The sequence below is a fragment of the Emydura macquarii genome, unplaced genomic scaffold (genome assembly GCF_026122565.2).
Source record: "Emydura macquarii macquarii isolate MOO-44397 ecotype Brisbane River unplaced genomic scaffold, CSIRO-AGI_Emac_v2 contig_1253, whole genome shotgun sequence".
Classification (NCBI taxonomy): Eukaryota; Metazoa; Chordata; order Testudines; family Chelidae; genus Emydura; species Emydura macquarii.
The window spans coordinates 18,224,700-18,368,878 of record NW_027131390.1 but is presented as its reverse complement, the minus strand read 5'-3'; the positions used below and the strand labels follow the sequence as shown (position 1 = coordinate 18,368,878).

Here is a 144,179-nt window from a genome sequence, read left to right as displayed (position 1 = left end):
GGGGTTCCTGCTACCCAGCAGGACTCACTGGACTTGCTCTGAGCGGCTTGCTCTTCGTCACTTGAACACCAATCCATTACTCCATGAGGTGTCGAAGGTCCAGGTCTGGGCACCACAGGTGACCGCAATCCTGGGATCGCGCTATCTCGGAGGCTCCCGAGGCGGGCGATCGAGAAATCCGGCAGCATGCTGAACCCATGCTGGCGTGGCCAGGGCAGAACAATTGAGGTGGCATCTGTTTAACCCCTCCTCATCTTTAGCAGGACTGTATGCAGGAGGGGAAAGTGAACATGAAGCTCTCTGACCATTATGTATGGACGGTGTTGGCGATCGCCCCCGCCCCTTGACCATGGAGAGAGCAGCACTGTGGACACCTCGTGCTCCAGTCCGATATGGACAGATCCCCCTTGGGGAAACCACCCCCTCCAGGCGGTCATAGATGCCCTTTGTGGGTGCAGCGACCCATCGTGGTGAGGAAGAGCGACCCCTTGACGTGGTCTGCCTCATCGTTCAACAGCCCCCGGAGGTAATCACCGCCAGGTCCTAAGGACCGATAGCGTCCCTTCATAAGGCTGATGAATGGGCTTCCCCCACGTGTCGATGTAGTACATGGTCGCTGTGCTGTCTGTCAGCACCTGTACCGCCCTGCCCTCGATAAGCGGAGTAACATTCCGCAAGCCCTGCGAGCATTTCACGGATCTTTACATTGGTATGCCGACGCCTCTCCTCCCTGGGCCAGATGCCTTGTGAGCCGAGGTCAGCGCTGATACGGCACTTCACCCTCTGCCCGAAGTGTCTGACATCAGGGTAACTGAAGGAGCCAGCTCCACGAACTGAACGCCCCTTCACACATCCAGAGTCGTCGTCCACTAGTCTAGGGAGGCTAGGGCTTGCTGCTCTTTGTTTTTTTGTTTTTTTTTAGGGGGGGTGGGAGGGAACCGTAGCCTCCCAGTGCAGAAGTTACCTGCTCGGACTGTACACTGAGGCTAGCCATGACTAAAGCGGCCGAAGCATCAGGCTTGCTAGTCTCACCACATAGGTGCAGGCCACCCTGTGACCTACCAGCTGTTGGTCACATTTGGCTGTCATCATCGGGCATTTGTGCAGGTGGGCCATCCTAAGGAACAGTCACAGCACAAAGGCTTGGCCCGGGAAGCAACCGGTCCCACCGATGCATTCCATAGGCTGCACCTGAGTTAACGTGAACTTTTGTTTGTTTACCAGCAGGACCCACTAGCCGCAAGTGGCACCTGACCAGCTCACACTGCTCTGGAGTTGGGACCTGGACCTGTCTTGTGCAAGTCCTGCACCTCCTTTTGCCTCAAGCGTGCAGCTACCACTGCCAGGCCTTCGGTAAACACCCTTGGGCCCGAGAACAGGACACAGGGTAAAGACATCAGCGTTAGAAGGAGCCAACCACTATGAGGTGAAGGAAGTATTGAAGATGCGCATCCCTAACATCCAGGGCAGCATACCAGGGTCCTGTATCCAATACTGGAGCTGGGGAGACCATGCATGACTTGTGTCCCTTGTGGTATTTGTGAGACAACGTAGGTCTGACACAGTCCTTAAATCCTCTTTTTCCAGGGGACGAGGAAGAACCTCGAGTAGAACCACTTCTGCCATGCCCTGAGGGACCTTTCCCACTGCTCCGGGCTGAGGCGGCCTCAACCTCTTGGATATGGCATTGCCACTGAGAGGGAGGAAGGGGGAGGTGTCGTAGTGGCTGGGGCGGGGAGCGGAGACGAGCCGGGGGCCTAGCCCACCAAACCATATCAAAGACCCAGTGGTCGGAAGGCGTTCAGGCCCACACAAACCAGAAGGAGGGTAGAAGCTAGGGCGCTGCCCTTGCGTGCACCATCAGAAAGGGCATTTTCCGACTGCCCTATCACCGAGATGACCCTTACTGAGGGCCTAAGGAGCCACTCAGGGCGGATGGTGTCTCCTAAACCTCCTGACTCTGTACCATTGCCCATAGGTCCCGAGATGGCCGTGGCTGACACCTCTGCTGCTGCTATCCCTGGGGACCTGCCTGACACCTAAAGGTCTGTGGCGTGTAACGGCCCAGGGAACAGAGCGTCGTCTTGGAGTCCTTCATGCCATGCAGCTTCGCATCCATCTGAACCAAAAACAAGGCTGACATCCAAGGGAGAGCCCGGATGGGCTGCTGGACCTTTTGGGACAGCCCGGGATTGCAGCCACTAACATCTGAGCATGCCGATGGCGGGGGGTATGGCTCTGCCCACCGACTCAGCAGCAACTGAGGATGCCTGGAGCGCTGCTCTAGCTCCCGTGGTACCCTCTTCTGCAATGGTATACAAGTTCAGCACCTGCTGCCGGGCAGAGCTTCAGCCTTGCAGATCCATTCTTCTCCTTACAAAGGCTTCCCTCCCCCCCAACCCCCACGCTTCAGGCAGTGGAGGTCACTCAGCGGGAAAGCACATGGCTTGAAGCCATGAGACCAAAGCATACCCACTCCCGGTAAAGTCTCAGCTAGACTATCTCAAAGTCTCTAACTACCACGAACAGCAGTTATTAAGCTAACTAACTAACTAACTAACACACACAAAAATCCTTGCTAAAAGTTCAAAACACGGGGAATTACGCGCTTGCAGTGCAAGCACAGGCAGTTCCAGTAACCATCACGGGCGGAAAGAAGGAAATGAGGGGGTGTAGGGCCGGCAGCCCCTCATATACCGTGGCATGCCCGCAGGGCTCCAGGGGGTCTGGAGCCAGCCCTATGGGATCTGCTAAGGAGAAAAAAGTTCCAGATAACCATGCACAGAGGCGTGCACACACCTATAACGGAACGGACATGAGTAAGCACTCGAAGAAGAATAAAGTGGACTCTTGATTCTACAACCTTTTAGGCCTTCTCCATACTGCACCTGAAACCAGACTAGCAATAGCCCTGGTTACTGCTAGTACATTTCCCCCAACTAGCTGTGACAGAGTGGAATATGTCCGTATCCGATGATGGCTCCATTCTGTAGCCTATGTTGAACACACGTCTACCTTTACCTGAGGCCAGTCTATTGTAATGTCTTACAGATTGCGGCCTTGATCAGGAATGGTGCTCGACACCTAGTCAGTAAAAGGTCTTCAATTAAGACTGCAATCTGGGACCTTCAACTCTGATCATCTCAGCTGCTAGCCCACCCCCAAGGAACAATGATTTTTCTATCTAGGGTCCCACAGTGGGGACAGCATGGCAGGCAGGGGCTGAAGCATGACTGATTAGGCACATGGCATGGAGGAGACACCCTACTTAAGAGCAGGGATCTGCTGTTTCCAAGCGTGGCCAACCATTGTCTGCCCCCTCTCCTTGCTTCCCCCCCACACACAACCAAGAGACTTGCAGAAGGAAACTCCACCCAGCCTGAAATCCTGACGAATCTCAGACTCACAGAAGGGGTAAGATCAGGTCAGAGGAGGGAGGGCCTCTGCATTTTTCTTTTGTTTTTAAAGATTTCTCACTCTCCAGTGTAAAGTCACTGTGATTAAGAAACTGCTTTGCTAAGTCTGTTTTTAAAAAAGATTCCAGGGGCGATGCTGGCAATTACAGGCCAGTGGCAGTAAACCTAACTTCAGTACCAAGCAAAGTGGTTGAAACTTAGTTGCTTCCTGTCATGGGGTCCCCAGAGAGGTTAAATTAGAAGCCCAGAGTTCTCACAGCCTCAGTGGACCTCTGAGGAAGTGTGCGAAAATGGGGAGGTGAGGTGGGGGGGAGAAAGGGCTGATTTTAGAGTCTAGGACAGCGATACTGCCAATCCCAAGGAAGGGTGTCAGACAAGATCCAGGAAGTGTGCCCTACAGATCCAGAGCTAGAAGCTGTGACTAGACTCTAGTCAGACCCACTTAGCATGGAAGCACATGAGACCAAGCAACAGGGATAGTCTGATTTTTAAACCAAAGGCAGAAGGAAAGGGGCCAACTCACAGGAGACCCTGGCAGAGGGGGCAGAGGTGCACAAACAGCCCCCAATACAGACTGCTGTTTTGGAACGGGCTTCAGAGCAAGCCACATGACTGGGTGGGCTAGCGGATGTCCTGGAGATGTATTCCAAAGATCTGTTTGGGGGTGGGCCCAAAGAACAAACTAGAGAGGAAGTGACACCAGAGCCAGAGCTGCAGCTGAGTAAGTTGCTGCCACCATTTTTGTAATTATGGGGGAAACTGCAGCGTAAGTGGGAGGGATTTCCAATTTATCATCAATATTATTATTGTTACAGAGGATGTTCTATACGGTGGGATAGCTATAGCTTCAACCGAGGGTGGAAGCCATGCCATTTCTATAGCCCTGCTTTCTTCTACCCCATCCCCTACCAAGTATGATCAAAATTGGATTCTAAACATGGGGGGGCAGGGAATCCTTAAATTAGTAATTAATTCTTTCTAAGAATTTATCTACACTGCAAAATTAATTCAGATTAAGATAGAGTGGGAATTTAAAGTGGAATGGATATTTCTGATTAACTGCCTATAAGAACACTCTTATTCTTGAATAAGTGCTTTATTCTGAATCATCTTAATCCCCTTTCAAAGTGGAGCTCATCAGGAAAAGTTAATCAGGAGCAACACCCCATGCATCCAAGTACATGTACACTGATTATTTCAAAATAATCAAAATTAGGATTACAGGGTTAGAAAGCATGAGTTCATATATGAAGGAACTCAAATGTGAAATTGCAGAACTAAACTGTGGTATGTAACCTATCATTTGAATCAGCATCTGTACCAGATGACTGAAGGATAGCTAACATGACACCAACTTGTAAAAAGGGTTCCAGAGGCAATTAAAGGCCGGTAATCCTAACTTAGGTACCAGACAAACTGGTTGAAATTTAGAACATGATTTTTTGGGGAAGAGTCAAAATGTTTTTTGTAAAGGGAAACCATGCCTCCCCAATCTACTAGAATTCTTTCAGGGGGTCAACAAGCATTTGGACCAGGGTGATCCAGTGGGTATAGTGTAACTAGATTTTCAGAAAGCCTTTGGCAAGGTCCCTCACCAAAGGCTCTTAAGCAAAGTAAATTGTCATGGGATAAGATGGAAGGTCCTCTCATAGATCAATAACTGATTAAAAGATAGGAAACAAAGGGTAGGAATAAATGGTTAATTTTCAGAATGGAAACAAGTAAATAGAGGTGTCCCACAGGGGTCTGTACTGGGACCAGTACTGTTCAACATATTCACAAATGATCTGGAAAAAGGAGTAAATTGGGAGGTGGCAAGATTTGCAGATGATACAAAACAACTCAAGATAGTTAAGTTCAAAGCAGACTGCAAAGAGTTACAAAGGGATCTCTCAAAACTGGGTGACTGGGCAACAAAATGGCAGTTGAAATTCAATGTTGATAAATGCAAAGTAATGCACATTGGAAAATATAATCCCAACTATACATATAAAATGACGGGATCTAAATTATCTGTTAGCACTCATGAAAGAGATCTTGGTGTCACTGTGGATAGTTCTCTGAAAACATCCACACAATGTGCAGCGGCAGTCAAAAAAGCTAAGAAAACTTTGGGAATCAGTAGGAAAGGGATAGATAATAAGACAGAAAATATCATATTGCCTCTATATAAATCCATGGTACATCCACATCTTGAATACTGTGTGCAGATCTAGTCATCCCATCTCAAAAAAGATATATTGGAATTGGAAAAGACACAAAAAAGGACAACAAAAATTATTAGGGGCATGAACAGCTTCTGAGATTAATAAGACAGACTTTTTAGCTTGGAAAAGAGACGACTAAGGGGGGATAGGATAGAGGTCTAGAAAATCATGACTGGTGTGGAGAAAGTAAATAAGGAAGTGTTATTTACTGCTTGTCATAACACAAAAGCTAGATGTCACCCAATGAAATTAATAGGCAGCAGGTTTAAAACAAATCAAAGGAAGTATTTCACCACACAATCCACAGTCAACCTGTGAAACTCCTTGCCAGAGGATGGTGTAAAGGCCAAGACTATAACAGGGTTCAAAAAAGAGCTAGATAAGTTCACGGAAGATAGGTCCATCAATGGCTATTAGCCAGGATGGGCAGGGATGCAAATCCATGCTCTGAAGTGTCCCTAGCCTCTGTTTGCCAGAAGCTGGGAATGGCCGACATGAGATCATGTGATGATTACATGTTCTGCTCATTCCCTCTGAAGCACCTGGCATTGGCCACTGTCGGAAGACAGGATACTGAGCTAGATGGACCACTGGTTTGACCCAGCATGGCCGTTTTTATGTTTCAGCATATACTGCTCTCTAGCTGTCACATCAATACACAGTTATAGTTCTGTCATTACTAGCACTAAAGCATTGGCCCAGTCAGCTTGTTTTATAAATCTCAGTGTCTGTGTGAAGAGAAAGAATTCCTGAGGGGTCAACAGTGGTTGGCCTCCTGGTGCTCTCTGTTCAATGCATGCTGTCTGGGGGAACCAATTCTGCTTCTAGCAAGTCTCTGCATCCTACAAATGTTCACCAAAATTTTCCCCAAATCCTCACTGGTGATGCTTGAGAAATTTTCTTAAGGAGAAACTGAGAATGGGCTGGGAGGTTCCTGAGCAGGGCAAACTTCCAGTGGCTACCTATTTAGTTTGCAAGCCCTCTCCCCATTCCTCCATATACTGTTCAGTCAGCAGAAAATAAAAATGCCCTTTGCATAGATAGATGGGATTAGACCACCAGCCTGCAAAAGTTGCTCCTCTCTTTCAGGCTGGGATCTAACATCCTCTAAAGCGTCTACAGCCTGAAATAATGTTAAAATCTATACTGGTAATACCACATCTCCGCACTGAACACAACAAGCTCCCCAAAAATATTTGTTTTTGAAAGGCATTACATCTGAAATCGTTACCGTAGCGTATCTATGCACTGGTAACCTGACTTGCGGCACCTTCTGAACATGCCAGTGTGTAGAGATAAAATGAAGGCATACAAAGTTGATAAAAGTATCAACCTGTGGCCTTGCCATGATGAAGAATGTAAAGGAGGGGGGGATTCTTCTCTCTTTCCATGTACAAAAAACATGCCTTATTTATTTATTTGTCAGGACCTTCCAGTTCTGCTGGACTCAGGCAGCAACCCAGGCCTCTTGGGTAGAGGACCCTGAACCAGCAGGGCTGACCTGCAGCATCAAAAGCATAGTGACTGGGCGCGGGTCAGATGAACATGTGGACAGACAGGAAAGGAGGAGCAGGACATGGAGAGGGGGAAGAAGATGGAGAAAGCCAAGAGGGAGGTGCGATGCTCCCTATGCTTACCTAGGGTTGTGAGGCAACCTCACCACTGCCACCTGCCCTTAGCGAGATGCAGTCTTGTCTCTGCCTGATGTGGAGCAGCTCCCTGAAACCACCTGCCTCTGGCAGCACAACCACTTCTTTCTAGGCCTCTGCAGGCCTCGCTCTCTCTGTACAGGTAGCAATAAGTAGACACCAACCAGCGAGTCCTCAGAGTAAGAATATTGGGAACAGGTGGTTACATGTAAAACAAAATCATAACCTGCTTCTAGAGACTAAACTTAAGTGACAGGTTAACCTTCAGCCTTAAGGAGTTCATCTCCCCCACAGTTCTCTACAGCATTTTCAACCACCCTAAGCCGAGACCCTTTTCCTGGGGTCCTTTATCTTTGCAGTGAAAGGCACCTGTCTACCCTCCACATATATTCAAGCAAACCTTTCAAGTGCACACACCAGATAGGGTTCCCTCCCCTCTCCTATTCCTGTCAGATTTTTTTCTCTAAAATCCATAATTTACATTTAATTCATACTGGAGATAAGTTATGCATTGTTATCCAACAAGACAATACTCAAGTACAAGTAAACAGACACATGAATAAACATCTCATCTGACAGAAAACCTCTTTTTCACCTTTGCTGGTGACTAAATCTTTGATACAAATTTTAAGAACATATTTCCTGTCTACACCCACACCCACCCACACACCTTACAAAGTACCTGTACATACATTTCACAATGATAACCACCACCAGGGTGGCCCTGGTTTTCATTTGAGACCTCACATGACATTCTTTGCTGAACCAGAAGGTACGTAATAGATCAGGAGATTTCTGTAGCCTCTTTGAACCCTCTGATCAGTTGGCATTTAGAGGCTTTTGGATCATAGGCAGACTGAATGGTCTGCAGTACCTCAAGAACAAGGTGAAGGAGTTGAACAGAAGGTGAAGGAGCAAAGGAGCTAAGAAGAAAGTAGCAGAAGGAGCTGTTGGAGCAGCTGCTCACCCTGATGGATCATGGCTAACAGGCCATAATGCTCACACCATCACTAGTGCCTATGGACTCCCCCCCATGCTACCACATTCTGCAACTGGAAAATTTGGGAATTGGGTGAGCTATGACCCATCCATTAACTCCCTTTTTGTCCTACCACTGTACAACCAGGGATAAGGAGAACAGATGTACTTCTGACATCCAGTTCCACTACCAGTGAGACTGCACAGCCTGCACTTTACTTAATGACATCGTTTTGTACACGTTTGCACTTACATTTTTTAAAATTATTTGCTTATAGGCGGCTGGGATACCTACAAGGGTTTTAAAAATACTTTGTTAATAAATTGGCTTTGTTCTACAATACGTTGGTGTAGGGGTGCTTGGGAAAGAAGGAAGTCAGGAAGTTGTATCCAAAGCTTTTAATAAAGTTCTCTGCAAGGTAGACTAGAATAGTGCACAGCATCACATTCCCTCATGCATGTCACCTTGGGATGCAAGGATTTGGGTGCACAAGGCATCCTTTATTTTCCTTGCTCTCCTGGACCTGGCCCCATTGATGATAGGAGTGGGCTCAAGATACTGCACCTGGTGAAAACTCTGACCCTTAGTCTCCTAGGTTTGTGCAGGTCACAGTAATGTGGATGGCATTGGCTACACTTGCTGGTATATCCTATGCAGTTGTTCGTGAAGCTGCCTTTGTGGTTGACAGAAGCCTGCAGAATGATGGAGCAATAACCTCTGTGACTGACATTCAGATGTTTCTTGTGGCAGACAAAACTATAGCCACAAGAGTGCCAGTGATTACCCGAGTGTAATTCTGGAAGCCCATTCTCTCAGAGCCAGTTATTTTTAGGTACATTAACTATAACTATAACCACAGCATTAATCCCTTCACAAGCCGCCACCATCAGAGCGCCAACAGTGACCTGAGATCAGTAAACTGGATATTCAGGGGCATTTAGCTATCTGGTGGAGGCAGGTTCCAGATAGCAATAGAAACCTGCTTCTGGGCTGGTATAGCCTCCCTTATTTGCATGTCCTGGAGATGGAAACCTAGAGCAAGCTTCACATAGCTCTATGAAGATGGCCTTCCTTATACAGAAGTTCTAGAGCTGCTGCTGGGCATCCTAAATCTGCATGACTACGTGATCCATCTGGCATCATTTCCCCTCTACGACCCACTGCTGTCTTACCAGGGTCAGAAGCAGCTGCTGAAATGCCCCCAGCTGTCTCCCATGCCCTCAGTCTATACTGTAATGCAGTCGAAAGCAGGAACAGTTTATCCACCTATACTGAATCCATGGCTTGGCACAGCTGGAATGGACAGAAGTGAGGGGCACACAAAGACAGAAGTGCCTCAGGTAAATATGTCCGTGGGCTAAGAACACTTCTGCACAGGGTTTGGGATGGACAGACAAGTTCTTCCACAACACACCACAAAAAATGCCTAGAGTGGCTTAAGTTACCAAGATCCTAAGAGCCCTAAGACATACCCCCAGAATTCCTAGTGTCCAACATGGATAACTGTAGTGCCAGTGTGGATACAGGGGTAAGGGTCATGTGCAGCTCTGCAGTGCAGATGCTCGCAGGTGAGTTTGGTAAGCTGAGGTGCACCTGTCCAGGTACACAGGCATAGCTATGTCAGAGGCCCATGACACTTAGCAGAGTGATGTCTGTAGTGCAGATGAGTAGAGCCCTGCAAACCTGCAGATATCTGCTTTACATCCGCAGACCACGTTTGCATCCATGCAAGGCTCTACAGATGAGGCCTTAATGTTGTAGCTTGGCAACAGCACATCTTTGTTTCAAATGGCTGGAACACAGCTGTTGCTAGCACTGTTTTCTCCACAGCCTGGACAGGACATGACCAGGTTGGTGGGAGTAATGATCAGGATGGCAAGGTCTATTTACCAAGATTAGATTGATTTTGTTATCAGAGATTTAGAGAAGTCAATACAAGGTAACGTGCCTTTTCAATAACACAATTCCCAAATGCGATTGTTTATAGAAAGGCTCCTCTTTAAATTGTTACCCTGAAACATTGGGATAAAGCCCATTTGGCAAAGTGTTGCTATGAGTGAACCTGAAATGCACCCGGACACTGACTGAGATAGTGAGTGATCCCCTCATCCTCTCAGCAAAGGGGAAACCCTGAAGGGCTTGGTGAAGGTAGAAAACCAGGGCTCATCTTATATCCAGTGTAGGGGGACTGGTCTCTTCTCTAGGCGATGGGGCTTGGGGTAAAAGATTGGCAGTTCCTGATTGCTGTGGAACCCTGATGACATGTTAGGGAAGAAGTGAGGGTGAGAACTGAACACAATTTTGTCCGAATAAAACGTTATACTTTGGGGGGGACAGGTGAAGAGGGTCAGCCATAAGGGCTCCGAGTTCCCTTCCCTGCTGGCCGAGGTGATTGCCACAAGGAACAAAAGTCTTGAAGGACAGGTGAAGCAGCAAGCATGCTGCCATGGGCTTGAAAGGAGGCACTTGCATTCATTAAGCACTAAACTGAAGTCTGAGGATGGGGTAGCATCCCCTGCTGGAGAGAACAGGTTAAGGAGTCCCTTAAGGAATTTTGCTATCAGGATATGTGAAGGCCAAAAAATCCTTGATGAATGAGAGGAATGTCATGTTGGCAGCTAAATGAACTATGACTGAGCTCTGGGAAAGTCCCAGCAATTTCAGGTTTAGTAGGTGTTCAAAGATAGGGGGAGCACTGGGATGTGGAAGTGCCTCCGCTGCAGGTAAGTCCTGCATATGGTACGTTTCCTGCTATTTAAACAGAACTGACTCAACTTTGGGAGAAGATTCCTGTTCCAGGCCCAAGAACCACCAAGGAGCCAGGCCTTGAGGTGCAGGGATAATAGGTTGGAGTGGGTCATGGAGACCAACTCCTGGGTCAGGTGGTCTGACATTAACAGGAGGCCAAATGTTGCCAGATGAGTCAGTCGAGAACCACACCTGTCTCGGCCACACTCGGGCCACAACATGTTCGCTGCTTTTTCTTGTTTGAGCAAGGCTTTGTGGATCAGTGGAGAGAGAGGAAAGCATATAAGAGACCCCTGAGCCAAGGAGCAAAGAGGGTGTTTCCCAGGGAGTTGTGACTGCATCCCGCTTCAAGAAGTGGCAACATTTCAAGTTGGAAGGCATGGCAAACAAGTCTACCTCTGGAAAACCTCAGGTAAGGCAAGTAGCTCAAAAGAGTACATCAGTCAGCTCCCACTCATAATCCGAATGGAAAATTCTACTCAGTCTGTGGTGGTGTTCTGTAATCCTGGCAGATAAACTGCTGAGAGAGCTATTTGCTGGGCTATGCACCAGTTTCATAGCTTCACTGACTCTTTGCATGAAAGATCGGGCTCTTGCTCCTCCTTGTCTGTTTATATAGAACATGGGCAACATCACTCAGACTGATTGGTTCCTGAGGAGTGGTAGGAAGCAAAGGCAGGCATAACAGACCACTTGAAGTTCAAGGGCATTGATATGTAGCAACAATGCTCATGCAGCCCATGGGCCTCAGGCTGTGTGATGCTGTAGGTGAGCCCTTCAGCCTAGAAGGGAGGCATCCATAGTGATGATGTGTGGGAGGCTGTCGTGAGAAGGGGTTTCTGGAGGGTCCTTCCACCAAGTGAGAGAATCAAGTATCATCTGAGATACCAACATCTTCTGGGGCAGTTTGAGTTTATTGGGAACAAACTGTTTTGAGCCTGGCTTGAAGACACCAGACCAGTCTTGCATTGGAGGGTTATGGAAGTGCAGGCCACCATGTGTCCCAAGTCCTGAAAGCAAGCCCTTGCCATGGTTCATGGACTCTTCTGAAATGTGGAGATCAAGTCAGACATCATGGCAAACTTTTCTGCAGGTAGATAAGTTTTGACTGCCACAGAGTTTAGCGTGGCTCCAGTAAAGTCTATGCATTGCATAGGCATCAGAGTTGATTGCTCTATGCTGAAGCAAAGGCCTAGGGAGTGGAATAGAATTAGGGCCTGGACTCTGAGGAAAGAATGGCCCTTAAGGAGCCAGTCATCCAGACAGGGAAAAATGACCATTACTAACTACCAAAGGTGGGCTCCAATGACGAAGCGGACTATCATAAAGACACTCAGGGCCGTCAATAGGCCAAAGGGCAAGACAGTACTGGTAATGTTTGAACCCTCTATGAACCTGAGGAAACATCAATGTGCTGGGTGTACGGCTACATGAAAGTAGGCAACCAGTCCCAGGGATCTAATGACAGAACGAGTGTTGCTATGGTGACCATCCTGAAACGTGCATATGAATAAGTGTTTAGAATTAATTCTCTACCCTACCTTTTTCAGATGGGGGGGGGGGAAGAGAACCGGGGACCAGAAAGTGCCCAGAGTAGAAACTCTTTCTGGTCACGTCTGGAGGAATGGGTTTGATTGCCCCCAGCTGCAGGAGGGATTCCATCTCCTGCTTTAGGAGCCCTATGAGAAGAGTCTCTGAAAAGAGATGGGGAGACAGGGCTGAAGGAGGAATGGCATTAAATTTGTTGGAATACAGTTGAGATCACTTCCTGTACCCATTTGTCTGAGGTAATTGTGATATATCAGGGTACAATCCAGACTAATGAGTAGCTGTGTCACTCCTACCTGATAAAGCATTGTAAAGGTCACCCTAAGTTGCTACTATAGCCTCCAACCTGGACTTTCACAAACAGCCTCCAGAATGTACGTCACTCCCAACTATATCTGTGTATGTGCTGCAGCCATCCAGCCACACCTTGAGTCTTACCAGCCTTGTTTATACTGCAGTGTGACTCCAACACACCCTCAGCCCCAGATCTTCCCCCAGAAATACATGTCCTGTACTGCCCTGGATAGTACAAACATGTTAAGTCTATTATTCCTTTAAGGGAATAATATGCACACAACTTGTTACCCCAAATGGAGTTACCCAGCCACTCCAATTTGAACACACTGGATTAGGTAAAACAATAAAACAAGTTTATTAATTACAAAAAAAAAAAAGAGAGAGATTTTAAGTGAGTACAAGTAATGAGGCATAAAAGTCAGAAATGGTTACAAGAAAAATAAAGATAAAACACTTACTGGTGCCTAAATGTCTTAGATTCAAAGCAAAGTTTTCTCACCGCATGCTTTCAGCAGTCTTACTGACCAAACTCTTTAGGTCAGGACCCCTCCCCCAGAGTCCAAAGACTGCTTCCTTTGTCTCTTCAGGTGCAGTGAATGAAGTGGGCAGGGAAACCGAGAGGGGGTGCCTTGCAGTGTTTGCCCCTCCTTTCTATAGTTTCACTCCTCCTCTTGAAAAGCATTTCTAGCTGAGAACCAGGGGACAAAGTTTACGTGGAAGGATATTCCCTGCTGGTTTTTTTCACCTGTTTTGAACTTCCTTTGTTTTCCCTCCCTGCTTGATGACTCTGTTTTACTGCTTAAATGGAAATTAAGGCAAGCACACATTCCTTCTTTCGTTTAGGACAGACCTGACTTCTGCACGGGCAGGGCTGTGGGGTTTAGAACATGGGTTAATAACATTATACAGGGGGATCCTATAACTTCACATACAACGTTGCCACACATTTTACCAGGACTATGCTGAGTAGCAAAGTATGAGTTTTCGAATGATACCTTACAAGGCACACTTTGTACAAAGATTATTACAATACCTGGTAGGGTGTATTCCATCAAAGTGATATGCTCCCAAGAATGGAGGAAATGGGTAAGATGGTCTCTACAGTGTGGATGGACGGAAGATTGTTGCAGCTGAAGAGCTAATGGGGAGGGTTCATGAGCCTCAACCAAACTGTCAAAATGGTCAGTGGATGAGGTAACCGACCAAGAAATGACAGTACAGAATAGACTTTTCTTGTGCTGCCTGAACCTCTTTCTGGGCAGTTCAACAGTTCTTTAGAGCACCAGATAGTGCACTGGACAGGAGCACTGTGCTGTCCAAGACTCGATGTATTTTCTCTTTGCAGATGGTATATAGATGCTGAGAGTGCGCAATATCACTCTGAGGTCCTTCAGCATGTGCACAGACCCATCTATGATGTCACTAAAGAGTTTAGGCCCTTTGAAGGGCAAGTCCTGGACCACCCTGGGCAAGCCAGACAATTGATAGCTAGGAGGCCTGGCACATGACTATAGCAGTGGCCACAGAATGGGAAGCTGTATCCACTGTATCAAAGGTGGTGTGCATGGAGGCTCTGGCTATTATCTGACTCTGTAATAAGAGCTTGAAATTGCACTCTCTTGTCCTGAGGCAAAAACTCAGTAAAAGCGAGTCAATTTATTATAGTTGGTGAAGTCATATTTTGCTATCAGGGCTTGATAATTGGTGACTCTGAATTGAAGAGAGGCCCATGAGTAGCTCTTATGCCCTAGGAGGTCCAGATGTTTTAGATCCTTATCAGCATTGACTTGAAGAGATGTTGTCTACACCTTTCATTGGCGGTATTGATGACCAGGGAGTTAGGGGTGGGATGAGAAAACAAGTACTCTGATCCCTTCACCAAGACCTAGTAATTTTTAGCTGGCCCTCATGCAAGTGTCTGGGATGGTGGCCAGAGTTTGCCACACTCTGCAGGCTGGTGAGAGAAGGACCTCATTAATAGGGAAAGCCACCTTGCCCCTGGTGGTGGACTGCAAACGTCCACCAAGGAGTGCTGCTGTTCCTGGATTTCCGTCAAAGGAATCTTTAAAGCCTCCTCTATGCATTTCATCAAGTCCTGAAAGGCTTTGAAACCATCCATGCAGCATGGCACAGGCGGCCTAGTAACCTCATCCAGGGAGGAAGATGGGGATGTCTCCTCCATTCTCAACTCTTGAACCTCTCGTTGCTCCTCTTGAGCTGGGGGAGGAGGATGAGTTGTTGGTGGATGAATCTCCTGGTGGCACCTCTTCTGTGAAGCCCCCTGTAGATATGGCCCTGCATAAGAAGCCCAGGAGTAACAGAAAGCCCACTACTGAGGAACATAAGAGAAAGGAGCCAGACCCCCTGGGTGCTCTCGCTAGGGCTGTCAGGTCAGGTTTCAGTTAGCTTTTGGGGTCTGTTCCTCATGAAAAAACATCAAGGACAGGACAGTGGAATGGATGTGTGGTAGAGGACAGAGTAGAGACCTCAGAGCCAGAGGAAGTATCAGAGTTTAGTCCAGAAGGGACCACTAGATCATCTAGTCTGACCTCCTGCATACCACAGGCCACCCAGCACCTGCACACTAAACCCAACAACTGAAATGTGACCAAAGTCCTATGGCCCACAGGAGACTAGACTATTGTGTGTTACAGGAAGAGAACTGAAGGGACCAAGATGCACCAGTGCCCCAGGCCCCTGCAATGGTAAAGGAATGATTAGAGAGCGCTATACCCAAATAATCCTGGCAAGTGACATGTACACACACACCGCAGAGGAAGGTGAAAAACCTCAAGGTCACTGCCAATCTGACCTAGAGGAAAATCCCTTCCCAATCTCATATATGGCGATCAGTTAGATGCTGAGCATGTCAGCAAGAACCAGCTAGCCAAGCAACAGAGAGACAGAGAATCATCAGTGCCACCTCAGAGCCCTGGCCCATCCTTTCCAATATCCCATCTCAAGCCATGGCTATCCATGAGGCTATCCTCCTTCAGAGGAAGGAGATAAAAACCCAACCAGAACACATTTGGGGGGGGAGGGATTTCTTCCTGACCCCAGCCAGTGACCAGCTGAAGCCCTGAAGCATGAGTTTTATGAACAAACTAAGACAAACTGGAAGCGAACCTCAGGGCTGTAAGCTTTGTCCCTTACCATCATAAGCAACCTTATCATACAATTGCACTCATAAATCTACCCAACTCTCTCTGAAAATTAAGTTCTTTGCCCCCCACAACTCTAATTGGGAGGTGGCTCCAGAAACTAATCCTCTCCCATGTCTAGTGATGGACATAAAGGAGTCTGTGCTGGGGTTTGCAATGGTACCTAATGCTGAAGAAGGTCCAGCAATTGTGACGGTACTGGTGGGAGGATCTTTACCTGAGGCTACAGTGGTATCCATGAGCATGCTGGTCAAAGTGTGAGACAGGTACTGGTAGTAAAGTTCTCCTAGTACCCCTTTCAGGGGGGACTCTAGTTCCTCCATAAACACAAAGGTCCTCATGAGAGAAGAACTTGGAAGATACTGGTGAGCCTGGAAAGATTTTGTTCAGATGAAATATGCCTAGCAATACCAGAGAGAGCACCAAAGAAAGCCCCATTCTTTTCGGAGAGACCAGGGTGCTGGTAGACTGCATAAGATAACATCTCAAAGGTATGCTCATTTTCAGTGAGTCTTTCTGTCTGAAGAGTCTGATCCTGGTATTGAAGGGTCTGTAGCTCAAGGATGCTTAACAGTGGGCCTGTCAGCATACAGCTTCTTGGTATGTGGCTTCGCAAAAGTCGCCTTAGTGGGGTTGGGCACCTTGGTACAGTGTCTGGTGGCAGCCTTGGTGGTACCTACAGCAGGATAAAAGGTCTCCCGGCTCCCAGACTCTCTCCTCCTAGACTCTGTCAGGGAGTAGGATCTCTTATGTTTGGTCACCTTCTGAGAGATTGAAGTCATCCCCTGGTTACCGGAAATTAGAGCTCATGAAGTCTCTGGAGCACTCTGTGCAGCTGAGTCTGATGTATGTCGCAGGAGTGATATCAGGGGGGCGGGAAATCAGACTCTGCAAGTCTAAGGGAGTGCTACAGGAGGAGCAGTTTCAGTTGGTCTCCCCTCAGTTTCTGAGATCTGATCTTGAAACCAGAACAGATCTTATACTTGGACGGATGTGAGCCTCTCCAAAGCAGCAGAGGCAGCTGGAGTGCCCATCACTGAGGGGGAGACCTGTAGCAAGCCTGGGAGGGAAAGCTGCCAATCAAGAAGGCCCAAGAAAACAACAGGCCGGGGTCTCAAAAAGAAAGGCGAGAAAGAGGGACCTCCCACAGCACAAACTGCTAGAAAAGGTAAATTAACAACAAAAATAACTTTAAAAAAAAAAGCCCTATAAAACAAAAATAAAGTGTAAAAAGGGCAGAGGAATAACTTCAACCAGCTAGTAGATGCCATAGAACTCCATCTTGAACCTCAGGCACTTGAAAGCGAACTGCAGTGGTGCAGATCTCCTCTTTTCTATACACTCTCATGTTGGAGCAAGAGGAGGTGTATAGCACTGGCTGGACCCGCAGGCACTGCCAGCAAAAAAAAATCTCTGACAGAATGAATGGGCATGTGCATATCCTATCACAGAGCGTCCACAAGGACAAGAACACAAAGAAACAGCTCAAATGTCTCCTGTACACATTTGAGGATGAAGAACCCATTTACATGCCACACCAGTACTCTCATCTAACCTGGAAGAGAGGGAGGTACAAGCCTTATTGGTTTTTCCTACTCATTTTTCACCAGGATCCCAGTTTGTTCACTATAACATCTATTAATGAAAGCACAGTTTCTAACTAATAACTTTCCCATTAATAATTTTCACTATAGTCTATAACTTAGGGATCATTTATTGGAAACAAGGGCAGTGTGAACAACAAGGTCTTATGGCTGATTTAAAATTATAGGCCTGATGCATTACAGTTTATGCCCTCAGCCTTATATTTTTATGTTAAAATATCTGATATTACCACATCTTTTTCATTATTATTTGTGGCACTAAATACTACAGTGTAGAGTGCCAGATGGCTTGTATTCAGCATAAAAATAATACAAGGCCCATATGAGAAAGGCTCAGTGAGACTTTAACAGCATGTATTCATCCTGCTTCCCTAATGCACATAGTTAAAACATGAGACTTAAAATCTGGTTTTCCACTTTAGAAGTAGAATAGCATATTGTGGACCTTTTTTATGAATTCAAATTTATTTCAAACATTATTTGTGTTTCTAGGGTCTTGGCATAATAGAGGAGCAAATATTATTGCACTCTTTGGAAGGTTATTTTGCTTGTTAGCCCCAAGTGAAGAAAGCTGAATTGTTTTAAAATGCATTAGGAACAGAAGCAAAAACCTTTTTGCAGAGATTGTTATTGGTAAAAGCTCTCTTTTCTTTTTTTCTTTTTTTTTTTAATATATAAACAGCTTGAGTCCTAAACTTAACCAGATGGAAACGTGCCTACAAAGAGTTGGATGTAATTCAGAAGAGACTGACAACCAATAGATGAGCCAATTTAGACCAACATATGCCAAAAATGGTCAATCATGTTATCTTAAGTGTGACTCTACTGTGGCAGATGCCAACTCTCTCCAAACAATTTTAAGTGTCTTTTTGGAAGATTTACACACACACGTTAAAAAAAATTCATCATAATGCTTGATTTTTCTGGAAATATTCCACTTCGTTTCAGCATTTTCACAGGATTTTTTAAAGAAGGATGATAAACGCACTTATACCCTTCTAACTAAATAAATGCTTTGCAATCCGTCAAAGACTGGTTTAAAAAAAAACAAAACAAAAAAAAACACCACTTCAGTGAAAATCCCCAATTTAGTTTAATATCTAATACAAGAAAAGCTTTGCACTCATACAAATCAATTTAATATATCGCTTAAAAAAAAGAAATGCTCACTGAAAGCCTTGAAAACAAAAGAAACACTAGTGAGATAATGGCAATATACCAATTAAATGTGCTCCCATCCCATCGCCAGCCCTTAAAAACAGGCTAAAATCAGAATTAAAGAACCTTGTGGGAAATGAACCAAACTAGGAAAAAAAAAAAAAAAAAAAAAAAAAAAAAGATTTTACTGCACAATTCACAGTCTATTAGAAAACAACCAAATTACTCAGGAGTACAATATGACCTACAGATGCTAAGGTACCTTGATACTAACCTGTCTCCAACTATATCAGAGAAGGCCCCTCTTATGCCTCCAGTGCAATGATTGCACTCCCTCTAATGAATGAAACACTAGCATGATTATTTTTCTCTGTTGTCATCTAATCTGAATTACAGTAGTCAGCAAGATGGAAAAGACCTATTTGGTCATTAGTCTGTCCCGACAGTGCTCGACTGCTCTCTTCAGGGTGTTGTCCAATGCTTTGTGTAGGATAGGTTTTAGGCACTGACTACACTGAAATGACCACCTTGTCACTGAACCCAGCTACATCTCAGTTGTTCTGTAATCTTACAAACCTCGTTCATATTTAAACTCATCTGGACATTAGCTGCATGTCCCAACTAGGCCACAGACATAACACATCTCAAGTGAGCTATGCCACCTGCCAGGTTAGATTTGCCTGCTTTATTTTCCAAACACTTTTAGTCGGTTACACCCCTTAAGCCATTTCTCCTCATTGTCTCCTATTTCTTCTGCATTTGGAAGGACCATCAGTTAGGGTGAGAGGGTACTTGAGGTCTTGCATGTCCATTCAGTCTTTGGCATCTCTAATGAGACCATCAACAAAGATACCAATTACAGCCCCTGCTGACCGGTTTTGCAAACACCCAATGGGTCATGTAGACACTTATTACTATGAGTTGCATTCATTTCAAATGACTGCTCTGGTATGGATTTGAATCATAATTCTTAAAATAAAAGGCTCATTATCCTGTCAGTCTCCTGAGTTGACCAGGCTTTGCATAGTTGTTTTAATTCCCAACTCTGTATTTACCTTTTGTTTTCACAATTGCTTCATACATGTTTTACTGTAAACTATTTTTATTTGCTCTGATTAACTAGGATGTGTGTGTACTATATTTACTATATACAAACATACACTCAAAATACATGATGGTGGGGCATAAGGTTTTATCAGCATGAGTTTGGAATTGGATGCATTACTCCTGAGATGATCTATACAGTTCACTCACATCAGTTTTGATAAAACCTTTATACTACACCACTCTCCCATGTAGTATTCTATAGGAATCATATATTACAGGGTGATGTGAAGATAAAGATTGTGAGGTGCTCAGATAAAATGGACATGGGGGGGCCCACTAAGTATGATAAGATAGGCGATTTACTTATCAAAGTCCAACTGTGCAGGGCACAGTTAAAGGCTTAAAAACATCTCTAAAGTGAACTACAGTCATTTTTTGGTACAAAAAAATTGTCCAACATCTTGTGGAAGTTTTACCATTGACCATTGCAGGACCAAAGTTAGGCCAATTACTGGATGCTTTTGACAATCTCTATCCTAAAGCTATGGATATAAAACCTGCTATTGACCCAGAACTATATCTTGCCTATCCTGAACCTCAAGCTGGTGTAATTTTGGGGTAAAATTCCAGTTTGATGAAGAAGAAAGATTTCTTTGGCAGGTTAGTGCTAAAATGACAGCTGTTTGGAATTGTTCAGGGGTGCAATGTCAGAATAAATTCTAGGTGGATGTATAGCTGGTGAGGTGGTAAAAGGGGCATATTTAAATTTACTTCCAACGTGACTTCGCAGCTTAGCATACGGATAGAGCTTCTACATATATTTGGGTGGGTAGATATTCACAGAATCAACACTAAGCCAACTAGTGGTATTTTTATAAGAACTTAATTTTCAATGGGGCATAACTTTGCCGAAATGATTCCTTTCATGATATAACTATTGTTTGGTGCCACTTTTAACAAAACTAAGATTGGCCAATCTGGAATTGATATACAGTAATATGATTCCATATGTAGAAAATTAGGAACCTATATGGCCCTAACAATGCGTAAAATTTAGCATACAAAAGAGAGCACTGAAAAAGCTGCAGTAATTAGTTGCCTCGTATTTCTGAGTGTCTGCCTGCCTGAAATGGAGAAAGCAGACCACGTAGCATAGCTCACTGAGCAGCATTTTATAAAATAAACCTCTCCCCACATGAATGCAGAGTCTGCTGTATGAGAAGCAGAAACCTAATACAGGATCCCATTGTCCAGCATCCCTTCCCAACCCTGTCACCATATAGAAGCTTACTTTGAAAGACAGCACTCTTCTGTAGAATGCTAGGAAGAATCAGCCCTGGGAGAGAAGCTGATAACATTTCTACAAGTTTGACTGGAAACCTTTTGGGGAGGATTATATTACTGTCTAGGTAGAAGAGAAAAAGAGGAGGCAGAGCATGGGTAGATAGTATGAGTAAGGAGTAGCCATCTCACCATAGGCAGTAGCTTTAAGGAAGAAACCTGAAAACCATGGCTGGTACCAGCGTTAGGCAGACAAGACAGAACTATGCCCAAATACGGGAGATTTCTCTTTGTTTGATTTAAAGTTGTAAGTTTCAAGGTTAAAACTATAAAAAGGTTTCACTCCATTCTGAGAGATAAACCATAAATTAAGCAGTATTACATCTCTGCATTTAGAGATCAAATTTAACAAACTGCGCTATTTCTTTTTTGAAATATAGATGAGAGATTTTCATATGATCTCTGAACTACCTCTGTTGAGGTTTATGAAATAGCTGTTTGTGTGAGGCATCCTTGTCACTTCCCCACACAAAACTGCTTGCAGAATTCAGAAGTAGCAAACTAAAGGGGCTTGAATTTTGAAATTGGATAATTGAAATATTTCCGTTTGCTGATCTAACTTATCTTAGTTTGTTCTATGTATTCAAGTCAGCAGGGCCTGATGAAATTCATTCTAGGGTACTTAAGGAACTAGCTGAAGCAATCTCAAAACCATTGGCAATTATCTTCACAAACTCAAGGATGTATGAGGACCCACACAACTGGAGGAGGGAAACATATTTAAAAAGGGGAACACAGAGGAAATTATAGATCAGTCAGCTTAATTTCAATACCTTGGGAAGATACTGGAACAAAATTAACCAATCTATTTGTAAGCACCTAGAAGATAATAGGGTTACAAATAATAGCCAACATGGATTTGTCAAGAACAAATCATGCCAAACCAACCTAATTTCCTTTTTTGACAGGGTTAGTGTTTTAGTGGATGTGGGAAGCTGCAGACATGAGGGTTTTGGGTTTTTGTTTATTTTTAGTGAGGCTTTTGCTGACAGTCCCTCCTGACATCCTCATAAGCAAACTAGTGAAACGTGGTCTAGATGAAATTACTATAAGATAGATATTTTTTCAATCAGTTATGCATGTTCAAAGAGTAGTTATCAAGGGTTTGCACTCAAATTGGAAGGTTGTATCTAGTAGGGTCCCACAGGGGTTTGTATTGGGCCTGGTACTATTCAATACTTTCATTAATGACTTAATGGAGAGTGTGCTTATAAAATTTGCAGATGACGTCAAGCAGAGATGGGTTACCAACACTTTGGAGGACGGGATTGGAATTCGAAACAACCTTGACAAATTGGAGAACTGGTCTGAAATCAACAAGATGAAATTCAATAAAGACAAGTCCAAAGTACTACACTTAGGATGGTGATCAATTGTTCTCCATGTCCACTGAAAGTAGGACAAGTAGTAATGGGCTTAATCTGCAGCCATGGAGATTTAGGTTAGATTTTAGGAAAAGCTTTCTAACCGTAAGTGTAGTTAAACACTAGCATAAGCTTCCAAGGGAGGTTGTGGAATGTCTGTCATTGGAGGTTTTAAGAATAGGACTGACAAACACCTGTCAGGGATGGTCGAGGTATACTTGATCCTGCCTCAGTGCAGGGGAGCTAGGTTAGATGACCTCTCAAGGTCCTTTCCAGCCCTACATTTCTATGATTCTATGCAATTTATGAGTATGTTCTGAAATACTATTTCCTTTTAAATGGGCGGGGCGGGGGGAGGGGGGGGAAGAGAAAGGCGGCAATGCTTCTATATTTTGTTTCAGTTGGTCTTTTGCTGAGAATGATCAGCATATACACACATTCTTTGCCAGAGCTCCACTGCTCTGTGCCCACTCCTGCCTGCAGCCTCTTCAATTTTACTTTTGCTGCTGTTACTGGTAAGAAGCCTCAAATGCCTCATTAACAAAACAGTGTAACTGACATACACAAAGTGCTGTCAAAAGTGCACATAAGTAAAACTGGGGAACAATTTTTTCATTATTATTTTTTCAGTTAAAGTCCTCTATAACCCACACAGTTACACAGAAAACCATTTTCAAAATAAAATGTTTTGTGCATTCAAGAATATAGTTTTTAAGGATGTTGGTAGTTGTGGATATTTTTCAGCTGTGCCAGGACATCACATTATTGTTTGAAACTCTGTAACAGTTAGGGCCAAGTTCTGTTTATTGAAGTCACTGGCTTTACTCTGATTTACAAGCAGTACGATGTAGCAGAATCTGGCACTTCTTTGGATTAAAACAGTGATTCGCAATATGAAATGTAAATTTGGCTGAAGCTGCTCCTGCTACTTGCATGGAAGTTAAAGATTATATATAGTTCAGACCCTGGCATATTTAAGAAATGCTTTAAGGCAGGGTTCTGCATTACATTCTCTGCTGAGCCAGCAAGCGTCTGACACTATCTCATAATGAGGCCAATTCATCCAGGTCTAACCCTGTTAATTTGAATGGGTTGACACTAGGGATATATTTGTGAAACTTACTGAGTTAGGTGCATCTATTGTGGGAGAGGTACATGCATCCATATACTTCTGATGCCACCTTCCCATATAGGAAGAGTTGTATCAATACAATTTAGCAACTAAATACATAGTTTACACAAACAAGAGCTTAGCTTTTAGCAGCATAGATGTTAATACTCCTGACAGAGCAATAAACTTCTAAAAGATGTATAAGTAGTCTCTATACAATTACAATTTAAAGTGGAACTTTGCTTACCTTTTAGGTGAGATATTGCAATCCTGTGTCTGGATTTTGCTACCAATGAAAAAGCAGAGTGTGGGCCTAAAAAAATCAATTCAAAGTTTGCATGGGGATATAATAAGTAGTAACTCAGGTCTGAGTTGTCCTTTGTCCCCACAAAATCATATTCCTTAAGTACATGGAGTTAATGGTGTCAATAAACCATGGCATAAGTTACCTTCTAAAAGGTTTGCAAACACTGAAGTTATCAACTAGGACGTTACAGAATTTGACTTATAATGAAAACATTCTTGTCTGATTTCTCCTTCTCCTTGAGGCTGCACAGGCTGAATAACCTTTCAAATCATTGAAGAAATAAAGGCAGCCTAAGTATTCTTAGACTAATGCATGTAAATAAAAAGGAAATTTATGTTCACATTTTTTAAATAAGCTAGCTGTTTGAATTGATAAGTGAACTATGCATTGATTTGCAATGGGGTTTCAAATACAATTATAGTCAAGACTGACCTTCATACTCCATTTTCCATAATAATTTGAAAATGAAAGCTTTTCCTTTTTACATACCATACTTTTCAAAATATCTGTTAATTTCACTACAAGGCCAGTAAAATCACCATAATACAAGGCCAGTACAATCACCAGAATACTTTACATCAGCTTGTTACATCATTTGAATGTGTTCTAGAGTGCACAAACTTGTTTTCCTTTTCATACTGTAGGTAAAAATCTCTCTCCCCCGCCCCCTTGATGACCAGGTTGAAAGCTTTACAGGGTACATTTTAGGTTGGTGTGACATAAGTGTTTTACTTGACAATTTTATTAATGCCTACAAAGCACCGAAAACCAGGAATGAGCTAGGATGGCACATTAGTCTTTCAAATCTTGAGATCCAACTTTAAATCCTGTCTTAGGTCACAACTGAAGATTTTTGTTTTCCTTCCTCTTCCTTCACATCATAAAGCCACCATGCAATTTGGTGCAATTGGCTGTCACTGCTTAAGACAGACCCAGCTTTGGAACAATATTGGGATAACGTAAGTCAAGATTAAATTGTAGAGTTGGTTGTAGGGAAACTTTGTACAGTACCTCTTTGCACTCTCCACGGCTCTAGCAAGTTCTATTAATTCCTTACTTTTACAAGTTATCAAGTTGCTCACAAAAGTAATTCACTCATGATCTACATGGGGCTTGTCTTGAAGACCATTTGAAAGCTCAACTAGAGCAGAATGTAGCTGCCTGCATGATTGATAGCATAAGTGGCACCAACAGCACTGGCTCTCTATTTGTTTTCAGTGGCAATTCAAGGTGGTGACTCTGATTTATGCAGTCCTCCATAGCTTGGGTCCTGACTATGGAGGAGTCTGCCTCTCCTTATGTGCCACCACAGCTGGGGGAGGGGGTCTGCTGGAGTACTCAAGCTGTCGGACCTTACAATTGTTGTTTAATTGTTTAATTAAACAACAACAGGAAGCTGAGGCCTGGGCACTCTGAGTGAGAAGATCCTAATCTCTCAAACAAAAGCAGTCTGTTCACTTTCAGATCAGTGTAAGGCTCAGCACTTTCCCCAGGCTTTTGCCGGAGTGTGTAGTAAGTATATAGTCTAGTGGATTCTTTTCCCATGTTGGCATTGGCCAAAAAGTTATGTAAAATAGCTTCTTTAATATCTTTCAGCACTTCAGCTGTTACAGAACTTAATCTCAATTTTGCTAGACACTAAAAATCATGGACTGAAGAGACAGACTGTTTTAATAGACCATAAATCCAATCTAACACCTACTAAACCCTGCCCCCAGCTTTCCCCTCCCTCACACGACTGGAGAAGTGTTAACAGGCCACTTCACCTTGAATGGTCCCTTGAAATACATGCTAACTTCACCGTGCCTCACAAGGCACTTCAGAAATTAAAAAAAAAAACCAAAGAGTACTTAGATGTGTACAGTGAATGGAGCCAAGAACTCTGATGACTGTACTGGTAGTTTTATAGTATTTTCAGAATTGTGGTATTTTGCAATCACCATGACACTTTGTGGTGCACCTCTACACAATACTACTGCTGAATCCACCAATTTAGGCTTCATTTTGTGGTTTTTGAAAGTAAAGATCCCACTCTCCTTCCCAAGAAATCTGATCTCCCTATTAGAAGGCAGTAAAGATGCAGTCATTTCATGTCAAAACTCCTAGAAGCCTGTGTTGGCCTGAACCAGAATCCATAGCAAAACAGGCAAAAAAAATCCTTAGACTTTTCAAATGCTCCAATGGACCAAAATACCATCTGATAAATTTAATATGAAGGACACAGGAAATTCTCTACTGGCGAACAGAAGAATCAACAAAACATTGAGCAGCCATCTCTGAGACCACTGTTTAAAATACAGATGAGATTCTAAATCAGAAGCATGGTAATCTCAAAACAATTCCTAATTTATGTAACAATCTAGCAGTTTATAATCTTAAATTACTGTTTTCTTTGATGCACCCATGTAACTCAAATTTGCATTAATGGTAGTTACGTGGATACATGGAGAGAGAAAACACACTTATTTTAACTCATCCTCTAAAAATTAATGGCTGCATTTGTTTTGTCAGTCAGCATTTATGGAACATTACTGCATAATATCATTAAAAGATGTGGTAAGTGAAAATTTAGAAATAACAGCTGGAGGTTCCTATAATCAGACTCAAATAAACAATCTGTTGCAGGATCTCACTCATTCATTCCTGTAATCCAGCACTCTCTGCAAGACAATGCAGAGCTCAAACACACTAGCTACATAAATGATACCATGACATGTGGCTAGTGCAGCTCAAGTGTGTCAACATAATGCATTAGCACAACTAAATAAATTGGGTGCAGTAAGTGTATTCCATAGTTCCATTTCAAAAGGGGAAACTAGAATTACAGATGCACAGAGAATCAGTGAGTAGAGACTGAGATTTAGTCTTAAGAATATGGCTCAACAGCTATTGTAAACAAGGTCTATGCCGGGGGAGGAAATGGGGAGGGGAGTATTCAGCTCTGTCTGTGTGCAAGACATATATGACTGGTGCATGATTTCAAACTTCAAAAATTAAGCTTTTACTAAGCACATGGAAGCTTGCTTTTGGAGTCAAGCACGTTTTTCTTCTAACGAGTGTCTATGTTGGGGTGGTGGAGGAAAATTTGGGTGCACAATCTCAATTGACCTTTCTCTGACTGATCATCCAAAATTTCTGATTATCTAATACTAACCCAAAGCAATAAAATTGCTTATCAGCTTCACTGACATTACTGACCACTGCATACAGTTACTTATATTAAGCAACAATCTGAAGCTCTCTTCGAGATGGATGCAGGGCAATACTCCCATAGCTGCTATTAAAATCATATCTGTTAGGATTCTGAGCGTGTTACTGAGAAAATATTGGTTTCTCCAGGGAACTGCTGTAAAGCTGTAAAAATCATTTCAACAGGACACACGTTTCTATTCACAAGATAAATCATTTAATTAGTAATAATTATCTATACACAGATTAGCATTGGAGTTATGCTAAGACGTTTTCCAGCTGAGCGTTTATACAACATGGTTTTTTCTCATACTGTAAAGAAAACTGAATTTAAAATCTGAATTTCAAACATTTAAATGCTGTTATGGATTAATAGTGACAGAACAGCTGGGCATAAAACTGGGAAGCCACCTGCATTGGAGAATTACACATTCACGTTTGTAAAAAAAAAAAAAAAATTACTAACCTTCTCTAAGTATTGTTCTTTGAGATTTGTTGCTCACATCCATCAATATAGGTGTGTGCTCACCCCGAGCACCACCGCCGGAAAGCTCTTCCCTCAGTGGTATCCGTTGGGTCAGCTCTGATGCCTCCTGGAATAGTGCCCTCCTACCACTGGTCTACAGTCCTCACTGCCCCCTCAATTCCTTCTTGCCAGCTAACTCTGACAAAGGGACAGGCGGGGGGGGGAGGCGGGTGGTAGGGGAGGAGTTTGGAATGGACATGAGCAACGCATCTCGAAGAACAACTGTTATGGAAAGTTGGTAACTGTTTTTTCTTCTTCGAGTGCTTGCTCATGTCCACTCCAATGTAGGTGACTCCCAAGCAGGTGTAGGAAGAGGGTTCGGACTTCATTGACAAGCAGACTGAAGCATCGTTCTGCCAAATCCAGCATCATCTCTAGCCTGCTGAGTGGTGGCACAGTGAGATGCAAAAGTGCAGACTGAAGACCATGTTGCCGCTCTACAGATGGCCCGGATACAGACCTGTGCCATGAATGCAGCTGAAGATGCTTGTGCCCTTGTGGAATGTGCCTTCAGCGCTGGAGCAGGGACCTTCGCCAGGTCGCAGCACGTGCGGATACAGGAAGTGATCCACGATGAAATTCTCTGGGCTGAGACTGGAAGACCCTTCATCCTGTCTGCCATTGCCACAAAAAGTTGAGTAGTTTTCTGAAACGATTTAGTCCTTTCTATGTAGAAGGCAAGTGCACATCTTACACCTAGTGAGTGAAGTCTTTGCTCCTGTTTATTGACATGTCATTTTGGATAGAAGACCAGGAGGAATATGTCCTGATTACTATGAAATTGTGAAACTACCTTCGGGAAGAAGGCTGGGTGACAGTGCAGTTGAACCTTAGCCTTAAAAAATACCATGTATGGAGATTCTGAAGTAAGGGCCCTAATCTCTGAGCAGACTGTGAAGAGTCACAAAGGGATCTTATAAAAGTGGGTGACTGGGCAACAAAATGGCAGATTAAATTAATTGTTGATAAATGCAAAGTAGTGCACAATAGAAAACATAATTCCAACTATACATATAAAATGATGGGGTCTAAATTAGCTGTTACACTCAAGAAAAATCTTGGAGTCATTATGGATAGTTCTCTGAAAACATCCACTCAATGTGCCGCAGCAGTCAAGAAAGCTAACAGAATGTTAGGAATCGTTAGGAAAGGGATAGATAAAACAAAAAAATATATTGCCTCTTTATATATCCATGGTACGCCCACATCTTGAATTCCGTGTGCAGATCTGGTCGTTTCAACTCAAAAAAGATATATTGGAACTGGAAAAGGTACAGAGAAGGATAACAAAATTATTAGGGGTATGAAAAAGCATCCATATGAGGAGAGATTAATAAGACAGACTTTCCAGCATGGAAAAGAGATGAGTAAAGGGGGGATATGATAGAGGTCTATAAAATCATGACGTGTGGAGAAAGTAAATAAGGAAGTGTTATTTACTCCTTCTCATAACACAAGAAGTAGGGGTCACCAATAAAATTAATAGGCAGCAGGTTTAAAATGAACAAAAGGAAATTTTTCTTCATACAATGCACAGTCAACCTCTGGAACTCCTTGCCAGAGGATGTTGTGAAGGCCAAAACTATAATGGGGTTCAAAAAAACTAGATAAGTTCATGGAGGATAGGTCCATCGATGGCTTTTAGCCAGATGAGTAGGGATTGCTGATTGCCAGAAGCTGGGAATGTGCAACAGGATGGATCACTTGATAATTATCTCTTCTGCTCATTTCCTCTGAAGCACCTGGCACTGGCCAGTCGGAAGACAGGATACTGGGCTAGATGGACCATTGGTCTGACCCGGTGAGCGCATTCTTATGACCCTGCTTGCTGAATTAATGAAGGAATTAATGACCAGGAAGGTCATCTTTCAGGATGAGTAGGGAACACGTTGCGAAGGACTCGAATGGGGGACCCATGAGCCTTGACAATACCAGGTTAAGATTGCAGAGTGAGATAGGTTATCATACTTGGAGGTACAGTCTGTCCAGGCCTTTGAGAAAATGACCACAGATCGAGTTTGCAAAGACAGACCAGCCATTCACCCATGGGTGAAATGCCAGAATTGAGGCCAGATGGACTAATTGAGAACAACAATAGCCCTTGCTGCTTCAGGTATAGCAAGTAGTCAAGAAGGCATGGCACAGATGACTGTGTGGGCAAGACACCTTTCTGCACTGACCAGATTAAGAACCTTTTCACTTTGCCAGGTATGTAGTGCACCAAGAGGTCCAGAAGGGTGGTGAACAAGTGTTGATGTAGCTGGCCAGGGCTATCAGGCTCAGATTTGTTCCTCTCTCTCTGACCTTCAGCAGGGCCTTGTGTACGAGAGTAATGGAGGGAATGCATAGAAGAGATGGGCCTTCTAAGGAAGGAGAAACGCATCTGTGAGCGAGCCCAGGCTGTGATTCAGGAAAGAGCAGAACTGCAGACACTTCCTGTTGTGTCTCATCACGAACAGGTCTATCTGGGGAGCTCCCCATCTCTGGAAAAATGTCCCTCAAGATGTTTCGGTGGATGAGCCACTCGTGTTTGGAGAAAGATCTGCTGAGGCGATCCACTAGCTCGTTCTGTGCTCCTCGGAGACAGGAGACTTCAAGGTGGATTGAGCGAGTTATGCAGAATTCCCACAGGCAGAGAGCTTCCTGGCATAGATGAGAGGCGTGTGCTCAGCCCTGTCTGTTTACACAGAACATTGCTATCATGTTGTCTGTAAGCCAAACACGCAATTGCCTTCCAGGTGGGATTGGAACACTTGGCAGGCGAGGCACATTGCTCTGAGTTTCCTTACGTTGATGTGTAGGGAGAATTCTGCCTGAGATCAGAGGCTCTGGGTTCTGAGGATCCCCAGATGAGCATCCAGCTCAGTGCAAATGCATTGGTTACTAGAAACATCGTTGGCTGTAATTTTGAGAATGGGACACCTACACATACTGTCGTTGGATCCAACCACCGAAGGAGGGTGGTAATCACTGATAGGGGAAGTGTGACAACCACACCCAAGTGATTCTGGCCTAGCCAGTACACTGATACTAGCCAAGTCTGAAGAGGTCTGAGTTGTAATCTTGCATGTTGCACCATGTAAGTGTATGAGGCCCTGTGCCTAAGGAGTTTTCGGCAGTTTCTTGCCGTGATAATGGGGTGGTTTCTGAGGCTCTCTATGATCGTGCCTAGGGCCTGGAACTGGGCTTCCAGAGGGAAGGCTCTGGCCTGTACAGAGTCGAGAATCACCCCTATAAATTCTATTATTTGAACTAGGAAGAGTATTGATTTCTGTATGTTTATCAATGGACCTAACTTCTGGAAGGTTGACAGTATTAACCTTACATTTGCCTCCACCTGCGCCTTGGTTACCTGATCAGCCAGTTGTTGAGGTAAGGTTAGACATGAACCTTTTGCTTCCTCAAGAAAGCGGCAATGATTACCATTCATTTCATGAATACCTTAGGGGCTGCTGGTAGGCTGAATGGGAGCATGGTAAATTAGTAGTGTACCTGGTTCACAATGAATTAGAGGAATCTTCTGTGACCTTCAAAGATTGAGTTATGAAAATAAGTGTCCTTTAAGTTGAGGGAGGCATACCAGTCTCCTGGATCCAGAGAAGGGATAATGGAGACCAAGGAGATCATGTGGCACTTCAGCTTCTTCACAAATCTGTTGAGGTTTTGCAAGTCCAAGATAGGTCTGAAATCTCCATTGGCCTTCGGGATTAGGAAATAATGGGAGTAGAAACTCCTGCCCCTTAGCTCCGGAGGAACTTCCTTTAGTGCTCCCACTTTCAGAAGCATCTGTACCTCCCTGGGCTAGAAGTTGCTTGTGAGAAGGGTCCCTGAAGAGGGATCGGGGTTGGAGGGAGGGTGGGAAGGAGAGGAACTGAACTAAAGGGTGTATCTCAGTCCTATTGTGTGTAGCACCCAGCAATCTGAAGTAATGTGGGCCCACACCCAATAGAAGTGGGATAATCAATCCACAAAAATTTGGAGAAGATGGATCCAGACCTTGTCCTGGTACACCATCCTCGAGCGTACCCTCAAAAGGCCGGTTTAGATCCCGATGATTGCCTGGTGGGTCAGGAATGTGGACTGACGAGGACTGGGGGGGAGGAGGCCTCCTCTTATAGCTTCTACCCCGCCTCTTACTGTAGTCCTGTCTAGATTGAGACAGGTTTGTTTAAATCAGCTGTGGAACATGTACTGGTACCTGTGTTACTGTAATGAAATCCTCAAAAGATAGAAATAGCCACAACTCTGCTCTAAACCCTTTACATAATTAACTAAATTTCAAACGTTCATGGTATTGTTGGCTAAAAAGATCAAAGATCATCCTCTCCTACAATGGCAATAACACTCAGGGTTCTGGAGTACACTGTACACCTAAAAACCTTTTGCAATTGATTAGATGAGTCAGCTTCATTTCAGCACTTAGCTGCCAAAGCAGGTTTCCTATACCATATACTCCAACAAGGGAATTATTGGTTCCAGATTACTTTCAACATAATGCTAGTGTTAGATCCATTTTTAGGCAATTAACAGAGTATATAATATTGAAATATTACTAAATACAGCTTCTGTACATAAATCAGTACATACAGCAGTAGAAATGTTATTTAATTAAAAATCTAGTGGAGTTATTTGAAGTCGCACCATATATGAAACGAAAAAAAGTCTCAAAAGGAACTGTTAGCAACCCTCTACTAACTGTTTCTGGCCGTTCAGATGATTATATTGTTGGTCATCTCTGTACTGCTATGACAAATTTTAAAAGGAGACATTCCATTGGGGAAAATAAAGGAAGGACCCTAAATAGAAATAATTCTGAACTGTCATCACAGATTAGCACAATTTTACCTTGCTTCTACACTCCAAGGATGAAGGTTATTAATTTTTGTATTTTGACATACTCTTTCATTGAGGATATGTTATGTACCAACACAGATTATTTTTCTCCTACATAATTTTAACAGAGAGAATGAGACTAGCCAGAAAGGAAGAACTCCAAAACTCGGCCTCCTTTAACTTGACTTCTTTAACTCCTTTAACTTTTTGTAACGGCTTGATGACGACAAATTCAGCTAAAATAAAAGTTACAACAAAAAAAGTAAATTATTTACATTTGCAGCCACATTTTAATCAGTGTTCAGTAACTTTGGGTTTTTCAATTTCTGGGTGCCCACCTGGAGGCACTTACATTCCAAATTTTCAGAAATGCGGCGGACCTGCAGCTCCCATTAACTTCACAAAATCAAATACAGGTTGGGCACCCAAATTAATGAAGCCTGAAAATTCTGGCTTTGGTCTTGTCCATTATCTTACTTTATTCATTTGGAAGAAGTTAACTGCCTGTTTTATTAGAAAGTGAATATCCCAACAAATCTTTAAAGGTGACCTGAAATATTCTGCAGCCAAGTCTTGAGTTCAACATTTAAGGTTCTCCTCCAACAGTTAATTAATAACTAAGGGCTTATCTATACAGGGAAATTTACCAGCATAATTATACCATCATTAAACTAGTATAATACACCTTGTGGACACATTTATTCTGCTAATGAAATAGGCTAAACCGGAAAAAGGTACTCCTATTCGGGAATAGCAGTGTCCACTCAGGGAGTTATATGAGGATGGAATTGGAATATCAAGGTTTAGTTATGCCAATAAGTTTCTCCATACAGATAAACTCAGACAAAATCTTAAAGCCCAGTCCTATGAGGTCTTGCAAGCTGTAGAGGAATTTAAGTTTTCTCAGAATGTCATAGGTTTGGGCCTTGGGTACAGAAACCTATATGATTATTAGGACAATAGCCCTAACAATATTTTGGTTGATTTCTCATACAATCATGCAAAATGATAGACATATACCATTCTTTCACAAGCTAGCCTTAACTGAACTTTAACTGTTCCCTAGGATCATGACTGAAATAAAGCAGAACTCAGTTGTCAAAGACACAGAACCTTGAACTCCCATCTTGGCACATAAGTAAAGGCGACTGTATTTTATAATCTTTTGTTTTACAACATTTATGTTATATCACATTATATTCTGTTAATTAGGGATTTTAAATTGTTCTTATAAATACACGTTATTTCCTCTTTAATGGGACAACTGTGAAGTTTTCCAGCAAGGAAAATACCAAGTTATTTTGGAGGAATGAATAGGGTTGTTCCAAATTTGAGTTTGCTACCAAAGTGTTTTTTGCTTTGTTGTTCTTAAAAAGGAAACACATTATTTCAAGCCAGAGAGTCATTTAATAACTAAGTACATCTTATTTCTTAGTATACAAATTGAACAGAATCACATAAAAATATAAAACACCTTTACCAGCCATCAATGCTGGAAAGTAATATAAACTAAGCAGTACACAGCCTTGTTCTTAATGATCGTTCAAATAATTCCATCTTTGCCAGCTGAAACGGTCTAGGTCACCGGACAAGTGATTGCCAATAAAATGTCTGAAACTGCCATAAAAATACATGTTGTTAATTAGTGATAAACTGAAAGTTTTAAAAAACTCTCACGCACCTCATTAAATATTAGAGATTCTGACAGAAATAAATCCTTTGGTTGAAGACGTTATGTTGTGCTGAAATACTGTAAAAAAAGAAAAAAAAAAACCAGGAAGTGTCTGAATTGTTTGTTTTTTCAAACAAGAGCTGTGCTTCAGTGCAGCTTGTGTCACCATTTAACTAGCAGCAGAAATTTAATCCTGCATCACACACTTAGCATGAACAGTTTCCACAGCCCTTCACACTGTTGATAATTTCCTCTTGTAGCTTCTTTCTTTCCTCGTCTTTGGACATATGGTTATTTCTCTCTTCCCACTTCTGGTTGTTATTACTATTTAGTATTCTGCTGCTCTGTGTATGCCACATCTCATAGTAGAGACTGCTGGTACTGGCAAGAAGATCTAAATGGCTACCACGTTCAGCAACTTTACCCTGTAAGATATATGTAAGTTAGTGACTGAACACTATCAGATCGCTCGAATATGACGGTGGTCAAAGCATAGCCCAGACAGTTTCACAGTGTAATTCACAGAAATCCTCCTCTTTAATAAGGAGGTAAAACCCACAGAGACAGGCTTATACAGTCTCCTCAGGCTACACTCCATGTTAAAGATAGAGAGCTGCAATCTTCTCCAGGTTATAAAGATTAGGTGCAGACCTCAGGTCCCAGGTGGACAAAGCTTAGGGCTTGTCTACATGAAAAACTGCACCAGCTTAAACTTAAGGTACAACTTCATATATAGTGCTAAACATATTTTAAGAGCTAGGTTTTATTATAATTATTAAACTAGTGCAAAGGCCATACGAATGCTGCAAAATAGAAATAAATCGGCCTTATTTTGACTTAGTTTAAGTTGACTAGGAATACATTTATGCTAAGATGAACTAAACCGTTTTAAAACCAAAAATAAGGCTGTGCAAAGCCCTGTGTCGACACTTAAACTAAATCAGTTTAAAACCGGATTTAAGTTAAATTGGTGCAACCCATGTGTTTTGATAAGGCCTCAGTTGCTCCTATGTTAGAAAGTTCAGTTACTGAAACTATACTGGCAACTAGGTGTGTCTGTGCTCTCTGTGGGTCTAGAAAACTAAGCTCACTTATTAGCCTAAGAAGATAATAAACTCTCTGATGTAATATTTACATCATGCAGCAAAATGGTTACATGATTTTCCAGTCCTTTCTCCTTTCCTAATACTTGGCTGTCACTAGTGTACCCTGCAAGCAAGCACTGACTATGTTTCGTGAACCAGCCAGCCAGCAGGGAGTGATGCATCATGTTATCTGACTGAGCACATCATTCAGTCTCTACTGAAATAGCAGCTTGGAAAAGCAAGACAACTGATGAATCTAAGCATCCCAGCTGCTCAGCTAACACTAATGAACTAGTTTAATTGTGTTTCTTTTTAAATCCAACAGTTATATTACAATACAAAACATACTCTTACTGTGCTCTGATACATTATATCATTTACAGATCGGCTCATTACATGTTATAAACCATAGTAAATGATGTGCTAGGTATGACTTTTTACAGAAAAGTACAGTCACATGAATGTCAGCTATTTAAATGTTTAGCAAAAGCAGCAAACAGCAGACAGGTGGGAAGTGAGTTTACTCCATTATCTAATTTTGTCTCAGCCATCTGAATCTCAATGATATTGAGAAATACCATTAACTCACTTTGAAATTTTTTGTTTAAGAAACTCCAGCACAAACGTTTAATGCACCAAATTCTGTTTTCTTCTAGATATACACATTTTAATATTTTAGTCACTGAAGATTTCAATGGTTTCAGGCACAAGAACAGCAAATTAAAACAGATGAACAGCACACACTACTAAATTTAACAAATTTAAGAAGATCTATAACCAGCAGACTAAATTTAAATCACTAATATCTACTGAGTTATCAATTAAAAAAATCTATCAAGTGATTGTTGGGGGCACACTGTTTTATTCTAACCGTATTACTCAAATCTGTGTAACAAAGGAAGGTGGACATAGAACAGAGTGAGTATGAGGTGATGGCTGAACAGTGATATTAATCAAATATTGAAAGGGTCTCTTTTTGGGGGTAGAGAGGAAGACCGAGAGAATAATTACAATTTTCTAGAGCTACCAGCCACAATAGAGAATGGTGCTCAGATTTCTAACGTAATTAGATTGAACAATCCTGCAACAGTTTTATCTGCAGAAACACAGAGCACACAGTCCTCTCTTTTTTACTCAAAGTGAGAAACAATGGATGTGTCTGAAAAATAGCCACTCATTGGGTGAGGAAAATAAAATATAAATTGGGGGTACACATTAGAAATCCAACACGACAGGAATTCATAATAGAGGTAAGATGTACAACACCTAAAACCAACACTGGAGTGCCCATTGAATCTGATTTATAGTAATTACTTAAAACACTAGTAAATACATGTAGTTAAAAGTATTATACAAGCACACTACAACATATATAAACACAAGCATACATATATACAGATACAACTTATCAATGGCATAAATTGTGTGTATTTGTTGCAGGAAAAATAACTATATAAGAGAGACCGGGCTAGATTTTTCAGATATGGTTCATTTCCAACAAAGACAGTTTAGTTCGGTGTACTCAGAAATAATTTTAAACATACATACAGAGTCACTAAAACACTGACATTATGTCAAAGTTGAATTACATAGAATGATAGTTTCTCACCTGATCCAGGACAATTATTTCATCTGCATCAACTACTGTTGACAATCTGTGTGCAATGAAAACAGTTGTTCTGTGCTTCACCACGTCCCTCATGGCACTTAGAATGTTCTGCAAAATTAAAAATATGTGTATATATATTTATGCATTTAAGAGGAAATAAAATCAGGTCATGTAACATGACAAAATGTTTTAATTAATATTGAAGAATGTCTTCAAAGCCCCAAATTGAGAAATAACTGGGACTATTTATGGAAGAAGCATCAGAATGCCTAGAACAAGACCCCAAGTAGCTCTGTAAAAACCCTCAAAAGTGGAGCTTCTTAAGGTGAAGGAAAGCCGAGAGAGGTTACACTTCTCTATGAAATTTGAACATCTAAAGGTGATGGAATTTGCTCACCTTCAGAAAAAACTTCTATAGTTTGACTGTACAAGAAACAGTGCTGATAGCAGTGGCAAGGGCAGGTATAGTGTTTTACTCTCCAAATCAACAAAAATTCAAGAACAGCTAAGATTGTGGGTATGTCTACACAATGGAGATTACACACCAGCATAACTATGCCATGGGAGCTATGCTGGCATAACCTGCAGCCTACGTTGATGAAAGGGGTTTTCCATTGATGTAGAAACACCATCTCCTCAAATGATGGTAGACAGGTTGACAGAAGTATTTTTCATCAACATGGCTGCGTTTACACTGGGCATTAAGTAAGCAAAGCTACGTCAACGGAGGGGTGTGGATTTTTCACCCCTGGCCGAAATAGCTACACCAAGCTAAATTTTAAGTGTAAACCCTGGCCTTTGTCAACAGGGAATACAAAACCACAATAGTCCAGGGAAATATTTCATATTTACAGCCATCCCCATCAAGTCAGAAGCAGTGTTTCCTTTTCCACCTTCATGAGCTGCATATCTCAGGTGCAAAAATATGGTTTAAGGCAATAATGCAATAAAAGACCAACAACATGGCCACAGCTAGCCCAGGTTCATGAACTCGGGATCTAAGACTAGATGCCATGGGCTTTTTACCCTAAGACAGCTTGTATAACTGCTACAGAAGCTGGAATATGCATTTTATTGTCTTTAAATAAAGCTAGCCTTTGTCAGAAAACATTGTGATTACAAGATATAAATTTCTGGAAAGATCTAATTTTTATTTGCTGTCTTTAAAGTGCAGCTGCGTTGTGCAAACATTCAGCTTTATTTGGCAGCCTTGAGAATAGGGGAAAAAAGTACTCTTCAGAAATGTGTGTTACAAATGATAAAAACATTAGTCCGGGGAAGTGGTTTACTTCAGACAGGGGGATCATTATTTATATTCTACACCATAAGCATGTAGCAAGTGTACATTATTAAGTGACTTCTCTAGGTCTGTAAAATAAGCACAATCTAGTGATCAGAGGTCAAAGTATGCCAAATAATCTACACAAGTGGAGACAATTTGCAAGCAGCATTCTTTTAGCTCTAGTTTTAGATAACACGATTAGTTCATGAAATTATTGTTACTGCTGAGATACTGCAGTTGCTGTGGTAGTGTCATGACATCTGTGTCACAACATCCTGATGTTTCACAGCCCTTCCTATGAAATGAATATAAATTAATACCAGCAATGCAGGTTATGCGTACATGACTTGCATCTCAGTTGATGCTCCAGAATGAATGAAAGGTTTTCTATTTTGCATTATGTTACAATCATTTAAATGACTTATATTTTAATGAATGTTATATGGCACCCAAATGCCTCTATTTAAGTGGACTGTAGGCTTCATACACCTTGAGTACATTAGGCAACTGCAACAGTTTAAAATGATGTAGGCTTGCTGCAACAGGATGTCATACTGTAAAACAGAACAGTAGTTTGGATGTGGACCTGACATTGCTGGCCCTGGCTCAGTGTAGTTTGGGAATCTCAGGCTCTGCAGGGCTCAGGCTTGTGGGGCTATAAAATTGCAGGGCAGACATTTGGGCTTGGGGTGGAGCCCAGACTCAGACTCTACGACAGGCGAGGGTCTCACAGAACAGGCTTCAGCCCAAGGCCAAAATGTCTACACTGCAATTTTATAGTCCTGTGAGCTGGAGCGCAAGTCAGACCTGGGCTCTGGGAGCAGTGCTGTGGGTTTTTTTATCACAGTGTAGACATACCCTCAGTGTCTCAACTCTTGGCCTTTGGGGAAAGAGTCTTCATTCTCTAGGACTTTTCATTGACAATACTAAAGAATTAGAATAGCCGGACAAAAAGCAAATACGATAAACACTCTTCTGAGGTGATTGGAGGGCCAGCAGAGTTGGACAAAGTGTAGCTGAAAAGGCTTTAGATTATTCATCTTAATTTACCTCTTCTGTAATTGAATCTAAAGATGATGTGGCTTCATCGTAGAGAATAATAGGAGGATTCTTTAAGATGGCTCGACCAATAGCAAGTCTTTGCTTTTCCCCTCCTGAACAACAGAGAGAAAAAAAAAGGTTATTTTTTTCCTTGATCACCATTGCATGCTATTCTAATACCCATGATAAAGACAGACACCTACAAGTAGGATACACCTGAAGCTCTTTTTCATTCATCTTTGCCATGCAAACACATTTTATATAAAAAGAGACGGATGACAACCACATTACAAGTAACCTCCATCCATTTTGCTCATCCGAGTCTTGAACTTACATGATAATTTACACACAACACTAAAGTCCATTTGAGGCTGAAATGATGACTGGAATTACTAGGCTTTTGGTTGCCCCCAGCAGCCATTTTTCTGAATAGTGACACTAGATGCGTTAGCCCAATGTAAGATTGATTTCAATTTTGAAACCAATGTTAAAGCTGGACACAAAGTAACCTTCCATTCAAACACAATTTAGTGGGATGACAAAAAGTGTTCAAGTTTTTGAAAAAGTGCCCAGCTGTTCTTTGAAATAATATTTAGCTCTTATATAGGGCCTTTTATTTCATGTGCTTTTCAAAGAAAGCTAAGAATCATTATTTCCATTTTGCAGATGGGGAAACAGATACAAAATGATTAGCACAAGATCAGACAGGTTAGTAGCAGAGTCAGGGATAGAACTCAAATCTTCTGATTCCAGTTTGGAGGGTATTGGACTGGGATCATGCTGCTTCCCACTCAGGACTATACACTCTTATACAAAGTTCTATGCCTAAAATAGCCTCCTTCATCACAGACATCTCACAACATCACATGCCTCCACCAAATCTCTCTCACGACTCATTTCTGGCTGGCCTCCACTATTTGCCTTTAACTCAGATGCTCACTAAAAATCCATTATGTTAACATTAAACATGATTCTTAAACTGATTGCAGCAGCCTGAAGTTCTTGCATATAAAACACATAATCCCCCCCACAAAAAAATAAATGATCCCCATACCACCCTTTTTTCTGCCTTGTGGTTCTGTTGCTCACTAATCCCCACCATCTCATATTGATGCAACCTGTATATATTAGAACGTAAAGTCCCTGGGACAGGGACTTAGTCTTATTTATTTAAAGCATCATATCCAAACCTATGTCAATAAAACGTGCATTTCAACCATTTTTAAATTCAGTGGAGCTTGCACTGAGAATCCCCTGCAATAAGTAAAGCTACTGCCCCCATTTTAAAAGCCCACTTTAACATATCCCAATTTCTAATACAGTTTCTTTCTCCACCTTAAAGGCCAACCTCTAATACACAATCACTTTTTACTGTCTCTTTGGGAGTGACTTATTACAAGCAATGGTATGGCACAAATCATGGTAGAGGAAAGCAGGTGCTCTTTTAAGAGCATTTAAAATCCAGTAAATATTTGTGTATGCAGTGCAAGCAATTAACATTCATGTATTTATCTTCCTATATTTTTTTCATCTAATACCACCATATTCGTGGTGAAGTGCCACCCCTACCTGACAAGGACTTGTTTTAACAAACTGCTTAAGAGGATAATCTCATTTCAGTTTCAGCCTTAAGTGACTATGGTGAAGCTAAGCAATAAACTGAAGTGGCGCTATTTGCCCAAGATGTTATTTTTACTTCTCTCTTTTAAGAAATGTCTAATATGAAGAACTTTACTGTTTGCAAGAGCCCTTGCTTGAAAAGCATGCAGTTACCCCATAATCAATGGGCTTCTCTTATGCAGCTGGTTTACAGCATATACAGTTGCTTCATGTTTTTCTTTATGCATAATCCATCAAAGCAGTGTTAAGTGAATATTTTACACGCTTTTGTATTTGTAATGCTTAATATGATAGACAAATAAAAACATGTTTATATCAATATTTAAAATTTAAATTTATACTGCCTGCATAGGCTAAAACTGCTATTTTGATATTTGTTGTTCACTCTCTATGTAAACAGTTAATTTTAAAATGTATACTGTCCATTAAGCATTTTGCTCAGTGCATTTAATTGATAAAAGTTTCCTTTTTAATAAACTCTTTTCCCCACTGACCTTTTATTTCAGCATCATATAAGTGAGGAGATTCACTATCATGCAATGTTTTTAATGTTTCCTTCATCACATTAAAATCTAGAGAGACACATACATACGCTAGATAGATATTTCTGCTTGTTAAAGCTAATTTACAAACATTAGAGAAATGTCAATTCACTGACTTGATGGAATGTTTTCCACATTAAACATAGGCTACTTAGCTATCCATTTAAAAAAAAGTTTCTAAAATCTTTAAGTGTGCTGTTGGCTTGCTACAATTTACATTCCAGAATTTTACCATCACCACCACTGGATTATATGAAAAGGATTTTTCACCACAGCAAGTGAGCCATTTGTATACAGAATTCTGTTTGCTCCACGTAACAGGTTTAACATCTATAGAATGAGGGCTCATAATTACATTTCCCTAGCTTTCTAATGAAAAGTGCTGCTACATATTTTCCATCTGGAAGTCCCTTATTTCTCCCTCTCCTCCACCCAAGCTTATTTTTAATATCACCAGTAGGGGAGCCTATCTTTCTTTTACTGAAACATACGCTGTCTATGAATAGACTCCGTCAAACCCAGCTTCTCCCATTGTTAAAATGAAATATCTGGATTTCAAGGCAGTCCACTTAAATACAGAGTGTACTCACCAACTTCCCTCTAGTTTTCCCCTGTACCCTTTATTAGAATGCTTGGGGAAAAAGCCTCATGGGGAAGGACTGTGTGTGTTTTCATCAGGAAATGTGAGGCTGAACTTATTGTTTTAATCTCTAATGAACTAAAGCAGATAAGCAAAAATTTAAAATGATTTTGGGAAGAGGCTCTGGCTTTCATTTCACAATTCCAGAAAAATATGAAACTTGAAAGTCATCACGACAGTGATGACACTCAAATGGAGCTATTTAGTAAAGTCAGAGGTTTCTCTAGAAGCGTAAACTAGTAGCAAGATGTATCAAGTCCATGAAGAAAACAATGGAAGAATAAAGCCAGTTTACATCCTGTAAGTCACATACAATGTTGCTGGCCAAAATGTTTTTATCCCTATCTACAAGGTTCCACATAAGTTCTGTTTTGCTTATATCTCATCTTCCTCTACTCCCTCACTCAGGCTCTGGGCTATACAAATTCTGCTTTCCTTCAAGCCTCCACAAATGCCTTCATACTGTCTCCTGTACCTGGAGTGTCCTCCCTGACCATCTGTGCACATTATCTCTGTCATGCAATCACTCTTTTCTGATAACCCACCACTCCAGTAATGTGCCATACTGTCACGTTAATCTAAAAGTTTTTTTTTAAAAAGGGAACACAAAGCACACCTTGTGAAGTCAGGCAACTGCTCAAAAATGCCAGTTTTCAGATATGAACTTTAAACTTCTCATATATTTTGTTTAAACTTCAAACTTCATCATGTGGGTTTTCAGTGATAGACAAAAACACTTCTTTCTTTGGGAACTTTTACATTGCTGGGCTAACAATACAGCTATAAATAGATAAGTTATTTCCTTTCAACGTGCACTCTAAGAACAATGCACACACCACTGCATACATTGGCTTTTGGATTTGGTAAGGAGCAGGTGGTGCCTTATGTCTTTGAACCCTAAGACAGAAAATGGACACTCAGGCATCTGAGTTTTTTGATCACCACACCTTGAACTTTCCAGACTATCCACCAAGAAGGAAAACCAAGTCTATTAGTGGAATAAGTGTAGGAGTACTTCACGAAATGGCTACCACATTCCACCTTCAGGCAGCTGTACATTATAAATAGTGTTCCGCATTTTCAGTTTTTACCAATTTTCATTGACAACTCTTTTTAATAAAAAAAAAGGTAAATTAAGTTTTTACCGATTTACACCCATTTATCAATCCACTCAGCATTTTTTGGATACTTATTTTTGTTAAACACTAAGCTTTACGTGATTGTTGCGTACTGTAACTCTGAGATTTAAGCAGTTTCTCTCTCTCTCTCACACACACACACACACACACACACACACACACACACACACACACACACACACACACACCCACACACACACACACACACACACACACACACACACACACACGAGGTCAGAAAATCAAATGTTAATACCGTGCTATGATTGGCTCACAAAGAGACGCTGCCTGCCTATTTCTGTGTGTTCGTTTAGCATGGCACTGAATTTAAACAATCAATCCTCCACAGCTAAAGATATGTAATGCCCCCTATCCATCCTGTTACCTCCTTTAGTGCCAATTTCCTTACAGGATTGGATGAATGGGCCTGGGTTCTTCTGGATCCCCACATAGCCAGTCCTGCCCTCTCTGTGGCTGTCTTCCAGACTACCACAAATGGACTTCTCTCTGTTTCAGGGCCCACAGGGGAGGGCATCTCACTCCCTATTGGTCAAGCTAGCTCTTCTTCCTGGGCTTTCCCTTGTCAATCATTTGACACTGTCCAATCCTCCGAACAGGCAAGCCTGCAATCCTTTCCCTAACCAACAGGGGCCCCTGTTGTTCTACCTAGCATATCCCCTCTCTCCCTTGGTTGCCAAGCAGCCTCTGTGGGTTGGTCTACACTACAGAATTTTGTTGACAAAGTCAGCTTTTGTCAACAAAACAGTGGAAGCGCACACACACTGAAATGCTCCTCCCACTGATGTAACTGTCCTGCTAGGCTGACATAATAAAACCACCTCAACTAGAGGTGTAGGGCTTATGTCCCTGTAGTTAAGGCGACAACTGACACTGCCTTTCTTATATCGGCTATGGCTGTCATTCTTGTCAATGCCATGAAATTTACAAGAGAACTGGGCAGCTAGAGCCCAGCTGCTCCCTGCTCCCCTGGAGAACTGAGCGGCTGGACCCCGACTCCTGATGGGGAACAGGGAGGAGAGATGCCCGGGGCAATTTTTCTGCCTGCTCCTCACTAGGAGCCGGGCAGCCTTGTCAATTTCATGGCTGAGCTGTGAAATTGACAAGGCTGCCCAGCTCTTGACAGGGAGAGGATGGTGAAGCCAGGGCAGTTAGACCCCACTCCCTGGGGGCAAGAAGCCCTGGGTGGCTTCCCCCAGCTCCCAGAAGGAAATGGGGAGGGAGGGGCTGTCCAGTGGGAGCCCAGGAGCCTGTGGGGCAGCCCTAGGCTCCCCGCAGGGAGTTGCCAGCAGAGCTGAAAGACCAGGCTTTCAGCTCCCCACACTACTCCCCTTAGGTTGGTGGAAGTGCATCTGGTGAGGACGCACACCAGTGACCCAAGGAGGGTTGTGTGGACATCAGCCACCGCAGTAATTAATGTGGTGGCTGTAAGTTGAACTAACATAGGTCAACTTATCTTTGTAGTGTAGACAAGGCCTGAGTCTGCTATTGGCTCCCCCTTCATACCAGGGACAGTGTTCGTCTCCCTGCGCTACCAGCACATACAGCCCCAGGAACCTAGGTGAGCTCCTTGAGGATAAGATATGGTAAAAAGGTAAACATGAAGTGAAAACACAAATTTATACCTGAATAACAACAAGAAAAACAGTGCTTAGAAATTTTCAAGAAAAGTAAAGATGGGAGTGAAGAGGATGCATTGCGCTTCAAGTACTGCAACAATTATGTCAGTGATCACGCCGAAAGAATAAAGGAGCATGCTGAAAGTAAGTGACATAAGAAGCTTAAAGAAGAAAGTGAGCTTTGGGATAAACAATCAATATCAAGAGCTTTCACCAGGACTTTAATGAAAGAGAGGACACAGCACAATTCTGTTAATGAATTTGCATGTGCTCCTTGTTTTGCTGGATAACCGCTGTTAATAGCAGAGGGGCCTATTGGTGACTTTGTTTGACAATACTGTCCAGCAGCTAAAATGCTTCCTAATGCAGACAACTTCACTCATAAGTATCTGAAATAAAATGACAATGCTTTAGTATCTAAACTAATGGAACAAATTGATGGAAATGTGGTGTGTAGTCTGATTTTTGATTAATCTCCTGGTGCTTTGGACCACCTGGTTCTTGGCCTTTTGTTTTCATTTTTTATTTCGAAGCATATAAACCTGCATTGTTTTGTGCCAATGTGATATTCATCCCCTCTGCTGACAGCAGTTTTGTCGACGCAGTAATAACTGACATGTTTGATAGGTATCAACTAACTTGGGAAAATATGGCCACAACTAACATAGATTCTGTTTCCTACATGGCTAAGTTTGCATGGGAGATTAAACTCAATCAGAAACTAGACCTCCTGCATATTGTCCTGTTCATCTGATTAACATTGCACTGCCAGCAGCTACTGCTACAGAAGAAATGAAAGATGTGAAACTTTTCATCACTGGATTTGGGACCATTTACAAGCATGCCAACAGGTAGAAAGCATTGTTTTACACAGTGCAAGACAAGTGCAGAGCCAACTGCCGATTACCTATCCCTATTATGCCACATCAGTGGATGAGCTTGTATTTCACTGCCTGTCATGTAAATAATGAGTGGACTGTGGTAATGCATCTCCTAGATCATCCTCAATTTGTTGGTTCTAAAGCAGAAACTCTAAAGAGACAGGCAAATAACCAAAATAACCACCAGATTCTGCACACCAAGGTAACATTCATTGTTGAAAACATGGAACCACTGTGTGATAATCAGAAAACACTAGTGTTTTCGCCGACTACGACCAACACATTTGCCAATATAGACATTTACCGGATCATGACAATCAAAATCTAAGCAGAACTGAGCGCAAAAGTTGCAGAGAAACATATGGCAAGAAAAGCCAGTGTCTCTGGAAAGCTCTCACACTCTGGAACATAAGAAAACAAAAAAAGTGTTCAAAACCTTCAACACAACCACCTTCCACGAGAAATGGAAGATGACCTTGGCTCGCAATCTGAACCCCAAAGTGCTCGATGCCGAAGATTCTTTTTGGAATGTCATCCAGGTGTTGCACCCTTTCCTCACAGTGAATTTTGCAGCAGACTATGACCATTATGCCAGAGTGTTTCAATCATTTGCCACTAAAGATGACATTTCAAATCTGAAAAGAAAATTTACTACTTACATAAACTTGCCTAACCCTGACAATGCGAAACTGGATGTGCTGGCTTTTTGGAATTATCATTAAGACACACTTCCCAACTTCAGCAAAGTGGCATGGTGAGCTTTGAGTGTATCTCCTGGATTTACTGATACAGAACACATGTTTTCAAAGTTGGACTACCTCCAAGACAGCAAGGGTATTTTGAAGAAAATTATGCGAGCATACACAAGCCAGGATTTCTGGAAAAACTACTAGGCCTGAGACACAAAATATGCCTTTGTCCTTATACTGTAGTAAATCAAAACTTTTTTTAAAATGTGTATATTACAAAAGTTTTATTTTTCTATTTTTTATTTTTAATCTGATTTCATCCCAGTTTTAATGTTTGGAAAATAAACACTGAAAAATTCCAGGACTTTTATTTTACAAATAAAAACTGAAAACGCAGAACACTAATTATAAAATATTTGCAAGCAACATAAGAATACAGACTACTATATAAAATGTAACATTTATTCTTTTGTTACAATTATCCGTCAAGATAAACAATTTTAGTTTTGCCTAAACATGTACAATGTACACTTGTACATGCACACTTCATAGGTTAATAAATGTTGAAAATGCCTTGAGCATAAATCTAACAGCTTATTTCCTAATAAAACTTTAGTTTAAAAGATAGTTAAATTTAAAACGCAACGAAAAACATGCATGCATGCACACATACACAAATAAACACACAAAATTCTACACCTTTAATCCCCCTCATCCACCCACTCTAAAAGCCCTACAAATGAACAAGGTAAGGTATGAAGACATTTCCAAATTGCCATGCAATCAGTCATCCATCATTTGCTATCAGCCACTTAACTCTGTCTTCCACCCCTACCTTTTTCAAACATGCGTATATGTAATTTTATAGAACTATACAGAAGGGGCAGTGTAAGAACCAAGAGGTGGGAAAAGAGACAGGAGATGGTCATTTCTGACTGGCATAGAGGTGGCTGGGAGGAATTTTGGAAAGGTGATGCTGAAAGGCTGGTATCCCTATTGAGTTAAGGTCGTGGTACATTCTCTGTAGTTTATGGTGGTTGTGCTGCTGGGTGAGATGTGTATCTCTGGGAGGAGCAGGACAGGGTGTGTTAACTTTTTAGGTTTTGCATTAGGTGTGTAATATAGTGAGCAACTTTAACTGACAGAATGCTATGTGTATATATTAATTTATACTGATTTCAAAATAGCAAGTTACCATAAAATCCCATATATTATGAAAAGGATCAATTGCCAATATGCTGTACCAACATACTTCACATTACTACTCATAAAAAAACAGTGATATTAGTAGCTACACATTTATATTTAAAAATCCAAACATGGAAGGTCTACGTACACTTGCGTAAACCTACAATACAATGTAAGCACTAACACACACCATCAAACCAAACACAAAACATCAGACATTCCAATTCTATTCATACACATTCTTTTACTACCCCCAACACATCACACTCAAAGGAAAAAAGTGTATGTAATTCTGACATTACTTAATGTCTCCTGAAAATATGTTCCTTTAAATATCTTTTAGATTACAGTGGTCTTGAGCCACTGGTATCATTAATATTTAAGCCTACACTTACTATAAGATAGCTAAACACTTCAAATTAATGACATCTCGAGGTGATGTGTGAACTGTGAATACTGTTTGGAGCCAGTGAAAATGGTGCAAAGAATGTACATATTTATGAATTTACCTGAGAGCTTAAGTCCTCGTTCACCAACTTGCGTGTTGTATCCATTGGGCATTCGGAGAATAGCATCATGGATTCCTGCCAACTTTGCTATCTCATATACGTCTTCCGCTGACGCACTGATATTGCCGTATAAGAGGTTGTAGTAAATGGTGTTATGGAAGAGAACAGCATCCTACAATTATAAAGAGTATTTTAAATATGAAAACAAGATTGATACTTCATAGGTGCAGGTTGAAAAAAAAAATCAACACAGATTAGCTTATACTCTTCCACTGAGTATTAAGGGAAAAATGTTTCTGAGAAAATATTTTTTGATGTTTTAATATCTCGAACAGATATAAAATTTACTTTCAGTAAAATAATTCAGATCTTTATAATAGATGCTCTAGTTTTACCATCTCGCAACAAGTGTTAATGACTAAGCATGTAAAACATTGCGTGAGAAACCTCTTCATGTTTGATGTTTCAAATACAAAAGTTACAAGGTTCCTGAAATACTGAAGCAACAGAGACTTTCAAATTAAGCCTGACAACACCACTCTGCTAATCCTGGCTTCCATTTGAACCACAGCTTCTGAATATCAAAAATTACACCATCAAGGACAACTTCTGGGATGTTATAAAACATTATACCTGAGGTACAATTCCTATAGCCTTCCTCAGACTTTCCAAGCTGACATCTTGTATATTCTGACCAGCAACATAAATGTTTCCTTTCTGGGGTTCAAAGAAGCGGAATAGTAATCTCACTATTGTGCTTTTTCTAAAATTGAGAGAGGTTAAATTTTAGTTTAGCATTTGTAAAGCTCAATGCATATAAAAGTGTCACAGAAAAAAATATCCAAGGAGAATAAAATTATATTTACAAACTCCAATCAATGATGCAGAATTTGGCATAGTCCATTTACCCACCCTGACCCACTACCTCCTACAATGGCCACTTTCTTTCCTGAAGGGACTTCAAAAGACACTCCATTAAGGACTTTCTGCCCCTCAAGGTATTCAAAATGCACATTATCAAAGGTGATGGTAGCAGTCTGTGGTGTGATGTGCAGCGGTGGAGACAGCTCTTTGTCCTATTAAAAAAAAAAAAAAAAAAAAAAAAGTGCCACTTTACACACTGCCCAGAATGTATTTCAAACAGTTCAACAAGCTAAACAGTCAATTTCCTAATTCAAAAAGAGAAAGGCAGCTGCTTTAGCTTTAACCAGTTAAAATCCATTTCAGCCACACACGTGAAGATTGTGGTTCATTTCTCCCCTTTCCTGAAGGTCAAAAATTTCCCCTCTGATCATTCAGCTTCTAGGCAGCTTTTTTGCATAAATAAATTCTGCATCATTAATTACAACTAAAAGACTGAAGAGCATGGTGCAAACATTGAAATAAAAAAACCTCAATACCAATACAGCTTCTCTGTGAAATAACTTCCGTTCTTACTAAAAGGCTCTGAGAGACAAAAGCAAGAGCTTTTCTACTAGTTGTGCTTAACATACAGAAGGAACAGAGCTTCCTTATGCAGCATCTCCTTGTAGAACAGAAATTAGCACTGAAAGGTAACAGAGGATGAAGAGAGAACATTGCCAAAAAAAGCCCTATTAATGCTGAAGTACTTGGTAACCTTTTTTTTTTTTTTTTTTTTAAAAAGAACTTTCTAAATTACTTACTTTAATTCTTGTGTCTATGCTGAGCAGTGTAAACAAGGTGTTCATATCTATGAGAGCTTGCCTAGTCTCCCTGTACACTGTTCCCAGGAAGTTAAGGGGTAGAGAAAGCTGGAATAGCAGTCCATTCACCATTACCAGATCCCCAACTGTCATGTTTCCTTAAAATAAAGATGGGGGAGAGACAGCATTCATATATTAAGTATTTTACCAAGATGGCATATAAATATTTTAGGGAAGTTAGTGTGAAATTCAGCATAATCTGTGCTATGCCACTTTTACAATAGGACACGACTGTTTAACACCACAAAAGAAAAGTTATTTTTGGAGAAGCAGAATTTGTCCAGTGAAGTGCCACAGGGGTCACTTATGTGGATTTCATTACGATATTAATTTATCTTTAATATATTTTATTTTAAAAAGGCAGATAGCATAGTTGTAAAATCACAGAAAATTCTAGACTACGAGATGTTGCTAACTCCACTGTTTCTCTCTTTTCAATGGATTCTAAAAGATCCTAGAAATATAGGTAAGAAACAATCAAAGGAACCTAGTCATAAGGACCGGAGAGGGAACAGTAATTTTCTATGCGACTCTGGTGAGACCACACATAGGATGCTGTGTGAACCTCTGGGGAACTCAGTACCAAATACGTTGAGCAGGAAGCTATTCAAACAGACAAAAGAACAGACAGGCCTGACCTGTGAGGAAAAACTAAAAAAGGGGTTACTCCTCAGATGTTCTGAATTTACACTTAGCTGAGGAGAATGGGTAGGAAAGGGCTCCAAGGCACTTTTCAACTCCTCTGTTTATGGGCCAGCTGGGAGCTGGCCTAGGTTACACTGGCTACAGTAGTCAGACACTGCATCAGCCAAGGATCTGTCACAAGGTTGTGCACTCCACTACACCGCCTCCTTTACTCTGGCATATCCCTTAAGTGTGGGAAGAAGGGCAGGCACACAAACATATGCCACCCAAGGATTCCCATGTCAAAGGAAATCTTCATTACCACTTTAAGGCATCATTCTGGAGCTTTGTTCTGCTTGAGATATTTTAGTTCAGCTTAATTAAAATGATGACTAAATTGTTTCATTTTGCTGCCTTGTCAGTCTACAAGTACTTAATGGTTATTCCATCCTATCCAAGGTGGGAGAGTTTATATAGTGTGGTAATGGAGAGTTGAAAGATGGAAATGAGTGCAGAAAAATAAAATATGTGGAAACATTTCCTTACTGGGAGTCTATTAGATTGGGAATAGCCTTCTGAGACTAGTGGTGAAGCTTCACTAGAATCATTTAAAACTAGATCACCCACAGCTCTAGAGTCCAATACATAGTGTAGGGAAACAATACAGTGTCGGGGATGGACAAGGTAACCTAACAGGAAGGATTTTTCCCTTTTAAAAAATATTTTCAGTAACAAAACACATTGCCCAGCAAAAAGCCACATTAATCAATAAATATATAGTCCAATTTTTGTAATCCTTCAATTCATATTAAGAAAGGCAAGATTTACAAGTGTACTGGTAAGTTATGTTTTCTAGTAAATCTTTTCCTATCTAAGGTTATGTCTACACTACAGACCTTACAATGGCACAGCTGTACCACTACATCTGCGCCACTGTAAGGTCTCCCGTGTTGCCAATCTATGCCAATCAGAGAGCTCTCTCCTGCAGGCATAATTAAACCACCCCAACAAGTAGTGATAGTTATATCCCACTGATATAGCACTGTCCACACCAGTGCTTTTTTCAGTGAAACTTATATCGGTCAGGGGTGTGTTTTTTTCACATCCCTGACCAACAAAAGTTTTACCAACAACAGTGCAATTGTAGACAAAGCTGAAATGTCACATTCTTTAGACTGGTAGTTACCAGCATGTGCCATAACACTAAATAACTATAGACAGTCCTATTAGGTATAAGATCTACCTTCAGAGAACGGTTTCTCAGAGAGCTAGGCTATGGCTAGCCACTCTAAGCTGAATGGAGAGAGCTCTCCCATTGATTTAACTGATGCACCCCCAACAAACGGCAGTAACTATGTCGATGGGAGAAGCTCTCCCGCTGACATAGTGCTGTCCACACTGGCACTTAGGTTGGTGTAACTTATGTCGCTCAGGGGGTGGCTTATTCACACGCCCAAGCGATTTACATTATACCAGCGTAAGAGGTAGTATAGACATAGCCCTAGGATTGTTTCAGAATGAATGAACACCGAGTCAACAGATGGGCGCAAAAACTTATCTGTAACAGTCTCCATTATAGCCATCTCTTTCCATGAATCTATATATTCTAAGGATTCTGAGTTTCTCTAGAAAAGACAATACATTCAGCACGAGTTACTTTGCCAACTGCAAGTCTTAGAACCATCACTGTCTGTGGATCTTTTAAATAATGAATGGAGGTTTTCAGTATAAGTTAATTCATCCTTAGAAATACATAAAGTTCCCTTGACCATTACAAAATACTTCACTTCAATTTAAACAGTTGGTACAATTTATAAAAATACATTAATGCAAACATTTTTCTGTAAACTCAAATTGGAGATCTGAGAAAAGATCCCTTTCTCCCCAGTGTGAATTGCATTAACAGAGAATTAACGTTTAAATTTATGGATATCATTTGCAAAGAAGCAAGATTCTGACAATTAGATTCTGTTGTCCTGTAAACAACATAACAGAACAGGGTTTGCATACAGTTAGCACTCGAGATGATTGGGATTTTATTTTTTAAACTGCTGAATACTTGTATTTAACTTTAAGAGTGGCAGAGATGAGAGTGATTATTCACCTCCTACAGTCAGTGAACGTGCATATGTGATATTGTTTCCTTTAAAGAGAAAAACCAGTTTCTAAAGCACAGACCTCACTACCATACATATACATGACAGAATGAAGATACAATGATATCAAATGAGAAGGCAAATGCCCACCAATAAAAATCCCAGCAATAAAACAAATGCTAGATCAGTTCTGTCCAACAATAAAAATTAAACAAAATGGGATAAACAAAATTTTTAAAAAATCACTGGCATCATGACCAAAGTCAAAACCAAAAATATGATAAAAAAATTGCATTCACTTCAAAATGCCTGCAGTCCAGTAATACAGGTAGCATAAATTATTTTATGTTATCCTGTGGCCAAGTTTTATGTTGTTCTGTAAGTTTGTTTTACTAGTGCCTAGGACAGCTCACTTAGACCATTAGCTACATGAAAAGGGGAAAACTAAAAGAAAAAATTTTACCAAAAAACTAGAAGCAAACGTCCACCCCCGAAACAATAAGAATTTAAAGCTACAGAATCAGAAGCAGTAAAATCAGTTTTTCTAAAGCACTTTAATCCAATTCTATTATTAATCCAAAAAGGGAAACTTGTGTTTTACTTAGAGTCGGATCAATTACCTGCAATAATTCCCTGACTAGCAAGCACCATAATGGCTGTTAAGCCAACGCTGAATATAGCGCTTTGCCCAAAGTTCAGCACAGCTAAGGTAGAGGTAGTCTTCAGTGAGGCATTTTCATAGGTCTTCAAAAATTCATCGTATCGCTGGGCTTCATATTTTTCATTATTGAAATACTACAAGATATACAAAGATAGAAGGGAGTGACTTCCTATAAATGTACTAGAGTCAGTGTACTTTAGCTAAATATAAGAGTCATGTTTTACTCTCTCTCTCTCTCACACCCACACACACACACACCCACACCCATCCCTCTATACCTGTCAGGGCTTCAAAAATTTATTAGATATTTACTAGCTGGAGGATTATACCTAATACCCAGAGACAGATCCAAAAGATGATACAGAAGCCCAACCAGCAAGGGCCAAGGCCATGACCTGGTGAGAAGGCCAGAGCCCACCTAGCACTCCCAGGTGCTAGGAAGGGGAGGATTTAGGCTCTTCAGCAGATTACTGTTCCTGGACCTAGCTTGGGTGCTTCATCTTTTGTGTTAGTTGACCATCTTTTCTGTCTGCCAGAACTTTCCTGCTGCTGTGAGGATGACAAGGTCCTCACGATTTTACTCCTCATCCAATCTCCATTTATGGGTCCTTCTCTATAGATAATTTCGCTGCTTGTCTCTTTTTACTTATAGCTTTCCCAGGCAGTAAAGGCATGAAACTGACATGACTCCTGACAGTTTCAGGGTTGCCCACAGGAATCTGTGAAGATCTCTTTTCACAGCTGCTATTCAGTCTTATTTTTCATGCAGATAGTGAGATTGAGGTAAGATGTAAGGAACAGCGCACATGCACTAGAACTGTCCATCTGCTGGCTCAGAAAGACAGCAACAAAATCATTTACATTCAGAAGATGATTTTTGCATAAAGGATAGATTTGTTTTGTTTTGAAAATTTAAAATTTTGCAAATTGTCATTTTAGGCTCAAGCACTCACCAGGGAAAGCTTCCCACTAGTCACTGACGAATGGATTTGTCAATCCCTGCACACAGTTTTCACACTACCTAGTTTAGACCATTATCCGTTTTAAGAGAACTATAATTTTACAACATATTATTGGTCTGAATGTGTGACCATACAGCCTCACTTCACCTAGGCTGGAAGTGAAAACCAAAAGCAATGCCCACCCCCCAACAGCTTTCACTGGATGAGAAGCTTCTGCAAATGCCCAAAGAACCACTTCCTGCACATCAGTTTAGAAATTTTCTTGAGCACCTGTATTGGAATAAACCAGTAGCTCTCAGACTGTGATCCATGGACTACCAAAGGTATGTCCTTTCATGGTAGTCTGCTGCAGCATAACACATTTTGAGGACCATGAATTGGGGGGTTACAACGGGACAATCCAAGTGAGGATCTCTTTTTCACAAAAATGCTTCACAGAGAGGAAAAAATGGAGAACAGATGGAATAAGTTATTCACCAGACTACCATTCACAAGCTAAATATTATTTTAACAGCAACTACAAGGCAATGGAGCTGGAGTACCAAAAAGCGGATGATATTGTAAGCCAAAAAATGAAGGAGAATAGGGAAGAGGAGTTGATACTAAAAGTTGCTCTCTCAAACTGAAGAGGACACCCCTAAATTCACTTTGAATATATATGTTAATGGATAATTAAAACTTTATCACAGTGTTAAAGACGGTAGAAAGATTCAATGTCTTACCTTCACAGTTTCATAATTTAGCAGCGAGTCAATTGCAGCATTACCTGCATCATTATCTGCTTTGTTCATTTCTATTCTAAATCGAGTCCTGTAAAATAAAGTATTGCACTGTCAAAGAGTATTGGTTGCAATGAGAAGAATAATCTTTGAATCCTGACCCACTTTGGGGAATGCCTTACCTCCACTGTGTAACTCCTATCGTGAATGCTGTGTATGCACCGAGTGTCCCCAGGGTTACTAAGGCAAATTGTGCACCACATTTATAATACTGGAGGGAAAAATGCTAATCGTCAGTACCATTTAGAACACCAATATTATTTCATAATTATCACAAAAGTTGGATGGGTCCCTCCTAAAACAGATTAAAAGACATAGCACTTGTCCTGCACATTTTATAAACTAATATCAGGCTTGATCTAAACAGGGTAACAGGAAGGGGGTTGGCAAAGGAAGGACAGAGGTAACACCACTAAGATAATGAAACAACTCAGCAAGGGCTAGTGCATAGAATGGTGGAGTAAGGAAGGGCTTTTAAAACATTTTTTCTGCCTTAACAGAATAAAGTAATTAAATGTCTTAGTTTGCAAATTTTGTGAAGGCTTTGCAAAAAAAAGGTGAGTCTTGAGTGACAGTGGTAGCCTTGCAGATGAACCTTGGAAGGATGTTCCCCCTGTAACCCACTCTTAGGATGTATAGCTTTTGGAGAGAGTGCAAGAGAAAGACTGTAGAAAGCTGCGAGAGAAGCAGATGAATGAGGTATCAAGGCTGGTGTCTCTGACAGAGGGATACAATCAAATGATAGCAACAGACAAATTCACAACTTCCAGGGCTGCAACATTTAATTCAATTATTTAAACCACAATGTTTTTAAGATGGATAATCAAATACTCATGTAATAATCGATGATAAGGGACTACACAAACAAAAAATACTACTGAAGACAAGGAGCTAAAACGTAAATTGAAAAATTGTAGGTTTTTTCCTATATTTATCCAGTTTGTTTATTTTATGCATTTGACACCACTTTGTGTATAGTCATTTTGCCTTTTTGACTTAGTGGGTTTTTCCATACAACAGGAGAGAGAGAAAACATTTTAAAAAACCATAAAAGTGTGATTGTAAAGACTACAAATGATCAGGGTATTCAGTGGCACATATTGTACCTAAAATTACTTTAAACTTGTTCGTTTTAAGCTAACAAATTGAAACTGATAGTGTTTTCTCCTTTAAGCTTTCAGTACAGCTATCTTGCAAATGCTGTTTTTATTTAGCAAGTTTTGTTGCAAGAAACTTAGAAATTAGATGATATTCCTAAAAAATGAGACATGATCCTTCAGTTTACAGGATGTCTCATGAATAAGTAATACTTACCAGAATTCCACTCACAAGTGCCATTTCAAACACGGTGGGTCCCAGATTAAATACTAAAGCACTCAGCACAAAGCTGATGCCTCTTGTTCCCCTGTCAATAGCTTTTGACAGAGCTCCTGTCTGCCTGTTCAGGTGGAAACCCAAATCCAGGTTATGCAGGTGGAGAAAGACATTTTTTGCTATCCTTCTGATAGAATTTTGGGCTACTTTCCCAAATACTGCATTTCTAGCTTCATTAAATAAGGCAGCCCCCGCTCTTGAGACACCATCTGGAGAGGAATAATCAAAGAAAAACATTTTAATGTCACTTACTTTACTCAATTCCTAAACAATCTTGATATATAAATATGGCAGAAGATCTTGTTCCTTCCCTATATACAACAGTTTTTTTACAAAGGGTAATTTGTAATATTTATTGCTCCAAGACTTCATGTACTTTTTTTGGTTTATTCATTTTTAATTTGACTTTTGTTTGTGGCTGTTTACTATAAACCTAGTGGTGAGTCAACTTGTTAAAAGAGGATTCATTATTGGAAATAATTTCTATAAGCACCATTCTTTTCAGAACTGGGATAACAGAACTAAGGCCACAGAAGGCTGGATATCAACAAAGAAGTAGGGAAAAAATATTTGAATAACCATCTCCAATGCTTAGTAGCAAAAAAGGTCATGAGCGCCAGTATTCCAAAACCTTACTGAAGAAAGTCAACACCTGTCGACAGATTAAGGAATCACACTTACAGCCAATCAGAACAGCTGTTGCCATGGTTGCCACTGTATTTGGTGCATCACTCAGGTTCAGCATGTTTCCAGACATCTGGTTGAGGTTGTCTACTGCATATTTAAACATGAAGGGAACCACTATATTCATGGCCTAAAAGCATAAAAACAGCAATTACCTAGGATGTGCTAAAATGTTTATTTATAAAGCATAAATATTTCTCTTGAATTAACCAAATGTAATAATTGTAGCTATTAACCAAATAGTTCCAGTGGGATGGCTCTCCTGATTTCAAAAATAACATTCTCTGCATTAGGAAGTTTGAACTTCCAGGACAGAAGGGTTACTTCATGCTTCCTGCTGGCTCCTTTTAAATATCAGCTTTCATCCTAACTAAATGGTTCACTCTCAAAACATTTGAATTCATTATGAAGGCTCAGCTCATTCAAACACTGGCAAGAATTGGAGACAAAGTATTAAGACACTGTACAGAGAACATTTGCAGTGTCATTAAGTTATTAAAGGTAATTAGAGGCTGTCCACTGTGAGAATTTTAGCTAAAAATACTGCAAGGTAAAATAGTGGAAATGGTCAGTGTAGAGAGTAATGGCAAAAAACTAAAAAAAAAAAAAAAAACAACCACATTAACTCTGGACCTCTTTCTGAGAGGTGTTAGACACCTGAAATTCCCACTGATTTCAAACAAAGTTGAGAGGTTGACCCTTTGTCCTGTCTAACAGTAATATTACTTCTTATTTATATGGTGCTCTCAATTTTCAAAGTGATTTTGAAGTTTACTCTTTTTACCTAGGTTAATCAAATGCTTATCCACAGTAATGTAACATAGTTCTCTTAAAGTAATTCATAGTGCTTTGTAGATTGTAACAAATGTCACGGACATTAAATATTCAAATTATAGCTATATGGTATGCTACTGAATATTCCTGCAAAAAGAGAAAAAACAATGGAATTGAAGAAGAAGGCTGGTTAAGTTGATGAAGATTTTGTAAGGCTTAAGAAAACAAATATCCCAAAACTTGTCAATGTTCCATTATTATACCATTCATTTATCCCAGCTATAAAAAGTTACTGTCAACAGCCTTAATTTTAGCTCCGACTGATCAAATTATTTAGGGATTTAAATTGTTTTTAACAATGAAGATTTCAAACTAAGATATATGAGCTTCTTAGCAACCGAACAGATGTCTTAAGACTCGATATCTTTAACACACACCAGATGTTTAAAATACCTTTACAATGAACAGACTTTGCATACATGCTTTGCAACTAGAAAAAAAGGCAACGAAAACAAATTAATCTTATATGTAGATCATCTATCAACTTTCCGTTTGTTATCTAATTTGTATCAAGAGAGGCAATTTGTAAATGAAGCAGACCAGCCCCTCTTCAATCACAAAAATTCCAGCTCTCCATCTCAAACGCACTGTAATATAACAGCATCTAGAGGCCCTAATCCTGATGGGGTTACATTGAGCTAGAGACTGTACGTACTAACTACATACCCAAGTAATGTATACTGAAGTTTTCAGTGAAAAATTATAAAAGCGCTCTGCATTTTATCTAAGATATAGGTTTTATTAACATACACTAAAAACATTTGACATTGCAAAAGCTTACAATGGTAAAAATTATTTGCAGAGGGGACAACAGGAACTTGTCCATTAGAAGAAAATGGAGCTTTGAAAGTGTCAGTTTTTGATAGGATTCAAGGAAACCTGTTTCACAGGATTTTGTATGGGCTTTTATTTTTACTTCTAAAAAAGAAACCATAATTTGCCTAAAACGTAACTGTGAAAAATCAGGAGGGGAAAACACGAACCAAAACAAACCCTGAGGAATTGGAGGAAGTGTTAAAGATTTTTGAAACTTTAAAATAGAAATACATAGTTTTAGAATCCACAATTTCCACATATACTCTTCAGACAGACAAACAAAAAAGCTTGTCTTTGGAGTTACTTGTCTTGAAACTCAATTTTCTGTAGTATTTAGTTTTTAATAAAGCATAATATTGTACCATCTGTATTACACTGATGACCACCACTGCAAAATGCAGGTTCTCTCAGGAGACCCTGTTCAGTAGAAAAGAAATGTATTGTAATACAGATTGCCCTGATTTGCCGCAGATTCTCACAAATCCCTCTGCAGGGATTCTTCTTTTCAACAGGCTACTGTAAGATGTTTTAAAGTACACTTAAAACAATCTTTGCAGTTCTATTTCTAATAAAACAGTTTATTCCTTATACTGCAGTTCTCAAATTGCAATTGTCAACAGATTGGCATACAATTTTCCAGGAATGCTTTCATTCACACCAATATAATTCAACCCAAAAGACTGTTTTAATAAAATGTAAAGGTGTGCCTCAGGTTACCATTGTTCTGACTCCCTGAGGGTGAAACTTGAAGAAGAATAAGGCAGTGCAGTATTGCATTTCATTCATAATCAACTCAGTCTATATTCCCATCACCTTATTTGTTTTGTTTTTAGATAAAGAAATTTGTTAATCTTACTAGGTTTACATCGAGAGAGAGAGAGTTATTAAAATAAGTGTTTACTGAGTGTGGTAAGCCAATATGAGATCATGTTCACATAATGGGAACTAAATTCCAATCTCTTAAATCCTATCTAGACAAACTCATCTACCTCTTTCATAGCCAAATTTGTTGGCACAGAATTCAAAGCTGAATCTGGATACTCTGTACCAAAGAAGTCTGCTATACCAGATACACAGATGAGTACATCTTTACAAGTTCTCTGAACTTTTGCATTGCTACAAGTGCCAATGCCACCTAAGGAACAAACCTGAATAGTTTTCCTGCTGAATTCTTTTCTTGCATAACTCTCAAACAGTATGCTCTTTAAAAACATCTCTTTTTAAAGAGATTAGTTGTCAATTTTATTTTTATATGCAAAATGTATACACTTCAAGCTTTCATATAATAGTAAAACTAGTGAAAATAATTCTAATTAAAGGACTTAACCCAAGCATTTATAGATGTCTAGATATTTTTACCATTCAAGTTTTGAAATAAAAACTGTGATCCAAATTCACTGATTATTAAAGCAAATAAAGTTGCATCTACTTACACAAAGTCACCCTGCTTGTAATACTGCTTAATATTTGAAGCATGTAACAATTGTACAATTAAGTACAAGTTTCAGGGTAGCAGTTAATACTCAATTACAAAATTATAAATAAAGGTTTAAATGTTTTAAAAATAAGATCTTATTACTAAAAAGGCAGCACTGCACCATCTACAGAACAGAAAAGCATACAAAACAGAAGTTTGGGATTTTGCTCACTAACGTAAAATAAGTCCAAATTACTTCCTCCTATCAGTCCCCAGTGCATGTTGTCTTCTCTTCTGGTCTTAGATTGTAAGCTGTTTAGGACAGTCAGTCACATTTGTGTCTTGTGCATTCAACTGTTCTTTTCTTAAATGATGATGATGATGATGGGAGAACAACTGAGATCAAGCAAGTCCAGTGGTCTAGGGTTAACTCTTCTTTCACTTGTAAGTCTATGTAACTTAGATACAATGCTCAAACACTTACATAAATTGACACTTCAACCTAGTTATAAATTAGCTTTAGATCTCTCTGCAGTACCAAAGGGGTCTGTAATATTTGTGCTACACAAAGCGGCGCACAGGATAGACACACCACACCAGATAGGCCATTGGACCAGTCAAGTCTGGTATCCAGGAAATTTAGAACACAGTCAATGTAGTGGTCAAGTGGCAGCACATAGTGCTAAATACAGGTGAGCGAGCTTTGATCCCCGATCTCTGGACCAGCTTGAAAGCCCCCCCTTCCCCTACATCTGCACTTCAGTGACAACTCCACTGGTGGTCACATGGAGCAGAAACAGCACCATCCCTTGTAGAGGAATGGTTGCTGTGATACAGTGCTGCAAGATAGATTTAGAAACAGGGAAGGAAGAGAGCTTCAAGGAGCCCGTAATTTCTATCTGGGAGCTTTGAAACTCCCCCTAGGGAATTAACATTGAAATATATTTCTGCTCAGACCTCTCAAAAAACAAACAAGATTTCTGAAGACAGGGGTTAACAAGACTATCCGACTCCAGGTAACAACAGAAAGTGCTCAGATACTACTATAATGGGGCCTGATACAAACCTAATTTATGAGGTAAATATAAGTAACATGCATTGTAAATTCCATCAGCATGCAACACTTGTGCCTTACCCTTTTAGCCAAATAATTTCCCCGAAAACACAGTAAATTAATAATCTGTAGAAATACAGATAGTGTGAAAGATTTCTCCAGCTCATGAATAATGCATATTGAGACCATGAGCAAGAGGCCAAAATATTGCAGATTTGACAGAAGCGACAGGATTCTTGTCAAATCCATGAGTTTAATCTGGCTTCTAAAGACACTTAATGAGTCTGAAATGGAGAGAGAAGGAGGAGGAGAGGGGAAGTGAAGGAGTTAAAATTAAAAAAACACACACGCAAGGCAACAAAAGACAGAACTGGGAGAGGGAATGTGTAAGAAAAAATGCAGACTACAATAAACCTTGTGCAAGTTAACTAGTGTACCTAAAAATGTATTTATTTTTATTTATTGGGAACTCCCCCTCTCTCTGTTGCACTTTTCTGACACTCTGAGTTTAGATCTGTTCTAAAGATACAGAATTTAAAACATATCAAAGGATTACACAGCAAAACTTCTAAAAAAAGGCCTTATAAGTCAAAGAGCAGATCCTCACCCGTCAGCCTTTTTACTCCCCCAATCATTAAGAACTGCACCAATAATTTTCTTTATAGTAGCATTTAATATGAGCCTTTAAAACCAAGATACATGAAGAGGGAAAGAAACAAAAAGCAAGATCATTTTTCCAGTGACAACCAACCCAGTCCTGAAATAGGGATAGAGAGAGGCTGTAAATATAGGCTCTTCAATAGACAATGCAACCTTGTCTACTTAGTTTTGCAGCTGAGTTGTGCTGAACTTGAACATTTCAAAAGGAACACAATTCGGAAAACCTACAAACCTCCCACTCCAAACAACTGGTCTGCACAAATTACCCAATCTATGGATACAAGTCCTCTGGAAGCAAACAAGTGGACAAAATAAATCAGGTCTGCACTTAACATAATGGGAATCAGATGCATTAGCGTTCTTATGCTAATATAGTTTTGTAACAATATGCATTATAATCTGTTTAATCAGAACTTAACAAGTACAAGTAAGTGGTCACATGAACAAACAGGAAAAAGGCTCTAAGAGTCTAATGCAGAGGTTGCACAATGTATTTTCTATACAAGGTTCAAGGTGGTTACAGATTAATGAAATTCAAATGGATTTATTTTCTGGAGGAAAAGGTGGAGGGATTTAACAGTGCTGGGAAAAAAGCCGAAAGGTAGTAACTGACAACACCATGAATCCATGCATGAGGTAGTTTTGGTAGTAACAGAACGTGACAACTAGGAAGAGTATTAAGAACAAAGGAGAAATTGTCCATGGAGTCTTTCAAGTTGCTCCATCCACAATAAATATTCTGGTCTGTGAAACAGCAAGAACTGGGAACCAATGTAACTAGATAACTAGCTCCACCAGTGACCAGAAAGCATTGTAAGAGTTTGCACAAAGTAAGAAAGAACAAATCTCAACTGGTCACTCCAGTTAAAAAAAAAAAAAAAAAAAAAAAAATAAAGAAAGTGCCATGAGATTTCTGTGACTGAGAATGAGAACAGGATAGTATTTTGCCTCCCTGGTGCCACAAAGAAAGAATAGTCTTTGAAGCATTTGTTAACGTAAGATTCTTCTCTTTACTCAGAAGAGTAAACTTACTTTCTGGGAGAAGGTGATTGCTTGTCACTGACACTGGTTGTTTTATTTGATCTCAGATTGTGAGAAAGACAATGGAAAGATGAAGGAAAAAGAATCCCAGCTTAACACAATCTCCTAGCTGTAGCTGAGACAAATTCAGGGCACTTTTGTAAAGTGCACATTGCTGTTTGTGCACGGTGTTGGGTGCATACATGGACTTAACAAAAAAGGTGCTTAATACTCAACTACTTGTGGTGGCAAGGCATCCTGGGCATCAATTCATCTCACTGCATCCCAAGAAACTACCTGGAACACCTCAAGCTGAAAAGCCCCTTCTAGAAGCAATATACTGTGCTGCAATATAGGGGATCAGACTTAGGAGTCTCACACTCTACTATGCAATCAATGTGGAAGAGGTCAGATTAGATGATCATGATGATCCCTTCAGACCTTAAAATATACGAGTGTGTGAGATGTACTACCTTGCCCTTGGGGGCTGAGAGTACTTCAGATTACCTTCAAGCAGCCCTCTAGCTGGAATTTGAAGCACTATTATTAACAGGTATAAAAGGAATCACAGCCAGCATTGCTCAGATGTACGGAGAGTCTTCATGTCAGATGTGTAAGTGTGGGATTCACAAGAATAACCCACCAACAAAAACAAAGAACATGTATGCCAGGTAAGTAACACTGTGTGGGCTACTCTCTTGTTCCATCTGCAGCATATCATGCCATGTGTTACTAGCATCTGTACTTTGAGCAGGTTGAGAGCACAATTTACCAGAGAAAGTTTAAGCAGTTTCAAATACTGCTGTACGTTACGCTCTGGCATAAAAAAAAAAGGGGCGGGGGGCGAAATCTCACTGTACATGTATGCCATACTCTGCACCATCAAATGGGTTATCAGCAACTTCCTGCACAACATTTGGAAAACAGAATATCTATTGTAAAAGCATTATGCTGCCACCGGAGAGAGAGCGATCACAGATAATACAGAGAAGTGCGGGTCAAGACATTGACTCTCCATGCCAGCTCAATTAAACAAACATATTTCTCTTCCAAGTACTCTGCTTTTATCACTTCTACACCTCAAGTTTGTTTCTTCCTCCCTTCTTCCATACTATGGCAATGTTGCTGAATACTGATAAGAAAATACTTGGTGCAACTAGTTTTAGCACGGAAGCTCATTTCTCAGTAAGAGCTTGTCTAGATTGGGGAAACTGATCAGAATACCTCCTCACATGAACACTCTTATTCTGGAACAGCTATTGCAGAATAGCTTATTTTGGTCAATTTTCCATGTAGACGCCTTAGAACTGAGACTTTCTTCACAGCTAAACTTTTTCTTTCTTTACCTCCATTTACTAGAATTTAGCTTATCTCAGCTGCAGCCTAATTTTAGCCTTATGTATGGTAAATAATTGTCCACAGTCAGTAGGTAGCTAGTCAGAGCCACTAGTTTCACTGTAAAGATTAGAATTTGCTCTCCAACACTTAGCAGTCACAGGAGATTTATATTTTTCTATGGCAAGAGAATCTGTATATGGAGAGAATTAGCATGTGTTCCTGTGTCTTATTCCTACAAAACTATTGCAAACTTAGGACTGTGCCCTCCAACAATCTGTGGATATTTATTGTGAGGGTGCTACCCTCAAAGACCCTAGAAGTGGATAAATACAAAATTTAGTGTGGTCTAGCACACAAACAATTCTCTCAAAAACAGAAGTCACTACCTTTGCCTTGTAATAGAACTGAATGTTTTTTTCTTTTATTTTTAAGCTAATTTTTATAAGGGAATGTAGTACGATCAGCAAGAATATAGCAATACACATAGTCTAGTACAAAGTGAAGCAAATTCAACAGTATCAGCTTTCTGTGGGCTGCAGCAAAGTCTTAGCACCCAGACAGCCCTCCTAATCCACTTATGCCCACAGCCAGACAACAGGAAAGAACTGGGCCTGCAAATGTCCTTCCGACCCGTTTAGCAGGAGCTGCCTCAGGACACCAGGATGCCACTCTTCTCTCAACTGAAGGGCTGAGTTAAGCCAACAACTTTCTAGTGGTGGTGAATGAAAAGTCGCACCTGTCAGATACTGAACCATGCAATCATGCCTGCAACTCTTCACTGTAGCTTTCAGACACGACTGTATTACTGTCATCCTCCTACCATCCACATTTCCATGTCATTAGCCTTCCGGCAAACCCACAAGGATTCAGGGGTATTTCCATGTTCTGTATGAAGCCATTTCAAAATTACTGAATTGCCATATCTAATTCTATATTTTGTGACCATGAAGTGCTATACCAGCTCATTCCCCCTCAAAGGCTTGTATTCTCCCACCACCACCTATCTGTTTCAAACCAAACACTCATGTATCACACCTTAATTCTCTTCCTTGCAGCCTCAGTTCCTTGCCTCTCTCTTCTTCCTCTGTCTTCCTTCACTCCTTTCACTGTGTGTGATTTCTTTCTCATCTCCACTTCAATTTACAAACCCTCTATCATAATTTCACTGATTAAGTGGTGAAAAAATCCTGGAATCAATTAACCTGATCAATCCAAATCATGTATTTGATCTCAACTAGTTCCTCCCAACCTCTCATGCCCATGCCAACCCTCACGCACAAAGTTTTTTATCTGTATATTATAAACACCTTAGCATACAGAAACAGTCTGTTATGTCAATGTTATGTAAACCTACATGCTTTATGAGAAATACTAAATTGTAGGTCTGCTTCCATTAGTAACAGTAACATTAAAGCTTCCTGACTGCACTGAGCTACAGCAACAGCTATCACAATTCAGTGAAGTAACATTTCTTACCTTTGCACCTGCCAAAAATCCTAGAGAGATGACAACTCTGGCTCGTAGGTCTGGTCTGTCTTTGGGCCATACATAAGATAACATTGCCCTAATAATCTTCCCAGCATCTATCTCTTTCAGCTAGTGAGGGAAAAAAAACACATACATTAATTATATTACAAGAGATACAGAAGTGCATTTTGAAATGTACTATATAATAAACATCAGAATGTAAGAAGCAAAATATAAATCCAGGACAAAAGTTACAATCACTAACCAAGGCGAGTTTATTCAAAACACCTGAAAAAACTATACAGGCATTTCAACACATTAGGAAATTAAATATTTTTCTTTTAAAATCTAGATAGCAGACATAGCACTGAGAGAAAGAGTTAAAATCTGTAAATTCCCAAGCCAGTTAGTTCACCTAAAATGGTTTAACATCCCAATCTTAACCCAAAAAGTATTCTCTTCCAGTCATAAATCCTCCATCCACAGAGTATGCATTTAAATACCAGTGTTAAAAAAACCCAACATTTTAAAGGCATGGCAGAATTGTGTTTGAACCTAAAAATACTGTACATATGATACAAGAAGAAAATAATTTCTGTACTCATATAAATATTTGAGATTTATAAACTGCAGAATAACATCAAAATATAATGCCATTTAGGAAAACATTTTGACAAGGAAACAAGAGTTGTTGCCTTAGCAAAGTATGTGGTAGAAGTGTGTTAAATGAGTTAAAATGCATCTTATTGGTTTGCCATTGTTTTGGTAGCTCTCCCTGTCAGAAGCTTCTGTTCTCTGACTAACAACATAACAAGGGGACATTCAATGAAACTGAAAGGTGGCAAATCAAAACAGACAAAAGGAAATACTTTTTCACTCAGTGTCCGAATACACCATGGAACTCATTGCCACATTTATTGTTGAGGCCAAGACACTAGCAAGATTCAAAGAGGGACTCATATATAGATAACAAGAATAACCAGAGTTACAGTTAATGCTAAAATTAGACCTGTAGAAGGGATCTGAACTCTCATTTCAGGTTTTAAAACAATCTAATTATTAAGGATTTAGAATAAAACCTACATGAGGGGCAGACTATACCACATGTTCACTGCCTTTGAAGTATCTGGTAGTGGCCATTGTCAGAGGATAATGGGTTAGACAAACAAGGTTTCTGACAGAACATGGCAATTTATATGGGCCTATTTTTGTAATTTTGGTCTTATGTAATTATTATATAATTTTGATAAATTTAAGAGAATGAAATACTTGTATTTATAGTGACAGAAACGTCAAGTGTGTAACTGTATATTCCCTATCATTTTATTTGTACATTTGTATTGTTGGTTTTAATTTTATTTGATAACGGGAAAACCAACAAAATAAATTTTCACTTAAAAATATTTGGGGGTGTGACAGTATTAAGTATTTTCCAGAGTCTAGAGATTAATTTATAGAGCAGCAGAAATTTATAAGGGGCTGGTATAATAAATGAACTGTGTTGAATTTGTACATGTTCCAAACAGCTTAAAGTTTAACTACATAAACTCTACAAAGAAGAGTGACAGTTAATCATCACTGAAATGCTTCATGGAACAAGTTAATTTCCAAAGACTTTTGAATGAAGAGTGGGGGCTTGGCACATAATGCCTGGAAGGCTGTTCCAAGTATCTGGGACAGCAGGCAAGAGAAAACAAAATCAGGAGTGGGATGAGACCAAAGGGATCAAGGCAAGAGAGAGGTTTGCATGGACTATAAGAAACATGACGGTTAAGAGCATCATTAAATATATAAAAATAAATGCAGGTTTCTAAGAATCAGTTTATGAGCATATAGGAACCCATATCATCTGAAATTAAATATTTTTGCTGGAGGTTCAAAATTTTTAAACAGTCACAATTTAAACTAAAAAAAGCTAAACAAATGTAATTTAGGTGCATAACCATAAAGTGAAATGCTCCTACTACTTAAGCATTTAACAAACTTCATGTCACTTATTCCTCTTTACAGAATAGTGACAATGGCCCTTACTCTGCTTACCTAAGAAAGTGTTTCTTTTATTTTAGGATATTTGCAGTGTACATTGGGATTCTTTCAACGGGTACATGCTGAAGTTATGGCTAAGAGGAAAAATAACTGTTCTAACAGGCTTAATTGTGCATAAAATGTCACCATTTCATTTAACAGAATAGGGTCTGAAGTTGGGTAATAATCATGCATTGTGAGGCCATGTAGCTGTACAGTTTAGTTTAAATAGTACCATAAATTTTTTGCTGGTCATCTTTTATTTTATATCCTCCTACTCCCATCCTGAAGCCCCTTTCTAAACCAAGGGCAAATCCAATATTCAAATAACAGAACAAATCTTTCTGAAAATAGCCAAGATGTTTTTATAGTAAAATAGTTTAGCTAAAGCTGAGAGCTTTTTTCTTGAATTCCAAAGAAGTCTACCTGCTGTACAAAGTCTTACAAAAATGTGTGCCTCAATTCAGAGTCTAATATAACACACAGTTCTAAACTGGACAACCAACAACTCCTACTTCAGCGCTGGCCACCATGGGGTAATCTTGAAAGACAGAAAGGTTATCTAAAGCTAAAGGCAAGCCAACAACTAACAAGTACACTAAATTACCCTCACCCCTGTGTGTGTTAATCTTTCCATTTCAGGTTACGCTTGCTAGAAAAAGTTTGTTTGCCCTTCTCTGAATTAATTTTTATTAAATAGGAAGTCCATGAAAATAGATGGATTTTACAATATAATTTCTAGTTTTCCCACACTAGAGCATACTTTATGCATTTCCCCTTCCATCAATTTCAGGAGAAAGTGATAAGTTAGATTTAAAATTCACTGTGAAAGCCAAGTTTGAATCAAAGGGAAAAAATAAGGGGGGGAGGGGTTGTTAAGAGAAAAGCTGCTGAGGCAACCTAGGGAAACCAATATCAAACTTAAGCCTATAATTTAACAGAAAAATCCAGTTTCATTTATGTTTTGAGTCTCACCTTCAGTAGCAACAAGAATATAAAAATTAGATACATTGGCAACCACTGACAGTATACAATATTTGAGCAATATAAGTTATAAGTACCCTTCATACAGCCTTTAGAAAGTGGACATATTGACAATTCATAAATCAGTAGAGGATACAAACAACATATTTCTGCTTATCCCTGGCTACACGGAACAAAGGAGATATTTGCAGCAGCATGTGAAAGCATCTTACCCTTTGTAGCCAAGGATATGCATAAATAGCCTTGTATGTAAAACAGAAGAGATTTTTTTTTTTGAGCACCATTAATGGGTTGGAAGGAACAAACTGGTGCCATATTAATATGAAACCTACTAGCGTGACTGGAATGGTTCTAATTATATATTGCTATTGGCTAGTCAGACTTTGTACAGGAAAGGGATTAGAGAGAAAAAATGAGAAGGAAATATTAAGGCTGCAAACAAGGAATTCAATTTGGCTCTTTGAGGACTTTGAATGGTTACAAAACCAAAACAATCTATTCAGAAAAGAGTAAGGGGGCAGCAAGTGGTTTGCAGAGGCCTTGCAAAGTGTGAAGAAAAAAATATGAAAGGATGCACAAAATATGTATTACATCAAAGTTCAACATAAAGTGAACACAGATACAATTATAGATGTAGAAACATGCGAGTCTGAACGCAGAAGATATACAAGCTGCAAGGTTAGGATTTTTTTTTTCCCTAAATAAAAAAGTCTTCTAAAGATGACCTGAAAAGGGGAAAAAAAAAAAGGGCTTGTGTATGTGTCTTCCCTTTGCTGGGCACCCTGGCATATTATGCACCAAAATATGTTGTACTACCAGCACTGGCTCAATGGCCTAGTGATTGAAGTCTACCCTGCCACAGAGACACAGCAGAGACTGGAAGAACACTGGAAACAACAGCAAGTTCTCCTCCCAAAAGAATGGAATGGGCAATGCTCTAAGAAAAAATCTTTTGGCATCAATGGGAGAACTACCTGCATAAGGACTACATTTATGGGGAGGGGGGGGGGGGGCAAATTGTTAGGGCTTCTTCATGGATTTGGAGCATTCTATGAGAAAAAACTATGAAATAAGACTCTTTAAAGCACAAGGCCAACAATCAGAAGCCACAGATTTGCATACAACGTTAGATTAAATTCTCAAAAAGTCAACATCAACTTGAAATCTAGTCAATTTTTAAAATGAGTTAGAAGTAGTTTTAGGTTCAGTACTACATAGGCTTTGAGTCCCCCCTTGCCAATTTTGTTGGTTATACTGTATAACCACATATCCTTGCATTTAAAAGGAAAGTTTATTTTTATTGCTTTGGGAAGACTCAAATAAAACAGGGAAATTGACTGATTAATATCGGAAAAAACAGTAAAAGTGACCATACACAAACTCATTACAAATTAAGCTAAAAACGAAGAATTATTTTTCTCTAATCTCTTTCAGTTATTAGTCATCTTATGTGTTACTTGTTTCACTAGCAAGTAAAATTAATTTCTAAAAGGTAGTAGTGTTACTTGAACTTCTCTGTGAACCTGTTCAACCACCTGTAAAATGGGGTTAATATTTACTTTTTTTCCCCACTCTGAGCACAAACAGAGGAAGCTTCTTTGAATATCTAAATTGCCATGATAGGTCAATAAACAGCATCAGAATTTGACAGCATTTGTTCTAGTTTATGTATTCCTATGAAATTGAATGAAGAATCCATTCTCTCTATATATCTATTGTCTGGGTAAGAACTTCTTGCATTTCCCCTTTCAGATTGAAGCAGTATGATTGGATCCTGCAGACCTGTAGGTCTTTGTAAAATAATCACATGAAAGGAAATCAGTACCTTAAGAGTTAAATTGTTTGCCCTGAAATCTGTCCTTTATATTTCACATGTTCTTATTTGAAAAAGGCTTGGATTTCAAGAAAAAAGCCTACTACAGTACTTTAATGAAAGATAAGCTTCTACTACTGGTGCATTTCAAGACCAGTCAATTGAGACTGTGTGTGAAATATATTTCTAACGGACATTTTGGGACAGGATCTTTCTAAACACAGAAACATACTTTTTCCATGGAAACTTGGAAAAACAATATTTAAGCCTTGACAACCAAAGGAATTTTCAATTGACCAATTCATGCAGGAAAATAAAAATCATAGCATTAGCATCAACAGGAACATATCCACTGGAGCAGCAAGGGAGTGGTCAACAATCCTTTGCCAACAGTTAGAATTCTCCCTCTCCAGTTGAAACATTAGCCATAATGCATTTAACTAGAGAAAGCAGATCGGAAGACAATGAAGCAAGTTTTTAAAGCATATTTTGTCTTGAAGCTGTGTAAAAGAACATTTAGATGCCTATCGCAGACATGTCAACACGCTTATAGTTATAGGAGGGGCTGATAGCACCACCTCTTAAGATTGCCTGACATTTCCTAAAGACCCTGTTTTTACTGGTGTCTGCATCTGGCTGAATTTTGGGAGAAACTTCAGTCAAAGCTCTTCAGCAGTTTCCAAGAACCAAGCTAGGGAAAAATATGCTGTTTTATCCTTGTTAAATTCTGGTAACCTGTTCTTGAACAGCTCTAGTATCCCCATGCTTTGGAGTTGGGACTTGTGGCCAGAATGCCCTTGTGTCAGATGTGCCCTTTGCTTATCCCTGGGAAAATCTGCCCAAATTTGGTGAAGTTATAAACCTCTGAAAATAAAATAAAATCAGTTTACACATGCTCCATAGAGACTTCTTATATTTTAACAGTTATAATCTCTTAAGAGTTAATTCTGGCAAAGCACGCTTGAGCCTCTCACAACCTCTTAGTGCTGATCAGACTGGGCATTAGCCATCCCCTTACAGTAACTGGGCCTGCTCCAGCCCAGGGCTAAAGGGGTGAAGACAAACTTCTCCTACAATGGCTGCTTCAGGATGGAGTGGGGACAGGCCCTGGAATAAGAGCAGGAACCTGTCTCATCTGTCAGTGACAATTCTTACTGTTTCTGCACCCTTGCTGCATATAGGAAGCAGCAGTTTGAGTCAAAAAGTAAACAAATAAACAGAAAGTATACACAAAGAATCAATATTAAATTAATATTAAAGTTGCAATGTCAAAAGTTAGGAAGTGTCAGAATTAAGGTTGCCTATGCAACACATAATGAATTTACAAACTAATAAGTTTTTTGATTTTTGATTCCTGCAGTGAGTGCATGTGGAGTGATGCACTGACTTGTACCCACAAGCAAATTTCTTCCACACCAAATGTCAAGTCCTAGAAATGCCACTGACAGGCAGGAATAAGAGAACATATTAAAGTACAATAGAACATATCTGTCACGAAAAGTCTAAAATACCTGAGGCTAATTTCAAGTCAACACCTGCGACATTTTGGTGACTGACTATTTGTAGAAAGCCAGAGAATTTGTGGGAAAATAAGCAGATAAATTACCTACCACTGGTAATAATTTTAAGATCTACTAGTCCAAGGTTCACAACTAACAGTATTTATTAGACTATAGTCTAAAAACTGAAGTAAGTAACCATCTGTGGGAAACATTTGCTATTTTCAATTGTTAAATGTTCAAAAAGGCTGAATATGCTTTTGATTTATACAGAATCTTGAACAGAGTTTGAATGATATTGTTTAATCAAGCTTTTACCCCTTGCTTTGGATCTGTGTGGAGTCCTCCACCTGCATGACCATGCCAGCATGTTCTCTTATCTATCAGTGGCCACCTCTGGAGATTCTGTGTGAAAAATAAATATCAAATTATACAGTGACTTCAAGAATCATGGATATAAACAATGATGAACAAAATTTCAATTCTGAATTAAAGTGACAATCAGAATAGAATTGAAATCTAGTAGCCTCGTGTTATCCCACAGAGGAATGGAGATTATGCTTCAAGAACAGTACCTTGCTCTTGAAGCTGGCATGAGAAGGTAATAGACCCTGAATAGTTATGTGTCAAAATACCTTAGAGCAGAAATGGTGTGTCTAAGAGTTACAGAAAAAATTCTAAATGATTCAAGTAAATATCTACTCTGAAAAATGACACTATAAAAATGTCACTTTTTTATTCAACAGACCTGCTTCCTGTGCACATGGAGCATACTACCTCCTGATCTTAGAGAAAAACGTATGTTTTTTTAATACTTTTCATTCCTGTTGACCTTTCCAAGATCTCACATACACACAAAGATTGCCTGGTTCAACTAAGGCCTACTTAAAAAAAGGTTTCATTAAACCCATGCAAATATCTATGTGGACATACTTATAAGCCAGTTGTAAACTGAAATATCAGTTTAGTTCAGTAAGCAACTGATTCAAGCTAAGCTAAATTAATAAAAGCCAAGCGTAAACCAAACTAAACAGACCCACACAAAAGTTTGCACCACTTTAACCTAATCGATTTGTTAACAATGATTTTACTTAAACCAGTGCAACTTTTGCATTTAGACAAGTTTCATGGGGAGTGAACTGCATTTTATTCTTTTACATGCAAAACAATAATGGTTAATTTCATCTACATCCGTGGAAACCTAATCAAAGTAACAAGGTGTGAACAGGCATAACCAAAGGAGAACAAGACAATGGACTTTGACAGTTGTAATGAGGGCCTAAATTGGCCTGTACAACTTTTACTATTGATGGTGATGCATGAGAAGGAAAGAATCCAGTTTGACATTCAGAACACAGGTGGAGTTTGCAGGGTTGGCAGTTAGAAAAGTCATCTTCTTTACTCGTAAACTAAGCAAATTTGACACACAAATAACTGAAAGACACAAAATCCCATCATGCCATTTAAAAAAAAAATCTCTCTTTCTACAAAGATAAAACAGAAATAAAATAATCATAAAAAGGTTACAAGTCTTAACGGCCATTCTTTAATTATATTGTAAATTAAATACATGAATTGCAATTTACATCTATATCTGATTAAGTCATCCAAACGCCATCTGGTTTATTTTTAGCTATATGTACCTTCCCTTGACGGATAAGAAAATTAATTTTTAGAAAGCCACGTTTCAGCACAACTGCACTTTCAATAAAGTGCTTAAAATCACTGCATTACACTGGTATGCTGTGATCAATTTGGCAAGTATCATAATAATGGCAGTTAGAGCTTTGCAAGTGCTTCCAAGTACTGTGCAAAGCATTAACCCACAACACCTCTGAGATAGGTAATTAACTACTATCCCCACTTTGCAGATAGGAAAACTGAGTAGAGAGATTAAATGTCCTGCGCAAAAGCATAGAGAGTCAGTGACAGATGACACAGGGGATTGGGAACTCCTGAATTCTATGCTACTAAATCTTTCTTATTATAAAAAAAATTTACAGTAAAATATAGTTACTTAGATTGCGAAGTCAAGCACCTGAAAGCAACTAAATGCGAGACTTAAAGTTGTCCATGAAACCTTAATTCTGCCCCTGTGTGTGTCCAATCTTTGCACAGAATGAGCAGGGTTCCTGTGGAAAAAACAGTATGTGATCATGTAATTAAAAATTGTATTATAATCCATATGTACAAGGGGGCATAATAAGATTGCACGAGCAACTCCAAGTGTGCATTTCCTAACCTATGAGTGCTTGAATTTGCAACCTAAATTATGGTCTTTTAACATATTGAATCTAATTTCCTAGATGTTGGGGGGGGGGAGGAGGAGGAGAGAGAGAGAAGGTAAAACAAGTTGTTTATTACAACTGTAATAATCTCCTCATCATGCATCATCAGGCTTTGAATCCTGCACCTGCAGCATGGCAGCACAGACTTCTAGCACTTAGTTACATGACCCATATGATGCTCCCAGAAGGGGTATAGGAAGCTAGGGCCAGGCCTAAGGAGTGCAGTCTGAGGCAGTCTGGCCCGGCTCAATCCGTTGCTGCTCCCAGGCATTCACAGTAGCGTGTTCTATGCTGCAGCTGAAGCGCGAGCTTTTTTTTTTTTTTTTTAATATTTGTATTCAGTTATTTTAGCATTCTATCAAAATTTTCCTGATGAATACAAGTGAGAGAAGGGAAAGGATGACATAACAGTTTATATTTCAGCTAAACTGAATGAAATTTCATGGGACAAACAAGACACTTCACTAATCAAAGGATTCCTACCCAACTTCAAAACAATTGAGGTACAGCCTGCTGAAAACAATGGAGGTAGAGCTTCTTTAAAAAAAAAGTAGTAAGAATCTTTTACAATGGAAAATGTTAGGCTACCTAAATGTAAGGGGAAATCGCTACTAGGCTGTATTATGGGATCTCATAGTGTATATGAGAAGTAGCATGATCTAGTATATTAGAATTCAGGAGTCCCTGACTCTCAGTTTCATCTCTGTCACTCACTTTTATAAACTCAAGGGGTAAAATTTTCAAAAAAGTCTAAGTCAATGAGGTACTTTTAAATCCCACTGAACATCAATGGAATTTAGGCTCCTAAATCACTTAGATGCATTTGAAATGTTCACCTTAAATAATTAAAATGAGTATTTAAAGAAGAGACATATTAAAATTAAGAGGTGAGAACTTAGAGGAATTTTCTAGCCTTACTCCATCCTATAGTTTCACATATTTCTCTGTGTCCTTATTAGTAGATGAAGACTAAAAACAAAAAACATTTCCATTATGTTTACATTAGTGATACAGAAAGCAACCCTCACATAGATGAAAAACTGACATACTGCTCTCCCCCAGAGGTGCCAATAAATGTTCAAAGTTTCTTTATGTTCCACAAGCTAAGCATATTTTTTGTGTAAAAAAGCTTTACATACTAGAGAAAACTCAGTTTTCCATACACTGTCAGACATAACACCAAAGGATAAATTTGAGTGTCAACAAGCCACAAGTACATTGCTAAAAGTTTTCTGAAAACATTACTATGTTGGCATTGATTTTTAGAAATTCAGAAAGACATCTCAAAAAGGGGGGAAACTATCAAGATTTCAGCAGAGGTTCTCTCTCCATTTCCAGAGGCAGAAACGTAACTTGCCATTTATCTCACAGTACTTAGAAATCATAAAAAAAGGGAAATTATATAAAGGATGTAAAATACACAGCATAAATTGGAAGATGCTCAAAGTGCTTGAATTTCTTTCCTCTGAGCAGAGCAGGAGGAGGAAATACTGTTCAATCCTACCTTTGCAACATCTAATAATTGTCTTGAATAGCCACTCCCCAAATTCTGCCATGTAGCTTGTCTGAATGTCTGTGGAATCTGCAGGAAAGAAGAAATAAAGGGAGGAGTGAGTAATTAAGAGAGAACACTTTATGTTCAGAGACTATTTCATCTAGTTGATGTAAACATGCATTACATGAGAACTAAACAAAGTTTGTTTCTGAGAAGTGACCAAAGAAAAAATAAGATGAAAACAACTGGTGGGAAGCATTCAATCATTAAAAATTCTAAATGTCAATGAACCTTTCCCCATCTCCACCCGTGCTCCCACTAGGCTTCCTATCCTTTGTTCTTTGAAAGCCTTTAAGTCCTTCTTCTCTCTTCTCATTCTGTTTTGTCCTCAGATGGCTTTTGAATTCTTTTCAGATATCCCTTTTTGTTCTGTTTTCCATTATGTTTTATTCTCATCCTTGTTGCCCTCCCTGTTCTCATTCCCTCTCACCTCAATCAATTCTGTGTTTGTATTTTGGACCAAAAGGCTAGCAAAAGCTACAACGTCTGCCAGGGAATTGCTGCCACTACCATGAATCTGAGCATAACTGGATTGCAAAATTTTTAGATGGGATATAAAATATACCATATATTCTCAAATATGGGACTCTGCATAGGCATAAGATACGTTACTAGCAGGTGCTGTTGCAAAACTGGAACGCTCTATTCTAAGTGCTGTAGGACACAGATCTTATCTACATACCCTTCTGAAATTCCTAGAACCCTTTGGATACTATACAAGCAGTAACTAACAGTCTGAAACCTGGATGGCTGTTTTCATTACACTCTTCTTTTCACTAAGAAGAATGGTGACAAAAGTCATCTCAGTCAATGGCAGACAAGGGGGCACTCAGCATGCTTCCATGACAACTGGTATATTCCAGCCAGGAAGCATGCTCTCTATCCCCAATGGTTTTCTCTGAAATCAGTCCTGATACTCCTAAAGCACCCAGCTAGTATTCCACCATAAAGCAGTCTCCTACAGCTCTGTTGCGATACAACCTGCAAAGCATTCACAATATAAATCAATACTGTACAGCAAAATAGCAATAGAGCAGCTCATCAGCCCAAGGCAAAGGGCAAATGTCAAGAAAATGAACTCTTAAGAAAAACATTTTTAACTTTAACAAACAACAGCATTGCTTTGTGTATATTTTCTACATATTGCCTTAAACCTTCTTTTTTTGCCCGTGTCCTAAGTCACATAGTACATTACAAATTGCTGATGAAATACAACCAACTGGAGCTAACTTCTTCACTATACGAAACTTGCCCATTTTAACACATCTTATTTTATTATATCCTGCATATTAGATGGGATAACATATTTTTTTTAATTAAACATTATATTAATTCCCTTTAAAGATGTATCATGTACTTACGGCACTTAATGTGGCAAATGGCTTTTTAATATCAGAGTCTTGACCAAACGACACAAACGTATGCTAGTCTTTAAGCGTAACAGTTTTTGCAAACAAACTGACAAGACTGCAAGTTATCAAGGTGTTTTTAAATGAGTATATAACAAGCCAAATCAGGTCAAATACTCATACCTGTGGTTGCCTATACAATTGTGTTTGAAATCCATGCTCTGACAAAAAACCTTATCCACAGTGGTGATGGAAACAGCCCTAGAAATTTGTTACCCACAACTTTATTTAATCATGGTTTATAGATAGCACAATTCTGAATCCCCCTGGGGATAAAGCCTTATGAAGGTCCCATCAGATGCAATACTGTAATGCCCTCACATGATTAAAAAAGACTGATCTTGTCAATGCAGATGGACCTTCTCACCACAGCAAATGTGTTTTTACTGTGCAACTGAAATGTGTTACAACTACAGCTGCAGGAAAAAGAACTCAAATCTTGGCACATATTTGATATTTCTTTAGATTTAAAAAAACCTCTTTACAGAGACAGTCATCCTGTGCTCTGGAAGACCATTATATAAATTCAAATATACACTACAAATGATGACTCCATATAAAGGCTTGCTCATCCCACTGTGATATCATCAGCAAATATAAGGATGATGATAAATTCCAACTTCCAGTCCACCTCTTCACAAAAAGTACCAGGAGAAAAAATAGGCTTTGCTGTGCTCCCAGAAAGTTAACAAATCTAGGTTCTGGTTGAAAATTAATTCTTAAGTGAAGGATCCTTTACAGAGAACACCCTCCAAGTAGCTCCCTCCTGTTTCTATTGTCAAGAGCTCAAGCATTTCCACAGACTAACTGAGGAAGCATGGCATGGGAACAGAAATCATTTCAATGATAACCAGGTATCAAACCATTTAGGGCTTTATAAATTGATACCAACATCTTGAATTCCAGGAGGTGGTCAAACAGAAGGAAGAACAGACCTTATTGCACTGATTGTGGTGTGCTCTCCATGTGAACGCCACCTCATAAGCAGGCCATGGCATTCAGTACAGTTTCCAAGTGGTCTCTGTGTGTAGCCACATATAGAGAGCATTATAGCAATCCAATCTAACTGTGACAGAAGCATGGAACAACAATATAGATATCTACATCGAAAAAAGCATTCTTGGCAACAGCTACTACCCAGGCATCCAGCAGCAGACCAGGATCTAATGCCACACCTAAACTGCATACTCATGCTACAAAATGGCAGCTGAACTCCCTAATTCAGGTGCAGTGATTAAGTTAGGACAGCTCTCATGACTGCTTCCCCCAGTCTGTTAACACTGCCTTTTTGTTTGGAATAAACTACAGCCTGTTTAGCTTTTGTACAGGACCTAGCACAATGGGGCCCTGCTCCATGACTGTGTTCCTAGGTGCTGCAGTAGAACAAATAAATCCAAGCCCTAAATGAATATAGACTCTGGGTTATTCATTCCACTATTCCAATCAAGACATTGAGACAGAGCTGGGTGTCATCAGCATAACAAATTTATCAGAGTTCCTGTCCCCCCACTAACATTCCCAATTGCCTCAGATACATGTTGAAGATGAAAGAACCCTCTGAAGCGCTTGGGGCTGAGGAACAATTGCCCACTCTGTGTTTTCTCAAAAACTCAAGACCAGAACTTCTCAAAAGCAACGCTATAATCTCCTGCTTAAATCTGCAAGAAGCATGTAAATTAACTTCCAGAGTGATCGTATATAGGAACACTTAGTTGTAAGAAGTGTAGTAAGTACTATTCTTACTTACTTACTACACTTACTTACTTACTACATTTAGAACACTAAGTATTAGATCCAGGATGTTTTTTCTCGCAGAGTATTCATGGGAATAGAGGGTTGTGGAGCTATAATGGTCTATGGGAAAGAATGAATTCACAGCCACCATTCTGAAAAAGAGCTAGATTGTCTATAAAATATAATGCACATTTACTGCACTGTATAAACAAACAAATCATGTCCCTACTCAAAAAAAAAAAAAAAAAAAAAAAAAAAAAAAGGACCAATTTACAATCCCAGCAAGATTGTACACTTTGAATGAGACATATTGGAAAATAAAGGTTTTCCTGGGGAGTTACACTGGGTCCTTAAAAGCAATAGAGGAAAAATATAATAGGAGGAAGGAAGCAAAAAAAGAGTGTATGAATGGATGGGAGAAATAATGTGAATGAGAAGAAAAGAGAGAGTAAAGAAGAAGAGTTAAAAGAAGTGAATGAGTGAGAAGGAGTAAATGCCAAGTGTAAGTGAATGAGAGGATATGTGGGAGTAAACTAGAGTGGCAAAGGCACTGAGAAAAGAAGAAGAGTGAATTATAATAGATGGGTTAAATTTAGGTAGAGAGAATGAGGAAAGTGGGAAAGGAAGAGTGAATGAGAAGAGTGGAAAGAGACAGTATGGGAATAAATTGGTCAGACAGGGCTCTTTGTACATTAAGCTCAGTTAGGCAGTCACTCTATGCAAAAAAATAAAGCTAAAGAGAGCATTGGTTAAAATTAGCTATTTTTGGTGAGAATGACTCCACTTCCTCTTTTGATTAAATTGTATTATTTAGCAATAAGTACAAGAACTATCAACCTCCCTTGTCTTTTTATCAGAAAGGTTTTTCTACAAAGTCTTGCACAAATATTGGTCAAGAACAGAAGAAGCCACTTACAGCTTAAAAATACATGGATTTCTATATTAAGAAATTGTCATGAGATTGTTCTTAAATTGACTTGATTCTTAAAAATGGCAAAAGTTGTTTCACCATTATAGAATGGACCGTCAAAAATAACCTTTTAAAAATGAAAGCTGTATGCATTTTACCAAAATATCTTCAGCTAAGCAGTCTACATTACAACAGAAAGATGAGAAATTTTCCTTAATTTGTTGTTTATATTGACTTAAATGGGAGCTGCAGTTTGTTGGGACCTCTGAAAAAGACTTCTCAAGCTGGACATCTAAAATCTGAGACCAGTTCTTAAAGTGTGGCTGCATGTCCTTTCATTTAGTTTTTAGAGATGGCTTGTGCTGGATAATGCTGTATATTTAAGACAGAAAAAGTGGGTGAGGTAATATTTTATTGGGCCAACTTCTGTTGGTGAAAGAGACAAGCTTTTGAGCTTCACAGAGCTCTTCTTCAGATCTGGAAAAGGTAACCCGAGTTTAACAGCTAAATAACAGGTGGGGCAGGTTGTTAAGCACAAGGGGTCAACACATTACTGAAGAATATCAAGACTTTTAGAAACCATCTCAAATCACTCATCACACAAAGGGCCAGTTTCCTTCAGGACACAACCAACTTCCTCCAGAAACTCCACCATGTTAACAAGTTCTCTCAGAACACATTCCTTCATACCACGTATGTCCCTTTCCTATAACCAAGGGGTGGCCAAATGGTGGCTCATGAGCCGCCTACGGCTCTTTTACAGTTGAAGGGCAGCTCCCAGTGCACCACCCCCCCCAATTCTCCACCTACCAGACTGTGGTGGAGAGTTTGAAGCTTCTGCCCTGTGGCAGGGTGATGGGACTAGACGATTCTGCCCAGCAGGGAGGGGGCATCTCAGGGGTTTCAGTAAGTTTGGCCACCCCTGCTATACACCAACATCCTTCACTGTGATGGAATATCAGCCTGCCTCAAATATCTACAAGAGAATGGATAGCACTCAGATACCCACTCTAAACATCTCCAAACCCATCCATTTCATCCTCACTCATAACAACTTTACATTTAACACCACACAGTTTGTCCAAACCATGGGAACAGGCACAGGTACTTGAATGGTTCCCCAATATGCAAACCTCTTCATGGGACATCTCAAGGAAGAATTTCTGGGAAAATGCACCACAAAACCCAGGATATATGTTGATGACACTTTCATCCTCTGGAAAGATGACCTAACTCCCTCACAGATTTCTAGCACAACTTCAACAGACACTACCCATCCATCAAACTCTCTCTAGAACCTTCCCACATTAGTATCGGCTTCCTGGATGCCACAATCAGCTTAAAAATGGAACTCTATTGTCAACAAGAAACCTATGGACCATCACACATACCTGCACAGATTCACAGTAACTACCCCAGACACACTAAGAAATATGTTATCCCAAGCCAGGCACTCAAAAACCACAGAATGTGCTCTGAGGAGAAAGTTCAGGATACACACCTTAAACAAAGATACTCCACCAGAGAGACTGCATCATGGGGGCCACCCAAATACCCCTAAAGAACCTGCTTTCATAAAGGAGAAAAAACTCCACTGACCGCACACCTTTAGTTGTCACGTAACACCCCACACTGGAACCCACACAGGGTATCATAAAACACTTAAAACTCATACTTGATGGGGACCATGTCCTGAAAGAAATCTTTTCCAAACCCTCTCTTCTGAACTTCAGACACCCCCCAACCTCAACATCAGAAGCAATCTCTCCACTGACCAGGATACACCAACTCAAAGCAACACCACACCTTGCCAGAAAAACAGATATCTCCACTGCTACAAAAAAAACCCCAAACACACCTAAAAAAATATAACCTCCCCCCCCCCCAAAAAAAAAAAAAAAAACAAAACAAAAACAAAACCCACACACACCTTTCAAGATCCATGGAGCCTACACATGCTTATCACAGCATGTAAGGTACCATGTCCACTGCAACAAATGCCATGTCCAATACAACAACAGCTATGTGGGTGAAACTAGACAATCACTATGGTCTCAAATGAACGCCCATAGAAAAATGATGAAGACAAAAAACACGCTAACACCTGTTGATGAACACTTTTCACAAAATGATTGCTCCACATCTGACCTATCAGCCCTCATATAGCAACTTCAACTTCAAAAGAAGGGCCTGGGAACTTAATTTCATAACTCTGCTAGACAATAAAAATTATGGACCCAACAAAGACACTTGTACTGAGACATAAAACCATCTGTAACCTACTAACTCTCCTTTGCCTTATGACTGCAGAGATGTTAATTGCCATCTTCATTTTAAGTAGTCTCCTGCAACATGTTAACTCTTATGTTTACCAATCTGTCCCACCTTATATTTAGCTGTGACACTCTGGTTAGTTCTTCTAGATCTGAAGAAGAGCTCTGTGAAGCACAAAAACTTGTCTCTTCCACCAACAGAAGTTGATCCAATAAAAGATATTACCTCACCAGCCTTGTCTCTCTCATATCCTGGGACCAACATGGCTACAACAATGCTGTATCTTTAACACATTTAAGGGGCTAGATAACTAAAATGGATTGGTAATGGTGTAGAAAACCTATCATCTCTAGCTTGCTGGCTCAAACTTAACTTTTGGTCACAAATGAGCTGGATCATCACATGAGGGTGATTTAGTGGACTGTGAAACGATTTTGATAGCCTCAGACCATTTCCCAGTAGACATGTCTCACCAGAAAACACTACCATAATCAGCTACATTGTTTAGTCTTGGAGAGATCAAGGATTGAATGAACGTTTATTTTGCATTAACCTGTTCCAGGTCATTGTAAGTACTGTAGATTAACTCTAGCTAATATTTTTTCCATCTCCAACTAAGGCTCAAGCTGGTCCAATGAGTTTGGAATTTGGCCATATCACAGAGCCCCCGTCAGGGTAATTTAGGCTATGGCTACACTAGAAAGTAGCTATTTCACTAGAGTGTATTCATATTTGGCTGCCTTTGTTGGTAGCACCCCTACATAGCACCAGATTGTATTGGCAAAAGACATACAGCACTGTGAGTAGGCATTCCAGTTTCCCTTGTCACCACCTGGGGCACTAGCTTATGGGAAATTTTGACAGTGCATTGTACACCGTTGAACCTCACAGGGAACTGCAGGAGATTGGGGATAAATTTCCATAACTGCATCCCATAATCATCTCTTTTTCGTGCTGGGTTTTCAAAATGACAGTTGTTGTGTAACAACAGGAAATCTAAAGCCAACACCAAAGGATAGCCTGTATTTACCAGCTGGCATTGCACCATCTGATATCAGAAGGAAGGTAGCAAGCCAAAGGGAAACATCATGGCAGACTGGAGATCCAAGGCATCCATTATATGCTCACACAGGAGTAATCAAATGCCTTAAATTGCAAAAGAGTTTTATAACCAGTATTGTGCCTTTGCCTACAACAGCTGGCAAGGCACGACTGAGGTTATAGACTTAAAGACTAAGTGAAGTCAGACGCACTGAAATAGATCTGGAACCCTTGGAGGATTTTCCGGAGGGGGGCGGTGGGAGGGGAAGGGGCGGCGGCAATATGGACTGGTCAACGTGGCAATGCCTGAACCACCTGTGCATGCAAACTGGCAGATCGAAGACTAACATGATCAAATGGGGTTATTCTAATGACAGACATACACGAGTGCGGTGATGGGTAGATCATGAAGCACCTGTTCGTTTGCTGACTCTGAGGAGATCTGTACAAAAGACAACCTCACTGCAGCGACAGAAAGAGCCATCACTTGTGAACGATTCTGGGAAAACATCTAGTTTATAACAAGGACATGGGATGAAGACTTTCTCTGCCATCTCGCTGTAAGAAACATGGATGCTGAATGGATCAACAGAACTTTCGTCTGCTGTAGAGACAGGGCAACCAATCGTTTTATGTGGAACCATAGTAGCTAGCTGTACAGCAGCGAGAAGGAGAATACCGAGGAGTAGATGAGGCAGAAAAGGAATGTAAGTCACCAGCTTCTGCAGGCATTCACTAACCAGCTGCACGTGGTGGAATAGTGGTTCTGGGCCTGTAAAACAAGCACTAATTGGTGAGATCAGATCATGCTACAAAATGGGATAGCCAACAGTGAATGCAGAACTTTCAGATGTAGAAAGCCACATTGCTGGAGTTGTGTGCCGAACTTGCTCCAGCCCTACAGCACAGAGACACCAAAGTGAGAGACGCTTGGACAGCAGAGAAAAGGGTGGTGACCATGCTCTGGAAGCATGTGACCCCAGATTGTTATCAGTCAGTGGGCAATCAATTTGGTATTGGAAAAATCTACTATGTGGGCATCATCATCCAGGTGTGAAAGTTCATTAAGTGTGTCCTCCTGCACAAGACTGATCCTGGGTGTTGTACAGGCAATTCTCCCCTCCCCCACAAACCTTGTCTTGAGTACATAAGCATAAAGGAGTATTTTTTCCCCATGGTTATGCAAGTGTTGATGGCCCACCAGGAATGTTTCATTGACACTAATGCTGGGTGGTCAGGGAAAGTGCATGACACTTGCATCTTTATGAATACAGGATTTTTTGAAAAAAATGCAAGCACATAGTGGCATATTCACACTGGTGGAGCTAAAATGCCAAGTATGCAGGGTGGATACAAATCAATGATTTTAAAAAAAAAATTTTTTTTTAAATCGGATTTTTTTTTTTTTAAATCAAATAAACTACTAAATCTCTCTCTCGTTTAAAAAATAACAGTTACAATTAAATCTCATCACAAACATGCTAAACCTACACTTACAGTCTCATAAAAATGAATTAATGGCTCTAGTCTATCCAGCCTAACTACCAGCTCTTGCTTCTTGAAGGTTCTGGGCTTTCAGTTTCTGTTCCTCAGCAGACTAAAGTCACATGTGCAAAGAAAGAAACAGGCTGGATAGGATTGTTGTTGTTCTGTGCTTATGTGGTGCTGGAGCTGGGCCAAGCAAGGCAGAGGAGTTAGTTAAGACACTGTCTTAAAGATAGAGAGACAAAGGATGGAGGCAGAGTAGAAAGAACAGTGGAGTGGACTGCAAAGAAAAAGGAAAGACATTCAGTACACACACGGCTTCCTATATTCCACCATGCTTTTGCCACAGAAAAACTGTCATGGCTTCTGGGTGTAAGAGAGACTATCTGGGAATATTTTGAAGAAATTCCTTCCCTGGGTAAAAAAAGAAAATGTGTTAAGTGCAAGCAGTGCAAGAAGAAAATGCAGGGCCTAGTTGCAAGACTGAAGCATCATAATGAAAACTGCTTATTGGGAGAAAATGATGTGGCTGAAGGTGTGGATCAACTGGTTAGTAACTTAAATAATTCACTTTGCAATGCATCATTCTTCAAGACTCTCTCTATGCCACCTTTTAGTATAGAAGTGTGATTTAACAAGTAAATTCCCAAGCTATTTGCTATACTGGATGTTGCTAGGGAAAAAAGTTTAGCTTAGCTAATCCTTATGGCTTGTTTAATTATCTAACGAGGTTAGAATCTATCATCCAAGTACACGATACGGAAAGCTGCAGTAAGAGAAATCTAGAGTTGCCAGTTGCCACTGGGTATCTTTTTCTTATTTTATATTACATAATACATTCCCCTTATTTTGGAACATCACGGCCAGAGACCATAATGGTGATGCCATAAATCTATTCCCTATTTTACTTCAGCATAACTCATCTGTCCCAAGGGAACCTCATCCTGTACTTGTTTTCTCAAAAAACAGAAGTGTCCGTGAGTTCTATGGGGTTTACTCCAAAATTAAGTGCGCTCTAAATGCAGTCAGTCTTAGCTTTTCTGATAATTTGCAATGGGACCTACATTCTTGCTGAAAAAAATGTAAATGATTAACTGAATAATAGAGTGAGAAGAACTGAGAAGAACAACTATTCAAAAATTATTTTTGAATGTTGTTTCAGGATTCCATTTACACATAAGAGAATTTCACTGTAACTGTCTATCTGCAACAACTTCATAGTCATCCGTTGGTACTTTTAGCAGCAGTGCTGCAACTAGACATATTTCACACAAAGTATCAGTAGCAAGCAAAAGATTTCAATCATCCAGTAAAACCACCACCATGGATGGGTTTGTAGTAAGGACCAGCAAATACCAACAAGACACCAAAGATGAAAAGATTGCTCCGTTTATTTATGCCACAAATTCTCCTTTTCGCATGGTTAACAATAAACACTTAAGGACTCAACCATGTCAATGATGACCTGGCTACACTCCACTTGGTAGAGCAGACATTGGTGGAAGGTTGCTAGACACAGTGTATGAGAAGGAACTTGAACAGTGTACAAGGAATACTGACTGGAAATTTGCCAGTTTAAGCCTTGATAGGTGGAGCAATGTACACAATGATCCACTAACATGTGCCTGTGTGACAACAGAAGGTGGGGTTGCGTATCTTTCAGAAACAATAGATACATCGGGAAATGCTCACACAACAGAATATTTAAAAGAAGTGGCAGTGAAAGCTGTAATAAACTGTGAACAAAAATTCAACTGTCATGTGCACAGTTTTGTCACAGACAATGCTGCAAATGTGGTAAAGATGAGAAGATACTTAGAAGAAGAAACGGAAGGATGCTCCTTAGTAACATATGGCTGCAGTGCCCATTTAATGCATCTTTTAGCCAAAGACTTAAGTATGTCTTCTCCCAGAATAAAAGAAAATGTTGCTGAAGACGCAAAATACTTCCATAACAACCATTTTGCTTCAGCTTCACTGAAGAGAGCAGGAGGATCTAAACTAATTCTCCCTCAAGATGTTTGATGGAATTCTGTAGTTGGTTGTTTTGAACAATTTATTAAAAACTGGCTTATTCTCATAAAACTTTGTGAAGAAAACTGTGATAAAATAGATGGAAGTATCTCATCCAAAGTATCTAACATTGGATTAAAGAGGAATATAGCGGATATGCTCAGTATACTGAAGCCTATATCCATAGCCTTAAACAAACTTCAGAGAAATTGTTGCTGCATTGCTGATGCTGTCGAAATTTGGAAGGCACTTCAAGAGATATTGAAGAAAGATATACCTCACCAGAAAGTTAAACTGCAAGCAGTAAAGAAGCGAATGGATCAAGCACTAACCCCACCTCATTTTCTTGCGAACATTCTCGACCCCAGATATAAAGGTAGATGCCTAACTTCTGAAGAAGATGATGCTGCCATGCCATGGGCATCTCAAAATCACTCAGTTATGCCAGTCATAATAAATTTCAGGGCTGGAGCGGAACCATTTAAACAGTACATGTTTACTGATGATGTTTTGAACAAAGTCACTCCCCTGAATTGGTAGAAATCATTAGCCAGGCACCGTGAAACAGAGTTCCTTCAGTTGCTAAGCCAACTTTTCACAGCAGTAGCTCCCTCTGCAGGCATAGAGAGAATATTTTAATCGTTTGGTATTATTCACTCAAAGCTAAGAAATCGACTGGGAGCTGAAAAAGCAGGAAAACTCGTATTTCTGTTTCAGTCTATTAATAAAAATGACATTGGGAGTGGGGAAGATGAGAGCTAGTTGTAGAAGTTTTAAGGACAGCGTACATTTAGTGTTGTAATGACTTGCCTGTTAGAGTTAATAAAATTTGAAAATTAAAAAAAAAAAGTTTAAGGACAGCAGTCAGCCGGCAACTCAAGAGACTGCTGCAATTGCAAATGTGGAACATTTATGAAAAATTTAAGATTTAGTTTAATAAAATATAAGTGCTATTGTGTTTGTGTGTGTGATTTAGTTCTTACCAGTCCTAATGTACTGCTGCTGCATCTGCAGCTTGACACAGGTAATGAGTATTATGTACTGTTTCCTAAATTAATAAAAATTAAGTTATCTACAAAAATTACACAAAGTATATCCTCCTAGATGTTGTAAAATGCTGTACTGAGTTGTAAATTAACATGCTTTAGTGATCAGATTTGCACCATTGCTTAAGAAATATGTGAAGAAGTAACAGTGGGAAACTTGATTTAAATCAATGATTTTCTTTTGGTGATTTAAACCCCCTTGATTTAAATCAATCTACCCTGCAAGTATGTTTCTCAGACACACAGCCTAGCCTTTGCTTCCCTGACTCATGTAACCATACACCTGGCACCTAGACAGCAGCATGGAAAGATTTAATTATCACCTAAGTATGTCCAGGATGACAATGCAGCATGTGTTTGGCAGATTAAAGGGTTAGTGGAGATGTCTTATGAATAGGCTGGATCTCAGAGAGTCAAATATTCTTATTGTTACTGTTGCATGTTGTGCATTTGCAAGACCATGGGGGAAAATGTTGAGTGTATGGGAGCAGGGGATGGCACAGGGAGAGAGAGTAGGAAGACTGATGGTGAGCAATCTGACAAGGGAAATTAGCTTCATCAGCAGGTCAGGGTTGGTTTTGTCAGTAGATCTTAAAATTGGGTGTGGACACATGCAAGACTATGCCAAGAGGTGACAAGTTTTACTGGTAAACTTTGTCACGTAGACGAGGTCTTAGAACAGATGATAAAAACATAAATAAAGAAAAGTGATTGAAAAAGCACCTTTAATCATGAATCTTTTGTTGTGACTGCTTATTAGAAACCAAGAACTACAGAAAGGGAAAAAACCCACTCGTATTAATGCAAAAAAAAAAAAAAATGTAGATCTTATCACATATTCCACATTGCTCCTGAAATGGCAAGATAATCCAAGAAAAATTGAGGAAAATTGCAGTTAGCCTATTTCTGCTTTTTACTGTTCTACTTTCCAGTAATTTACATAACCTTGTTTTTTTGCTTTTGGCAACGTGGACTTTGAAGGAAACCCCTAAGCATATTACTTGACTCATGTAGATTCATCATAGAACAATTTGCGTTAGTTGCAGGACTGCTGCTCTTTCTAATCATATTCTTTTTTATCCCCTTTGTGTTTGTTCTAGATGGAATAACTTTTTTATTACAAGGTTTGTTTCAGATGCAGTTAAACTGCATTGGGAATGGTCCTAAACTCCCTAAAGACTGTATTTTCATTTACTTGGGTCACTTTTCAAAGCTCACTACATAGGCCACATCCAACATGTTGGTCTTTATTAATATCCAGTAGACATTGTAAGTCAAACAGGAGCTCTGCTAGGAGGCACTTGTGTATTCCAATCATAGGTGGAAGAGTGAGATGGAGAATCTGTATTTATGTAAACATAAAATTAATCTCAATGTTAAGGACAAGAGTCTGGACACAGTTCCACATTATGCTGTGCATAGAAGAGGCTTAAGAAAATTTACCATGTCTGTTTTCCCCCTAGAATCCATTCATCTCTCTCCAGGATGCAAAAGTTAATACCTCTTTGCATTCTGTTTGGAAGCAGCAAGCCTCTGACCAACTACTGAAATAGGTAGGTGAGATAGTGGAGATTTCCCAAATATTTAACCCTGGTCGTCGATTTTTTTTATATAGTTATTTCCCCCCACAAAATTAGAAAGAGAACCACCAATCCATTAGGACTTTTCATTTAATTTGTTCCCTTCCTGTCCCAATTTTATTTGAGATTGGGGGGGTCTGCCAATGAAGTTTCATTTCAGCATTTACTGCTTTCTGCTGCACCCAGTAAGCTCAAAGGAAACCAATGTTTGCTGACTAGAGTAGTTTTTAAAGTAATGCTAGACAGCTCTTACAGAAGGTGCTAAAACATGCATTAAAGTCTTTACTTTCAAGGTTCTTCAAGGCATCCCCACCCTATTATCTCTCATTCAGCATAAAGAGTTTAACTCCTGCCCTATGATGCCAGCCTCCATTGCCCGCTTGTTATATATTTTTAAACAAGCACCTTTGTGTTTATCTCCTATGCAGCCCCTCACATGGGAGGAGTTCCCTGTAAACATCCTGAAAGCCACTTTAAATCCTTTCTTAAAACTCACCTTTGCTGTGAGGCCTACAAAAACTTGACAACTGTTAGTGTACTGAGACCACTGTCAGTCATGCTGACCAATATTTTCTCATTGTTTCTTTACACTCCCCCATCTGTCTGTATCCATCTGTTGTCTCTTGTCTTATTCTTGGATTATAAACTCTTTCGGGGTAGGGACCGTCTTTTGTTCTGTGTTTGTACAGCACCTAGATGATAGGGTTCTGGTCTATGACTATGGGTCCTTGGCATTACGATAGATTATTATTATTACCACAAATCTGGAAAAATACGCAACAGAATAGTCCTTTAGATTAAGTGTTCCTTCCTTTACTATTTCTCAAAAAATGTCAACAGTTTCCTAAACGCAATCTCATTATACAAGGGTCAGATTTATAATAGTTTTGTTTTCTGAATAGTTGTGGACTGCTTACAAACTATACGGTAATGACAGAAAATGAAAGTCTGAGAGTTACTCTATGCACTACATAGACAATAGTTTTATATCACAAGGTAATCTGGAGGCTTTTGCAAGGTATCATGCCACATCACACTCATTTCACTAACTACAAATTTTTGCTGAGTTCATTACAAAGCAGAGAGCCTAAGACTACATTCCTAATTATGCATCACTCTCTGAAATCACCTTCCTATTAAAAATCTTCTAAAGACATAACTTTTAAAGATGGTTCAAAATATAGACAAACAATGAATGTTTCATATTGATGAATTCATTTTATTTTAATTTTTTGTTTTAAATCCAATGTGCAAAACTATTGCAAGGATTTTAGAATAGTGGGTCATCTTAAACACTTATGTGCTGCGGTACCTCGTCATAAAAGGGTAGGATAAAGACCAAGTTTCTGCCTTAACTCTGAATTTCTTGTCTTGCACAAGTTTAAAAACAAGACTCCTATTACCAGCTGAACATAGTCTTTTTTCATTTAATTTATTTCAGTCATGCAATTTTATCCATCTAAGCAAATAATAAGAACTTTATTCTGGTCTGTGACAGAATTACATCTGTCACAGGCATTTAATCAGAACTAATGGTAATGAAAAGCAGAAGTATATTATTTGACTAGCAATAAATAAGTACAGGTTTAAAATTGTTATTACACTGAAATAATAGCTATTCAAGAGTTTTTCAAGGATAATTCATTCATTTTAACATTTAGATTCAGTGCTTTCACCTCATTTTTGAGATGTGTTCACAAAACTCTTATTTTACAATTCTGCTTTGCACTGCTACAGTTTTGATTGTTTCCATTTATGAGCCAGACTCCCAAGGATTTTATCTGGGACCGCAAAGAAACAAAATATGTTATTTTGCAGCATCTACTGGAATGTATTATCAAAGATATCCATAACTGATAGCAGGAATTCATACATTAATATAATAACTTGTACTTCTGTATGTGTAAATGATTGTCGCAGTTGTCTTTAGACAACATAAACCCAAGAGTACAGCAAAGCATTTTCTGCACCACTCTGGCATTTCAGCACAAGGGGTAGGAAGGTAGGCGTTTCCCTGCTGCTGTGTTGTTCACTATTTCAGTGGAACTGAATTTTCATTAAGGACGTTGCCATGAAATTCCAAGTGAAGGAAAAAACATTGGCTGGTCTTTAAAGGTGACTTGATATTTAGATTGCAACGTTACAGAACGTTGTACTTTTAAAATATATAAATAAATAAGGATGGGAAAAGGGAGGGAGAATTACTGAATAAATGTCAGGAAATAAAGATAAGAATGGAAAATGTCAAGAAGCAAAAAAAAAAAAAAAAAAAAACGAAACAGAAGCAGATAAAATGAAGTATACTGCTGACCAATTTAGAAAAAAAGCCAGTACAAGTTATTTACTTTCTGAAAATACTTTTTAAAATATCCAAGGTAAAGTACTTGTCCAAAATAAATGTATTCTAGCATTTAAGCAGCACCTAGAAGTTAACTATGCGGGAGGATTATCAACACAGATCTCCTAATCCCATGTTTAAAAGGGGAAGATTATTTCAAAATCAGACAGACACTCAACTGGTAACAAACAAGGAAGTCTTCTCTCACCCCTATTCTTTCACATTGCTATTGACTTCATGATGAGAAAATGGATAGATGGATACAACACATCCATCAGAAGGATGAACAATACACTAAAAGATCTAGATTTTGCTGATGACATGTCTCTTCTAAATGACAGCTCAACCAACATGAAAGTAAAGACCAAAAGACTATCCAGCATTGTCAAAAAGACTGGATTAATAATCAGTTATGAAGAAAAAAATCGAATGAGAACCCCAGCAACTCCTAACTCTAACATTACTTTGGAAGGCAAAGGTATATAGGAAGAGAATCAACAAACATATTTTGACAGTAACATTCAAGCCATGGAGATGTCCAGAAGGAAATGGTGTCATGAATTGGCAATGCAGCAGCTGCATTTACTACCTTAAACAAGATTTGGTCATCAAAAATCTACAGCTTAAAGATCAAATTCTGAATCTTCCCCTCAAATGTTATTTCCATCTGAATATATGGATATGAAAGCTGGAAATCCAAAAATACAGAGAGACATCTAAATACCTCCGAAAGCAAATGCCTCAGCCCTGGTCTACACTTACCTGGAAATTCAGTGGCAGTCGACAGGAGTTACGCAAGCTACAAAGAGTGGCTCGCGTAACTCCTGTCGACTGCTCTGCTTCTCTTTTGCGCGCTGTCTTCACTGCCCTGTGCCACTTGAGGGAGTGGTTTACCAGCGTCAGCTTCCTGATCGATTGAGCAGGTCTACACTGACCACTCAATCAATCCAGAAAGATCAATCTGATGGCAGCAAAGTCGCTTTTAGACATACCCTTAGAAAAATACCAGGTGTTAAATGGAATGAATTTATAACAAATGCCGAGACTAGTCAGAGTTCAACAACCCTTCTCTCTAAATGTAACCAGAAAAGAAGATGGAAACATTTGGGACATATATTAATAATGAAGCCAGAGCTTGTGCCATATCAGGAATGCCACTGGGCAGCCAAAGGAGGAATGGTAGAGCATTGCTCATGCCCTAAGTGATGTGTAATGCAAGGCAGCGATTCAGACTTATCTGGAAGTTAACAGACTTAAGGTACTCAGTTCAATTACAACCTATACACTAAATTTGGAATTATTATTATTTCATAGTCTGAAGGATACACTATACCTATATACATTTATTTAAACAGTTATGCAGCTTAACATACATTTCTTCAGATTCTTTATTTGTATGTTTATGTTAGAAAATAGTGAATGATACTTCTCATTTATTAGATTTAACTTTTTACTTGTGATTTGTGTCAAATTGTAGTTGGATGGAAACTGGAATTAAATCAAAATGTACAAAATCAGCATTTTAATTTTTTTTTTTTTTAGTTAAATAAAGCTAATTTAAATGTACTGGATACATAAGAAAAAATAAGTTTATTGAAACATTCTGCATTTAAAACTAACTGATTTATTAAAACAAGCAGCATTATCTGAAGTTAACTAATAGAATTTATTGTTTCTGGTCACCATATCCTTCAAGTCTTTAGAACTAGCAGAACTCAGACTGGTTTTTATTTACAGATTGGTTGGGAAAGCTTATTTTCCTCTTTCAGTTTCTCAACTGTGAATGTCTTTGAACTGAACTAATTGCATAAATTGAAATTAATAAAATATTTTCTGCACCCATTAGAAAGATGACAGCTGTCAAAAGCTGGTTTAGCATCTCAAACTCTGGTCCCAGGTACTTGGTGTGTGACTTCTACAAGTTCAGTGATCTGACTTTCTTTAAAACTTCGGCAGCAGACATGCACTGCTTAATTTTTAAAAAAAAATTAATTTAAATTATTTTAATAGATCATAGCAAGCTTAGGCCTTAGCATATGTTACCATAGTTTTAATTTTAAATAGGTTTATTTTTAACAAGAACATATTTAATTAAAACTTTAGAAAAAGATTTAAATATAGATTTTTATCCACACTGACATATCTACTAGGGAAGATTGTAAAATGATGGTCTGTACTTTAAAATATGCTATTTTAGATGAATATGCAATGAAGCACAGTTATGTTTACAAACACTCTTCAAGGAAGTTAGTTAAAACTAGACCACGCTGGGAATTTTTCACTGAAATGACTGTTTGGCAAAAAATGCAATTTTTGCATTTGTGGGAAAATTTTAATTTTATATTGCAAAAAAACTAAATTAAATATTTTATTTTGGGTAGGTTCAACCTGACTTGAATATTTCAGGGTTTTTTAACTGAACAAAAACAGTGTCTGCCTATGGGGGCCAATGTGTCAGATGGAAGTTGTGCTTTCTACCTTGGTCTCTGCTATGGGCTAGATGCCATGACTAGACATCTCCCATGATGCACTGCATTCTCCCCTGTGACTGACATGTGGTGCATCATAGGAGATGCAGTCAAGCCAGGGAACCCAGCCCATAAGGCGAAACAAGGGCATGAGTTACTCAAACCACAACTCCAATTAGGCAGTGGCACCACAGGACGATGCAATTTAATGTTGAATTAAACAGTCACCAGGATCAGATAGCATTCACCTAAGAGTTCTGAAGGAACTCAGATATGAAATTGCAGAACTACTAACTGTGGAATGTAATCTATCATTTAAATCAGCTTCTTTAACAGATGACTGGAGGTCAGCTAATGTGATGCCAATTTTTAAAAAGGCTCCAGAAGCGATCCTGGCAATTACAGGTTGGTAAGCCTAAGATCAGTTCCAGGCAAATTGGTTGAAGCTATAGTGAAGAAAAGAATTATCAGACACAGATGAACACAATTTGTTGGGGGAAGAGTCAATATGGTTTTTGTAATGCGAAATCATGTTTCACCAATCTACTAGAATTCTTGAGGGGGTCAACAAATGTCTGGCAAGGGTGATCCAGTAGATATAGTGTGCCAAATTGACAAGGTCCCTCATCAAAGGCTCTTAAGCAAAGTAAATGGTCGTGGGATAAGACGGAAGGTCCTCATGGATCAGAAACTGATTAAAAGATAGGAAACAAAAGGTAGGAATAAAAGGTCAATTTTCAGAACGGAGAGAGGTTAATAAGTGGTGTCCCCCAAGGGTCTGTACTAGGACCAGTACTGTTCAACATATTTATAAATGATCTAAAAAATGGGGTAAACAATGAGGTGGCAAAACCTGCAGATGATACAAAACTACTCTAGTTAAGTCAGAATCTGACTGCAAAGAGTTACAAAAGGATCTCTCAAAACTGGGTGACTGCACAACAAAATGGCAGATGAAATTCAGTGTTGATAAATGCAATGTAATGCACATTGGAAAATATAACTGCAACTATACATATAAAATGATGGGTTCTAAATTACTGGTTACCACTCAAGAAAGAGATCTTGGAGTCATTATGGATAGTTCTTTGAAAATATCCACTCTATGTGCAGCAGCAGTCAAAAAAGCTAACAGAATGTTGGGAATGGGATACATAATAAGTCAGAAAATATCATATTGCTCTTTATAAATCCATTGTACGCCCACATCTTGACTATTGCGTGCAGATCTGGTAGCCCCATCTCAAAAAAGATGTATTGTAATTGGAAAAGGTACAGAAAAAGGCAGCTAAAATGATTAGGGGTGTGGAAAAGCTTCCATATGAGGAGATATAAGACTAGGACTTTTTAGCTTGGAAAAGAGACAACTAAGGGGGAATATGATAGAAGTCTATAAAATCATGACTGGTGTGGAGAAAGTAAATAAGGGAGTGTTAGTTACTCTTTCTCATAACACAAAATTAATAGGCAGCAGGTTTAAAAAGAAGAAAAGTATTTCTTCACACAACACAACATTACCAGAGGATGATATGAAGGCCAAGACTATTATGGGGTTAAAAAAAGAAATAGATAAACTCATGAAGATTAGGTCCATCAATGGCCATTAGCCAGGATACAGGGATTGCTGTTTGCCAGAGGCTGGGAATGGCCAATGGGATGGATCACTTGATGATTACCTGTTCTATTCATTCCCTCTGAAGCACCTAGCATTGGCCATTGATGGAAGATACTGAGCTAGATGGACCATTGATCTGACCCAATATGGCTGTTCTTATGTTCTTAACACAAGTGAAATTCATCAAATAATACATTCAATAAGTATTTTTCTAGTATTCAACAAGCCCAACACATTTTTAAAGTGTATTAAACATAAAGTTGATGGTTATAATTAATACAATAGCAGACACATAATAGACTGCTTTTTTTTTCTTTAGAGTACAATGGGTGTAGTTTGGATTGGTAATTAGATACTTTCTTAGCAGAAACCTAAGCCTACTAGCCAGGGTGAAATGATCAGAATTTTTTCTTCTTTTTAATACAAACTCAGAACCAGTGACAACTAATTACATATTTTTTAAAATAGTTTTTACTTTGTGTACAGTTGTGTTTAAAATCTGCTAGTTAGAATGACCCATTTTCATATTTTAGACAGGGCCATAAGGAGACAGGCCACCTCTGAGGTTAATAGGGCCCAACTAATTTAAGGTTTTATAGGTAAAAAAACCCAAGTATTTTAAAACTGTACCTCTGCAAAAAATGTGGCATCACATAATGCAGGTGCAACATGCTCTTCAGAAACACTTTTCAGAAGTTTAAGGTTCAGAGTAGTCATTTTCTTGGCCTCTATGCCAAGATGAGAATGCCATTACCACCAAATATGCTGATACTTTTTGATACAGGCACTGTGCCTCCACTAGACTGGACCAAGCCTGTAATTACACTTCCTCTAACCCACTTAACAGTCCACTGTTATTTTGGGTCACATTTGAACCAGTGTCTGAGATAAAGAGTGTCTTATTCTTTATCAGCCCCCTTTTATGTCCCTACCTCATAAACCAAAATAGCATATAACTAAACTTTCTTGTGTTAAATATTTTTATAAGTTATAAACATTTCATAATTAAAAGACCAGTTCTTATTACTTAAGAAAGCATGCAACTTTGTTTTTAAAATCATGAGAACTAAAGTGCGTGAAAATTAACAGCCATAGATTTAAGTATAATAGAAAACATAAACACAGTATTACATGGCTGTCAAAAGGCCCAAATCTGTCCAAGCCAGTGGAATTAGTACTAGGTCCTCAGCCACATCCCACAGAATAAGCAAGCTACATACTCAGGTCTCTGCACATCCATGCTAAAGCACCCAGGAGTTCCCCACTCCAGCAAACATCACTTAAATTTTCTTCACCAGAATAACCTTGTGAGGTGCAATATCTTTATTACATGATGGTTGGGGTTGGAGCATGGGGAAAACAAGTCAACTCAGACATGCTTTGTGTATTCATCCACCCACACATAAGATGTGTGTTTTCCCGGCAATATTTTTTCCAGCAAACTACAGAGCAGTAGAGTGAGGACGACCAAATAGAAGAAACCACCCTTCAAAAAAATGATGGCAAGCAAGCAATAGCAGAGCAAAAGAGGCTCAGAAGGAAAAGGACAAACTAAACCCTCCCACCAGCCATGGTTTATCAATAAAAACACGCAGAAACCCACATGGCACCAAGTCCCCCTAAAAAACTCAACCCCGACACTCCCCGCCCTCTACAGACACTCGTGGCCGTGCTGCCCTGCTGGTCCTGTCTCGTTGCCCCGTCCCCTCCGAGCCTGACCCCAGAGTCCCTTCCCCACAGGGCCACCCTGCAGCAGTCCCATGCCGACAAGCCCCCCTTGTCCCTCCACGAGCCCCGCCCCACTGGCCTTGCCCCGAGCGCCCCCAGCCCTTCGCTCCCCACTGCCGACTATCTCTCCCGAGCCTGCGGTTGAGCCCTGCCCACACCCCGGCTCTGCCCGCCCCACTGGCCTCTCTTTTCCCTTTGCCCGGCGCTCCCCCGACGCCTCCTCCGCTAGCGCCCGGTCCCGGCCGCGACCCACGTTCCCCGCCGCACCTCGTAGGTCCGAGTGCCCTGGCTCCGCTGCCGCCCGCTGCCGCCCGTCCAGCCGTGGGCGCAGGCCGCCGGCTGCCGGAGCAGGGAGGCCGCCAGCAGCCTTCGCCGATAGAAAGCAGCGAAAACGGCCGGGCCCCGCGGAGCCCCCAGCAGCAACGCCATCTTGGAAGAGAGAAGAAAGAGAGGATTATGGGATACTGGCGGAATGGGATGGGGGGAGAAAGAGCGAGGAGGGCAAGAGCTCTCATGCCGTGCCCCCTCACCTGACCTGGCTGGCCCGGCCTGGTACCGGAAGTGGAGCCTGCTCTAGAGTAGTATCATTGGCCAGAACCAGGGCCAGGCTGAGGACTTCAGTCCACGCCCCCTCCCACGGTGCCACCACTGTCTGCCAAAAGACCCCTACCTCCTGTAGAGTAGAGCTGGCTGGTAGCGTTCCTAGCCCCAATGGGGGACGCACCGGAGGACACTGGCCATGGCAGGATGGACAGTGAGGGGTTACCTGGGCAGAGAACCATCTTGGGCTCCTAAGTGGGAACAGAGACTGATGCACCATAATGCTGGAGTGGCTGCATGCTCCAGGAGTTGCCAGCACCACTGCCTGCTCCTGTTCCTCACTTTCACAAAACAAGTTTTGTAACCTGGCGGCTGCGGCCAACTCTGGGCACCTGAGCAAGCCACTGGCCTTCCCAGCTAGTGAAATTGACCATAGGTTACATGAGCACATTAGCACTCACGTGCAGCCACCTTCCTCTTTCCATTCCCCAGGGAACAGGATGACTAGATGCCTCAGGGAAAATGGGATGTACTAGTTTTTAAGTGCCATATCAGCCTCCCGGTATGGTGGGGGATGGGGAGGAATGTGTATGGGTCCTGTGCTTCAAGGAAATCTTCTAGAGAAGCTTCTCCCAGCCCCAGCACGCCCTTCTAGACAGAAGCAGGACAGGATCTCTTTTTCCCTTCTCTCCAAGGTATTCAAACTTTACCAGGGTAGTTTCTTGGCTTCTTTCCTAAAGTGCTCATCTTGAGTTACAGTGCCCCTCTTCCTGCAAGATACAGTGTAACTGTTTTTACTCTAAAAAACTGGTCACCCTTTTTGATATTCCTATTTGTGGAAGTGCATCATCTGAACAGTGGGACCCTCAAAACCAAATACACCTGAATCAAAATATTAGTCTTCATCACTCATCCATAACAACTCCATCATTTGGGATTAATGTTTTGGCAGTTTTTAAAGTCTCTTTCTATTGTAAAAGAGGGTGTTTGTTTCAAGGTGACATTTAACAGTCTAACTCCAAATCTCCTTTATTCAGATTGTCACACATCTTGATGGCTCCATAAAACTGGGAAGAGTATACAGACTCTGCACAAGTATCTGTTTTGGGCAACTTCTGGGAGGCATGCAAGGCCAGCTTTATTGATTGTGGTAGCTACCCTCAACTTGAATGCAGAGGAGGCTCTCCCTTGATGCCAGAGGCCTGCATATGGAAGTGTAATCTGAACTGAGACAATACTGCTTGGGTTAAGATGGAGCATCACATACAGGGGACCTCTCATCTCTGTACAGAATTGACTTATATTCAAGGTAGGGATAGCTGGGAGCAACCTAGCAGAACTCCTTGGGCAAGTGAAACTACACCAGCACAACTTTGGTTCCTCTGAGATCAAATCAACATGGTAATAATAAGTCCCTAACTCAACACCAGTCTGAAAGTCTAGGAAGTTAGGGAATGTGCCACAGATTACAACAGTTCATGTACTTTCATCTGATTGGCATGCAGAGCCATGATGAAGCTGTAACTCTGTGACATTATTAATCACACAAGGATCTCTTCAAAGCTACTGGAGCTTGACTATTGCTGTTGCTGCCTTCAGGGAGAGTTGTGAGCTCAGTTAGGGAGACAGGCTGACAGTAAAAAGGAAAAAAAGAAAGAGGCCTGGTTTAAAACTGATTTTAATGAGGCAGGTTTCTCAGGAATTACTAGGCTGCACCATGACATCTGACATTGCTTCTGACCAAGGTTCACTTCAAACTATATAGGTGACATTTCTCTGTTACTCTTCATCATATTCATAATCATATTTGGAAGTACTGGTCTGACCAGTGCCACCTAGTGAAATCCTTCAAGAAAATTAGTTATAACTGAGCAGAATAGAGTAACAATACTGTACTACAAAACTACTTTGCATAGCTCTAGTATCTTTTAACTGGGGACCTAAATCACTTGACAAACATTAATTATTCAAGTCTCACAACTCCACAGTGAGGCAGTGGTATTATTAGAGCCCTTTAATGTAATTTGAAACATAGAGAAAATAAGAGGTTACCTGAGGCTACACATTGAGTCAGTGGCCTGTAATATAATATAGGAAGTTAGAGATGGAAAGATGCATGAGACCATCCAGTTCATATCTCTGCCAGTGCAGAATTTTTCCCTAGAGACACTTTTTAATGTTTTGTCTAATTCTAGTCCTAAAATTCCAAAGCAAGTCCTAGTTCCTAATCTTGTAAGGGGTGCCTGTAGACACATTCCGTATAAGGAATTTGTGTGGGAATTCTGAGTTGTTTGATTGAACCCCAAGATGGAGGTATAGCCATAGCTCTGGGGTAAAAAATATCAGGAGACTGGAGGGATTAATTTGTGAAAAGAGATTAAAAGAGCTAAATATTAACAGTTTGGTTAACAGATTACTAAAGATATACAATGACAAAATATTAAGGAAGGAGAGTAATTATTTACAGTGACACAAGAGTAGATTACAAGGAGTAATGGGATCAAATTAAGTATGGAAAAATTAAGACTGAATAATAGGAGAAACCTCACACAGAGGGTTGTGATAGGAAGTGGAATGGAATCTCAAGGAAAGTAGCAGAACCCCTAGCACTTGGGAACAGGGTGGATTGATTTAAAACCAAGTGGAATGCCTCAATTTAAATAACCAATATTAATAATTTTTTCCATTTGTAGTTCAGTTATTTTCTAACGAAAGATGCATTCTCATTGGTTGATATAACCATTAAAACATGTTGTTTTACAACTAAATAGATCCTTTACACTAGATTTGGTACATCTTTTTGCTACCTAGAAGGGTACAATATAACTATATACATTTATTTAAGCAGTTATATAGCTTAATATTTTAATATTCTTATGAATTGTACAATTTTTGTATGTTCAATAATAGTGAGTGATATATTGCTTATTTATTAGATAATTAAGTTTTTGCTCATGATTTCTGTCAAGCTGAATTAGGATGGTGACTTGATTTTAATAAAACACACCAAACAATATATAAAATTTACTAAACAAAACCACCTTAAATGTTTTGGATACATAGACTTCACTTATCAAAACATGTTTCACATTTACAACTCAATGATTTATTAAACGGGGGGATTTAACTGGAATTAATCAGTGAATAAACTGATTTCAGGTCACCTTCGGAAAATGTTCCTAAGATCATAAGAATCGTCATACTAAGTTAAACCAATGATCCTTCTAACCCAGTGTCCTTGTCTTCTGACAGTTGCTACTGCCAGATGCTTCAGAGGGAATGAACATCACAGGGCATTTTATCAAGAGATCCATCCTCTGTCGTCCACTCCCAGCTTCTGACAGTCAGAGAGTTATGGGGTTGCATCCCTGACCATCTTGGCTAATAGCTATTGATGGCCCTTCCTTCATGAGCTTATCAAATTCTTTTTTAAATTCAGTTATACTTTTGGCCTTCACAAAATCCCCAGCAACAATTTCCACAGGTTGACTCTGTGTGGGGTGAAGAAATTCTTCCTTTTAAACCTGCCTATTAATTTCATTGGGTGACCCTAGTTCTTGTGTTACGAGAAGGAGTAAATAACACTCCCTTATTTACTTTCTCCACAACAGTCATGATTTTATAGACTTCTATCATATCCCTTAGTTGTCTCTTTTCCAAGCTGAAAAGTCCCAGTTTTATTAAGCTTTCCTTATAGGAAGCTTTTCCATACCCCTAATAATTTTAGTTGCCCTTTTCTCTACCTTTTCCAATTCCAATATATCTTTTTTGAGATGGGGCAACCAGATCTGCATATAGAAGTCAAGATGGGGGCGTACCATGGATTTATAAAGAGGCAGTATGATATTTTCTGTTTTATTATTTATCCCTTTCCTAATGATTCCCAACATTCTGTTAGCTTTTTTGACTGCTGCTGCACATAGAGTGGATGTTTTCAAAGAACTATCCACAATGACTCCAAGATCTCTTTCTTGAGTGGTAACAGCTAACTGAGCCCCCTGCATTTTGTATGTATAGGTGGGATTTTGTTTTCCAATGTGCATTACTTTGCATTTATCAATATTGAATTTCATCTGCCATTTGTTACCCCATTACCCAGTTTTGAGAGATTCCTTTGTAACTCTTCACAGTCAGATTTGGACTTTACTATCTTGAGTAATTTTGCATCATCTGCAAGCATTGCTACCTCACTATTTATCCCTTTCTCCAGATCATTTATGAACATGTTGAACAGCACAAATCCCAATACAGATCATTGGAGGACCCCACTATTTACCTTTCTCCACTGTGAAAACTGATAATTTCTTCCTATCTTTGTTTCTTACTTTTAACCAGTTACTAATTCATGAGAGGACCATCCCTCTTATCCCATGACTGCTGATTTTGCTTAAGAGCCTTTGGTGAGGTACCATTTTAAAGGCTTTCTGAAATTCCAAGTACACTATATCCACTAAATCACCATTGTCCATTTGTTTGTGGCCTTCCCCCAAAGCATTTTAGTAGATTGGTGAGGCATGATTTCCCTTTACGACAGTTGTATTGACTCTTTCCCAAAATATGCATGATTTCCCTTCACGACTGTATTGACTATTCCCCAACATATTATGTTTATCTATGTGTCTGATAATTCTATTCTTTATTATAATTTCAACCAATTTGCCTGCTACTGAAGTTACTCTTACCTTTCTGTAATTGCCAGGATTGCCTCTTTTCAAAATCAGCAGCACATTATCTATCTGCCAGTTATCTGGTACCAAGTTTGATTTAAGTGATAGGTTATCTGCCACAGTTAGTAGTTCTGCAATTTCATATTTGAGTTCCTTCAGAACTCTTGGGTGAATATCATCTGGTCCTGGTGACTCATTACTGTTTAATTTATCAATTTGTTCCAAATATTGTTTCAAATATGCCTTCATCAAAGTGACTGGATTTCAAATTCCTATTCACCTAAGTCTCTTGAAAATGAGACAGCCTCTTAAGTTAGTTAGGCTGTCCTTCAGAATTTTAGAACTGGTAGATCTTGTCCTCTGCCACCTCATTGTTATTCATAGACTGGAAGAGAAAGACAAGTTTTCCTGCTTTGTCAATTTCCAATTTTGAATTAGTCCAAATGAAGAAAATATTCTTTCTGTGCCTTTAGAAGAGGCTGCTGCTGTCAAATGTGAGTTTAGCAGTTCAACAAACTGCTTAGCTACTGACTTTCACCAGTTCAATGGTGTGACTTTAAATTAAGAAATGAGACAATCAGAGCTCAGGTAGAGAGAAGCTATAAAACAGACGTAAGATACCACCCAGGTGGGCTCAGTGGATGATCTTGATGAGATACATGATGGTGTCTCCTGTAGTCAGAGGCCAATTCCCAATGCCTGTCTTGATTTGAAAGTCTCTTGCACCCAGTACCACAGCCCCTGGAACCTCCACAGGATCAAGCCGTTAATACAGTACCTGTTGTCACATGTTTGTAAAGCTAGACCTCAAAAGTTAGATGTTTTTCCTCTGATTCTTTCTTTATATAGAAAATAAGCCCTTAATTCAAAGTTGTCAATAGAGGCTCATGGATTCAGCATATTTATTTTTTATTAAAATATTTTACAAGATTTTAATAAATATAGGCCTTAACATATTTTGTATTAAATTCAGATTTAATTTTAAACAGATTTAATTTTAAAAAGAAAAAAATTATTTAAACAACAAAATAAAAAAATCCAATTTCAGTAAAAAAAAAATCTATTTTTAAAATTTTTTGGCCAAAAAAGTCATCTATTTTTATCCAGCCTGCTTGGAAACTCAACATCTGGAACTTTTACAATTAAACGGAACAATGCATTAGAAAATGGCCTGTAGTGAACAATACTGTACTGGGGATAAAAACTATGCTGTTTCTTAAGAGAAAATTATGTAATCTTAGTCATTTTCATATTGTATTACTATGGACTGCATCACTTTATAGGTCTATAATTTCTCTGATTCAATGCTATGAGTTAAGGTATGTAATTTTATTTATATATATTTTCAAGGGGGGTTATATTATTTAATATATTTGAAAAAATCTCATCTTATTTTCTATAGTTAAGGTCCTTCCAATTCTGTTGTATTTTTCCTCTTCCTTTGTTCTTTGGTCAGTTCCCCAGTTTTACTTTTCTATGTTTTTCTTCCTCTCTCCTAGCCTTACAGCCTACTAGCAATTATTATTTGTATAACACCTCATTGTGCTAGGCACTGTACAAACACGTGCCCCAAAGAGACAAGACGGGGTGGGAAAACAGAGGCGGGAAAACAGAGGCCCAGAGAGGTGAAATGACCTACCTAAGGTCATAGTGGGAGTTCTGAAAATAGAACCCTGACATCCTGTGTATTAGTCCAGAGCCCTGTCTACAAGATCACATTGCCTCCCAATGCACAGGTAACTAGGTGAGGAAAATACTTTGACTCTTTAACTCACTGGGTCTTCTGGGGCAAGGATTGCTGAAGAGGCCAAACCCTCAACTTCTAGAGGATCATGCTTCTCCTGTGATTGCCTCTGGTAGAACCAAGGGTGACATTCGATAGCATCCAGTCAAGCAGTGATGGAAGAATGGATTAGCCCATACGGTGTCTTTGATGAATCTCTATCTTTAACTTATTCCACTGGACTTGAGTATGGTTGAATCTTCCTTCTATACATTTCATATGATTCTTTTAATCACATCAGTTTGTTATACAACAAAGCTCATTGTTTGGAGACACTTGCATTAAAACAGGTACAAGACAATGAGACAGGACTGGGTTTTAGCCTTATCACTGAACGTCCTCACTTCTGTCAATTTTTCAGACCCTTAATATTATTTGACCAGTGGCACATTTCATGTGCATGCTGAATTGCTCTGCCACTTATTTTCTGTGCAAGTCACTTAAACTCTCTCTGTCTCAGTTTGCCCAACAGTAAAATAGGAATAATCATCTCTACCACATAGGTTGTTCTGAGGACTAATTAAATTAATGTTTTTACAGCACTTTGAAGATATCATGGATAATAAAAGATATTATGACTGTAAGTGGGTATTTAGACAAGTTCCCTCATTTAAGAGCTGTGAATCAGTGTGCTGTACAGAACCAGCAAAATGTTAATTAGGATGTGCATATGACAGATTCCATGAAAACAAGGTATTTCAGAAATAAGCAGCTGGATTTCATTTATCTGGTCCATTTCAAAATAGGAAAAATGAGGTCAGCAGGGCAAAGAGATTAGAAGAATGAACGTGCAGGTGAATATGAACTCAGAAAGACAGAATAGAATAGAAGAGTAGACTATGTGTTAAGTGAGAGTGTGTGGATATGAGGTCAGAGAAAGCAGTGATCTGTTAAGAACTTTTAAAACAAGGAAAGTGATTGGGGATTTGACCATTGTGAACAATGTAGGTTTTATAACCAGATCAAAAAAGTTTGGCCCAAATTCTTACTTCAGTTACATTGGTTCAACCCTATTGAAGACAAGGAGTTGCACTGGTGTGGCTGGGAGAATGTGGTTCTTCCCCCCCCTTCCTCCCTTTTTTTTTTTTTTAAAACAACTGGGCTGCCTTTGTACTTGAATATATAATGAGTGGAACTGATCATTTTAGATCAAGAATATGCCCTTTGTTGTTCACCTGACAGTCCTTCAGTTGGGCCCTCTTAATTTGAGGAGACTGATATTAACCATTTTTGCTTTTTGTCCACAGCTTCTGTGAAGAAATCTTGAAGAAATTTTCAGTTTCCTTTTTGAACAAAGTTCACTTTTTACATATTCAAATACTGCAATAAAAATAAATCTAAACTATATTTCAGCAGGATATAAAAGATCTCTACCATTATTTTCTCAAATCTCCATTTTCTCTGTTTTCTTAGGTTGGCAGCTCTGGCTTCATTTAGATGCTCACATTTTTGACATCTCTGCACACTGGTAGATGAAATGGCTTAACAGTGTAAGTAGAATAAAACCATATCTGTAAAAATTAATCAGGGCTGTGCTCACAGGAGATTTGTGCAGTGGCAGAGAAGTTGATTTGAAATGTGTATGGACGTGCAATCCTGAGATTTACACATAAAAATCAAGATCATGAAAATACAAATACTCTAAAGGTGATTTATGATGAAAGCACAGCATTCAGACAAATTAGATGCTGTATCAGTTGTGGATAGAGAACTTGTTAACAAAAAGCATTAAAAAGATACAAAATCTATTTTTATATTGAATTTTTAAAATATTTTAAAATCCTTTAAAAAAAAGATGTTGAAGGTGATCATGATAATTCAATAAACTCTGTTTATTATTAATTCTTCCAAGCTGTAAAAATACAGAATGGAGCTTCAGAAAAAAGACTGAGCTATAGAACTCAATTTATAACTATAAAACATTCTTCCAAAATGAGCAGAATCAGCATTGGAGTTATGCCAACGACTGAATCCTATAGTTCAAGAAGTGATCCTGGTACTTCTGAGTAATGATTGCAGAGCACACACTGAATGAAAATGCCTTCAGTGTTCTGGCAACTGAATCATAGTCAGGAATCAGAATGGGAGGGTAAAAGAAAGTTATAGTACTCTATTCAAGATCCACCCACTATCCTTGAATATCTGGATTCCTCTGCTAAATAATTATCAGATTTGATATTACAACTGTCATCATTAGGTTTAATGGGGTTTAAACCCCAACTGTGATTGTTGGAGGGATTTCATGCCTCCCAGAGCTTTTGGGCCACCTTCATTCCTAGTGTAACTCCAGTTAATTATGTGGGTTTACATCAGGCATAAATGTGACCCACTGTTAACTTTATTTGCCTGCAGACTCCATAAGGCAACACTGCATCAGTTCACATTTGGCAAGTTATTCAGCCACAAGACATGGGCTCACTGCAGATATTACTGGATGAATTATGGCCTGTGTTCTGCAGGAGATCAGTCAAGATTGCAATGGTCCCTTAAAATCCATGAATCTATGAACCAGAATAGATTTAAAAAATTAACTAAACCTTAAAAATGGATAAATAGTGGTAGGGATGAAATTACTAATGGAATTAACAAGAAGAATGGGAAAATTAACAATGATTATCAGAAAGTTTTCTGGCACTGAAATGTAATAGGTTATAGAAGAGTTCTTCATGGAGTGGTGGAACTATTCCTCTTGCTTGGGATTTTTAGAACTAGTTTGGACAAAGTATTACAAAATGTAGGGAACAATCCTGCATTGGAGATAATGGCCATCAATATTTATTTATAGAAAATTGTGTAATCTGTGAATCTTCAGCCTGTACTATTATGAATGACTATAAATCAGAGAGGCTGTGTGAATTACATCATATGAAGCCATTTGAATTATATTAGTATAAACTGATATAATTGAAAGAAACATCAGTTCTATTGTCTCTGTTTTAAAACCCATATGATTGTAATGGCCAGCCTGCCAGTAAGCAAGTTTCCTCCATTTTACAAATTTGGCCTCAACCTTTATGCTTCCAGTATGGTTAAATTTGGGTTCTTATTGGTTTAAAAGTTTTAAATACATATAATTAAATTGTTACAAAATTGTTACCTATTTTGGGGATTCCCATTGCAACAGAGCCATAATCAGTCATCAGGAGCCAAAGCCAAGGGTAAAATCAGAAGGCAGAAACTAGGTTCCAGACCTCCGGGTCAAGCCAGAGTCCATAATCAGGAGCCAGAGTCAAGGTTCAAAACCAGAGATCAGAAACCAGATACGAGAATTGAAGGTCAAACTAAGGTCTATAGTCAGAAGCCAGAACCAACAGTCAAAACCAGCGGTCAGGAACTAGAGAAAGCAGGTTATCAGGCAAGAAGGGGTATAAAGGTGAGCCTCAGCATTGAGAAGCCAGTAAACTGAGGCTGCTGCTGGTTTAAGAGCCAGCCTGCAGGTCTCTACAGTCAATCAGGTTGCATGGCTAATCAGGCAGTCTGTTGTAGGCCAGTTGTGCTGATGAGGCTGCAAAGAGACTAGCTGTGCTGCAGGCCCTGATCCCTGACACAGCCCTAAGCCTCTTCAGCCAATAAACTCAAAAGTTCTCTCTCTGATTTTTTCCAGGGTCACATTGTGTTCATAGGCTACTTGGTTTTCTTGCTTTTTGCCTCTGCCTCTCTCTCTTTGTGTCTGTTCTCTGTGTCTCTCTCCCCCAACACACACACCACGAACTATACTAAGCAAAAACCCCTATGTGGGTTCACATAACCCTTTGTCTTAGATATGGGCTTGTGATTAATATATCCTTATCGTTATATTAATTGAAGGCAAGTTCACACCCATCAATCTCAGCAAGGTTTTAACTTGACCTATAAGGAGGTTTCACCCTGCCCATAACAATTTTACATGGTATCTGATTATTTTAGTCTGGCTAAGAGTATAGTGAAGAACATTTTGATGGCTCACTGCTGCTCCTGTGGGTTTCTTGAGCTTTTATGTGCCTTAAGCATTTACACCTTCACTAAGCAGTTAGTAAAGTGTCTTATAAAGTAACACTATGAGTTGTATACAGAGAAGAAGGGACAGTTTGTTTACTTATGCTTTTCTTTTGTTGTTTTTGAACACAGGATACTGTTGGTGTACAAAAGTAAGATTTAAAACAGCTACTGGTTATTTAAATTAACATGGGGGCTAGTCATTTTCATTTAAACACTGTATAATATATGAAAGCAAAAACTTATAAAGTTCCCTCTTAGTTTGCTGGCAATGAACACAGTGACTGGTCCAGATAACAGTCTACATTACAGCAATAAACTAAAAGATGCTGAGAACTACAGCAAATTTACTTTTCAATGAGAGTGGACTATAAATTTTTTTCATAAAACTAAACTCTAACTAGGGGTCATTGAGATCAAAGTTGCAATTTACACATTGCAATACACTGAAAAAAATGTAGAACATTCATTTCATTTCCCTATAAACCAGAGGTTCCCAAACATTTTAGTAAGGCGACCCACCAACTGCATTTTGTCTTTTTTTTTTTGGCAACCCACCCACCCAAGGTCCAAATTTGTGGGGGGTTGAAAATCATAGATCAGTGTCCTCCTTCTCCTCCCCAACCAAAGGGGCATCTACCATGCAACAGCACTTTGTGCCCTGGCACCACCAGTTTCCATCCTGGTGAGGAGAGGCCCCAGGGAGTAGGGGGATTGGAGAGCAACCTACCCTGCCCTCTACCCTCAGTGGCTGCTACTGTCCTGCGGGGCAGGTCCTGGCTCCATGTTCCAGACATTGCGACCTGGCACCACAGCACCACTCAGAGTTGGCCCAGCCACTACTCTGAACCCCATGCATCAGGTTACAACACCCAGTGCAGGGAGCCACACTCAGCCCCCATGGAACAGGAACAATCACTGTGGGATGAGTGCAAGTCACGTTCAGTCTCCAACCCCTCTGCCCCCCCAGGGGCGTCCCCTCCTCACCAGGTCCACAATCCCTCTACAGCCTTCCCACAATGCCCCTTTTGGAAAAAACTGCACTAAACAGTGAATTCATAGCTGAATTCATAAAAGATCCAATTTTGCAATACACCCTAACACGGCTTTAAAAAGAAAAAAGAAAATCTGTACCTCTATTTTTATACCACAATGAGAGAGGATTTTTCAGTGTAGACATACAGAGAGGGGGGAAAACAAAGCATTCAGTAAGTCTATCCCATGAATTAGCCTTGCCAGAAGGCAAATCCTTTTAATTGTCGCAGAGAATTCGATAGGGCTGTGGTTTCTATGGAACTCCTGATGGCAGCTGTTAATAAAGATCTGGGATAGAATCCATTCCTGCACCAGTCTAGAGCCTAGTGAAGGGATGGGTAGCTGAAGTGCAGTCCTTGTCACCAGTTAGGACATCCCTGAGGGTACTATGGCCCTTGGGGGAGTTGGAGAACAGCCAAAGTGCAGTTTCCCGTCATATTCCCAGAATCGTGTGTATGCATGAATTGGTGGCTGGGGGTATTTTTTGATAAGGGATGCAACTGACAAAAATTGGATGCAGGACAACCGTGAACTGGAACCATTGAAATTAGAGACACAGGCCTGCAAAGTGGGGGTATTATTTCCCTTTATGAATATCAAAAGCTAGACAAAAGAGGGTTTTTTTACTTTTGCTTCATTCAGCATGAATTCAAGTAACTGTCTGGATGGCAGAAGGGAACAGGTCAGCCAAACTCATCCCCAGCAAAACTCCACTAGAGCAGAATTTCACATAGTGTTAGCAGTCTTCTTGGCCATATTTTCAAAGTGCTTTTGTATGTTCCTTTAGAAATATAGGGCCAAATTTTCAAAAATACATTGCCTTTCCTGCCAAAGTAATTTACTTCACCTACTACTGGAATGCAAACACCTCTAGGGTACAATGCAGCAGCTGTTTATAAGCACACAGAAACACTACACAACAATTGAGAGCAGGAATTGAAGCAAAATCTAGTAAACTACAGTGCAAATATAAAAAGGCAGAAAGTAATTAGCTGATCTTTAATTTGGTCATGATCACTGGGGTTGACAGCTCTATTTTTACAAAATATGCCATGAGATTTTTTTCATTATGTGAATGGTTAGCACTAGAAATGGGCAAATATGGGAGTCTCATATTCACATATTAACTCATGTTCCCACATGAGTAATTATAAAAAATTATGTTAATCCAATCACAGCAAAGAAATATGATGACCAACACCACAGCTTGAATATTGAACAGTGGACACTAAATGATTGCTTGCAAAGAACAATTTAGAAACAATGCACAAGCTAAAATATGTTTGCATAAAGAGTTAGTTGAGCAATTGTAAATATTGAACAAGTTTATTTAAAAAAATACTGCAGTTTTTTTGTGGCAAGTTTAAGCCACAAAGGGAAAGGGCTAACTTCCTCAAATAAATTGTTCACTGCTAATAGCGCTAATCAAAGCTGTTTTCTCAGCAGAAAATGTTCTTTCCCCTAATTCTTCCTCCCCCTTCAGTGTTGTGCATATAGATATGAAGATGCCTTTATTTTCTGTGTACTACACCTTTAAATGACCAAGGACTGTGTGTGCAGAGACAGCAGTCATTTTGATGTCAGGGTTACTGCAGCATGTACAGAGGTAACAACACAACACAGTGCTCTCACATAGAGGCTTTACTTTTGGGGTTTTTTTTGTTCATATCCTTAATATAAATATAGAAATAATTGTCAACTTAAAGTATACATTTTGCTCTTTGTGTGTAGACACATAAGAAGCGGCTATTTCAGGAGGTCTAGAGCAATGTTGGGGAACAGATTTAATTTTTTTTTGCCTGTAGCAGCAATGATTTGTTTTACTCTCTTTGCTTGCCTCCTCCAATCTGTTTGCTCCTCATCCATTCTGTATTGTCTCTCATCCTCAAGGCACCTGGGGTATTAACTGTAATTATAAAGCAGGCAGTAAAAAGCAGATTCACAGATAAGTATTCCTGGCCGTGACTCTAATACAGTTCAATTAATGGCTTGGAATTTAGGAGTCTCATCATTTAATTAACAATTTCTGAGTCTTGTCAGGTCACATGAAGTAGGGAGGAGAAATCAGCTGACCTGATTAGCTAGTATGAATTTCAAGAGGACAGACTCTAATACATAAATGTAAGAATAAAATTTTAGAAATAATACCACAGTAAATAGACAATTAACCATTAATTTTCCTGTCATACACATAGGACTTGTTTCTGTTTCTCCTTCCACAGGTTTTACACTTATTAACTTGGACTTCAATGCATTTACTCCCATTTTATACCAACATAAGACACGATCCTGCATTAGATCTTCTAGGAGGGACCATGCACTCATGTGGCTCCCATCTGGGATCTTTGTCATGACAGGGCCCAGTGACAAGCACCATATTGTGACAGTGTCACTCCCTGAGGGTGCCTCCCCTAATGGTATTGGAACCTACTCATGGGTGGCAATGCTGAGTTCAACAGCTGATGTAACATACCTTCTTAATAGTGGGAGAGGCCTCATAACATAATTCAGACAATTCTTCTTGAAGGAAAACAGGACAAATGTGATGTATTAGCTTGCAACCCTCTCCAACTCCTATTGAAGTCAATAACAAACGGCCCACTGATTTCAATGGGGGCAAGATTGGGCCCTTAATTTGGGCCAAACAGCTATCAAGGTAATTTAATTGACATTACTATAATTATTTGTCTTGTGATAGCATTTAGAGGCCCTAATCAGGGATCAAGGCTAGGTGCTGTAATCAATTGTTTAGTCCTTGTCCCAGAGAGCTTGTACTTTTAACATATGATGAGAAACAACAGGTGGATACAACAAATGTAGTGAGGATGGCAAGGTGGGAGTGAAAAGATTATATTAAGTATAACAAGGAGCAGCACAGTTTGAACTGATTCTAAAGTCCCAGAACAGAAACACACTAGGGGTATGCACAAGCCTTGACTTTTGAGATTCAGGTACAGACTGGAGTTTGTGAGATGGTTACATATTTAAACTTTCTGAGGTCAGACTCCCTTCTCCTTTGAGCCTCATATAAATCTTTCCTGCAATAGTCTTCAGTTCCCCCCACTCACCCATGCCTCCTGTTATGGGATACAACTTGTCTGGCAGCCTGTTGGGTTCCTGGGCTGAAGTTCATCTTAAAATTTGAATGCACACAATCCCAGAGCACATTACATTCCAGGTAAATTGATCTGGCAGAGAGGACTGTGCTCCATTTCCCATCATTGAACGTTTGCTGCACATAAGCTAAACTTCAAGTTTAGGCCACATTTTCAGCAACCTCTGATCATATTCACAAAAATGAATGTATGAGTGTAATAACATGTAAACTGTTTGCAAGCAAACACAGTTGCACATACAATTTTATAGCTGCAAATACCTGTACACATAGTTTGGGAGTGTAAAAGATGAAGCCTCGTTTGAGGCTCTCTGAATTTCAACCCTAACCATTCTTTCTATAGATGCATTGTTACGGTGGTCCAGCCTTTCATGCAGTCCTATCTTGTCTTCTCTCCATTGTATGTATTTTAAAAGCATTAAAAAAATATACAAGTTCTCATTGCATGCTACTATGTTCTGTAAACAGCAGTGTTACTGCAGATCAGGGTCTTGATTAAATGACAAGATTAATTAAGGTGTACCAAAGCTTAGTTTATTTTTTAAAAAATTCCTATTTTCCTAACAGACACATGCCTAGAGTTACTGATAAACATCCCTTAATTACTGCAGAATCAAACTTCTCAGCTCCAATGAGGGATGTGTATTTGTCTCTACAGTTAAGGCTCTGCCATTATTTCCATTGTAAACCCTCTAGTTTGAAGAGTTCACAACTTCTCTGTTGAAAAAATATCCTGCTGGAAACTTTGCACATAAGATAGGCACCTGGGATTCTTTTCAAATAAATTTATCAAATGCTGGCTATTTATAATATAAATATTACCATCTAAGGATGCTTATTTTGGGGGCAAATCAGTTCAGAATTCATCCCGTTTTTTTCCTATCCTCTCCAAAGATAGTGATGACCCAATTAGTTCAGATAAGGAATGCTGCACTGTAACAGATAGTATAGTCAGCATTCAATAACTGTTTAGTTTGACAGAAGTTCAGGATCAAACCTATGGGGGGGGGAGGGGAGGGGGCATTAAGAAGCACAAGCTGTTTAGTTAGTAGGGGAACTGGGGCAGAATACACACTTTAATCAGCAAAGTATTTTTCCTCAAGGGTTAGTACTCATAACAAGTAAAGCTAGTTAATTTAATCAGAAAGGAAATTAAAAAAAGCTCCTTGCCTGTGATTAGATCCATTTCCCTGACCCTGGGGCTAGAGCACTACCTGACCAAAGGCATTCTCCCTCCTGTCTCCTAAGCAGCCCTTTTTATTCAACCCCTGAACACTTGAGGAGGTAGTGACCAGAGACCAGCTCTAGTGGGTATGCCCCTGCCCCGCACACGTAGGCTTGTCCTTACAATAAATTTAATTTTTCATGCATGTCATGGAACCAGATGAAAATACAAGTTTCTCTCTCCCCCAGGAAAGCTGGAGGAGAGTGGGGTAGAGATGAGTTTACCCAATGCCAGCTGGTCTCCCCCCATTATTGAGGAATATTAAATTAATATGCAAAACCACTTCCTTTAAAGTCAAATATATATTTCTAGCCTTAGAGGTGGCAAAACCTTTAAAGACCAACTTTGGCCTTTAAACGGATAGGGTCCCTTGCAAGCCCTTTAACCTGCTGGGGTCTGGGGCAAGCCTGACACGTGCGGAATAAAGAAGGGCTTGAGCAGCCGGTTCGCCTTGCTCCTCTGCAGCGGTTAGAGGCCCCCGCACTCTTGCTGAGCTGAGCTAACTCCCGCGTCCCGCCCCTCCGCTACAAATCACCACAGCGGCCCCCCGCACGCGGGGCCGGGGAGCGCAGCCAGCGCCTGCCCACCCGCGGATCGCCCTGGAGGCGGAGGGGTTTCTCCGCAGGGGAGCGGGGGTCGGGCCCGTGGCTGCGGACCTCGGGCGGGGGCTGAGCCGGGCCTGGTTCGCGGGAGGCGCCCTGCATTTCAAGCGGCACCGCGGGAAGGACGGGGGCGGTCCTGCTGCTGTCTGAGCCAAGCGGCTGCGGAGCGGCAGGGAGCGATGACGACGGAAGCGGGCGGCGGCCGGGGGGAGGCAGGGCGCGTCCGTAGGCGGGCTGCGGAGGTGTCCCCGTCCAGGCAGGGCGCAGCGGCCCGTCGCCGGGGGGGAGGGGCCATCACGAAGCCGCTATGTGGGGTGGAAGGCGACACGCGACTAGCGAGAAGCTGGCCGCCGAGCCCGCCCAAGAACGGGAAGCGACCAATCAAGCCAGGGCTCAGCGTGGTGCGCCAACCGGGGCCTTTATGCACCAGGCCAATCGACCTCGCCTGAGCGGTGAGTGGCGGGGGCGGGAGCCAATGGGCGCGGACGGGGCGGGTGCGAGGAGGAGGGGGCCTGACTGGGCTGCGCGCGGCGGCTGGCGGCGGCGCGCGCTCCGCGCCGCTGTATGGAGACCATGCCCTGCCACAACCGGCCCTTGGGCACGGCGGCGGGCGGCCCCCGGCAGCAGGAGGAGCAGCCGGCGGCGGCCGCCGGGGCAGGCTGCGGCAGCACCAGACTGATTCGCTTCGCGGAGCCCGGCCCCGACAGCATCCCCAGCCCGGACAGCGGCAGCAATGGGGTTCCGCCCGGGGCCCTGTCCCCGCCCCAGGAGCCCGGCCCGCAGCCGATCGGAGCCCAGCTCAAGCTGCTGCCCATGAACGACCAGATCCGCGAGCTGCAGACCATCATCAGGGACAAGTGAGCGCGGGGCAGGGCGGTGGGAGGTGGGCGAGCGCCGTGGGGAGGGGCGGGATCGGGCTGAGGGGGCCCAGGCGGGAGGCTGGGCTGGGCTGGGCTGGGGGTGTGTGTGGGCAGCAGTGGTCGGGAGCGGGCTCAGGCCAGGTTGAAAGTGTCCGGAGTGACAGGACGGGGGCTGTGAGGAGGGCCAGCCTGTGCTAACCGCGGGGGTGGGGCGGGCAGCGGCTGACGGGGCCGCACTAGGGACGCCCCTGCCCACGATTTCGGAGGCCGGCTGCTGCTCATGCTTTGTGGGCGTTTCGCGGGGCGAGTAAATCTCGTGTCTCGTTTTGCTTCTGGGTGTGGGACGCTTGGCTTCGGCTGCGGTGCCGCGTTGGGGAGCGGGGAGCAGCACGTCGGAGGATGCTGCTGAAGCACTCCTGGTCTGTCTCCAGGTGGCCTGGCCTCCGGTAAAACGTGCAGCACCATGTCGCAGAGCCTGACTCTGGCTTGTGGGAGTCTGCGGGGCTAAAAGTTGCAGTGTAGACAGTGGGGCTCAGGTTGGGCTCCGAGACTCTCACCCCACACCTGGTCTTACAGCCTGGGCTGGAGCTCTAGCCCCAGTGTATACACTACAGCTTTATAGCCCCCCCCTCCCCCTAGCCCTAGGAGCTGCAGTCGGCAGCTATGCCACGTGTCTTTTATCTTAGTCTATGTGTAATCTAAGGACACGTCTACACTACAATATAAGGGTAGGGCTCAAACTTAGGCTGAAGCCTAAAGCCCCTTGTGTCTACACACAAACTGTCCTAACCCAAGGTTTGGAACCAGAGACCCTAGGGGAGTGGAGGGTCCAAGCCGTATTCCAGCTGGGACTCAGGGTTGAAGCTCTATCACTTTGCAGTGTAGATGCAGCCTCCCTGGACTTGTACTCTGGGAGGCCGCACACTTTGTGTGTCCTCGGGACAGTCAAGTTTTTCCATACCGCACCACAAACAAGGGGCTAGAGTGGATGGTGCTAGGAGGTCTGGGATCTGAGTGGTTAGACTCTGGCCTGCATAATGCAGTGTGGATGGTGGAGCCTCAGCTTGGGACCCAGGGTTCAACAATTCCTAACCTGGAGTTATTTAAGTATAGACCCTCAAGCCTTAGTTAACAAACCCAGCGTCTGCTACCTCAAGCTCTACTAACCCCAGGTTTACTTGGCAGTGTGGGTTGATTCAGGCACATAGGGTTACAGTGGTGACAAATTTGAATTGTGTCGTCTTGGTATCACCACTGCTGCTGTCTAGCATTAGAAATGTTTTCCTGCTCCCTCCAAGAAAACAAACTGTATTATAAATGTATTTAAACAAGCTGTCTATGCCCTGACATATGAACAAATAAGATTCCAACACTGGGTGGGGACAGACCGTTTGAGACCACTCTGGGCCCTGGCTGAGGTATGCTATGGAATCCAATCTTTGAATATGTCCATTGGATTTGGCATCAGATTCTTGTCTCACGTGTAGAATGATCACAGAATAGGCATTAGGGCTTAGCCTTGGTAGGAGGCCTTGACATTTTCCCTAGACACGTTAGCACTTACACAGAGTATAGTGTTCTGCAGTAATGGTCCAAAGTCTTGGTTGCAGCTGTTCAGGTGATTTGTGGGCATAGATTAGCTCAAGAGCCTTCAGTTGGGCATATAAGAGGCAGTGAGTTGGACAGCTTCCAGTTCACCTACAGCCTGTTCTCTCTGTAGCTGTAAATAATTAATACTAGAAATGCAGAACTCTGGCTGTGAACTCTGCTTCAATACCCTTTATGCAAAAGAAATTAATCCCATGACTTTTAAAGGTTCCTGTAATATATTTGCACGTCTTAGGTCCATTTATTTTTCTAGTGTAGACAAGGCCTAACATAGTGACTAATGCAGTAATTACTGTGGTGGCTGATGTCCACACTACTCTCCTTGTGTCAGTGGAGTGCATCCTTGCCAGGAGCACATCCACTGACTTAAGAGGGGCAGTGTGGGGAGCTTAGAGCCTGGTCTCTCATCTCCCTGCCAGGCGCCCCACAGGCTGCCAGGCTCCTGGTGGGCTGCCTCCCTCCTCCACTCCCTGTTCCCTGCCAGGAGCCAGCCCCAGGCTTCTCTCCTCCCCTTTTCCAGGGGGAAGCTGCCTGGGGCTTCCTACCCCTGAGGAGTGAGGTCCAGCTGCCCTGGCTTCTCCCTGCCAAACAAGGCTGCCCTGAGCCAGTGGAGAAGCACTCAGGGTTCTCGCAGATGGGAGTGGGGTCCAGGTGCCTGGGCTTCTTACCCCGCTTACAGCCAGGAGTAGAGACCAGCTGCTCAGCTCACAGAGGGGCTTTCTTGTTGGTTTTCTGGAGCAGTGAAATTGACAGCCCCACAGACAATGTAAGGGACGCAGTGTCTACATTGACACTGTGTCACCCTCACTAAGCTGACATAAGCCCTACACCTCTCATTGAGGTGGTTTTATTATGTCAGCATAGTAGGGGAGTTACATCGGTGGAAGGATCATTTTAATCTATACACTTCCACTGTTTTGTCAACAAAAGCTGACTTTTGTCGACAAAACTCTCTAGTGTAGACCAGCTCTGCGTTTGAGTCTTTTGCCACCCATGTCTGGGGCTTGGCAGGTTCAGAGCTCATTGCAGCCTTTGAGACAAGAGAAGGTAAGACTTTGTAGTAATAAGCTTCAGCCTCCTTTCTCTAGAGCAGTGTTTCTCAACCTTTTTGATACCAGGGACCAACTTGCTGCCTTCCTAAACTGTGGCAGGAAGATCTCAGGGATGGTCGTTGAGAAACTCTGCTCTAGAGAACATCAAGATGTGACATGGAAATGGTGGTGAAACCCAACTACTGTTTGGTTTTTTTTATGTAGTGCACAAGATAAAAAGTCTTATGTGGAGCCACAAATAGAAGCTGGGGAAGGTATTGGGCACCCGCCTGTGCTCTGTTGCATTTGTTGGAAATTGGTCACATAGGCTACACCCACGCTGTCTATTTGCAGTTGCAAGCCAACTGTCTTGATTCTCATGCAGTCTCTTATGTCCAAGCTTATTTAAATTTTGTACATGACAAAGACAGAAGCTAGTCAAAAACAGTGCAAGTGTCCTTTCACCCATTTAATCTGTCTTGTTTGTAGTCCTCCCACTCCTGGGACACTTCCTGATCTGCTCTGGAGTCAGACAACACCACTCCTTAAACCACAGCTGTCATGCAACATCCTGCTAGTTTCTATATGGAACGGAGTCCCCTCACTTCTCTAGGCTTCCGACTCAGAACAGGAGGTCGGGATTGGGAACAGAAATATTCTGTTCTTAGTGCACGACATTACTAGTAGGTCACTTGTTTGTCCAAAGAAGTGACAGTAGATCAGCTGCCAGATCATTTCTATTAGTATTTTGATTGAGACTAGAAGTTACCTCTCACACATACAGTAAACATGAAATCATGACAACTGCCCAATTCTTATAGTTCTAGTCTCTTGTCTTTTTTTTTTTTAAATAGTACCCTAAGAGCAGGCACAGTCAGAAATCCGCACAGGTAAAGACCTCCAGTTTGAAAAAAACTATACTTTTAGTTAAAAACATTGCCAAAGTTAAACAGAAGCTTACACTTTCCTTTAATTCAGAGTCAATTATTCTCCTTGCCTCACTGCTGAGGCTTGTGCTGTAGCTTTCAGAGTATTTGCTGTACTATGACTGCTTCCTGCTTTTGGATGTACATGTTAAAATGCACAGTATGTGGTGAGGTGCTATTAACATACAGAATGTAGAAAGCAGCATTGTATTGGTCCTGGGCTTCAGAGCAGGAAGAGCCATTGCTCACCTGCTATGATGCTGTAACCCAGGCCTGCTTGGTGTGGCAGTCTGTCCTCTTCTGGTGGCACCTAGTCCAGCTAGAGACTGATGAGTTTGCTACAGCCTGAGCTAAGAGGCACGTGGCTTTTAGCGCATGCAGTAGAGGCTCAGACACTCAGCTTCAGAGGTCCTAGGTTCACATCCTGCTGCTGACCAGGGTCTGGCAGCACTACAGTGTCTGGTTTATTGTAGTTGCAGCCATGGTGCCACTATGCGATTAGTAGGTCCATTATAGTCCCCATTTCTCTAACTCTTAGGAGATCACTTTTCGAATTCCCACTGCTTTGAACCCCACATTCACGCCTTTGATCAAGGGAGTGTCTGCCTTTTTGTAAACTTGATCTAAAAAAAAAAAAAGCCCAGTTTTTAAGATCCTAGATCAGTGTGAGGTACATGTTGCAGCCTCACATGTTAAACAGGTATTTAAATAAAGCATGTAAGAATACCAAGAGAAGGCTAAAGCATGCAACTTGGAGTCTCAGCGAGGTTGGTTGTAGTTCTGCTACTGACTTGCTGTGACAGACTTGTTCTGTGACTGAACAAGAGAAGAGAGCAATACAGGAACAGTAGAACCTCAGAGTTACAAGCACCAGAATCATGAACTGATCAGTCAATCACACACCTCTTTTGGAACTGGAAGTACACAAATCAGGCAGCAGCAGACACACAAAAAAAGCAAATACAGTACAGTACTGTGTTAAATGTAAACTACAAAAAAAATAAAGGGAAAGCTTAAAAAAGATTTGACAAAGTAAGGAAACTTTCTGTGCTTGTTTTATTTAAATTAAGATGGTTAAAAGCAGCATTTTTCTTCTGCATAGTAAAGTTTCAAAGCTGTATTAAGTCACTGTTCAGTTGTAAAGTTTTGAAAGAATAACTAACATTTTGTTCAGAGAGTTACGAACATTTCAGAATTATGAACAACCACCATTCCCAAGGTGTTTGTAACTTTGAGGTTCTACTGTAAGACTAACATTACCTTTTCCCTCAGTAGCTAATAGAATATAAACTTACCTGAGCAAGAAAGGGAATAGAGAAAGTCCTGGAGTGCTGGATTTCCCAGAAAGCAACTCTGAAAGAGGAGAAGAACAGAATGAGATTGCCTCTGGAGCAACTTTAGGGGAGGGATCTGCCTTTAGTTTTTACAGGGTTTTAAAAGCTAGTGAGGAAAAGATACCCCTGGAGTGAGGGTCTGACTCTTGTACACAGTCTTTTTGAGGGTTAACTAGAAAGTTGCCCTAAAAGAAACATGCACCAACATCTTATTTGCATTTAGAAGTTCTTGTGTGTGTGTCCTTTGTGCACTAATAAGCTATCTGTATTTTTGAACAAAATCACTTGTTAGGACTCTTAAACTGAAGCCCACACTCTTGTTACAGTGTTCTTGGACAAGTCACTTAACCTCTGACTGTGGCCCATGCCCCATCTGTAAAATGTGGACAGAACTGGTCTTACCCATATTTCACATTGTGTTGGGAGGTGCCATTAATTCTTTGTAATGTACTTTGAGAGTCTCTTCCTAGGTTCTTAGCCAATGCCTGTGGCAGGGATGACATATATATAAATATTTTTCTTTCTACCCTGTGGGCATCAAGGAAATCATGGATTTAAGGGTGGATGCTTAGCAGTAGTGGCTTTGTTGTGGGAATGCTGGGTCAAGAAGTTAATTTTGCATTTTACTATAGAGTCAGAGGGTCACAGTCATCTGTGATCTGATCCAGATTCCAGGCACTCAAAGCTCCCTCAGCTGCACTTACAAGTCTCACCCCGGAGGTTAACAGTTCCATTCCAGTGGAACATAGTTGTGGAGATCATAATCATTCAGGCTGAGGTGGCCATTTGTTTAACTTGGCCCAGTTCTTTGGAGGGCCCCTGAGCCAAAGATCAAATGTAGGAGCTCAGCTCAACATTCAAAGGGAGTCAATGAAGATAGAACTTTAGGGTGATGCGCTCAGCAGCCTGTGTCACTGAGCATGCTGGCTACTGTGCTGAAAACCAGCTGTACAATTTCATACCTAGATACAGAGAACTAAAGTAATGAAACCTGGACGTTACGAGAGCATGGATCACTGTGGCTACATCCAAATATGAGAGGAGAGGTGTGATGGAAAATATGGTAGTCATGAAATTTTACTTAAAATTAGCATCCTTTGGGCTGGTTCACACTTACCGCGCGATTCGGCGGCAGTCGACGGGAGTTACGCAAACTATGCAGAGTAGTTTGCGTAACTGACGTCGACTGCTCTTCTTCCCTGCTGCACGCTGTTCTCACGGCGCTGAGCCGACGCTCAGCGCTACGCTACTTGAGGGGGTGGACTTACTCAGTCGACTTCCTGATCGATTGAGCAGGTCTCACTGACCGCTCAATCGATCAAGAAAGATCGATCTGGTGGCGGCGATTTTGCCGCCCTCAGTCTGAGCGTAGCCTTTGTTTACTTACCAAGACGGGAAATCAGGGCACTATATCTCCCCTGCAAGATCACTAGTTCTTAAAGGAATGTATGAAAATGTTACATGTAAAAAGGTGTTTAAGGACGCTTTAGAGGCAGGGCTTTCCCATGATGAATCTCAGAATCTTTGATTAGATTTTCACCGTCAACTTCACTGGATATCTTGCTCTTAAAAAAAAAAATCACATTTTTGTCAGTGAAAACATGGCGTTTACTCCTTCGCAGTAGCATTTTGGATACTGATGAGGACTCTGCAATCTTAAGTCACTGTAAACTGGCAAAACTATAGCGGGGGAAAAGGTTCAGCTACATTCATGCTGGGTGGGAGAAAGAAGAAGAGCAGTGAACAAGTTGTAGAAAATAACCCAACTAAATCCTCACCACTTAAAACTATGGGAATGTCTGTCCTCAATTACTGAAGAAATGGGGACTCTTCTACCTCTCCCCTGCAAAAAGTGAAATCTTCAGAAATCTGCTTGCCCCTAATGATTAAAGGGGCCTAAGCCATCAACTCCTGCAGAATTTGCTTTCTTTATAAAAACCTTTATCCCTTATGGTTACAAAGACCATTCTAAATGTGAACAAATATAGTGTTTTCTTCCGGAGGTTGCAGACAGCTCACATTCCTCTGCTGTTTGGCAAGCAGCAGCAGCAAGAAGAGGATAAGACCCTTGCCAGTTTCCTGGCTGTTATTCAGACTCTGCTGGGCCAGGCAGCAATGAAATTGTCAACACTTGTGAGATTCACTTTGTGGCTGACTGGCCAAAGCTATGAGTAGCAGACTATTGCAACAATTGCCACCAGGCACTATTGGTGGCCCTCCCTGACCTTTCGTATCTGCTTTTGGTTAGGCTGTTGACAGTAGGTGTTGTATAAAATTTTCAAGCAATGGTTTAAATCATCCATATCCATGCAGTTCTTCACCCACTGTATGCAAGTAACCTAATCTTCTGTGGTTTAAATTAGGGTTTTTCTGTATCTTGTTTTTCTCTCTCTGTGTGCTGGAGTAATCGTATCACCGGTACAGAATGCAAGGAGCTGCTGTACAGGAAGACAGGCTGTGGAGGTTCCATGGAGAGTGGCTCTGCACAGCAGAGCCACTCTGGCAGCTGTCTTCCCTGCAGAGCAGAAAGGGGGCTTTGTGAGTGGGCTATGGAGAGAGGGAGGTTTAAGTCCTCTCTCTCGCCCTCCCCGCCCGGTGTAGTTGTGTCCACTCAAAACTTGTTAGTGAGAAGGGTTCACCTGTAAACTGTTTTGAGGCTATTAAAGGAAAACTGTATAGCTTTTGGTACCTAGGGAAATATCAGTCAGCTGATCCCACTCTGAATCCAGATGGGTGTCCTCCTTGCTGTAAGTAAAAAAAAGTGTTCAACTCTTCCAAATGTATTCAGTAGGTCTTTGGGTTTGGCAAGCCCACAAGCCACCAGATGATTTTTACATTGAGGAGATTTACATATCAGATTAATTGGAATACTGTAAAGAGGTTATTTTGTTTAGAGGTGGAGAGTGAAGGTGGAGACTCAAATATGGATCACTAAAATGCTGAAATGATGACAAGTCTCAGAGCTGCACTTGATCCTGAACATGGCATGAAGACAAGGCAGCAGAGCTGTAACTGACACTCCAAGCTTTTCACTAAACATTAACTAGAAAAAACATTACTGTGTAAGAGAGGGGGGGAAACCCACTGAGGCTGTGCAAAAAGGCAAGCAGGCTCTTTTGCCTCTCATTTTGTTACACTTTCACAGGGGCAAAAAACGCATAAAGTTTATTGCTGCATTCCACCTGAGAAAAATAGCTGCATTTCAGGGGTGGAGGAAGAGATTCCAGAGTGCAACATTGTCTTTCATCCAGGAAGATTCTAAAATGTGCCCTGCTAAATCATCCCGGAGAGAAAACAGTTAGGCACAAGGTGCCTAGAATCTGCTGTGATGCCCTTTTCTGGGAACAGCATAATTCATCTTGTCTAGTCTTCTTAAAAAACTGTAGTGCTGGAAATCCTCTCTTAACAATGGATGCAGCATTGGTGGACATGGAGCTTTACAGCTAAGACTAGTTCCCTGCCCCCAAGAGCTTGGTCTGCCTTGATACGGATGTTATAAGAAGTCGTTAACATACAATGCAGGGAAGGAAGAAAAAAATCAGCTCTCTTACAAAGTCTTGTTTCACATCTCTCTCTATGTTAGAGACTAATATAAAAAGGAACAGATAGCACCACAATTGCAAATGTTAGAGGGATATGTGTTTGCTTAGTGCATCAGAAGATGGATGTTCAAGGCACCGGGACAGTGTGAAAAAGCCACAAAGTTAGGAGGGGTAGGGTGAGGCAGGAATGGCCAAGAGATAGGGCAGTGAGGGGCAATTCGGGGCTATTACTCAGTAGCAGGGTTGGGATTGTTTTCTTACTCTGATGCAGGTTAGCTCCATGCTAGCCTGCTGGATCTTGAGTATAATCGGGGCTAGTGAAGAAGAGGGGCTGGGCGGGTGGGCGTCTATGTTAATTTCATGATGGGAGATGCGTGGGGAAGTGGGAGCTCATGCAAATATGACTTACTCCCTGCCCTCCAGGAATCAGGGAAGTTAATGTAGCTCTACAGTTGCAATAATTACCAGGCAATAAAACCAAATAGCAAATTCCAGTTGCAATAATTACCTGCTGCAAAATCTCATGGGGAAAAATCAGGCAAAATCTCAGACATTCAAAGAAAGCTCTTACCATTGTGGGCTGGGTGATGTTACATGGGTTCCCCCTTCTAGGATACTTACAAAGCTCTATGGCCATGGAGTCATGCCATGCTGTGGTGCTCTGGTCAGCTGCATATGACAGAGCCAGGAGGGCCAAGATTTGGTCCTGTTCTGCTAGATTTGGCAAGTGACTAGTCTTGGATAAATCTCGTGTTTGCAAGATGAAGTCTAAACATATATTGTCACCCCAAGTAGCTGGTGGGCATTCCTCTCCTTTCTATTCTGTTTAGGTTCTTCTACCTTCACCAAGGTGTGTCCTGGTATTATTTTCAGTACAAATCCCAAAGCCTAAGGCTGTTAAAATAATTGGCATTACTACTACAGGCCTTCTAATGCCTCATACTGGATAAGATAGCATATGTTACGCCAACAAATCAGCATTACTAACTTAGTCCACTTCTCTGTCTAGAGCTGTCCACCTTCCTTTTGCTTCCTTTATGTAGCTGTCATTAATGTTAACAGGAGCTGGGCATGTGTGCAGGGGACTGGGGGATAAGGGAGGTCCCATCTGACTCCCTTAGTCCCACATCGAAGATGCTTTCACAAACATTTTCAGTTTTGCAACCTTTCTGGTGTTTAGTTAGAGGTAGTTGCCCACAGCTTAAGTCTAATGGATGTGAATTTTGAACCCTCTAATGGAGTGTGTGTACTTGTACATTTAAGTGTCAGTTATGTGGAAGCACACTATTATAGTTGTTTATAGCTCTGTGTTGGGGAGACTATAAAAATCATCTCACAAAAGTTCATCCCTGGCCTGGCTAGATTAGATTTAGTGATCTGGAGGCTAAAAGCTGTAATATTGCAATTTACAATAAAAATGAGCCTGGTGAACCCAAGATCTCTGGTTTCCATAGAAGCAACTTCATTAGCTCAGATCAGTAGTGTGTCTGTATGGTTTAAAATCCAGACTTAACACTAGGCAGGATTTAAGTGCAGATATTTAAAGGTTATCGTGGCTTTTGTATGTGATCATTTTATTCTACTCAGCTTTGGTTTTTTATTCCCTGAGGTGTTTAGAGTGAATAATATAGAACTGAAGACAGCAAAGCAGCGGGGTATATGCTCCTGACTGCTATACAAAGCAGGATGACTCAATAGTGCATAACTCATCAGTGAGATGACTTCTCTGCTGGGAAGGGGGGGTGACATCCCCTGCACATTCCTCTTCTAGCACGGCAGACACTTAAAAAATACTAGGTGCCTTAATTCGATTTTTCACAGCCAGCGGAATATGACTGTGTTGCCTCAATATATTTTCTCTTATTTGTGATATTGTTTCTGTGACACAAAACAGAATAAAAAAAATAATCCTCCATAAATAATGTTTCCAGGACATTTCACTGAAATCTTATCTGGACTGAACCTTCCCCTGCAGTGTTTTTTGTTATGCATACCAACGGTGGTCTAAAAGGGACAGATGCTTTAAAAACAAATCTGCCACCCTATTGGAAAACTGTTTACTGTTATTTGGTAACATCCAAGTTATCTTCAGTTTGTTTGAAGATACGCACTGATGTTATAGAGAACTTTTGCACATCAGTCAGGGAAAGAAAGATAGGAACTGCCATAGTGGATCGGACCAATGGCCCATCTAGTCCAGTATCCTGTCAGGGATAGTAACCAGTGCCAGATGCTTTGGCAGAAAGTGCAAGAAACGTGGCAGTAGGTACTTATGGGATAACATTTCTTGGGGGAGGTTTCCTCTGGAATCCCCCCCTAATAGTTAAAGGTTGCTTTAAGCTCTAAAACTGGAGACCTATACCCCATCAAAAACTCTTGTTTATGTTTTAAGTTATAACAACAATGGATATTTTTGTTATCCGGATAAGTGACTAATCTGCTTTGAATCCTGCTAGGCTTCTGGCCACAAAAATATCCTGTGTCAATCAGTTTTGAACTTGCCACTTCACAATTTCCTTAAATGTTCCTTGTTCTTTTATTAGGAACATGGGAACGATAGTTGCCAATCTATCTTTTTTGTACCATTCTTTGCTTTGTATACCTTCATCATGATACTGTAAGGTAACAGTCCCAATGAGAATTTTTCCATGCCTATAATCATTCTCAACACCCATCTCTGAACTCCTGAGTCTGCTCTCTTTTTTTGACATGCGGTGACCAGACCTAACACTGTTTTCCAGTTGAGGATGTACCACTGATCGGTCATATTTTCAATAATATTCTCCATTCTTATGCAGTTGAACTCTGCTTGCTTTTTTTTTTTTTTGACCACGGATGCACATTGAGCGGAGCTCTTCATGGAGCTGTCCAGTGAGACCCAGGTCTCCTGCCAAGTCAATATAATTAATTTAGTAAGCTGTGTGCATCATTTTGAATGTCAGCATTGAATTTCATCTCTCACTATGTCACTTAAGCTTATCTAGATCCTCTTCAATTCTATGATATGGAAGAATCTAGAAGAATCTGCAAGTTTTGCCATCTCACTGCTCGCTCCCCTTTTCCAAATCGTTAATAAATATCAAAACACAAAATACCAATCAAACTTTATCTTAAAAAACCAAAATATGATTGTAAAATCACAAGAATTATCAGAGGAACATTGGGTTGATGTACCAGAGGCTTGTTGTTTTTTATTATTATTTAAGTTTTGGATTTCCTTTTAATTCCAGAGAACCAGAAAGTGATTAGTCTGTGTTCATTGTGTAACTGAAAGCCAAAAAATAAACAGCAGGGATGTTATTAATTAAATAAACTTAGTTATTAGTATAAGATTGGTAACATGGGGAAAGAAATTAAGACAAACTGACATTGTCTCTTTAAAAACAACATATTTAATGTGGCAAAGTCACCCAGTTGCTCTGGGAATAACAAAATTTCCTGACTTTCATGTATGTAAACCCTCAACTAAAATATTGCAAAAACATGGGGTTTAGTGCCAGAATTTCTTTATGGATATTTAAAGGAAGAGGCCTTTTTAAATTAGAGAGCTGCAACTAATTGCATGTCGTACTAAGATGTGCTTGAATATGATATTTTGATGGCTTGTTTGTTTTTTGTTTTTCTTTAAAGGGCTGTCAGGCAGACAGTTGGATTCTTAATTCAATGCTAGAGGCTTGGTACTGTTACCATTTGGGGGTAGTTCTTCTTGCTACTGACTTGATTGGAAGCAAGATATAAGCGCAATGTTTGTAAATTCAAGCAGTGAACACATGGCATACTGGAACTGGGATGGAGTGGAAGCATGGAAAGCCTTCATGGCAGTTTTCTTAGGTTTTTATGTTCTAATAGCTTTGGGCAAAGCACTGCAAAACGTTAGCCTTTAGCAAGAGGCAAGCCTTGCTGTAACCTCCCTTTCCCTGAATGTTAGGTATCCTTGATCAAGAGATGCCAATAGAAATTAGTTATGTGGAGAACGCCTGCTATGTACAATGTACCATCCTTGAATGAATGCATTGCAAGTATTTATCAGTGTTAGTTAACTAAAAGTTTTCCCAGTTTAAAATAGCACTTTTGTTACCTTTTTCAGGACTGCCAGTAGAGGGGACTTCGTATTTTCTGCTGATCGTCTGGTAGGTGGAGAATTTCCTCTTGTTCCTGCACTTTGTGATACTTGTGTTAAACAGGACTTTCATGCTGAAGCAGTCATGGGGTGGGAGTGACGTGTTTCTATATAAAGTGAATGCTGTTTGACAGGAACTTTCTGAATGGGCACCTCTGCTCTTTAAGATACTTAATGTCTTGTTATAAGATGCCTTTCATGCCAAAGGATTTCACAAATACCTTGAGCCACCTGTTTTAACCGCACACACTCTTCTGTGTTAGGACAGAAGTGAAAGCATGTAGGTAACAGAATGCTTAGGAAACATAGGTAAGCAAGATGTGCCTACCCCAATTTCAGTTTGAGTAACACCCTTACTCTTGTGAAAAATGCCATGGGATCTTTATTGGTCTGAACATGGAGTCCTGGTCCATGACTACACAATAATAATAATCAGAGAGACTATACCTCCACTTATGCCTATTAACAGGTCAAAGTAAACACTACTGGGGAGCCTAGGATTTTTACTTCATAGAATCGTAGAAGATTAAGGTTGGAAGGGACCTCAGGAGGTCATCTATCTAGTCCAACCTTCTGCTCAAAACAGGACCAACCCCAACTAAATCATCCCAGCCAGGGCTTTGACAAACTGGAAACTTCTAAGCATGGAGATTCCACCACCTCCCTAGATAACCCATTCCTGTGCTTTACCACCACCTAGTGAAAAAAACTTTTCCTAATATCCAACCTAGACCTTTCCCACTACAACTTGAGACCATTGCTCCTAGTTCTGTCATCTGCCACCACTGAGAACAGCCTAGCTCCATCCTCTTTGGAACCCCTCTTTAGGTAGTTGAAGGCTGCTATCAAATCCCCCCTCACTCTGCTCTTCTGCAGACTAAATAAACCCAGTTCCCTCAGATTCTCTTCATAAGTCATGTGCCCCGGCCCCCTAATCATTTTTGTTGCCCTCCTCTGGACTGTCTCCAATTTTTCCACCTATTTTTTGTAGCAGGGGCCCCAAAACTGGACACAATACTACAGATGTGACCTCACAGTGCCGAATAGAGGGGAATAATCACTTCCCACAATCTGCTGGCAATGCTCCTACTAATGCAGTCCAATATGCTATTAGCCTTCTTGGCAACAAGGGCACACTATTGACTCATATCCAGCTTCTTGTCCACTGTACTCTGCTGTCCTTTTCTGCAGGACTGCTGCTTAGCCAGTCGGTCCCCAGTCTGTAGCAGTGCATGGGATTCTTCTGTCCTAAGTGCAGGACTCTGCACTTTTCCTTGTTCGACCTCATCAGATTTCTTTTGGCCCAATTCTCCAATTTGTCTAGGTCTCTCTGTATCCTATCCTTACCCTCTAGCATATCTACCACACCCCCCATCTCAGTGTCATCTGCAAATTAGCTGAGGGTGCAATCCACCCCATCCTCCACATCATTAATGAAGATGTTGAACAAAGCCAGCCCCAGAACCAACCCCTGGGGTGCACTCCACTTGATACCAGCTGCCAACTAGACATGTTGATCACTACTAACTGAGCGCGATGATCTAGCCAGCTTTCTATCCACCTTATAGTCCGTTCATCCAACCCATACTTCTTTAACTTGCTGGTAAGAGTATTGTGGGAGACCATATCAAAAGCTTTGCTAAAGTCCAGGTATATCACGTCCACCACTTTCCCCACATCCACAGAGCCAGTCATCTCATCGTAGAAGGCAATCAGGTTGGATTCACCAAGTCATGCCCTGACCATGCTGACTGTTCCTGATCTCCTCCAAGTGCTTCAAAATGGATTCCATCTGCTAACCTGTTAAAACTATGGATTATTAGGGTTTACCTCAAGTTAGCTAACACGTGGGAAGAAAACACTACTTTTCCTAATAAAGACAAGGCTTAAAGGACTACTCAGTTAGCAGTGCCACTTCCTAGAGCATAGACTCTTTGATGAACCCAGTCCAAATACTGATCTGACCTAACCTTGCTTAACTAGAGATCTGCCATGCCCATATCCCGAGGTGCTGTGACCACAGGGCTTTTCACCCTTGTAGCTTGGCCAGCTTCACCTTCTGTTTTTCCTGCATTGAAGGCGTAACCCTGGTTATGATACCTCCCAGTCACCAATGATGATAAGTGATCACGGTCACAAGACTAATCACCCTGATCTAACTGCTGGATCAAATTACCACTTGGAGCACCTTACTTGTACACAGCACTTCATAAAACAGGAGGACAAGGTCCCTTCCCCAAACAGCTTACTTTGAAATAAAGGTCTCCAACAAATGTCGTTTGTTTTAAACATACATTCTTGACAGTTAATAAAGCAGATAAGGACAATCATGGAAAATACACACAGGCTGTGAAAGGTTTAGTTCTAGGTCAGCTCCATGTCAGTGCTCCTGTTTATCAGGGTTCCCAGGATCTCCAAAATCTTGCAATAAAATGCAGACTCAAGATTTGCAAACAAGAAAGAAGTAAAGCCCAGATGCCTAACACTAACAAATCCAAACACTATTGAGCCGCAAGAAAGCCAGATGTAAATCGTACTGAAAATTAACAGAGCTTGGTTCTGTCAAGCTAGGCTACAGATCCTCTCTCTACCAGAGCTTCTACCACACTGAACTTCTTCTGAAATCACTTTGTTTTTTATGCTGGAGAGGATTCCCATCATACCCTACTCTTAAAGGAGTACTCCTCCCACCATAAAAATCACTTTTAAAAAGAAGATAGGTCAGAAATATGTTGCCAACGTTTTGATAGAAGAGTAACAATAGCTGTTGCAACACAGGCAGGAGAAAATCTTAATTAACCCTAACTTAAACTTGTTACCGTTCCGCAGTGTGAAAGTCTTCACCCTTGGGCGCTCTCATATTTTCCTGAAAGTGTCGTGCCAGTCGGAGGCACGTATGCACTACTCCCTCACTGCTGCAGGCTGCAACTTCCAGGCACTGAGCCAAACTTAGGCTCACGCTGCGAGTGAGAGTTGACCAGCCTTGGTTGACCAGCACATTTACAGATCTAGAGCTGCTGCTCACAGGAATGCCTCTGCCTGCTAGTCAGACAGACAACAGGCTTGACATTTGTTATAGAGATAGCTGGTCCCTCCTCTTAGGAGGAGGAGGGATGAAATGGAGAACCCATGCCTAGGATTGTGGGATGTCTTGCTTTGTATATTTTGTTTGATTTGTACTTTGGTAGCGCCTAGAGCTCCAGGCAGGATGGGGCTCCCTTGTACTAGGGGCTGTACAAACCTAATAAAAAGTCAGTCGCTGCTCAGATGATACGATATAACAGCTGAATGAAATAAACAGGTAGGTGGGATTGGATGTGAGCAGAGTTTAGCTTTCTGCCTTCCTGGCACTAGCTATTAGCAGTATCCTGGAGGCACAGCAGACATGAGTCAGAGGAAGAGGTTTGAAGGCCGATAAATTAGTGGTACAGATTTCTTTCATGCAGCTTGTTCCACATGTAATAGGTAGCATGAGAAAATGTGCAAAGGTGCACAGGTGAGAAGGGGACTAACAGGTGGTAAAGGCGGGCAGAGGGAAGGTGGCTGTCACTGATGTACTAATGCAGCTGTGAAGGGCAGCTAAATCGTGATGGCGAGGACAAATCTTGTGGTTTTGGGGGAGAAGGGGAAGCTAGTGGAGGCACATGGTTAAAATAATGGACTAGGAAGATGACCTGAGCATTATAAGAGCTTGGATTAGAGCTTTGGTGGTGAAATATCAAAACAGTGGTGTTTGGTTGGGTAGAGGCTCTTTGAAAAGCCAAGAGAACAGACCAGGAGCTGCTGGAGAACCCTGCAGGGCTTTCCACTCTCTTCCGCTGAAGAGTTAGAGATAGTTCTACAGTTCTTTGGGTTTGAGTGCAGTAAGTCTCTGGCTGAGTGAGTTGTATTAAGACTGTAAATATGAAATCAGCATTCAAGTGTGTGCCTTCCATACCTGGCCTAGATAAGCTATGTGATCATTTATTTTGCCCCTTTTTGTCCACGGTCCTAGGCATGTACTGTTAAAGCCAGGTGCATCTTGGTGTAGGAGTCCTAGCAGATACATCCTCCTGTGAGCAGCACAACCCAGACTCAAGTGGTACTTTCTTCCAGGTGTCAAGGTTAGAATGTCCCAGTAAAAAGCAAGAAAGAAAACTTCACTTTAGAAAAATGAAAAAGATGGCAGCGACAGGCTCCTGTTAGCTGGAACTACCAAATACACTGGGCCAAGTTCACAGGGGATGCAGATGGAGGTGCTGGACTCAGCTGGACCCACTTCCTGATATGCAGTGTGGTGTCATTTATGTGCTGTGGAGGAAAAAGGAAAATATCTACCTTTCTTGATGTTTACGTACCGCATCCTGCTAATTGCTTTTCCTGTCTTCTGGCCCCCCGGGGGTGTGAATTACACCAACTCTGGGCCAGTCACCGACATAACCTGTCTGTCACTTCTGAATGTGGCCCACTATAAAACTCCACCCAAAATAGAAATTCTTGTGTTAACTTTGATAACACTCATAAACCTTGTCATGCCAATAAAGTTATAACAATTTATTCAGCGTGACAATAAATTTAAAGGCCCCCTTTGACACGGACTCCAACTAAAGAACTTCCCTTAAACAGACAGCCTGTCTGCACTGGGAACTGGGCTGAGAGGGAAGGATGGAAAAGATTCCTCATGTAAGTTTTGCCCTGTTCCTGGAAAGAGAAGTGGTCCATCTCCAATGGGAGAAATCCAATCTTAACTTATCCATTGACCAGAGAAGTGTGTGTGCTCAGTCGTGTGACAGATTGCCTCACTTCTGCCATTATACAATGACTTTTGCTTAATAAGTTTTCATCTTTGCTTGGCAGTGGGGTTTTTTAAGCATTCTGGCCTTTGAATCGCTGGCTCTCTACTAGAGAATTTTCTAAATCTTTAATACCTGGAGCTCCTTTCATGGGAAATCATCTGGGGGTCAGATGAATACATTTTAAATAATCTTGCCTGGGGTACAGCTGCAGAGCTAGCATGGGGGGAGGAGGGCTAAAGGTTTTCAGGTCACATGAGGCTGTGGAGATCTGGAACTTTTGGCTGTCTCCTGTAGAGCGATCCCTGCTGAAACTGGGCCATCTGTGTGAAGGTGCAAGCTCTTGCAGCACATCCCAGAATAATGACAACTGACAGGTGCCAAAGAGAGGATGATGATATTTCTCTATTGACTGACTTGCCTGGGGCACTTGGCTTTGTGTTTACATTGCTGCCCTTCCTGCTGCTGTTTTGGGCAGCCCACTGCAGCTCCTGAATAGAAACAGGGATGTGAAAATAAACTGGCAAGGGAAAACCCGTACTGACGTGTTCACTGTAGATTAGTAAAACTACTAGCACATGGTACCTTCCTTTGATGGGTAAGAAACCTCTCTAAGTTGATGCTTTCCTTTGGTTCTACAGATCAGACTTGTGGTTGAAGAGGGATTAAATCAGCTGCCATATACCGAATGCACAGTGACCACTCCAACAGGTAACTTGGGAGCTTACTCCCCAGCTTGGAGGGATATTATATAATATGTAAAGTAGAACTTAGAATCCTTGTGAGGCTGAATCAGCTGAACAGTCAGATCAGCGTGCAAAATTAAGTCCTCTCTTCCTGACATTTAAAAAAAATAAATCACACCTTCCTGTTTAATACCCTTCGGCAAAACACACAGGAGTTGTTTAGTAAGGGTTTAAATCAGTCTTGAAAAATCATGAAAATTTACCAGTCCAGGTGCCAGCTCTGCTCTCTTGCCCTTACTGTTATGAGGAAAATAAAACTGATGACATTTTACTTACCCATTAAGGAGAGTGCGAGGGATTTAGGCAAATTCAAAAGGTCTTGCAAAATTCCTACGACCAGGGAGCAGCTGTCAGTGATGACAGAGAAGCAGGACATTAGTTTCTCTGTGTTAACACAGACTAGAGAGAAACCACTGGAATCATTAAGGCTTGTTCCTGTTGAAGCCAAATATTAGGTTACAGCTATCAGGCGAGACAAGTCAAACAGGAAACTCAAGGTGGAAAACAGTGTAGCATTAGCTAGAGTTTGGAAAGCAGCCCTAAAAGTAATAAGGATCTTATTAAAGATATAATAAAGTCTTACTGGTTTAAAAGAAGTGTTGCCTTTCTCGTCCGGAACACAGTTCAAATCCGGCACAAGTCACTTAACAAATGATACCATTTGATGGCTGTTAAATGTACTCCGTGAAATGAGTTTTCTATGTCCCAAACTGCAGCTGGCAGTTCCTTTGCATGAAGGATCAGCAGAATGCCCAAGGATTTCTGACTGGGCCATTGTCATGGTTAGAGCAAATTGTGCCTTAAGGTTCAATGTTCAATCCTTCAATGTTCCGGTTAGGTGACAGGCCTGGCTTCCTGCAGCTCACTCTGGATAGCACCACATGGACCAACCACTCTCAGACCAGCTCTCTGGGCTGCAGCCCCCTGGGTTCCCCACTGTGTTAACGTGACGGACCCAACTGCATTTGGTACCTATGAGCACTTTAACTCTCCAGCTGTTACTAGTGAGAGGGTGAAAGCAATTAAAAAACTTTTCCAAAACAAAGCATTAATTATTCTTACACCCAAAGGAACGTAGCACTCAGAGCAAAGAGTTAATGCAACAGAGTCCTGTATGTGCATTTCCCCTTACCTGTACATAATCTTTCCTCACAGGTATTTGGAGTAACCCTCATCTCTGGCTGAGAGAAGTAGACTGCCCTGCTTGCAGCATGCTTCCTCTGTGTGTGTGTGTGTCCCTTTGCCTAGATGGCAGCTGTTGCTGACACTCCCTGGGCAGCCTCTGGCCACTCACTCAACCCTCTCTTCTGCTCAGAGGCCAACATCTTTAAGGTTTAGGATCCCCTACGCTATGCTTACCCACTTCCTGGCTCCATCCAGGCTATTTCCCAATAAACAGCTTTCCGGGTGTTTCCTCAAGGACATTGTTTCAGTTACTGTTTGCTTCCTCCTAACAGCCTCTTTTGATTTATCTCCTGGCAGTCAGGGTGGGTAACAGCACAGAGAAGCACAGGTGCTTTTGATACTTATAAAAAAATACTACACATAATTCCCTCATTCTCCATAGCCCTGTAGACTGAACTCCACACCAGCCTGGGTATTAGGACTGATGCACAATGGTTCTGGACAGGGCAATCATAGTATTTCCGTTACTTCCTGCACAAAACAAATAATTCCAAAGGCTTTGTATTTCTGGTGTAACAACTCCCCTGTCCACAGCATTGGAATTTATCTAGTGGCTTCTTGTGAAGATACCGTTAAGCTTTATTTTGTATGGTATGCTTCATAAGAAGTATGCCCAGAATGAAAGTTATTAAACTAGAATCCTACAGCAGGGAAGGCTGTTTTAAACCCTATTTCACCAGCTCTTTGCCAGCTTACATTTTTGTTCCTCTGCCTTTCACTTTTTTAGCCCCATAGGATTTGGCACATTATCAAACCATTGGTCCATGCAATGTGTGGCATACATCTGTAGCTCCTCTATATACAGTGTGTATTAAGAGATGTTAGTTCCATTCATGTGAATATCATGTAACACTATAACCTAAAGGGGCACCAGATGGGTTAAAAGGAACAATGACTTCCACTGATGATCACATCTGTCTTCCCCCCCCACAGGGTACAAGTATGAAGGAGTGAAATTTGAAAAGGGAAACTGTGGAGTCAGCATAATGAGAAGTGGTAGGCTATGCTTTCTTGGTTCCTGAATGTGTCTGCGTTGCTCTTCTTTAAATCTATTTACCACCTTGCTTTTAAGAATAGCAGTAGCCCCTTTAACTTTGAGGAACAAATTTCCCCAAAGTCCTCCAACTGCCATTCTTCTCTCTTCCTAAAGGTCCTGTTCCCAACAAAGCTTACACCCACCAATCTCAAGTCATGTTTTATTAACCCTTTAGGAAACAGAACAAATTGCTGTGGATTTTTTGGGGCTGCTAGGGAAAGGGTTCTAGATTGAGGATACTCAAATGGAACAAAGCCTGCCCTTCCTCGCCTGCTTCTAGAAACCCCCATCTTCATTGCCATTAATCACTCCCCTCCCCCCCAAAAAAAGACAGTTCTCCAAACAAACCATCTAGCTATTAATGGAAATTGTACACATTCAGGGGAATGCTAGGTTTTTTGTCCAACATCATTAGCACCTTGATAGCAACAGTTTTCAGGTCTAACAGCAAGAGGCTAAAATCCACTTGATACAATGTTTTCTGTCCCCTATATTGTATTATGATGGTGCATCAGTATCTGGAGATGACATTGCAGAGGAGTTTCTTCTCAGTGCTCGAAGCTGTCTTTCAAACCTATTAGAAATTACCAAAATGTATGTAGGAAACTTTGCTATATATTATAGATTTAAATTTCCACCTCTATCCTGGAAAACCCACCTTGTATTAGTGCTTGAGAACCAATGAGTGATACTGATCAGGCTAACATTATTGTCTAAGCAGAGTGAAAACTTCAAGTTAATAATTGAACTTGATTTTAGTCATTTGATTTAATAAACTCCTTACCAGAGTTAAATATTGAACGTCCTTTAGCTGTAGAAGCTTGCGGTGCTGTCTTCCTGGATATGTAACATTTTGTTGTTGTTGTTCCTAAACTGGAGGAGAGGCAATGGAACAAGGTTTACGGGATTGCTGCAGATCCATCCGAATAGGAAAAATCCTGATACAGAGCGATGAAGAGACTCAGAGAGCCAAAGTCTACTATGCCAAGTTTCCACCAGACATTTACAGGAGAAAAGTTCTTCTCATGTACCCAATACTAAGTGAGTGTCTTAAAGAATTGTTAGTTAGGGTTGAATATTATTTGACTAATGGGTGTTCTATGTAAAATTCCCTGAATTTCAGTGGCTATTAGTAGGCTTTTGGCTTGCCTTGAGCAACACAGCAGACAATTTATCAAGCTCTGCCAGAACATGCCTTAGTCAAACTGCATTAGTTGTTCAGCGAGTGTCTTCAAAATGCGTATGTTGAGGTGATGGTTCTAATGAGGTCAAAATAAATGTGGTGCAAATCGCTTGAGTATGACCCAGTGTGAACATGAGACGAGGGAGGGGGAGAACTGGGGTTTGCTGTAAATTGCTTTTAAAGATACATACTAAGATGTGTAAGTGTAGAAAAGGGCTAGAACTATTGTTGCTGCTAAACACTTTAACATTTCCATTTAATTAAATATTAGTTTACTCTAATTTTACATTTTAAAATTAATTCTATGTAATAGTTTATAGTAAATTATTTCAACATTAAACCTAATTAATGCTACCAACGAGCCTCAGGAGCTGGTCGAGGCTGGGTCAGGTTGAAGTGAATTCTCTAATATTTAATTCTGCTTCTTCACAAAGAACTCTGGATTTCCATTTTCTATTTCAACTGTGATTTCATGCCTTAGGACATGATCCAGAGCCCCTTGATATCAATGGACTTTGGTTCAGGCTCTTAATACAGTACTTGGGTGCATAGATGCAGTAGTGTCATCAAGAGACTAAGCTGCCATAGGTAACGCATGGTGAGCAGTCTGTTCTGCAGTGGAAAAGGGACATATTCCTTCTGTTCACATACATGCCTGTATGGGTGGCACACTAATCCCCTCTGAATGTGACTTCTGCTTAATCTAGTTCCAAATGATGTCAAGTTTTTCTGGTAAGGACAATCTTGTTTTTTCCTTCCCCCCTCCTAGGCACTGGCAATACCGTAATTGAAGCTGTAAAAGTTCTTATAGAACATGGCGTTCAACCAAGTGTCATTATCCTACTAAGCCTATTCTCCACACCCCATGGTAAGTTGAAGGAATAGGTGGGGCGGAGGTTGTTCACACAACATAGAACTGTGCACAAAGCTTACATTTTAGAGTTCCAGCCAACTGATTTAATGTAATCTTATTTGGTGACTGAAGTGGGAGAAAAGTCATAATTCGATGAAAGGAATGACTAAAATGTAAATAAAACAAAAGGTGGTTGTGGCAGTTTATAAAATGTGATGTGAAAGACGGTAGTTCAGTTGGATGTTTTCCTCTCCACTCTGTTAAAGGGCGTGCCATATTATTCAATAGCAATCCCTCGGGACTAATAGTGGCATTGAGTGGCTAAGAAAGGAGCCCACTTACTTTGCTGGAAGCGGAGTTTTGGGGCTTTGAGAATGGAGACATTCTAATGCCTTGTCAGGGCTACTCATGAAATTCAAACAGACATAGCAGAAAAGGAAAGCAGGCCTGCTCTCAGGACTGAGGGCAAAGCCGCAGCTGTGAAGCATACTTCAAAACAGGCATCACATGGTAGCCAGTTACACAGAATGGGTCCGTGTCCTACAGAGCACTCGTGGAGTGTAGTAGGCTAGCATCCAGCCTGACACAGGCTCTGCACAAGCCCTTGTCACTTGACATAGCATAGCCATGTACTTCCTGCTTTTGACTTCCCAATCAGTATTCAAAAATAAAGCATTTTGTAAACTGGGGGGAGGGATCTTTTGGGAGTTCCTGCTGCTATAGACTTAAAATTAACACTAGCAGAAATTCTTGCCAGTAGCATGCAGTTAAATAAGACAATCAGATCTGGGTAATTCACAACAGCCTGTAACTACCTTGTTAATCAGAGTAGGACTATACACAATTCCTAAAATCTGTTAAAGCCTTTCTGAGAGCCAGCCAGCTGCACAGACCAGGCCTAATGCAAAAAGTGGATCCAACAGCAGAGGTGAGGTACCTGCAGGGGACCAGCTGCTCAACTGCTTATAAAATCCTACAGGTGCAGGACTGAACTGCAAAGTGTAGTTTCAACTAATCTGTTCTTTCCTCTTTAAAAGGTGCCAAATCTATAATCCAGGAGTTCCCGGAGATCACAATTTTAACTACAGAAGTTCATCCAGTTGCACCAACACACTTTGGACAGAAGTACTTTGGAACGGACTGAGACACTTAACACAAACTGGTTATGTTAGTACGTTATGATACAATATTACAATGGTGTTTTTTCTACGTTTTATTATTTGTAGTAGGGTTCGCTGAGGGCATATTTAAAATCTTTTTTGGCCAGAGGGGAAAAACATTTGACCTACAATTCATTTTGTTTAGTTACTTTCTGAACATTGAATCGGATGCAATAATGAAGCACTTTCAATTATTACAAACTAAAAGCAGTTTAAAGATGTGCTTGTGGAAAGTGCTGCACTCTCAATGCTTTAACTTATTTATTCTTCCATAACCCTGTTCCGGGCTGTTTGCAACAGCAAAATAAAATCACGCTGTAAAGCATGCAGTGTAGATTTCATTTTATGTTGGTACAGTTTGCATTGTGTTGGTGTAGTCGTTGCAGCTCATTTTAATAATTCCAAAATCATGATGGCATTTTTAACTTTGCATAGACATTAGCATCGGGGGTAGATTTCTGGCCCCTGGATGGTGCCCACAGCCATGGGTTTCAGCTCTTTTTAGGCCACTGTGTTCTCTATGGATTAATTCCAAATAGTAAAACATTGTGTAGGTGCCTCATTAATCTCTGTGGTACTGAAAAATAAAGAAGCCTTCCACTATAACCCACTCGCAGCTGTAGTGAAAATGCTCAAACGGATACTTCTTGAAGATGGGAACAGTAGTGTCTTTAAAAACTCTACACACAATATTTAGCAATTGTGCCTTATTAAAAACCCCTATGTGTTAAGCAAAATATGTGTAGTCATTATTCGCCATTTTAAAGATAAGTAAACTGTCAGATGAAGTGACTCCTGGTCCCTGTCTACCAGCCAGCACCCCCATAAAGGGATTTATGTTGTAGCTGTCTTGTGTTTTATGTCCAGTAATTAAGTCTAAATGCTTCTTAAAATACAAGCTGAAACAGTTTAAATGTAGTTCTGGCTTTTTGGTGTATAATTTTTACTGTAAAATATTTAAGCCCCTCAGCCTTCAGTGCAATTCTAATTTAGAAACAAGTAGGGTCTTGTCTTACTGTAATTTTTGTAACACCTAAAGTCAATGGTTTACTCTGGAAAGGGAAGCAAAAAAGTTCCCCCCCCACCTAAGTGATAGCAACTAGATTGCCTGCTTGTTAAACTCATACCTCATGGTTACATAGTACTTAATATCATTCAAAAAAATCTCTCAACACTTAAATGCTGTAGTTTGGTTTACTAGAAATTGGAGCTTTCTAGAAAGGTATCACTGGTACACAGCTTCCTGCCTGGAATTGGGTGGAATGCAAACTCTCCTCAAAAGGGCAAGCTGGTGCAGGTACCCCTTCACCAGGGAAAAGGAGGCAGAAACTGAGCATGTCACTTCTGTGGCTCCAGCAGCAAAACCGTCTCAAACCTCTCCCATGTGGGAATGTGCTATCACACCCCCCTATTCTCAGACAGTTGTTTCAGGTTTACAAGAGTACAAGTCCTTTCCTGTGAAATGGTGGTATGGACTAACTTATCACCAATAATCAACATCAATGTAAAGATTAAACAGTTTTAATGCAGTTCTTTGCTGCAGTACAGTATAAACCATGCGGTTTTCTAGTAAAAAACAAATAGTAGAAAACAACAAAGCATAATATACAGTATTCGATCCATAAAAACTCCTTGAAAATGCTACTGAAACTTACTTACACATCAAATAAAGAGAATGTTTGTTGGCCAATAAAAATGGATGCTTGTACAGAAAGTTTTTGTAAAACTCCATTTGACACTAAAAACCAATGCCAGCATTGCTAATAAAAACTCCTGAAACTGCACAAAAACATTCTCAGTGCTGTCAGACTTTTCAGAACATTATGGAAAACATTTGACCCACCTAGGAATGTAAGGAAGTGTAAGAGTATAAAACCTCATGCAGTATCAACCTGTCACAGCCTTAGCTGAACACACTAACTTAGCTGAACACTGCTTTTTAAAAACGCATCTTGCAGATTCAAAGAAAACACACTTAGGAGGAGGATAGGGCCACATTGTGCCAGCAAGTTAGTTTGTGTGTGCACATGTAAGGCAGAACTAATTTAAATCAAATGGAAGTTCTGTTTAAAGTTGCTGACATGGCTCACTATGCTAGTTTACCTTACTGTGACGGAAAAGTTCTCTGCACTGGTGGTTAATGTCGAAGGGGAGAAATGACAGTCATTTTTACCCAAAATTTAGGAGTACAGTTTTTCTCCCCATGTAGTAAAGCTTTACCAAACTAGTTATGAATAGTTCAGATAAAAATGTTTAGTTTGATTCAGCTTCCCCAGCAAACAAAACCCATGTATGAGCAGCAGGGACTGAAGCTGACCAGTCAAAATTGACTTTGAAATAGAGTTATTCTGTTTAACATTTGACTCTTAACATGTAGAAGTTTGTTTACATCTCATGGGTAAAATTTTTTTTTAATGCTCCCATTTTAAACATAGTGAATGGGATCTCCCTTGGAGTTAGTCCCTAAATGAGGATACACCAAAAATTTTACAAAAGAACTAGCAAAAGTTAAAATAGAAGCTCCCTGCCTAAATGCAGCATCTTGGATATTTATGGAACTTGGAGCTTGTCTACACATGAAAGAGTACACACCCTACTTAGAATACGGTAGGGTGTGAATTTAGTAGTTAGACTCTCTTTCACCCATATAGGAAGGCCCTGTCTGACCAGAACCAAGGTGGTTTGTTACACAGTCAGGATATGCACTATAAAACAGTTTTGGGGCTCATTGAGCACCAGTACCCAGGGGAGAAAGGGAAACAGAGATACACACCATAAAGGGCCCACTGGTCTTTCCTTCCTGTATGGAAGGAAAGCACATCATCTGTAATAGCCACTGCTCTGCGAGTGGGGGAAAGACACCTCTGTCTGTCCAGGTTTGGTATAGGATTTGGTCACAAATAAATGCAAACGCCCACAACTGATATAGTTACAAATAGCAAAAATATTCTGTTCGGTAAAATCACCTTTGCATTACATGGACTCTTTGATATTAACACCCAGTGCAGATAGAATGCCTCTTCCTAAGCACAATTGGAATAAAAGAGCAAGAATGGTCCCTTTGTCCCTTTTGTGTATTTTAACATATCCAAGTAGTTTTCTAATACCAGCTGTATTCCACTAACAGCTTTTCAGCTACTGCTGCAAACCTCAAATGCTGATATAAAATGAATATTTTAAACAGCATCTTTGCAGGCATAAAAGATTTTTGGTCTTACTTGAAATGTAAACTTAGAGTCTAATAATACCATTTTAAAAACATTTCAATGCGTCCATTCCAAAGTGCAGCCAGAAAATGGTAAAATATGATTTTAAAAAACAATCAGATATTTAAGCATTCAAAAGAAAATATAGAAAATGGGATCTTGCTGCATTGAGCAAGAAACTAAATCAGAATGACAAGACACACACAATGATACCCATCAACAAATAATTGATATCAAACAGATTTACATTGCACAACATTTTTAGAGAGAGTCCATTCCATCCACTCACCACTTTAGTAACTAAAGGAAAAAGTGCAGCTGGCTGAAAAATAATCAGTTGTAAGTCATTTGCATGTGATCAGAAAGAAAAAGAATACAAAGTGAGAAGAGTTCCAGAGGGGTAGCTGTGTTAGTCTGTATACAGCAAAAACAACGAGAGTCCTGTACCACTTTAAAGACTAACAAATTTAATTTCTGCAGGCATAAGCTTTTGTGGGCTGTAACCAACTTTGTGAGATGTCAGATTCATCTGACAAAGTGGGTTACAGCCCACGAAAGTGAGAAGAGTTTAACAAAACAAAATAATGTCTGTAAAAACTGAAATGAACAAATGGATATCTTGGTGGACTGTTAATTATCAAAAAAGTGAAACAATAGAGATGAAATAAAGAGAGGAAATGATCAGGAAAAGTACATATCTTATGCCCCATCTCTGAATTGGTTGCCACCCTCCAAGCTGCTGACAGAACATTAGTTTTAATGGAAAAGCAACTCTGCCATGCAAATGCTTTAATTGATGGTTTGTGAAATGTTCTGCAGCAAAACCACCTGCTGACAACTGAAAAATACCACTAAGATCAAGACATTTTTCAAGTAGATCGGTTTCAAAACATTGTACCACAGACACAAAGAGAATGTGTAACTGAGTTGACTCAGGTCTAACAAGCAAAGGTCTAGCAATGTTTTGTAAACCCGCTTACAATTATGATGATCAGTTTGATCAGTTCTCTTAACACTTCTGTGAAACAGTCAGCCATATGAATAGCAAGTCTGCAGTGCTGGCTTAACAACTGTACTGAAGGCAGTCGTTCCCTGAATGCATCTTTAAAAATCTCAGCTTTTCCCTCCTATGGTTAGATACAAAGGAAGTATTTCCTGACATGTTACATTCATGTTGTGTTACAGACTTTATACAGTCCTGTAACTGGTACAAAATTGTGCTTTCAGCCAGTGCCAGAGTACACATCTCCTACAATTAGAATACAGTGTAGATTTTGCTGAACCACAGTTTTGGCCATTTCTGGGAAGTAAACATTCATCACACTATCATGCTAATAGAAAGCGTCATAGTCCTTACTGATTACAATACACCTACATGCGACAAGTACAGTCTATTAAAAATGTACAGTACTGCTTCCTGTTTAAAGGAATACAAAAACTTATTCTACCCCAAAAACATCTTACTGAATCAGTGTAAGAGTCCAAATTTACAAAACAAACTGCAGTGCAGAGATGCTTACAAACACTAAATCCTTGGAGAACAATTCACTGGCCAAGGGGAGGCATCAATATGATGCCTCACCTGCTTGTTAGAGCAGAGTACCTGGAATGTAAAGGGGATAATTGTCTGTGGGATATTTTTTACTGTTAATCATAGGAGATAGGCAGTTTGATGGAATGATTCATATTACAGTAAAATCCAAGTGCAGCATTCTTTTTGGTGATGTTCACTGGAGAAGGTGTTATAGTACTCATGATAATCTTTTATTGGGAGAGGGGAAGAGGACAATAGGACAAATAGACATATCTTATCTGACGTGAACACCACAATCAGTATAAGATGGATCTGTGCTTTGCATGGGGGTTCAATTCCCAGGTTTTTAGATCTTGATCTAAATTAATGAAAACTAACATTTCCAAAGAGACTTTAGGAACCCCTGTTAAACATTTCATCTTTAAGTCTCTGGTTTGAATCAGTTCAGGTTGGTTGTTACTAAAAATTACTCTCCAATGGCTGTTTGTTGAATTCAGTGATTTCAATCCAGTTCCCACATCCAAATAGCACTCATTGGCAACTTAGTTCTCTCTGTCCATTCGAGCCTTTGTTTCTCAAAGCAGACTGCCAGCTATTTCAGCCTTAGAGATTTCCCTTTATGGAAAGCTTGTATTGCTGCCACCAGTACCATGCCCAGTTTGTGGCTAAACAGTACAGTGTGCGGAGCTATCAATCGGGCACCTTTCATGAGTACTGAATTCACACAATTTAAAAATAAACATTGGGACCTGCGGGAAGGATTGTGCTCCAAAAGTTTGATAGAGCTTAAACTCCTGTTTTCTGGGA

General features: G+C 40.5%; 2 protein-coding genes and 1 long non-coding RNA gene across 3 annotated transcripts; 1 reads left to right on the top strand and 2 right to left on the bottom strand.

Annotated features, from left to right (window-relative positions):
• Nucleotides 1–33,869: 33,869 nt before the first annotated feature.
• On the bottom strand, nucleotides 33,870–97,877 carry ABCB7 (ATP binding cassette subfamily B member 7). The gene is made up of 17 exons (XM_067548259.1): nucleotides 97,870–97,877; nucleotides 97,602–97,763; nucleotides 75,643–75,720; nucleotides 72,169–72,255; nucleotides 65,539–65,658; nucleotides 56,921–57,053; nucleotides 56,180–56,448; nucleotides 54,988–55,076; nucleotides 54,809–54,896; nucleotides 53,084–53,258; nucleotides 49,684–49,841; nucleotides 48,932–49,095; nucleotides 48,653–48,782; nucleotides 48,020–48,191; nucleotides 39,184–39,287; nucleotides 36,852–36,959; nucleotides 33,870–34,582 (listed from the first exon to the last, which is right to left on the bottom strand). Exons 2-17 carry the CDS (start codon nucleotides 97,761–97,763, stop codon nucleotides 34,364–34,366), a joined length of 2,256 nt encoding a protein of 751 aa, XP_067404360.1. The 5' UTR covers nucleotides 97,870–97,877; the 3' UTR covers nucleotides 33,870–34,363.
• Nucleotides 97,878–110,736: 12,859 nt separating this feature from the next.
• Nucleotides 110,737–111,936, bottom strand: LOC137153921 (uncharacterized). The gene is made up of 2 exons (XR_010919949.1): nucleotides 111,808–111,936; nucleotides 110,737–111,240 (listed from the first exon to the last, which is right to left on the bottom strand). It is a non-coding gene; the product is annotated as an uncharacterized lncRNA (long non-coding RNA).
• A 2,853-nt stretch (nucleotides 111,937–114,789) lies between these two features.
• UPRT (uracil phosphoribosyltransferase homolog) lies at nucleotides 114,790–139,369 on the top strand. Its single transcript, XM_067548258.1, has 7 exons — nucleotides 114,790–115,133; nucleotides 127,665–127,707; nucleotides 133,111–133,180; nucleotides 135,334–135,396; nucleotides 136,316–136,477; nucleotides 137,389–137,487; nucleotides 138,510–139,369. Exons 1-7 carry the CDS (start codon nucleotides 114,841–114,843, stop codon nucleotides 138,614–138,616), a joined length of 837 nt encoding a protein of 278 aa, XP_067404359.1. The 5' UTR covers nucleotides 114,790–114,840; the 3' UTR covers nucleotides 138,617–139,369.
• Nucleotides 139,370–144,179: the final 4,810 nt, after the last annotated feature.

Excerpts from the sequence above, each read along its gene's own strand:
- UPRT (XM_067548258.1), top strand. The coding sequence starts at position 114,841 with ATGGAGACCATGCCCTGCCACAACCGGCCCTTGGGCACGGCGGCGGGC. Across the intron at positions 127,708-133,110 it reads TATTTTCTGCTGATCGTCTG|ATCAGACTTGTGGTTGAAGA; the intron begins GTAGGTGGAGAA and ends TTGGTTCTACAG. Across the intron at positions 133,181-135,333 it reads CACAGTGACCACTCCAACAG|GGTACAAGTATGAAGGAGTG; the intron begins GTAACTTGGGAG and ends CCCCCCCCACAG.
- ABCB7 (XM_067548259.1), bottom strand. The coding sequence starts at position 97,763 with ATGGCGTTGCTGCTGGGGGCTCCGCGGGGCCCGGCCGTTTTCGCTGCT. Across the intron at positions 54,897-54,987 it reads ATAGGAGTTACACAGTGGAG|GACTCGATTTAGAATAGAAA; the intron begins GTAAGGCATTCC and ends TTTATTTTACAG. Across the intron at positions 48,192-48,652 it reads CTATAGGAATTGTACCTCAG|GATGCTGTTCTCTTCCATAA; the intron begins GTATAATGTTTT and ends TTATAATTGTAG.